This window comes from Magnolia sinica, chromosome 5 (genome assembly GCF_029962835.1).
Source record: "Magnolia sinica isolate HGM2019 chromosome 5, MsV1, whole genome shotgun sequence".
Lineage (NCBI taxonomy): Eukaryota > Viridiplantae > Streptophyta > Magnoliopsida > Magnoliales > Magnoliaceae > Magnolia > Magnolia sinica.
The window spans coordinates 108,508,074-108,652,252 of NC_080577.1; the positions used below are offsets into that span (position 1 = coordinate 108,508,074).

Here is a 144,179-nt window from a genome sequence, read left to right on the forward strand (position 1 = left end):
AATATATTGGATGGAAAATAAATGTTATGGTGGGCCCTACAAAATTTTTAGCGGTTAAAATCAATTTTCCCTTTGCTCTTTGTGGTGTGGTCCAATTGATCTTTGGATAGGTTTTTTTTTTTTTGATAATGCTCCGAAATGATCTCGAACTATGGATGAACGTTGTGGATATAATAAATACGTAACCGTGGGGCCCATGTAATTCTGATATCTTTTGAACCGTTCGTACAACTCGGAGTTCGAGGAGTGTCAGCGCTCGTCTTCGAGCACCACATCCGCTTGAAGGAACATGCAGGGGCATTTTCGACCTTTGGCAAGCCTTCCGTACAGCTGGGGCGTATTCTCGCAAAGGGAAATGAGGTGGGCGTAGTTTCCTAAATGGGCCATAAATGGGTCGTACAGTCGCAAATTTCTCTTTGATTCCTCCACCGGTCCACCAACTTCAACTATTGTTCTTCGACCTGTACTGGAAGTTCCTGCAACACAAAACCCTGTGGGCCCCACCGTGATGTCTTTTTCATCAGTTTATACAGCTCATTATATGATGAGATCCCAGAAGTGAGGCAGAGACCTAAGTGGGCCACACAACAGGAAACAGTGAGGACGTAAACGGCCACCATTCAAAATATTATTGTGGACCAAAAGAGTCTTGGATCATGATGATATTTGATAGTACCCTTGATCGTAGTGGGAGCCTTATGAACGGCTTGGATGACTTATAAATATCACGGTGAGACCCAGAAAGATTTCAATAGCGAGCCTTTCCATCCCTACAGCTTCCTGTGGTGTGGCCCGCACAAGTCTCGGATCCGCCTCGTTTATTAGGTTTCGTCCTAGCATGATCTAGAGAAACTTTGACGGAGTGGATTTTACATAGACATCTTTGTGGGCCCCACAGACCTTCATGTAGCGTGAACTCCCTCCCTCTTATAGGTGTTGCAGGCAACTCGCCACTCGCGTCTTTCTCCGGGAAGTAGAATTTTTTGATCCTCGATCCGATAATATGTACAGTTTACTCGGCTTCTCAGTTTTTAGAAGTAGCCTCCTTTATATAGTGATCCACACCATCTGGCCCCACCAGGTGGCCCAGTAGTGGACGGATCACAACCAAAATATCTGGAATAAAATCAATCTTTTATTTTATGGCTGCAAATAGATTGTCAAAAAGAGAAATAAACAACGGTCCAGATTCAACAAAAAAGACCCATGACTGGGCACGGTGGGGGGGACAGCAGATGAACGGTCTGGATCATGGAAACTTGGCCGCAGCTGTACAAAATAATAACCGAAGTAAGTGCCTGTCGTCGGGGAGAGATCCTGTATAATTCCTCGAGGAGTTATATGATACTCAGGGTGCGTATGACGGATGATACACAGGCTATCGGAATCATACACGTGGCATTTTTAACTCAAATAAAACTGGTTAAATCGGGGGAAACAATGTAAAAAAGTCATAAATCTCATTATCAGGTTGTTCGAACATTCCTAACCTTTGATTCGTGGAGATTTGTTTGTGGAATTAGGACCGTTGGATTTTTCTCAATTTTAACCGTCCAATTAATGTCCAACAATCTGACAGTCAAATAAATCAAATTAGCTTAGTCTTTGGTTCACAATACAGATACGCTTTGTACTCTAACTTGTACCGTTTAGTTAGACCAGTTATTTATTAGTGTGCAATTTTTAAATAATTGCTTATCATCCATCACACTATGCCAGAGTATAAAAGATTCTCTTCATTTCTTCTTCCCGGAGACCCTGGGTCCCACAACAAGAGCGAGGGAAATGAATGTTGTCGTGTTTTATTTTAATGTGGAATGAAAGTTCAACTCGCACTATCTTCAAGCGCCAAACAAATATGCACGATGTGTGCGAAAATTGCACTCGTGTAATTAATCTGTACCGTTAATATTCGTTTTCCAAGAAATATAGATTGAAATTATCATCTGGACTACATGATAATAAATAAACATACGGTTAATGAAATAGTATCCAAAACTCTGGATTCAAATGACGTGTGTTGCTCTCCTAATGAACGGTCCTATCAATGATGGGTTTCGTCTATTTCACAATATGGACAGTCTGATGAACGTCCTAGATTCGTCACAAAATCCCCAGATTTAATATATATATCCAGCGCTTAAATATGGGGGCTTCCAAAGCCATCATTTCGGTATCAACGAGTTTCCTTCATGTGGGTCCCACTCCCACCAAGATGTACTGAGAGCATCTCTCTCTCGAGCTATGGTTAAGTCCGCTCGCTCTAGTACATTTTGAAACTCAACTTGCCTCGCACGTGTAAAAAATAATACACGTGAGAGATCAGAACCTCTCATCAAACAAATCTTATATATCGACAACATATCCAAAAAATACCAGATTATTAAGAGAAAACATAAGTACGAAATCAATGGTAACGGTAAACAGAAGCGACTAACGGTCCAAATTGTATATAGATACATATCCAATTTCTTAATCAAATTCGATTTATATTTGAGGCAAGAGAATCTATTCAGTCATATATGATTAATAAACGGATGAAATTTATTACACGTGTTATATTTTACACTTGTAAAATGGGAGTGCAACTTCAAAAGTGGAGTCGAGATGGTGCACTGTAACATCTATCTCTCTCGCGCTAAAAAAAAAACCTGTCAGGTCGGTGTTACATATTCTAAGAAGAGGAGTAGAAGCAGCAGTTTCACGACCGTCAGCCAAAATCGCAGAAATAGCTCTCTCGAGTCTCGACCTTTAGCGCAACCAATCCCCTCTAAATCCGGTCAAATTAAAAAAATAAAAATAAAAATAAAAAAAAAACGAAGACGCTTCTCTCTCTCTCTCTCTCTCTCTCTCTCTCTCTCCTTCCTGAAATCCTCATATAAATCAATCAATGCCTGCGATTTTCTCTCTCTAATGTATAATACCCCGGCAGATTCGCCGTATCCTGCTTTTGTTAGGGTTTTCTAGGGTTTCCTTTCCTCCTCCTTCCCGGAATCTAGGGTTTCGAGGATCAGCTGGAGGTGGAGCTGGAAACCGAGCTGGAACCGTCGCTTGTCGATCTGTTGATTGATTTCAGGGCTAGAAGAGATGGTTTTTTACTTTTTATAAGTAATTGAGAGGTTTTCGGGGGTTTTCTGATGGTTCTGATCCAATGGACTGGTTTTAGGAGCTGAAACAGCGGGATCTTGTTGATCGGTGTCGGTTTCGATGGTGAATGGATGGTTTGGAGATCTGAGTGGATTGGTGTGATGTTGATGAGGATTGTTTGTCGAGAAGAGGAGAAGGATTGCGGATTTCAAGATGCTTTTCCCGAAACTCGACGATTCTCCGATGTTTCGGAAACAGGTGCGCGGTTTTTGCGTAAATGTTTGGTCTTTGGATGTGGTTTTGCTGTAATTTTTTTCACGTGTGAATTGTCTTGGCACCGGATTGGCGTTGGGTTGGTTGTTTCTTTCATTTTCCTCAGGCGATGTTGCTTTTTGGGATCTTCAGAATATGCATGATGGTCAACAAACAGATGATTTTTGCAGTTGTTTAAATTGCTGAATTTCGGTAGAACATCTTTCACTTGAGATTTTGAATGGCTGTTCATTTGCTTGTTTGGTAGATGCAAGTGAGATAATAATTAGAATCTTAAAAAGATTTTCTTTTTTCTGGAACCTCATAAGAGATTCATGTGCCGATTGTATTGGAATATGGTAAATGGATTCTTTATATTTCCCATGATTTTGACATGCAAGGATTGTAGCTTGGTCATAAATTTTTTGACCCACGAAATTAGCATCTAGAGAGCCAGATAACAGCACCAGCCATTTTTAGGAATGTGGGATCAAAACATTCCCCGTATCTCACTATTAGGAAAAAATAAAAATAAAAAATCCCAGGCAGACACCTAGTATAAGTAAATAAAGGGTTCCCAGTATTGCGCTGTGTTGGAAAGATGAAGGGTTTTATCTAATTGTATGTACATGTGCTTGGGCATGTTTGGCTGAACATGAAGCTGGTTTTAATACAATCCTGTCAGAGTATGAGCGGATCCTTGTTGGTTACTTTCTGTCTCTAGCATGAGAAACATAGGTAAATAACAGGAAACCAGAGATAATGAGAATGTTACACTCTTATTCCGAAACCCTTAATTGGATGAACTAAACTACCCTCCATACTCAGTATGATGATTTACAACGCAAAAGACGATTGATGTGATCCTCTTACACTTCTTTTTTGAGAAGTAGCTTCAGATTTAGGAAGAACCAAAAGCAATAAGGATCAGTTATATTCCTCTCACATTTCCCTTCAATTTGCCATTGGTAGAGCAATAAGGGTCAGTTATGAATAGGGAAAATATGCCATAACATTGTCAACGCTTTGGTGAAGATGCCTATGGTTTGGGTGGTAGTGGGAAGGTGGGGAATTGTGATACCCTTTTTCATACTGCTCAAAAATCAAATGGCAGGTCATTTCAACATGTTAGATGCACTCATGAAAACAGAGGTTAAGAAGATATCACCTTGTTTGCTGGACATCATTATCATTATCATCACTGCCACCACCGCCACCACTCTCATCACAAACTTGTCCCTGCAACCTTGATTACTGATGTTGCCTGCAAAAGGGGTGTGTGGATAGAGATGTGCATGCTTAAATATGCAAGAAGCTGCGTAATCTAATTATCTTACACTTGTTTGAGATAAACCACAGTAAGCTCTTTCATGATCTCAAGGAAAATACAACGAAATTACCTAAACTACTAGTTGATGTTGGAGTCTTGACACACAGCCCAATCAACATCTGCATAAAGATTCAAATCAAAGAGGATGTGGATTAGTAAAATGAACCTCGATTAACTGCCCCCTTGAACGTATGGGATTTATGATGAATAGTTTTGACAATAAGTTTATCGATAGTGTGTTGATCTTTCATGAGGGTGTTGATGCGCGTCATCGAGCTGATAAGAAAGTGTTAATATGCAAGTTGGACTTAGAGAACGCCTGCGATCATCTAGGCATGAAGTTCTTGGACTACATGCTGGGCAGGTTGGCCTGTGGGGAAAAATTGGAGGTTGTGGATCCAATCATGCGTTAGATTTGCCAAATTCTCAGTTCTGATAAACGAGTCTCCTTTTGGTTTCTAAAGGCTTCTAGGGGTCTCTATCTAGGTGATCCCCTCTCCCTTTTTGTTCTTGGTTGTGTTGGAAGCTCTTAACTGAATGCTTAGCAAGGGGCAGTTAGTGGGCCTTTTCAGAGGCTTCAAGATTGATAACGTCGACCTATCTCTCATCTCTAGTTTGTAGATGATACACTCAGCTTCTGCGAAGTGCTCAAGTCGATGGTGGACAATTTGCGGAAAATTATTAGGTGTTTAGATGTGTTCTCTGGCTTGAAGGTCAACCTCTTCGGGAGTGAATTTCTCGGGATGCATATGGCAGTGGACGAAGTTGTTATGATGGCTGAGATCTTTGGTTGTTGGGTAGGGTTCTTCCCCTCATATTTTGGCCTTTCCCTCTGTGTTGGTAATCCTGTCAAACATCTCTGAGATAAAGTTATAGAGAGAATGGAGAGGAAGCTTTCGCATTAGAAAAGCAGATTCCTTTCTTTGGGGGACAGATTTTGGAAGAATCATGCTTATTAAGTTTGTCTTGTCCAATCTTCCCCTTCCTTCATGTCTTTGTTTCACTGCCTTAAATTGGTCTTGGCTAGAATCAATAGGTTGCGAAGGGACTTTCTTTGGCAAGGCAAAGCGTTTGAATGAAAGTTGGAGGATGTCACCTCCACTCTCTTGGAGAAGTGGGTGTGGAGATTTGGTGCGAAAGAGGGTAGTCTATGGAGATCCATAGTTGCTGGAAAATATGGTGATTCTAGTAAGGGATGGTGGACCTGGGATTCTGCCCGTTATAGAGCTTCCAACTGATGGAAGTTGGTTGCTTGGTTGGCGCCTAAAGGTTTGAGGGATTCTCAATTGGAGATGGGGAAAGGATTAGATTCCGGGACGAGATTTGGGTTGGGGAGGTCTTGCTCCATTTAGAGTATCCTAGTCTTGCGAGGCTTTGCCATGTTGCGGACATTTCGATTGCCCAGTGTTTTTCAATCATGATGAAGGAGGTGTTTGGCTTCCTCCTTGTAGGAACAAGCCGTCAGACTCCAAAGTTGAAGAGTTGGTGCGGCTCCTCTCTCGATTGCGTGGTCTTTGTCCCTCCCCGGGAGTTAAAAACTCGATGATCTGGTTGAGAGATTGGTCGGGGGGTTTCTAAGTGCGATCCTTTTTAGGCGTGTTGACCCAGGCCGCCTTAGAAGCAAGTGGCTGCCCCACGATCAATGTTTGGTGTTACGGGGCTCCTCCCAAATTGGCTGCCTTTGCATGGCTTGCAGGTAGGAGGGTGCTTACCATTGATAATCTGCGTAAGAGAGTGATGGTGCTCCCAAATGTTTGCCTCCTCTGTTTGAATGACGGAGAATCAGTGGATTATCTCTTCATCCACTGCTCTTTTGCTGGGTGCATGTAGGATGGCATCCTATCCGAGGTTCCATGGGTTATGCTGAGATCAATTGAGGGGATGTTTCTCGCTTGGCATGAAGGAGGCCCCCGGTCTAAAGGCCGTTTGGGATAACCGCTAGCCCTACTTGCTGGTCTTTGGTCTCTTTGGGAAGAGGAATAATTGTTGTTTCAGAAATTGCAGTGCTTCTTTGGTCAAAGTTGCTTGGAAGGTTTTTATGTTTATTAGAGAGTGGGATTCCTGAGTCTTTGGTTGCTGGCTGATCTTGTACTTATTCTTTGTTTGCTTACTGGCATTTTTGGCTTCCTTAACAAAAAATATTATTTCTCCAAAAAAGAAAAAAGAAAAGACAAAAAAGAAAAAGGTTTTGACTATTGAGGTGAGTTTATGGAAGATCTGAAATGGACTTACTGACTAGATGAACCATGTCAGAGATGTTTTGATGAGTCATGGCGAGATGAACATGTTCATGGGAATCAGAGGCATCATTGACCCACTTTATTACATGGGAAGATACTCGACATTAATATCCAATTGTGTATTTTGTTGCCTTTTGCTCTGCTCAACCAACCTAGGAACCTTTCACAAAAAAAGAAAAAAATAGCAAACCTAGGAAATTATGTTGTGAACATATTTATTGAGACTTAAAACAGACCCATATTTGGTTAGAGTCACCTTCTACCTAAATACAACAACTTTTAAATCTTTCATCTTTTAAAACATATCCTTTTGGGGATTGTTTTCCTTTTGTTTTCCTCTGGCAGCCAACATCAATGGGTAGTGTCGGTACAAGTGGGTCACTAGCATATTTGCTAGTTGTTTTTTTTTTTTTTTTTCGCTATTAAAAGAGAACAGGTGGTCATCTGTCTTGACTCTTGGCATATTTCTTAGGCACACAGAACACCCATTGATGATTATCATATCCTACTCCTTGAGTGGTTGATGGTGAGGATTTTGTCTCAGCCCACCATCCATATGAACACCTCCACCCATGGAGGATCAGGGTGGCGAGATCCTAGCTGTTGTGGTCTCCTCCCTGACCCCAACCCAAATCTAAGGGCATAATAGTAGGATTTAAATGAGAATTTCCGAGACTGTGTACAGCTCTGTTGGCACCCATCTCTTGAAGGAAAAGCCACATTAAAACTCTAGAGCTGAGCAAGCATGATAATGAATTCTTTGATTTCTTCTTCTTTGCAATTTCTGCAGAATCTAGGCTGCCAAACCATGGAGTCCCCTTCCACTCCAAAATAGTGTGGGATTAAAGTCTTCTTAGACGAAGCAGTTTCATACTGCTGGGTGAACTTGTTATGCGAAGTCCTTTCGCTGCACCAGTGATCTTCCTAAAACCTTGTCCAAAAACCATTACCAACATCATAAAACACCCCTTGAAGAAAGCTCTCTCCCCCTTTTGTATAGTGAATTAGCATGAATTAGTTTTGTCCTTGATAATTGGCTCCAATAGGACCAATACCAAGAAAAGTAAATATATTTACATAGTTGCTTCAGTACATGGACAATTTGTCAGAAAAGGAAAGTGGAACAGTATGAAGGCAAAACACTTGCCATTTAGAAAAAAAAAGAAAAAGAGGGCAAAGCACATAATTTTCCCCACACTAAGTTACGTACATAGAAGGTATGAAAATGTGAAGACACAAATACCACCTAATAAAGGATAGCACGGTAAAGTAAAAAAGTACTCAAACATCCATAGAAAAGCAGTTTTCTCCACATTTTGTTGCTTCTATGAATAAAAACTCACTCTTGCTTTCGTTCACTTTAATATGCAAAGAACATTTTGTTGGTCATCATTAAGCTGAAAATTAATATTCCATTGAATTGATTTTTTTATCGCACTTGGTGGCTATTTATGAAGTACATTTCAATAAAATATGCCACGTGATTTTTTCCTTGCATTTATTTGTGCTGACGCGGCCATACAATATAGAAAATTGACTTCTCTTCCTGTGATGAAACAGATTCAATCGTTAGAGGAAAACGCGGAATTGTTAAGGGAGAGAAGTCTAAAGTTTTATAAAGGATGTCGAAAATATACGTATGTCTATATTTGTAGTCCTTACATATCTTGTCTTGCCTTCCCTATGTCTTTGGTCACTTCATATACTTGCTCTTTGATACATTGGGTAACTCACCAACTAGGAAAAACATGCTGTCTGTATTTGGCATCTTCAGTATTAGGGCTGGCGATGCCATCTTCTTTTGATTTGATATTATGATTATCTTGGATCTGTCTTTCATTTGATATTGTTATGGCTAATCCTTTGAAAGTATTTTGAATTTACATTAGCTCAGTTCTCCTCCTTCACGGTTTTAGGGTTGGACATCTTAAATTCTCAAAAGTTGTCATCAGTATGAATAAGTATTTACTATTAAAAAAGACGAAGAAAAAAGACGAGTCTTTGACTCTTTGTAATGATGTCTTATGAAGTTCATAAATAAAAATTCTCCCATTTCTTTACATTGGGCTGAGCTTGGGCTAAGGATGAGTCAAAGCTAGTACATGATAATTTGATATTGTACGGGCATGATGGGTCTCTTAGATCAAAAACTCGATCCAATCCTCCAATGCAAGTGTTCAGCCAGGACTAAACACAAGAACCCGCATTCCTTGAATACTTACACTCCTTCAAGAGGTAGGGCCATGGCACAGTTATCCCTATGGTGGATAGCTTTCATCCCAACTCGTTGTTGGTTCCTTCACAAAGGAATACCCAACTCCACCACTATGGTCATGGAATTTAGGGTATTGAGATCCATGAAACACAACTCTTCTTTGGTCAGTACCTGTTGTGTCCAAATTCATCTTTTCCTAAGACAATTGGAGGAATCCCTCTCTATGACTGTAAATCCATATCTGGTAAAAGTTTCCTCTTATAATTATTATGGCTTTTCCATGGTATAAACTATAAATCAAACACGTGGTCATTAATCTATATGGTCACAGCCATCATCATTGACTTTTCATGGATACAATACCAACAATAGCTCTTTGTTTAGCGTGAGCATTTGCCAATCATCGGCATCTTTGCCTGTGTGTGAGAGTGTTTACTGCATTACTCTACATTGATCCCGCACCCCCTCTACCATATTCAACACTTCCAATGGACATCTTCCTGATGAGTGTGACCCTATCACATTACTGGAATCACTCGAGTGGTGATCATGTGGACGTTTTCCTGCACACTAAAGGGAAGTACCTCTCCTAGATGCTCTCATGCCTTAAATTATCATCACAAAATGCTGAGCCCAAGTGTATAACGTTTTGCAACTCAATAGAGACGTTTCCCTCCTTGATTATTGCCACCCGAATGGTTATAGCCTTCCATGCAGGCATCCATTTGCAAATTTAGAGATGTTATCCTTCAGAAGTTTCTCTTCGCAGTCCTATTGGACAAGCCTACAAGAAGCCTACAGGTGTGTACTTGAACACATTGACATGTTGTAGGTGTAGGCTATTTGTTAGTTTTCACTTTAAGGATTCTCCAATGAAATGTAATTTAATAGCTTGTGGCATTTCGCGGCTGGGTATGTATGTGTCAACACCATATTTATAAAATCCTCGAAGGGGAAATTTGGCTGATTTCTGTGTATGTGAACATTTAGGGCCTGTTTGGTTTTCCAAAGTAAACGTAATTGCATTGTAAATAGGTAATAGTTATTTCCATGTGTAATTACCGCATCGTTTTCAAGAATTGATTTGACTCTTACTTTTCTCAACGCTAAAATCGAGGATGCTGCCAAATATTTGTGGGGCCCACCATGATATATGTGGATTATCCACACCGTCCATCTGTTATGCTAACTGAATTTAGGGTATGAGCCAAAAAATGAGTCAGATTTAAAGTTCAAGTGGACCACACCACAGAAAAAAGGAAATCGAACACCTACCGTTAAAAACTTCTTGGGCCACTGTTTACTTTGGTGTGGGCCACTTCAATGTTGGATCTGCCTCATTTTTCGGCTCATGCCTCAAAATGTCATGGTAAAGCAGATGGACAACACGGATATGTCATATGCATCATGTGGGGCCCACGAATTTAAGTTAATCCTTTTGGACCGTTTTCCCAAGCAGAAGTACCTGCCTATTTCCAAACAGGGTGAAATTGTAATAAGTAGGTATTTACAGGGCATTTACAATGAATTCGAAAAATCAAACAGGCCCTTATTTCATTTCAGGTGTAATTGATTCCATTAAGTAATTTTTATGCATGTAATATTGTTACAAACATACTATCTTTCTTCTAGTTGAAAGGATCTCATTTACATGTTTTGGTTTTGTAGAGAAGGGCTTGGGGAGGGATATGATGGGGACATTGCCTTCGCAAGCTCTCTTGAAGCATTTGGAGGAGGGCACAATGACCCTATTAGTGTTGCCTTTGGAGGTTTGCCCTGTGCTTATAATTTCTCTTGAAATATGAGTAGATAATATTTTTAGCCATGAAACTTACATGGATGTTGTAATTTGTAAAGCTTTTCATTTGGTCCCATATTTGTAGCTGCAGTTATTTTGTCTTACATTCATTGTGGACTCCTTACCATTGATAAATTATTTTATTCAATTTTTCTGGGGCTTGAGCGATCACTGAATATGGTCATGGCTATAAAATCTGAATTGTGGGGGATCAATGTCTTTATGTAGAGTAGCTCAATAGGATATGATGTTCTTGAACTGCTTGCTCGGTTGAATTGTGAGCATCTGAGCATAATTGAATTTTGTAGCAATACAATACATAGCTATGCACGATCTGTCTGTCTGATTGTACTTTTGATTTTGAGGACCACTGCAAGTGGCTCATTTATGCTAATAATATCTTTGGATAATCTTGACATAATTGTTTACAGAGGTTCACTAATCCTACGTGCATGTGCCGTCCAGCCCATGTACATGCCTCCACGTGTGCTGTTGTGCTGAAGACATGCAAGGTCCAAGCTGTCCTAGAATCAGGGTGGTCCACTTATTGCAGTTGGGAAGCACATACGTTGAACGTGGACTGTTTGTCAGCTCTTTTTAATCGTCCATTTATTTTGTAATCCAAGCTGTCCATAAGGTGGGCCTCAATCTGGGGATTCCTTGGTTCAAGAATCAAGGTGATTTACTCATGAGGTAGACCACAATTTACAGAACTAATGAACAATTTAAAGAAGTTGGCTAGTAGTCACATTCAATTTATTCCATTGGAAATTGATTTCTGCGAGGGGGGATCATGTGAAAAACTGGTGATCCTTCTCAAATCTGCTTATGAGAGGATATGCGATGTGATGATAGAACCATTTGCCATTTGTACCCCAGGTTTTATCAGGTGGTTCCTGGAAAAGAGGCTATGATTTCCCAACTCTACCCTAGATCTGGGGATCATGTGATGTGGTTGTAGGCCTGCACGAGTAAACCCAAATGAAAGAAGAATTCCAGGAGCTACTTTATCTGTTGGATCTTGTGAATGGGTTGGGCTCTAGGTTGGGGCCTCGAGGCAAAATTATCGGGGACTGCCATGCCATGGGGGATCCTTTTTCTCAGTCTTGTGGGAAGTATCAAGTCATCATCATCATCTAAGCCTTATCCCAACTAATTGGGGTTGGCTACATGAATCCTATTCTGCCATTACATTCTATCAAGCGCCATTACTTCAGTTAGACCATAGGTCATGAGGTCTTTCCTTACTATCAAGGGCCATTACTATCTCCGTCAACATCCTTTAGGCCTAACAGTTCTCATTTGGTTGAGTACTTACATTAACATCCGCTATGGAGGTTTCCTGCTTGGGTGAAATCGACAATGAGGAAGATGATACTCAAAAGGAAAAGGAAGGTCATGGCGAATGGTAGCTCGTTCCACAGTTGGAGTAACTGTACAATCAACGAAGACGAAAGGGAATGGGTCTGCATATCAGACAGGAAGGTAGCTAAAGTAAGAAGAAGAACTTTGAAGAAAAGCCACCTATTGGAATTTCCGACGCTATTTGTGAAAGGCTATCCGAAAGGTTGGTTGCCAATCAACATTTCTAAGGTATTTGGCAAAGTAGGGGAGGTTATGGAGGTACTCATTTCAAGGACCCGGGGAACGGGATCTCATCGGGGCTTTGCCTTTGTGAGAATGGGGACGGAGGACGATCTTCATTCGATGATTCACTTGCTGAATGGGGAGAGTTTTAGTGGTCGAAAACTGCTAGTTCAACGAGCCATGTTTGTGCTAGTGGAGGTGAACAAGGAGCCCTCATCTGGAGATGGGGACAACAGGGGCAATTCCAGAAATGATAGTGGAGATGCGAAACCCTTCCCACCCGGATCTGATAGTTAGGTTGGGACAATAGTGCTGGATGAGACGTCGGGAGTTGCAAAGGGGCTTTCCGGAAGACCTTCATTCAAGGAGTTTCTCTCCAGTGGCTTCTCCTCCTCACCTATTCCCGCCAAGGATAGCGGTCCGACCACGACCATGCCTACAACTTATGCTCACCCTCCTACTGCTCAATGGGCTTGGAAATCGAAATCACAGTTGGGTTATGAGGTGTGCATCAACCCGTTAGTTTTGAACCAGGCAATGCAATCGCTGTAATGGTCCGTGGTTATGAGTTGCGACAACGAAGTAGGATGTTTGATTGTCTCAAATTAGGGTTTGGATGAAAGCTTGCTGCAATTTGGACAAAAACAAGTACAAAATTAAACCCCTCAATGTCAAAGAGGTCTGAATCTCGCTAAAACCAGGGACAAATATGGACATGGTGGTGATGGTTGCTAGGCGATTTCAAGATGGCCCTATCATAAGTATATGTAAATGGGATGACTGGTTTGGTCTTGGTGTCGAAATGGATTTGTTCCTGCTGTGGGGGATTCCCCTAGAAGTTTGGAACAATGACGTCTTCAAGGCTATTGGTGAGTACATCGGAGAACTCGTGGCCATAGATGAAAGGACGGAGGTGGGGTGGTGATGCAGGGACATGTGATGACCTAATCCTAGATGCATGTATAATAAGGTTAAAGCATGTTCTAGTAAATACACAAATCAACTAACCCTTTCCAATGAAAGGGATTAGGTCAATTTCAACACAAAGATGAGGTCCCATCAGGATCATGCCCCTTAGCATAAAATCGCGTAAACAGTAAAAATGGAGGACCTAGGAATATGAGGATATCCTAGATCTAGCATAAGTCAGTCCACGGTCAAGTTTGGATATGATTCTACCGATTAACGTCTCTCTTTTCTGTTCAAACTAGAAAGGAGGTATTCAGAGAGGAACGAAATGGGTGAAGAATGAAGGGTTCGAGACAAAGAAAGTATGAGTTCTTTTGTCGTCAAAAGAAAAGGAGGAGATAAAGAAAGTAGGATTTCTCACAACGTATATATAAGCTATGGAAAAAGTAAAAGTGCACTAAAGCCCCTGAAAACAAGAAAAATAACAAAAGATGAAAAAAATAAAGAAAGTGCTATAAAGCTCCTGAAATAAGGAAAAAGAACAAAAACGCTTAAAACTAAAACACCCATGTGGTAGGGTGGGAAATCCGTCCCATGGATTTATGGTCAGGGTGCGATCATGCCGCTCCTGCACTCGTGGTGCGTCAGAACATGGGTCCGATAGACCCAGCTTTCATTTACATCAACTCATTCACTCCGGTACTCTGTCGGCAACGCCTCCTCCTCTGGTACACTCTAAAGGGTGCATCACTGATGTCCGCATCAGGTGGAGATTACTGTGGCTCAGCTGAGGATTCAGAGAAGTTGGGCGACGACGATTCTGACCTCCATCAAGCTTAAGATTGGAGCAGTTTGCATCCGCCTCTCCATCCAAAAAGAAGCCTCGTGGTGGAGACCCAAATGATGGGCAGACATTCGGTTCAAGCGAGACACCTTCATGGAGCTGGATGACGGTAGGAGAGGGGATGAAGGAACCTTTCCAACGTTCTCTGGCAGACCACAGACCCTTGCAGAAGAGCGTTGTACGGCACCTTCATGGAGCCGGATGATGGTAGGAGACGGGATAAGTAACCGTTTCCAATGTTCTTCGGCGAACCACGGACCCTTGTAGAAGAGCGCTGTGCGAACCCTATTGGTTTGCAGATGGCTAGTGACCATGTGGCACAACTCTGTGCATCCGGGGAAGCGAGGTATGACGCAGGAGCATCCTCGCTTCGGTGCTCCACCTGGGTAGACCATGCGGCTTTCAGAGAAGTATCATACGTTCTTATTGAGTTCGAATGATTGCAAGGCTTCTTAGGTTCGGAACCCTTACCTGGAGGTTCAGAGTTGGTCCGGATCCCATCATTACATCGGGAGTTGATCCAGTGTGAGAGGCTAGTTCCGTCCCTAGAACCAAACTTGGCTAAAGGTATGGATCCCATCTCTTTTCAGCTTCGGAACCATCTTGCCAACGTGACTCCCTCTGAAGCAAGCGCTGAAGCTTTTGTTCCTGTCGATCTAATGACACGTAGTCTCCCAGTGCAACTCAAAGAGCATCTGGCCCTACACGTGTCTGATCGAGTAGATATTCCGCCCGAGACAGACGCTCGTGTGTCTCACCCGTGCGAGTTCCAAGCAATTATCCCAGCTCGTGAGCCCCTTAACGACGGGTTTTTAACCCCAGAGATTCGTTGTATTATGCCCCATAGCAGGGGGGACCGAGAGCCATTGTCCTTCATGGCAGAGGGCTTCTCCTTTCCTTAGCCGCGTGTCTTCGCTCAATGTTTTGGCGTTTGATGGCCATTTATCGGAGGATGCCTGCCTTCAGCTCAAACCTACGAGTAATGAGGGCTTAGCTACGAACGACACAGATGGGGGAAACCATCAATCTTTGTTGGATGCAGGTATGGCTATAGTGGATACCATTGCTGCTCATTGATCTCCAATCAATTCAGGGTGTGTTTTCTTTGACACCTTGGTCGTCACTCCTCTGCAAGTTAAAGTTGGAGGGGAGGTGATTCGAGAGGGATGTTGTGAGTGGCATGATCGGAGCAAAAGAAGACGATCGGATCAATAATCTAAAAGAGGAGGATATCGAGTGGATCAAGGACGTCATCCATCGGGTAGGTAGGAAGATTGGTTTGTCGTTTCACGCACGGGATGAAGATGTAATTGTGTTGTTCCATTTCATTGAACATCGAGGCCAACTTCCATCGAACCCATCCTTCAAACGCTGCTCTAAAGGCCACTGGGAACTCCTCAAACTCTAGAGCTCAGTGAATTATGAAGCTAGTGCCAGATGAATGATTTGGGGAAAAGGGCAAGGTCTGTTTCCCGATGATTGTGCTAAGCTGGAATATTAGGGGCCTGGGATGTAAATCAAAGAGATCTCAGGTTAAGGAAATTTGTAGGCAATCCAAGGCTTAAGTAATCTCCCTCCAGGAAACCAAAGTTTCGTCTTTCTCTGTCTCTTTGTTGAATGAAATTTGAGGGGTGCAACCCAAGGATTTTATTTCCTCTGATGCTGTGGGGGTCTGTAGGGGGCATTGTGGTTGCTTGGGACTCGTCGATTTGGAAGAAAGAAGGCTGCTGGATTGGAAACTTCTTGGTTTCCGTTATCCTTGTTGAGATTTCCTCTGGGTTTAGATGGACCTTTACGACAGTGTATGGTTCCAGGAAAGTGGCTGGAAGGTTAGATTTTTGGGTGGAGCTCCAATCGGTCATTGATCGTTGGTCTTTCTCGTGTTGCGTTGAGGGGGATTTCAACATTGTTAGATACTGCTTTGAAAAATCGAACGGGGTGGGATCTACTAGAAGCATGAAGGATTTCGACAGCTTTATCCAACGTTCAGATCTTGTGGATATCCCCATGTTAGGAGCAAGTACACATGGTCGAACGTCAGGAACAACCTAACTCTTTCTTGTCTGGATAGGTTTCTAGTCAGTCCGGAATGGATGACCAAATTTCAGATTGAGCATTGTATTACTCTCCTGAAGCCGGTATCCGATCACAGACCTATTTTGCTCTAAGTTGAGGCTGAAAGCTGGGGACCCAAGCCCTTTCGCTCCAAGCTTAGTTAGTTGGAAGTGGAAGTCTTTAAGGATCTGATTCGAGAGTGGTGGTAGTCCTTTTACGTCACGGGCAGGGCAGGGTTAGGCTCCATGAGAAGCTGAAGCTTCTGAAAGGAAAACTAAAAGTATGGAGAAAGGAGGTGCTAGGAGCAAGGACACTGAGAGAGCCAGTAAGCTAGAGGCGCTCCACTCTATTGATTTGGAAGAGGAAAGGGGGGCCTTATTTGAGGAGGATCAAGAGAAGCGGTTGGAAACTCTCTTAGAATATTCTAAGAACTTATGGTAAGAGGAAATTAAATGGAGACAAAGATCTAGGGCCTTGTGGCTGAAAGAAGGTGACATGAATACTCATTTCTTCCACAACATGGCATCGACTAGAGCTAGAAGAAATATAAGCTCCTCTCTTCTTGTTGATGGAACTAGGATCAACAAAAAAGAAAAGGTCTGCAAAGCAATAGTGGGATTCTATGAGAAATTCCTTTTGAAGGATCTATGGAGTAGACGACATCTAGATTATCTTCCATTCGAATCCTTTTCCAATTGCCAAGCTGGGGACTTGGAAAGACCGATATTAGAAGACGGAATTAAGGAGGCGATGGACTGGTTGGGGGGAGATGAAGTGCCCGATTCGGACGGCTTCCATCTTGCTTGCTTTCAAGTTTTCTAGAAAGTGGTTGCTGCGGATGTTATTGCTTTTATATCAGAATTTTTTGAAGAAAGGTATCCTCCCGATGATGCTTGGTGCTACATTCATAGCACTCATCCCCAAAGTAGAAGGGGCTGAGGGGTTAAATGACTTTCCACCTATTAGCCTAATCGGCAGCCCATAGAAAATCTTAGCCAAGATCCTCTCTACGCGGTTATGTCAGGCTTTGGGTTCTGTCATTTCTGAAACTCTAGGGGCCTTCATCTTAGGAAGACGAATCCTAGACAATGCTCTCGTCGCTTACGAGTGCATAGACTCGAGATTTAGAGAGAAAAAGCCAGGAATAGTGTGTAAGTTGGATGTGGAGAATGCTTATGACCACGTCGATTGGGACTTCCTGGATTACATGTTGGGTGAACTTGGGTGTGGAGGTAAATGGAGAAGTTGGATCCGCACATGCGTCGGCTCATCCTCTTTCTCTATCCTTGTTAATGGTTCCCCCAAAGGGTTCTTCAAGTCATCAAGGGGCCTCTGCCAAGGAGAACATCTATCTCCTTATCTCTTTCTGGTGATTGCTGAAGCTTTTAGCTGGCTGTTGTCTAAAAGGCAAGAAGCTGATCTCCTTAACGGCTTTAAGGTGGCTCCCTCTTCCGTTCAAGTTTCGCATCTTCAGTTTGCAGACGATACTATCATTTTCTATGATGTTGATATGATTGCGAGGGACAATCTTCGCAAAATTGTGGCATGTTTTGAAGTGGTATCGGGTCTCAATGTCAACATTAGCAAAAGTGAGATGTTGGGTATTCACGTTCAGGCTGAAGAGCTCCAAAGGCTGGCAGCAGTGTTCAGCTGCAAGGTTAGTTCATTCCGGACCACAAATCTTGGTCTCCCTCTTTGCATTGGCAAGCTCGCGAAGTAACTTTGGGACAAAGTGTTTGAGTGGGTGGATAGTATGCTTTCTAAGTGGAAGGGCCGCTCCCTTTCCTTGGGAGGCCGCTTGACGTTGATTAAAACAGCGCTATCCAATCTGCCATTGCACTTCAGTCGCTTTTTAATTATCCCAAGTTGGTGATTGTGAGATTGGCTTGGCTTCGTAGGGACTTCATTTGGAAAGGTTCGGCAGAAAAGTTGAAAATGCACCTGCTAAAGTGTAAAGAAGTGTGTAGGCTGACAACCGAGGGAAGGGGGGTGTAAATGGCTGTGGAGATTTGCTTCAAAGGAGAGGACTCTTTGGTGGAACATCATTGTGGTTAAATATGGTCTTAAGGATGGGGGATGGGAAATCAAACATTCCTCTCTTTACAGATCCTCTTATATTTGGAGATCTATGATGGCGATTAGAAGGAACTTTTGGGACGGGATCACTTTCTCTCTAGGAAATGGTGCAAGGATCAACTTTTGTAAAGACTCGTGGCTAGGGAACATGCCTTTGGAGATGGATTACCCTCGCTTGGCTAACCTTGCGACCTCCACTAAGCTCGAAGTAGAGGACTGTTTCACTATGTCAGGTGCGGTGGTTAAGTGGGTGCCCCCATGTAGGAGATTCCTCACCGAGATTGAGATGGAGGAGCTTCAAGCGCTGCTAGTGCGCCTTCAGTTTGTCATCCCATCAGAAGATCCCAACTCCTTCGTGTGGTCCCGGCACCCTTCGGGGATGTTCAAGGTTAGTTCCTTTTATGATTCCTTGTCAGCTCTCCAATCTCCTCATGGAGCTTTTCCTTTCCATTTCTGGCAATTCGGGGCTCCTCCAAAGGTGTCGGAATTCCTATGGCTAGTAGGCAGAAACAAAGTGCTCACAATTGATAATCTCCAAAGTCGGGCTCTTGCAATCCCCAACATGTTCTGTTTATGTGAATCTGACATGGAATCTGTTGACCACCTTTTCCTCAGCTATCCTTTTACGGCGAAAGTGTGGGCTTTCTTTTTGTCCAGATTTGGCATGTGTTGGGTTATGCCTAAGTCAGCTTCGGATATGCTGTGGGCATGGTCTGGCAATGGGCCTTGCAAAAAGAGGAGTCCTGTTTGGAATCTGATTCTTCTGGCTATCTGGTGGTCCATCTGGGGGGAGTGGAATAGGAGATTTTTCCAGGATACGGCGGGATCTTTGGTTTCCTTACTGCTGAACATCAAAACTTTTATTTTGGAGTGGGCGGCTGCTGCAAATGTTGATCTTGACATTGTTAAGTCGTCCATTGGGATGTAATCTGCTTTTTTCTCTTTTTCCTCTGTATTCCTTTCAAATTTTCCATTACCCTTTAAAAAAATCCTTTTGGGGCCTTAACCTTGCCCTTTTAGAGCCTTCAATTTGTTCCAACTCACTCCTAACCATGTAAGTTCTTGGTCTCTATTGCACATGACCAAACCATCGAAGTCTACTTTCCCTCATCTTATTACCTATTGGTGCTACTCCTAAGTTCCCTCGAATGCATTCATTTCTATTTCTTTCCTTCCTCGTCTTGCTACCATCCATCTCAACATCCTCATTTCAGCTACACATCATATGGACATGTTGTTCTTTAACTGCCCAACGTTCTGTCCCATAAAGCATGGCTGGTCTCATAACTATCCTATAAAATTTCCCTTTTAGTTTGAGTGGGAAATATCAAGTGCTTAACATTAATATGGGGAATATAAACATGGCTAACATGTGTATTCTGTGTCTTCAGAATAAGGAAACAGTGAAGAACCTGTTTTTGCAATGTAATTTCCCACTTGTAGTGTGGGCAAAGCTTTTTCAACCTTTTTGGAATTGCATGTGTGCCAGGGGTGATTTTCATAAGTCTCAGCATGGGCATTGCACAGGAAAAAAGCGAAAATCCCTTTGGCGTTTATCTCTGTTGCAGACTCTATGGTCCCTTTGGAAGAAGTGGAATGATGGAACATTTTGCAACAGAGCTCAGTATGGAAGTTGCCTTCCCAGGAGCAAGGGTCAGAGTTGTTAATTGGTGGCAGGTCTTAAAGTTATCATAGGTTGTTGTCAACATCAAATTGAAGTGTCCCTGAGAGAATCTCTTGTAATGGGCTTGATGACCTGTCATCATTGTTCCCTCTTTTTTTTTATTTTTTATTTTATTTTTAAATTTTATTTTTATAAACCTTATTTTCTTTTAGTAATATTTGAGTTTCCTCTCTCTTAAAAAATTAAAATAAAAAATCCATGTCCAACTTGTATGCCTCACCTGATAAATGGACTGGCCTGATTGTTGGGAAAGGGCTTGACACATTGTTGTCCATCCATTGGATGGTCTGGATCTTGCACACATGTGCCATGTCAACACATGTGGAGGCACGTATGGGGCTGGCCTATATACACGTGGGATCAGCAAACCTCTTGTTTACATAGCGCACAAAGTGGAGAGCAGTCATATGTGGCTACCACTGGGTACATTATATTTGGTTTGTTAATTATATACATGACAAGTCTAATTAATATGTTGTTTCTTTTGCTTTCTAGTGATATTGATGAAATTCATGTTGTCTTAGGGCCTGTTATGAGCAAATTTACTATCGCTTTGAGAGAAATAGGCACTTACAAGGAAGTCCTTCGGTCTCAGGTAAACATCATTTTCTCATTTTACGATGGAAACCACTACAGTAACCTTGTAAGTAAATCATATGTTGCTTATTATAAGATAATGTGTTTGCTTTTGCTTTTGCTTAAATTTTTTTTTTTTAAAATTTAAAATTTAGTTTAATTTAATTTATTTTATTTAAATACTGTCACTCAGTAACAATACTTAGAGAAAGACAACCAAAATAATATAATTAGAAGAAGGTTATAAGGGTGCATTTGTTAATTGGACATTGGAATTGTTTCCCTTGTACATTTGTAAGGGAAACACATTGCTGATATCCTTTTTTTTTTTTTTTTTTTTTTTTTTTTTGTGTTTCTATTTTACTTCCACATTTCCTTTTCCATTGTTGTTGAATCGGCCCTTTTAAAATTTCAACTTTCCTTGCGGTTGGCAAAATCAAGTTTGACTCGGTTGTTGGATTTCTAATGCCACTTTTTATGTATTGGTTTTCTAACCTTTGCCTACTACATGGTCTAATTATCTTGTGCCCCCTCTAAAATTTTTTCCATGTGGCACAATGGTCCACTGATTAGGTTCCTTCATTTGGTTCGCTTGTAGCTGGCAAATTCATGACTTGGACATGATTTGTTAGTCTGGGGAGTTCACTTGGAAACTCAGGTAATCAAGTTAGTTTTACTTTTACTTTCTAAGCAATTAGAAAGAGAAAAGGTAGTTTGGCTTTCATTCAATTATGATTAATGGACATTCGAATGATTTCTTCAAAGGTTCACAGGGCATACAACAAGGTTACCCTCTCTCCTTGTATCTATTTGTTGTGATAGCAGAGGCTCTAGGTTGGATGTTGGATAGGGCGTTATTGGTGGGTATGATAAGCAACTTCCTGTTAGGAAGAGACTGTTGGGGGTCCCTCCTCATGTGTGGCTTAAATAGCCTTTTATTGTTACATGTGTGTGTGGGGGTATTTTGGTCTTTTGGCCAAGCAAACTAAAAGGAGAGATGATTTTTTGTTTAGAGAGAGTTCTAACAACACAGAGGGACTTTTCTTTCTTGGAGAAAAAGAGAAGAAAGAAGAAGGGAGAAGGGGTTTTGTAGAAGAGGAGAACAAAAGCCTTCTACCACCGAAATATTCGCATCCGAGTTCGTGAAGCTCCATCCACAATGCTGGTTTCTTCGTGTAACATCCTGAATTTTCATGGCTTGAGTATATACTCGTGCCCGAGAAATCCAGGTGTTAATAACGTAAAGATTTGGATGCTTAAAAATCTCACCTTATTATTATTAATTTTTATTTAGATCACATTCAATTACATTCACGAAGGTAACCATTCACGAGAATAAAATTGATTGTATTTATTATTCTATCAGAGCAAAGAGCATACAAATAAGTCTTTAATGCCCTGTTAATGGGAGCTTATTACATTATCAAAGTTTTCAGCGGAAAATAAATAAAACAATTCGTGGTGCTGTCCTTTTTCTTTTCATTTCGAAAGAATCTTCCATAGAATGATTATCGGCCGTATTATCAACCTGTAATTCACCTGCAATATCTGTATGGTTGGAGAGGGTCAATGCCCTACTCATAGTGATGGTTATCCTTTAAGATTAACGATAATTCAAAAGATTCATAAAAGTAATGTAAGAGTTCCGATATGTCTCGTACTCCACCACGAGTGCTATCGGTATGCGCAACCAATATATATGAATGCATGCCTAGCAAAGTGTGTACGACTCATCATACGTAGTGATCATCAGAATGTGGAATATAATTCATAGAAAACCCGGCTCGCCCCGCATTCTCACACTACGGAGATTCGTCGGCGTGTCTAACGCTACCGTGGATTTACGTGAACATCTCGAAACGGCACAACACATAAATCAGATGAATTACATGACACGATTTGTTCATGGAGCGACTATTTACGACATCCAATCCCAGAAGTGATGTAATACGCATTGCGAATTACTTACATTGATTTGTGTACCACTACCTAAAATTCATGGAATTACGTATTGACCAAGAAGGTCACTACCCAGAGCGCATTATGCCCCACGATAAAATATTTGAATCATTAGTTGTGGGACTTCAAACACATCACTTGCATCAGAGGGGAAATAAATTGAACCATGAGAGTTTTGGAATTTCAAGACACATGCCCAAGCCATAAAGGGAGGTAGCACAAGGCTAACCTAATAAAGGAGAAAAGCAGCGTTAAGCTATCTTAATAAAAGAGAAGAGTAGCAAATAAGCTAAATCAACAAGAATAAGGGGAGATGAGCAAAAGGCCAACTCAATATAGAGGGGAAGCACGCGTCGCTCTCAAACTTTGCAAAGGGCAGTGCTTGTATCCATCGCCTCACATAAATTCATAAAGATCACGCATAATTAAAATCATACCTTAACTATAATTTTCAAAGGATAAGTAATTGATAATGGTAAATCAATCAATTGCATGGAGGATTCACAGTAATATAGAAGCATGTAAAAACAAGATCAGTCATATCAACTCAAATTAATGTAAGCTTAAAGGAATTCCTTACCTCTTAGTTCGATCCCACTCTAATGTTGCTAGATTTGCAATATCGTACCCAACTCTAGCATGATTAGCATGTTTCTTAGGTTGAAAAATAGGTCATATGATCGGCTCAAGTTAAAGTTAGTCCAAGATTTAAACCTAGCTTTTACTACAATCGTAAGAGAGGAGATTTAGATGTAATCTTGGAAGGAATAAGTAAAACATGGAACATGGAATATAGTTCTCGTGGAAGATTTCAAAAGGTGGTTACTTCACCTCTCGTTTTTGTATCATGACCGGCTGGACCGATGGGAAGCACTTCAGCAGTCGGTCTTTTCCTTTTCTTTCTTTCTCTCTCTCCTGGTGTGTGGATTGAATGATTCTTCCCCTACCCCATGTCTCAGGCTTTTATAGATTTTCTGACATGTTTCCAGCGGGAGGAAGAAACCCGTTCCAGTAAGACATGCCTTGCGCACCCTGTTTACACACGTGAGTTCCGAGTTGATCTACGTGTCTTTCGAACTATCACGTGGGTTTAGCACTCTACTTCTCCTAACATACTGGGTAACTTCTTGTTTGAAGGGCCAGCAGACGGGTGGTTGCAATTTTGTTCTTGGATGCAAGAACGTCCAGTGATTGGTCAAAGGAGATGGCCCTGCTTCAATGGTGGATTTGTCCCTAGGCCATCTTTCCCCGAACCAGTTCTTCTGGACGGTCTGGGATCGCCGTCCAATGTTCTCTGGCCCACCAGATCTGTGGTCCGGATGCTCTTGCGGAATAGTTTACGGGAACGCAGCTTTCACGTGCTGCGGTTCGTCTCCGTGGAAAACGGCTGAACGCCACATTCCCTCCACTCCTTTCCTTCCTTTTCCGCCGACTTGGGAGGGGTCGGAAACCTCCTCACCGAAGTTTGGACAGCTCGGATTGGAGCCAGGTTCCAAGTGCTGGTCGTCCTGCCCGTGGAAGTTGGAGTGACATTTTTCTATACGGGATTTAAATCCGAATTTACGAAAAGAAACCCAACAATCTCGGTGTTCCCATTCTTTCTGGACTCCTTGTTTGGATCGGAATCTTCTTGTTGGAGTTTGGGGTGGTTTGGATTTGGTAGAAAGGAGTTCGTTTGGTGGGTTCATTACATCCGAGCGGTGGTGGTTTCTTGTACGAGATTACAACGATCCTTTCATCTTTCGACGATTCTGCGGCATGTGGGATTCCCTCCGCTCTCTGAGGTTCCATGTTGGTTTCGGAACCTATTTGGGTGGAATTTGGATGGTGAAGATTGCATCAGAGTAGGGAGTTTCTAATAAGGATCTCCCATCTTTCGCACCATTTTTATTGGCCATAGTTTACGGCGGCTGAAGCTTCCACTTTGGCTGATTTTTACGGACCATTGGGGTCCACTTGTGATGATTCTTTGAGAAATCCACTCCATTGGTTTTGTAGGGTCATGATGGACCATGGGCAAAAAGATGGAGCTAATCCAAGTATTTGGTGGCTACAAATTCAACAAGTGTGTGAGTGGCTCACACCGTTAAAACCTCCTTACGTGAGACGTGTTTGCTGTGACATTTGTAATTTCACATAAATTGAATTCTTTTGTGTTGAGTCCTTTGTACTGTTTGTAGTTGCATGATCCGCTTTGTTCATTGCGTTTGACACGCCCTGGTAGGATAAGGGCAAACAATGGAATAGGTCCGTTGATCGGGTGGGCCATATGGTATGATCGAGCATCAATGGTGGCATGCAATGGCATTGAGTATTTACAATCTTGCCATCCATTTCTCAACCAGCTTCCGACGTCCATTACGTTGAAATGCGCCGTCCGAAGGTCTTGAAATTTGGCGGGCATTCATCATTTTTCGTGCTCTTTCTATCGGTCCAGTTTGGGTCCCGATCTCCCAAGGATGTCCAAGATGCTCTTTTGAATGACTAACACACTCCGTGCTTTAGGACTAAGGTTACACACATCTAATTGAAACATTACCCAGTGGTTTAGACATATAACCTAAGATCTTCATAATAACTAAATTATCCTAATATTCCGATGGTCCGTTTGGGGGATCTAAATACGATGGACGGTTAGATGACATGCTAAAAATAAGAATACTTGATGGTTGATACTCTGATTATGGAAGTGGGTGTACTGTCAGTTTTGTAAACAGATGATCATAAGTGGGTTTTTGGAGTGATCAAGAGGCAGAACATGTATATCGTTAGATTCAAGTGACTTGTTCACATGTGTAGGTTTCTCAGATTATAGTTTTGATGGTGGGTTGAGCATATTCATAGGTGGTGTACAAGATGAACGGATCAGAATCTCAATTTGATATGTGTACGAGCGGATGCAGATATTAGGTAGTTAGTTTACTATGATCGGGTGGTCCAAACTCAAAGTGGACGGTCAAATATCTTTACGTATCGGTGGATAGTTGGCTGAACTGTTGGTTATGATGGATAAGTGGGAATACTTGGACATGTGATGATCTTGTCTTAAAATCAATAGTCGGATGGCTTAATCTATGGATGAAGATCATTCTCCACGGTCAAATTCACGTTGGAGAATAGATGTAAGGTTAGGATAACTAGATTGGTATCGTACACATGTACATATTAAGTTACATTTCATGGTAACACTTGAGAACTTTCAATACTCGGGTATTGAAAAGTTTGGGGTGTTACACTTCTATTGTCTTCTCCAAGGGTTGTGTTGGGGGTTTTCTACAATCTCTAATTGGTGAGAAATTCTTTTCTTTCATTGTTGCTTGTAATCCACCATTGGGTGATGTAGTTTGGGTATCCAAGAGAGGTCTCTTGATGATTGTACTTCAATTATTATTATTATAGTGGATCTGTGCTAGACTAGGTCTTGTATTTTTCCCCTTCACATCGGAGGGTTTTCCACGTAAGAAAATTGTGGTGTCTCTTGTATCCTACATGCTTGATGATTTGCTTGTTTGTGTCAGAAGTGATTTTCATCCTTTAAATATTTTATGTTGCTAATTCCATTGATTTGAACATAGAAGGGAAAGGGGTGTTGTTTCCCAATAGGGCCGAGATTCATGTATCGTATCTTCAGTATGCCTATGATACATTGCTCTTTTATGAGTTGAATAGGGGGAAGGTGTAGCATGGTTTCAAATAGTATCTGGTTAGAAGGTCAATCTTCAGAAAAGTAAGATAATAGGGGTTTAATTAAGTTTAGAAGGCGTGTAGGAATTGGCGAATATATTTGGTTGCAAAGCGGGAAGTCCTCTGACGTCTTACCTTGGCTAACCATTGTGCATCAACAAACCTGCTAAAAGGTTATGGGACCACGAGGGCGGATTGAAAGGAAACTGTTGGCGTGGAAGTGCAGGCATCTGTATATGGGGGGGGGGGGGGGGGGTCCACAAAGGCAGCACTTTTAAATTTGCATGTGTTTTTATGTCATTTTTTAAGTGTGTAGCAAGTGTCATGCGGAGAATAAAGAAGCTCCATAGGGACTTTATTTGTGAAGGGGATGAGGAAAAGAAATGAAAATTCACTCGGTGAATTAGAAGGTGGCATGCAAAAGTTTATTTTATTTTATTTTTTTTGGGGGGGGGGGGGGGTGGGTGGGTATCAGATATGAAGGTGATGAGGACATCACGTCACGTATACCCTTACGTATGTATCAGAGGAGGAAGCGGGCCGTGCCGATTTCCTGATGGCTAGGCGAGTACCCGTGATCGTGCTGAAGACCCCATGTGCATGTGCGAGCATCTGGAAGACCCCACACTGGGAAGATGCACATAGGCTGCTTTATGGAGTGATCTAGACTGTTGGATCAGAAGGACGCGACGATTGGGCCATTGGATCGCATGGATCACATGATTGGGCCATTGATCGTTGATTGTCCACATCAGTTTTAGATTTTATCATATTTTAGTATTTAGTTTTTGATTATTTTATATTTGGACACATTATGACTGTTTTAGTTGATTTTATTTAGACTAGGGTTATTTTCGTTAAAGTTCACAAGACATGGGGATTTTTTTAATTTTTGAAACTTCTTGGATTTATAAAAAGAGGAGGGTGTGTGACCTCTCCTTTATTAAATTTTGTGATAAAAAAAAAGAAGAGAAAAACTCTTGCTTTCTTCTCCCATCTTCATGCGATTTGAAGATACTTCCATGTGATTTGAAAGGAAGATTGGTGTGAGGCTAATCTTCATCAATAGAGGCGCGATGTCTCCATCTATCCCTACATTGTCTTCTTTTTTTCTTTTCCATCCAGGTATTTCCTTCAGATTCTTAATTCTCCCATCCAAAATCTTCGTCTTCTACCAAACCCAACTTTCCTATGCCTATCCGTAATCCAAACCCTAAACTTGAACCTAAAATTCTCAATTTTCCTACTTTCCCAAATTTCCCAAACCCTAATTTTCAACCTAGGTTGTATTAGGTTTCCTATTTTGAAATAGATTATACCTTATGCTAATTGGATGTCCCTACATCCATTAGATCCTAGTTTATTTTTATTAATGGTCCTGTGTTACGATGTTGGTAGCTTAGGTCAGGATTATGCATGATTTTCTTTTGATTTAATGATATTTGTGATGAATATAGCGACGTTTGTGTTTTTTTGTTAAATATCTTAATTCGGTTATTTGATCTCACATGTTACTTAGTTCATGCATTGGTCCTGCATCATCTTGTAGGTGTTGTTAATATCGTGCTGATTGGGAAATGGCTTTGGAGGTTTGGGGGTGAAGATAATCCGCTATGGAAAGGAGTTATTTGAAGTACAATACTCAAGAGGGAGGTTGGTCTATTAAAGAACTCTCCTTATATGAGGCATAGGGTGTTTGGAAAGCAGCGATGGGAGAATGGATAAGGCATTGGGATTTTGGAAAGCAGTGATGGGAGGAAATTTTTTTTTTTAAAACTGAGTTTCTTTTGTAGTAGGCGAAGGATCTAGAATTTTTTTTGGGAAGATCCATGGTATGGAGAGGTTCCCCTTTCTGAAGTGTATTGCTGGTCTTCAATATTTAATCTGTCAAGAACATATGCATAGCATCATGTTTCAAGAGACAGAGGATTGGTGTGGGATTCAAGTTTCAGCCAGAATCTTTTGGATGTGGAAATTGAAGAATTTGCTTGCTTCCAGGAAAAGATGCAGTTGTGTTCATTTGAATCAGGAAAGAAAGATACTTGGTTATGGAATGATGAATCAAATGGAGTTTTCTCGGTCAAATCCTGTTACAATAGGTACAGCAGTGATGGGGCCTATCTCTCTATAGGCTGGTATCTCAAATCTGATGTTTTCCTGGGCCCGCCAAAGCTGGTCACCTTTGGTTGGATTGCGGGTAAAAGGAAAGCAAAGCAAAGCTACTCACTGCAGACAGGCTTCACAAAAAGGAGTATGATGAAAAGAAATGCCTGTATTGTATTTGAGGGATGAGGAAACAAATAATCCATCTCCTAGTGCATTGCTCAACGGCAGTATGCATATGGAGGCGGGTGCTAGAGCTTTTCGGTGTGATTTGGGTGATGCTAGTGTTGGTAGATCTACTATGTTGGCTTGCAAGAGGGTCGTTACCAAACAAAAAAGAAAAAAGAAAAAGAGTAGCACCATGGAGAGAGGGTTTTTGGCTTCAATCTGGTCAATATTTGGAAGGAAATAAATTGCAGAATCTTTTCTAGTAAATTGGAGAATGGGAATAATTTTTTCACAGAATCGAAGGCCCCATTTTGGCACAGGATGCTGAAATTCCCTTTTTCAAGGGATGGAAGTTAGAAGAGATAGAAGCTTTTTTGATGTGGTAGGTTGGGTGATTTGTAAATTGGGGGTTTCTCTGTTCTTTTTTTGTATTGTTGTTTTCCCTTTCTATGTAATGAATTTACCATAAAAAAAGATGGGAAACATCATAAATCCCAAAATGGCAGATGGACAAAACAAATGTTCTTCTTCTTCACTTTATGCTTCATCCACAGCAGGCCTCAGTGTTTGGACAATCTGACAGGTTCCCACAGTTTTAACAATCTTATTTTCAGAATGTCATGGTGGGCCACACTTGATGCCCAGTCCAATGTTCCATAGGTGTGCGAAGTTGGTATGTGCAGCTATGTGCCAAGTTGTCAGGAGCTATTTCTTGTGGATGGGTCTTTGTGCAAGTAGGGCCCATGGTTATTGGATTTGAACTGTTGGATTGATAGGGCCACACATATGCCAAGTTGGCACGTGCAGCTGCTTGTAGATGTACCTATGGATGCATGCCAGCTATTGAAGGGTGTTTGTTCAAGTGGCGCCCATGGTTATTGGCTCCGGGTTGATGCGCTTAACCATGGATGACCTAATCCCTTAAAATCACGATTTTCTGTAGATCCTAGCCTTACTAGGTCTCATTATTTCAAATATTAGTCCAACCCCCAAAATTTTCCCCTTCTGAATAACCTACCAAACAATAAATGGGAAAGAAATAAAAATCAAATCTCCCTGGAAATGCACCTATCAAACCAAACAGCAGAAACATGTTTTCATTTCCATGCATTTCCTGGAAGTGTTGTTTACATGGAAATGAGATTTTCTTAGTATGTTTTTTTTCCATGAATCCAAATAGGTCCTTAGGAAACAAGATGGGAAAGTGAAAGGCATTCATGTTTCGCATTTAAAATCTATTTGGTAGAAAAATAAACAAAAACAGAAAATCATGTCTTCTAAGAAAAATAAAGAAAGAAAAACCAGTTGCTCTTTTGGTGTGTAACTCCATAGTACATGAGTGGGTCAAATGAGTAAAAAAGAATGTCTTTGGGTGTCCTCCCAGATAATCTCGTTGAAAGGAGATCTAGAATCAATAGATCTCTTCCTACATTGTTCATCTTAGTTCTTCTGTACTTAAGATTCAAGTGGTTGATCAATCAGTCTCATCTTTGAGCTGTGGTTCATGTCAGATACTGCAGCAATAAACAACTTGCTTGTTTGCTGATGAAATTTTTTCCTACATTATTTGGAGATAGAATTGAGTTGAAGTGGAGAGAGGGTCCATAGGGGATGATGGACCTATATGAGATACTGGATTGATATGGGATATGGACCAGTTTGGTAAAAGAACCCATATTGTATGACCTAGTTTTCCTGGCTGTGAAGATGGAGCTGCTAGAAACGAAGGTTTCAATGAGAAAGTTGGAGTTCCTAAGTTGAAAAAATTTCTGAATTTGAAAGGTTCATGCCAGGACGTTCTCACAAAAATGAGTTATAGGTTCTCAAGGACCCCATTGACCAAGCATGCTCAGAGGGTAACTCACCGAGGATGATGGATGTGCTATGGGAGTGTATTATTGTAATGCTGGATTTGAGAGGTTCATGTCATGGAATGTTCTAGGAAGAGTTATGCGGTTCTCAAAGACCGGACCAAGCATGATCAGAGGGTAACGTACCAAGGATGATGTAAGTGCTATGTGTATTCTTGTAATCTCTATATACTATGAAGGTATCGTTGTAATCTGTTATTCTAGAAGCCTCCTTGTTAGTGAATCTTTTTTATTGACGTGAAATGATCTCTTGGATCTATTTAGATAAGCACTAAGCTTAATAATATTTCTAGGATATCTCTAGATAAGCTTGGGAAGATTTTAGGATCTCTCTAGATGCTTGAGAAGATTTCTAGAATCTTCCTAGATAGGCCGGATTAGTACTGTAACTTTCTATTCATTCTATTAATCAAATCAAGGAAATAATAGACCCTTTAAGACTGTCACATGGTATCAGAAAAGGTTTTTATGATATTAAGTTCTGGTAGAAGCAAAATCAATTTATTGGCAAAAAAGTATTTCACCATTCAAGGAGAAGAAGCCAAATTGCAGATTGTATCCGAGTTTCTTTCCAACAGGTAGAACTTCATTCTCAAGGTGTGTGATCATTGTGCCTTTGTCGTATATCTCCTTGAGCTGAGCTGAAGTTTTTTCTTCAAATTCAATTGTTGCAAATATTATTTTTTTGGAGCTTCGTTTTAGTGAAGGGGGTGTGGATGAATTCAGTATTCATCTTTTGTTGATGGTTCAGGTAAATTAGAGATTTTAGGGGCAGATTGTTTCTTGTAGCTTCATCTGGTTACTTATGTTAGGATTACGGAATATATGAGCCCATGGATTGTTTTGCTTTAGGATTATGTAATTCTGTCTTTTCTTTAATTGAAGATAGTCAAATTGTTCCTTTTATTTTAATGTTCTTGCAGGAAACCCTAGCAGTTCGGACTTTTCCCATGCATCAGTATCTTGTGTTTTGCTTGTTGATTGATCCTTGTTCATTTCATGTCAAACTTTGACCCAATAAAACTTCGAATTGCCACTCCTTTTCATGAAATCATCTGTGACTTAAATTATGTCTTCTAGGTGCTTGGTGTGGCTAATATTTTAAATGGTTTTGTTAGGTTGAACACATGCTAAATGACAGATTACTGCAATTTGTCAACATGGATTTGCATGATGTCAAGGTATGTTACACGAATGCTCCACTCTGAAATTTCAAGTTTTGGACATTTAGTGAATAAAATACCCTTCTAATGATTTTTTATGAGGCTTATAAGTTATAATGCATCCGAGGATTAGTCGTAGGCTCTTGCATGTGTAAGTGCAGCTACATGTAGTCACTGAAACAATAGAATGCCTTCTGCTTAATGTTGATGTGAGAATGAGCATTTTTGTTAGCATAAGAATCGTGAATAATTACGCATAGGTGGGGTGTGCATGGAGTTGCTAGGTATGGTAGACGTAGGTTGCTATATTAAGAGATCATCATCTTGCAGATTATGTTTTGGTTTATCATTATCTTAGGATTATGTTTTGGGAATATCTATTTGAAGTTAGCATCATCTTGGGATTATGTTTGAGAGTATCAGTACATTGGGAAATTAGGGCCACTTTGGATAACACTTCTCTGCTGTAAAAGAAGTGCAAACTACAATCACTACATTTTCCTTTTCCTACATGTAGGAAATGCTCTGAATTCTCATCCCATGTTCCATGTTTGTAGAGCTTGTGGAATCCATATTTCCATCTCGTATTGGTCAAATTTCAGTGGTTTAAAACATTTAGATTTTTAAGAATACCTCCATAGTTCTTGCTTAACATTTACACCTTCCTTGTCTCTTCAACCAAAACTGTCATCTGCCAACAACACACACCATGGGATCTCTTACTGGGAATGCTTTTATGACCAATGCAAAAACATACAGGCTCAATGCTTGCCCTTGGTGTAGGCCTATAGTAATTGGAAACTCACTTATTGGTTAATGTAATCTATCGTGCTTTTCTAGTCATTTCTCAGCGATGTTGTGTAAAATTATGTAAAAAATCTTACCTTCATGGGTGGGTCACCCCTCCGCTATCCATCTTAACGTCCCTTTTGGAATTGGAGTTGTTGAAAGAATGTTAATAGTGGATGGAGGATTTTTGTCGGGCTGTTCCTTCACTATCTATCCTAAAATCTCTTAAGGAATTGGAGTCATTGGAAAGAATGTTAAAAGTGGATGGAGGATTTTTGTGTCATGTTACAAAAAGGCCTGGTTGTAGGCATGTTCATGCTACAAAAAATGACATAGTTGATGTTATTCTCATATGTTGAGGCTTTCGAGCATTCTTTGTTATTGTGTGTGTGTGTGTGTGTGTGTGTGTGTGTGTGTATTCCTGAGGGAGTAGTTTCTGTCTCTCTCTCTGTCTCTGTCTCTGTCTCTCTCTCTCACTCACACACACACACGAGAAGGTCAAGTCCAATCGGTTTGACTTGACCATAAGTTACTGTCCACCCAACATATAACTTCCAACCTGTAATGTGCCTATGACATCCAACTTCTCCAATAGGTTGGCCCCATTGTGAGGATTGCCCATACAAAAATAGCCACATCCACTTATCAGGTGTATCACTCTTGTAGTTTGTTTATTATCCATAGATAGACATTGTTTTCTGTGGCATGGTCCACCTGGTGAGTGGATGTGGCTGATTTTTGCACAAGGTGTTCCTTATACTGGAGCCAACCTATTGGAAGGGTTGGATGTTGCATGTACATGACAAGTTGGATGTTATCCATTGAGTGGATGGTGGCTTATAGTCTAACTTGTTGGACTTCGACCTTCTCTCTCTCTCTCTCTCTCTCTCTCATCTCAACACACACATACACACATATACATACATATACATATGTACAGACACACTCATGCACACACACATGTGTGTGTGTATGAACCAGTGTTCGAAATATCTCCGATATTATCTTTATCTCCAGCTCAGCGATACCGATAACACTGGTAGCGATACCAATAACACCGGTAGTATCCGAAATTCCAAGTAGTAGCAATGTATTGCTAAGTATCGCCAATGTATCAATACCGCTAATGTAATCACCAATATTTTCAATTATGTAAATTCTAAGTGTTGCTTGTATTGCCAATGCATCAATATCGCTAATGTATCGTCAATATTTTTTTACTATGTAAATTCTAGGCAATGCTTGGATCATAAGTGTATCAATGATATTTTCATAATATTGCCAATGTATCGATACCATCAAAATTTTGTTAATTAGAAAAAAATTTATTTCGATTTTTTTTTGTCATGGGCTCATGGTTGTATGTAGTGTTCAATTTGTCATTGATAATATTAATAATGTCTCGATATTAGTGATATCGCAACTTGGCGATATTGAGATCCCAATCTTTCATTTCATTTCTGATTGTTGATGATTTCTTAGTGAAATATCACGTGTTGTTGATAATTTACAACAACACATGCTTTTAAGGTCCTTTTTGCTTTTTATTTATTTATTCAAATTTCTAAATATGCAAGTATGTACATTTTAACATCTTCTAAAGTTTTGCTGAAAATTCCACCGTTTTTCTCATGTTTTCCCGCATTTTCAGTTATCAACGATATCGATATTGTTTCCGTATCCCCGTCTAGTGAAACTTGTAGTGATACCGATACTTCGAACACTGGTATGAACACACATGTATATATACATTTACATTCATAAACACACACACATGTATGCATATACATGTGTACATATGTGTGGGAAATGATTCAATGCAACATTTTAATTGAAATTGCAATGAACACGTTTTCATTGTCATGTGTGTGCCCCACAATGATGTGTTCATGACATCCACTGTGACCATCATATGCATCACCCCTTGTTTCGAAATGGGCCAAAATATCAATCCGATCTGTGACTCAGGTGGACCACACAATAGGGAATAGTGAAAAAAGGGGATGCCCACCATTGATTTCAAGTGGCGCCCACCTGAGTGTCAAAACTACCTAATGGCCGCATGATCCCTTCATATGGTGTAGATACTTTAAGTGAATGGATTGGATGTCATCAACACAACACGATGGGCCCTCTTTGAAACAAAGGGTGTGCATCCCCCCTTAATTGTTTCCTGCCGTGCGGCACACCCGAGTTTTGTATCAGATTGATTGTTGGGTCCTTGGCCAAATGAGCCAAGGCTCATCTAATGGACAGGCTGATGTCATGGATACATCATGGCAGGACCCACACAATATTTTCACTGCAATTTTGGTGAAAACGTTTGTGTGGAATCATTTCCTTGTATATATGTTAACACGTGATATTTGAGAAATAGTTGAGAGTAATGAAGGAGATTGAATGATGGAGAATGAGAAGACGCACTTTCCTTAAAGCTGGGGCATAGATATCCCATGTGCCCAGCTTGCCCAAGTATCATGAAGATGAGCACAATGCGACATCACTGTTAAATTAATGCTTTCCTAGTCATCATGGTATGTCTACATTAGGCACCGCAACACAACATAATTGTTTGGTTATTGCTTTGCTATTCATCATGAAATGGATCATCTATAGGAAAACATGCCATCATTGGGATGATCATCTACATCAGGGACCACAATATCACTATTATATTGTCACTTTCCCAATCATCATTGGATGGATCTTCCATGGCAGGCCCCACAACATCACTGTTAGATTATCTCTTTCCCTGTCAACATAGGATGGTTCATCTACCGCATACGTCGAGACATTATTAAGATAAGATTATTGTTTTCCCAGTCATCATGGGATGGATCATCTACAATAGGTGACATGATATTACTGTTATACTATTGCTTTCCTAGTCATCATGGGATTGATAATCTAGAAAAGGTTCGAGGACATCAAACCCCTAAGAGGACAGCACCTTCCAGACAATGTCTGGATGAAGAATGGATTGTTTACATGATGTTTGGATTGTAGTGTTGGCATGGAGATCAATTATATGGTGGCGTTGAGATGATGGCACGTTGATGTTTTAGAGACGAAGACGGTGGTGGTAGCATGATGAAGAAGATAATGGCATAATTCTCTCTTTGACACCATGTTAACAAATGATACCATGTAAACAAACCATATTAGAGAAATAGAAGAGAGAACTGAAAGAGATTGAATGATGGAGGATGAGAACATATATTATCTATCCCTCTTACAGTGCTTTATTTATAACAATAGATGGTTACAACAAAGAAGAACATAAATGAGAACCATAAAGGAGTAAGAGATAAGAACACTGTAAATAGAATAAGAGATAAGGACACAATAAATAAACATAAAAATCCTCCCTTAATGTTGCTGGACAGGAACATACACAACTCTCTCTCCAGTACTTGCACACACACACACACACGTGTGTGCATGTCTACTCAATGAGTGGATGTCACTGATTTTTGCACTAGGTGATCCTCATGATGCAAATAACCTATTGGACGGGTTGGATGATGGACGCGCATGAAAGGTTGGAAATTTATCTGCTGTGTGGATGAAAATTTTAGTCCAACTGGTTGGACTTGAGACCTGCTCATATATGTATGATCATCATCATCATCTAAGCCTTATCCCAATTAATTGGGGCCAGCTACATGAATCCTGTTCCGCCATTCCACTCGATCAAGGGCCAGACCTTCAGTTTGACTTTGACCATAGTCTTTTATTACTACCTCCATCCATGTCTTTTTGGGCCTTCCCTTGCCCTTTCAGTGCCTTCAACTTGTACCAACTCACTCCTAACCGGCGTGGTTCTTGGTCTCTGAGTACATGATTGAACCATCTAAATCTACTTTCCCTCATCTTATTACCTATGGGTACTACTCCTAGGTTCCAGGTTCCCTCAAATGCATTCATTCTAATTCTATCCTTACTCGTCTTGCCACCCATCCATCTCAACATCCTCATGTCAGCTAAACTCGTCCTATGAACATGATGTGTTTAAACTGCCCAACCTTCTGTCCCATAAAGCATGGCTTGTCCTATAGCTATCTTATAAAATTTCACTTTCAATTAAAGTGGTACACGACAATGACTCCAGAGGCACATCTTCATTTCTTCCATCTCACTTGAATTCTGTGGGCAACATCCTTGTCAATCTCCCCACTCTTATGAATTATAGACCCAAGGCATCGAAAGTGGTCATTTTGGAGAACTTGGTATCTTAACTAATTCCTCATTTTCATTTCTATTGTTAGTAAAATTGCACTCCATGTATTTTGTTTTAGTCCGGCTAATTGGATTCTAAAGCATCCCTCAGTAGCTTTGTGTTTTTGCCCTCCCTTGTCCTGTCAATAAAAAATATGTCATTTGCATACAACATTAACATACACATGGGATTTCTTCGTGTAAATGCCTCATCAACTCATCCATAACCAATGCAAAAAGGTACGAGCTCAATGCTGACCCCTGGTGTAAGCCTACAATAATTGGGAACTCACCTGTCGCTTCATTAGTGGTGCTCGCATATCTTACCACACCCTCGTACATGTCTTTCCCAACACCCACCAGGTTAATTCTCTAGGGACCCTATTGTATGCTTTTTCTAAGTCAATAAAGGCCACGTGCAGTCCTTCATGTCCCTATATTTCTCCATCACCTGTCTCATATATTAGTGTGTGTGTGTGTGGGGGGGCGAAAGGTGTTAGTTTCCAAAGCCTTAATATAGGATTCTCCATTACCCTCTTGTAATCTTTTGGTCTCTCTTCAATGAAATCAGTTCAACTCTTAAAAAAGGAGAGAAGAAAAACTTGTAATGACATGGTAAGGATCCTTTTGTTTGTGCAGGAAGCCCGCAAGCGTTTTGACAAGGCTAGCCTTCATTATGACCAGGTTTGCTTTTGAGGATTTTTTTATTATAAATATTTCTCTATTTTGAAGGTTATAATGATTCTTACCTAACCATTTTATGAGGTTGTGTTATGTGATTTTGTCATTGTTCTGAATTGAACTGATCATCGTTGTAACTTGACTGCTTCCTAATTCATAATTACTGGACCATGAAATAAGCAAGACTTGGACGCATGTTATATTAAAAAAAAAGGTCATTGCTTTTGGTGCCTAGTGCGAAATGACAAAGTGTTCACAATTGATCATCTATGGGACAGGAAGATTATTTTCAGATTTTCTATTGTTATTGGATTATGCCTCAATCTATCAGGTCTTTCCTTCTGGTGTGGCACAAGTCACGTCGAGGTCCTGAAAGGAAAATATTGGGGAGAGTTTCCCTCGTGTTGAGTTTGTGGTCGATTTGGGCTGAAAGAAATAATAGAGCTTTTGCGATCTTGCTTGTTATCCCGAGAAGATGTTTAGGAGGTCCAAATTGAGGGTGGTCCCCTGGACAGGGCTCTAAATCGTTTTGATTACTGTCCGTCAGATTCTCGTGATGTTTGTTGGGACTTTTAGCATTGTTGTTTGGATGTGATGATTCCTCATCATCATCCTCTTTGTATTTTCTCCATTCTTTTGGTTAAAAAAATTTGTTGTGATATCTCTACAACAAAAAAAAAAGAAAAAAAGAAGAAGTAGATAATGAGAGAGGATAATAAAAAGTGATCTACCTGTGTGGGCCTAAGTTTTGTAATTACCTTTGTTTCATCAGGTATCTTAAGCAATGGTTGACTGTCTAGAGAAACTGCTGACTTCCCAGTTCCCATTAAATAGAACTTAAACTTTCTAGGAACTATCCTCAATCCTTCACAAAATTTGTCTCAACCCCCAAAAGGAAATAGTTAGGTACAGCATAGGGATGTCATCAAGATGCACAGTCAATACTGTTGGCCAGTTTCTCTGATCAATGAGGTTATTACACAGTTTTCTGCATGCTCCAGAAGCCAATCGATTCTTCAAATTTGGATGTATTCTCATCTTCTTCTGACCTTCCAAACCCTGTATGAATGTTTTCGAAAGCTATCTTGTTATGCCTGAACAATGTGCGCAAGTTGCTGAAACTTTTCTAGTGATTGGGAAAATTGTTGGTGTAATATTACTTTTTCAGTTGATTAATTTCCGACACAACAAAGTGATGGCAGATGTTTTAACCAATTCGATTAGAAACTGTCATTGACTTCTTGCTCACAATCACCTAAAGCATTGTTCCCTTAAGGAGTGTCTTTTGGGGAGAGAATCTTCTCAAATCAGGTTTTCATAAGTCGGGTCCTAAGGCATTGTTGCAAGCCACAAAAGCTAAAAAATTGGTAAAATGCTATCAATTAACTTAAATGGATTAGATAAAATTACAGAAATAAACGTGAGATCACAGGATTGAACTTTAGTCAACGGTGGAGCAGGATTTGTGTAGCCGACCTGATGCAGGACATGGAAAATTAAATATGATATGCAAGATTGCAGGCTTAGATCACACCAATTCAGAAACAATCACACAAATTCCACATCCCACATGAAAATCCAAACATTCAATTAAAAAGGGGAATCTATGCGGGTCCAAGCCGACACAGGCTAGGACTGGACCAATAAAATTATAAACCAAACAATGTCAAAGGGAAATAAAATCAACTACTCATGCATAAAAATCAGTCCCTAATCCAAGGGATTCCCTAATTTCAATTCAAGGAACCCTAAGGTGATAAAAAGGGGCAAATCAAATAGGGATCATGTAATATAGGGTTAGGATTCATGAAAAAATGGCTATGAGAGGATAAAAGAGGATAAAAACCTGAGCCAAAAGATGATCCCGCGTGTGGACAACAACAATGGCCCAGACGGACGTGCCTGTGATCCCGGCCGCACGTGTGTAGAGCCCACTATTCAGAAAAAGGCCACCTTAGCCCTGGTCGGCCAGGGATGGACTTCAAAACCTCCAAATTTCAGCTCGATCCGATGTACGGTTTGTGCGTGGTGCTCCGCCGAAGTTTCAGCTCGCCTGCGGGCCGAAATCTGGAAACCTGCTTCAATGAAGAAATCTGATGCAACAAAAGGACAAAGTCGAAGTACGGATGGTGGGGAATGATGGAAAAAAAAGATGATGGAAGATGGGGGTGAATTGGGATCGATGTGGCTTCGCACCACGGTAGTTAGCCCTTCAAAAAGGGAGGGCTTCGCACCCACTTTTGAATTCTTCCACAACTCACGAAGAGAGCAGAAAAATAAAGCAGGAATTTTTTATTAACTTCAATGAATGAAAAGAACTACAAAGGGTGCCTATTTATAGGGAGAACCCTATACCTAAAAACTCGCACCATGTGCGACACCTATTACTTGGCGATGAAGTAAACTAAAATAAAAACCAAACAAGGAAATTTAAAGCGTTCACGATGTTCTAAATAATAATAATAAGCAAAACCTAAAATATAAAACCAATCCGACGAGTGGGCCACAATCATGAGATCCCATGGTGGGCTTTTCTTGACTATCGGGCCACTTTTCTGAACAAAAACTTGGCTTCTAGCTAGGAGGCCCTCCCTGGACGTTGTCATTGAGCCAGATCGATGGTGGGGTCCTCCTTCTACATACGTACGTGCATAGGGGGGCGGCGTGAGTGCGCGTGTGCGCGTGATGTCCCCATCAATTCTCCCCGGCTGCAAAGATTTCGCCACTGGCGAAATAAAACTCCTGAACCGCTCCAGGATGTCAGGATCAAGTCTCTGAAGCTCCTCCTCAGTGAACTACGTGCTGTCTGAAGCTGGGCGTGACTTCCATTTAACCATGTACTTCTGAAACCCGCCGTCTGACGTTGAAACTATCTGATGGTCCAGGATATCCTCTATTTCCTTTTTGGGTGTGTGAAGGTTAGGTATGAGAGATAGAGGCTGGGAAAATGAGTCGGGAAGGATAGGTATGGGAGGTAGAGGCTGGGAAGATGGGTCGGGACGGGTAGGTATGAGAGGTAGAGGCTGGGAACATGGGTTGGGACGGGTAGGTATGGGACGTAGAGGCTGAAAAAATGGGTTGGGAAGGATAGATATGGGAGGTAGAGGCTGAGAAAATGGGTCGGGACGGGTAGGTATGGGACGTAGAGGCTGGAAAAATGGGTTGAGAATGGGCCATGGTTCAAGGGATAAATATGGAGAATCAGGATGGGTGGGCGAAGGGCCGAACAAAGTATCAGTGGTCCCCTGAAAAGTAGCTAAATCCTCTACATCGGATGTGAAACTAATTCCCATGAAAGGTGGAAGATCTACCTCATACACATTGAGACCGTTTCGTTTTATAGTTTTGACGGGTCCAGCGCTACATGCGTGTAACTTACGAACGGCCCTCGAAGGATACCGCTTGGGCCTGATGCAGACCATCACAGAGTTCCCAATATTGAATCCTTTGAAAAATTTATACTGGTCTGTAGAAAATGTGCAATGTTCATTATTAGTCATGATCTTCTGCCTGATTTCTTGATGCCATGAATGAATGTGATGCGCAAAAGACTCTGCATGTCAAAGGAAATATCAATCTACACAGCAGATTTACAGCTTTACAGATTTATAGATTTACAGCTTTACAGATTTACAGATTTACAGATTTACAGCTTTGCAGATTTACAGATTTACAGCAGATTTACAGCTAATATCTACAGCTTTGATTGATATGACAGTTATACAGATTTATTCCTTCCTTAATTAGGATATATTAGCTGTACAGTATATTTAGATAGATGTATATATGGTAGGGGCTGAAGATCAGCTTGTATTTCTTCCCTAAATAGCTTGTAATCTACCTATATAATGGGCAATTGTCAATGAAGAAAGGCAGACTTTTTTCAAAAGGACTCTAAACTGTCATTGGTTCTTCCCGGCTACTACCATCCCCCCTCAAATTGATGCTGGTAAATCGACAAGCATCAATTTGCTAACGAGAAAATGATGGCGCTGACGTGGCATGGATTTTGTGAAGATATTGGTGATCTGCAAAGTTGTGGAGATATGTGGAAGAGTGATGACTTGATGATCATAGGCTTCCCTGATTGAGTGACAGTCAACCTCGATGTGCTTGGTGCGTTCGTGATAGACTGGGTTTGCGGCAATTTGGATGGCACTAGTGTTGTCAGCATGGAGTGGAGTAGGATGTACGGGAATGAAACTGAGCTCTGTGAGGAGACCACGCAGCCAAATGATCTCGGAGCATGCTGCAGACATGGCTCGGTACTCGGCCTCAGTAGATGATTTGGAGACGTGGTCCTACTTCTTGCATTTCCAAGAGATAAGGGCATCACCAAGAAACATACACCAGCCGGTAGTAGATTTCCTGGTGTCTGGGCAGCCAGCCCAGTCAGCATCACTATAGGCTTGTAGCTGAAGTGAAGAACCGGAAGGGAAGAATAAGCCACGAGTAGGTGTCCCAAGAATGTAGCGAATTATGCGGCGGACTGCAGATAGATGAAGATGCCTCGGTGCTTGCATGAATTTGCTGACGGTATGAACAGCATAAGAGATGTCTGGTCGGGTAATGGTTAGATAGATAAGACTACCAACCAACTTCCGATAGGTAGTAGGATCCTCAAGAAGCTCCCCTTCGTCACGTCGATATTTCACATTAAGTTCCATGGGGGTGTCAACCGAAGTAGCGTTGGTGAGACCGGCTAGCTGAACCAGATCTTGACTATACTTGTGCTGATGCAAGAGGAGACCGTGCGGCTGATGATGCACCTCTAAACCCAAGAAATAGGTGAGCTGGCCAAGATCTTTCATGTGAAATGTAGAATTCAACAAAGTCTGAACCGCAGAGATTGCCTCCAAGTCAGAGCCAGTGATGACGATATCGTCCACATAAACAAGGAGGACGACGATACCTGTGGATGTCCTTTGTAGAAAAAGAGAGGAGTCATACTGACTTTGAGTGAAAGAAAAACTAAGCAAAGTGGATCGAAACTTCTCAAACCATACTCTTGGTGCCTGCTTCAAACCATACAAAGAACGTTTCAGTTTGCAAACATCAGTAGGTGAGGAAGTGGGCATACTAGAGGGAAGTTTCAAGTAAACGTCTTCCTTGAGATCACCGTGGAGAAATGCGTTCTTAACATCCATTTGATGTAAGGGCCAGGATTGTGATGCAGCAAGAGCGAGTATAGTTCGGACAGTGGTCATTTTGGCGACCGGTGCAAAGGTCTCATCATAGTCGAGACCATATTCTTGTTTGTTGCCAAGTGCCACTAACCGAGCTTTGTAACGATCTATGGACCCATCGGAATTAAGCTTGATAGAAAACACGAACTTACTGCCAAGGGGTTTCACGGAGGAGGGACATGGAACAACATCCCATGTTTGGTTTTCTTCAAGTGCGAGAAGTTCGGTTTCAATTGCTTTTCGCCAACACTCATGCTCCATTGCCTGTTTATAAGATGAAGGAAGAGAAATAGACGACAAAGTGGCTGTGAAGGATGAAGGAGAAGAGAAACCAAACCTATCTGGGGGTCTACGAACCCGAGTACTGAGTCGGAGAGAGGGAGGTGCAGGTGTTGAAACAGGAGCAGCAGTCGGGGAAGAAGCTTGAGGGGGCTTAGGAGGTGCTGAAGGTTGGTGGGAAGTGTCAGTTGAGCTTCTTCGATACACTATGAGAGGTTTAGAAGGGACTGGATCTGCAAGAGAGTTAGGAAACATAGGCAAAACAGAAAATGAAGGATAAACATGATCCTGATGGGTAGAAAAGAAATATTGATTTTCGAAAAAAATCACATTTCTAGAAACTCGAATGCGACACTGATTTGGATCATAGCAAAGAAAACCTTTCTGCTGTACTGAATATCCTAGAAAAGCACATTTAATTGACTGAGCCGTAAGTTTTGTGCGTTCATGTGCAGGAAGATGAACATAACAGACACAACCAAAGGTACGAAGGTTAGAATAAGTTGGAGGGTGACCAAATAACCTGGTGAAAGGTGAGTCATGGTTCAATGTGGGAGAAGGCAATCTGTTAATGAGATGGACAGCAGTGGAAAGAGCTTCACACCAAAATCGAGAGGGCGTGGAAGATTCTAACAGAAGAGTGCGAACCACATCAAGAAGGTGACGGTTCTTCCTTTCAGCCACTCCATTTTGTTGAGGTGTCGAAGGGCAAGACCGTTGAGAGATGATGCCATGATTCTGTAGGAAGTCCTGAAACAAATGAGACATATACTCACCCCCATTGTCAGAACGAAGGATTTTGACATGGGCCGAAAATTGTGTCTGAATATATGTATGAAAAATCTTAAAAACAGAAAGTACTTCGTCTTTGGAATGAAGGAAATAAATCCATGTGAAACGACTATAGTCGTCAATAAAAGTGACAAAGTATTTGTAATTAGCATGCGAAGTGACTGGTGCCATACCCCACACATCACTATGTATCAGATTGAAAGGTTTGACAACATGCGGTGTGTGAAAAGGAAAGGGTAGAGTTTTACTTTTGCTAAGTCTGCAAGAATTGCAATCAAACTGAACAACACTAAGAGATGGTGTTTCATTATTCCCAAGAAAACCAGATTTCAATAAAGCATGAAGTACATTAGAGTTTGGATGTCCGAGACGTTTATGCCACGCTCGGTAATCAACCTGAGCAGAATTACAAGCGACAAAAGGCAAAGAAAAAGAAGACAAAGGAAATTGAAGAGGAAAAAGACGTCCCACTTTAGGCCCCCTCGCGATCATCCGCCCTGACTGTTGATCCTGCACAACACAACCAGATTTAGAAAACTCTACTTTACAATCATTATCAACTAACTGACCGACAGACACAAGATTGGTGGTAAGACCGGGAGATACGAAGACATCAGTGAGAGAGGAGAAAACATCACCAGTGGCCGTGATAGGTAAATGATTGCCATTAGCAGTATGAATTTTGAGATTTCCAAAATATTTGTTTACATTGGTAAGAGAAGCAGCATTGTTTGTCATATGATGGGAAGCCCCAGAATCAAAGTACCAAGGAGATGATGTAGTGAAGGGTTTACCTGAGAGTCCTAAAGCTGAAAATGCAGAAATGATCATTTGTTGAATCATGTCAGGGGTCACGGGTTGGACTGAAACGGGAGCAGGAGCAGGAGCACTTTGTGTTGTATTCACCAAACTACCCGCACTAGAAGAGCCAACTGAGACAGTATATGCTGTCTCCGATTTCTTGGGGGGTCGAGTTGGGCATTCCTTGATGATATGGCCATCCTTTTTGCAATAGTTGCAGAATTTTCGGGGACAGTTTGCAGTATAATGACCAAATCCCTTGCAACAGAAGCACTGAACAGTGCTCATATCCCTGCTTCGTGGCCTGCCTTGTGCTGCATAGGCTACAGGAACAGATGTAGATCGTCGTTGTTCCATGGTGGTTTGAGTGAGAAGGCGCTGTTCCTCGCGAAGAAGATCATTTAGGCATGTATCCAAGGAGGGGACAGATTCTCGGTTCATAAGATTGGATCTGGTGCCTTCAAATTCAGACCTTAGTTTCATTAGAAATTGATCCCTCCGAGTAGTTTCATGGACAGATTGAACAGAACTAAGACCTTCGGATGGTAAGTCAGCATAAACTATATCAGTGTATTCAGCCCAAAGATTAGTGAATCTAGAGTAAAAATCAGAGATAGAAAGACTATCCTGTTGGAGAGTGGCCAATTCATGTTCAAGCTGGAAACGACGAGCAGTGTTTTGTTGACTGTAGACCTTCTTCAGGTATGTCCACATCTGAGCTGCAGTCTGAGAAGATCGAAGGTTCAAGATGATGTTGGGTTCAACGGATCCCAAAATCCATGCCATAACTTGTGCGTCCTTGACTTCCCACTTGGCGTGTCGGTCTTTGTCTTTGTCTTTGTCAGGAGCTAGGTTACTGCCATCAACATGTCCCCACAGCTCCTTACCTTTGACGAAAATCCTGAAATGAAACGCCCAAGCAGAGTAGTTCTTGCCATTGAAACGAATCAAAGAAACATCAGACTTATCGGAAGACATGAGGTCAACAGAACTAGAACAAGAATAACCGAGACTAAGAAACTTGAGAGCACGAGACAAATGGAAATTTAGAGCTATAACTTTGATACCATGACAGTTTAGAGTCCTTTTGAAAAAAGTCTGCCTTTCTTCATTGACAATTGCCCATTATATAGGTAGATTACAAGCTATTTAGGGAAGAAATACAAGCTGATCTTCAGCCCCTACCATATATACATCTATCTAAATATACTGTACAGCTAATATATCCTAATTAAGGAAGGAATAAATCTGTATAACTGTCATATCAGTCAAAGCTGTAGATATTAGCTGTAAATCTATTAGTTGTAAATCTGCAAAGCTGTAAATCTGTAAATCTGTAAATCTGTAAAGCTGTAAATCTGTAAATCTGTAAAGCTGTAAATCTGCTGTGTAGATTGATATTTCCTTTGACACTGCAGACTCTGACGGCCTATGAGACAGTGACATAGGGACAAGATCAATAAGTTTCCTAGGTTTATAATCAGTAAGGACTTCACGAGGACTTAGACCTGTGAACCTATCAACAAAATTATTCAACGTAAACTCAGTTGTAGGTATTACGGTGTCCCATGTTCTGGTGTGCTTTATATCCCTCCTAGGAGACTCATCCGGTAGATCATCAGGACAAACATCACGAAACTCATCCACTATCGGAATGACCTCAATGGGTAACTCTGCACTAACATCTGGTGCACTCTCTCCAGTCACAAGGCTGCACATGTTGTAACCCTCAAAATAGTGGTCTTGATGTCCCTCATGGGGTGAGTACATGGGTGCACGCCCATAACTGATTCCTTGGCCAACTCCATTCATTGGTCTATCCTTCAGGCCACCTGCCTGAGATTGGACATCTACCCTAATGGTGGGGTTTGTCCTGGCGATGGTCTTTAATCGGGCAATGCGTTCATCAAGCTGCTCAAAGCATTGGTCCATTTCCAAGCGCTTAATCATAAACTCCAACTTCTGGGACAACTTGTTCAGTGACTCTTGCAATTGTTCCATGTTTAGTATAAGGTGCCAACCAAAATTCAGCAATATAGTTGTCAAAATATAAGAGATTTTTTTTTTTAAAGAATCGACCTAGTTTCTAAGAAACGAAAAAGGAAAGTTTCTAAAGAAACAAATTAGGAAAGCTTCTAAAAAATAATAATAATAAAAAAATAAAATAAAATAAAAATTAAAAAAGTTTCTAAAAGAACAACCTAAGTTTTTAAAGAAAAAGAAAAAGGAAAGTTACTAAAAATAGAAAGTAAGTTAGTTTCTAAAAAAGAGAAAGGAAAGGAAATTAGTTTTTAAAAACAGAAGAGGAAAGTTTCTAAACCTAGAAATAGAAAACTAAGTTAATTTCTAAAATAATTCAAATAAGGGGATAACAGAAAATTTCAGCAGCTTATTTCAGGGTTTATGGACCTCTAAACAGCCATATGTGATGAGAATTGATGCGTAATAGACATAAACAACCAAACCCTAAACATGTAATGAATTCCCCTACAAGAACCCTAGGCTTTGATACCAAATTTGATGCAGGACATGGAAAATTAAATATGATATGCAAGATTGCAGGCTTAGATCACACCAATTCAGAAACAATCACACAAATTCCACATCCCAAATGAAAATCCAAACATTCAATTAAAAAGGGGAATCTATGCAGGTCCAAGCCGACACAGGCTAGGACTGGACCAATAAAATTATAAACCAAACAATATCAAAGGGAAATAAAATCAACTACTCATGCATAAAAATCAGTTCCTAATCCAAGGGATTCCCTAATTTCAATTCAAGGAACCTTAAGGTGATAAAAAGGGGCAAATCAAATAGGGATCATGTAATATAGGGTTAGGATTCATGAAAAAATGGCTATGAGAGGATAAAAGAGGATAAAAACCTGAGCCAAAAGATGATCCTGCGTGTGGACAACAACAATGGTCCAGACGGACGTGCGTGTGATCCCGGCCGCATGTGTGTGGAGCCCACTATTCAGAAAAAGGCCACCTTGGCCCTGGTCGGCCAGGGATGGACTCCAAAACCTCCAAATTTCAGCTCGATCCGATGTACGGTTTGTGCGTGGTGCTCCGCCGAAGTTTCAGCTCGCCTGCGGGCCGAAATCTGGAAACCTGCTGTAATGAAGAAATCTGATGCAACAAAAGGACAAATTCGAAGTACGGATGGTGGGGGAAGATAGAAAAAAAGATGATGGAAGATGGGGGTGAATTGGGATCGATGTGGCTTCGCACCACGGTAGTTAGCCTTTCGAAAAGGGAGGGCTTCGCACCCACTTTTGAATTCTTCCACAACTCACGAAGAGAGCAGAAAAATAAAGCAGGAATTTTTTATTAACTTCAATGAATGAAAAGAACTACAAGGGGTGCCTATTTATAGGGAGAACACTATACCCAAAAACTCGCACCATGTGCGACACCTATTACTTGGCGATGAAGTAAACTAAAATAAAAACCAAACAAGGAAATTTAAGGCGTTCACGATGTTCTAAATAATAACAATAAGCAAAACCTAAAATATAAAACCAATTCGACGAGTGGGCCACGATCATGAGATCCCATGGTGGGCTTTTCTTGACTATCGGGCCACTTTTCTGAACCAAAACTTGGCTTCTAACTAGGAGGCCCTCCCTGGACGTCGTCATCGAGCCAGATCGATGGTGGGGTCCTCCTTCTACATACGTACGTGCATAGGGGGGCGGCGTGAGTGCGCGTGTGCGCGTGATGTCCCCATCACGACCCTAATTTAGGTTGGGGTAAGGCCATGATGTTTAGTAGAATATATTTACTTCATAAAAGACTAAAAGTAACATTTATCAAGGAGACGATTATCATGCGCCATTTATCATGGGACAAATATTACTTGGCGTAAACTAAGGCATCGAATATGATGTACATTACGTAGGTATCTGATTATTGTTGTTCTCAGAAAACAATAGCTCTCAACTGGTGGTAGAACATCATGAGATAGGCTTGATTATGAGGGGTTTTGATGCTAAGAAGACGAAACTTTAATATAGTGTTCACCAAGACTTTGAGATAGGCTTGATGCCTTATGGATAGGTCTAGTGCAAAGCGCTATGGAAAATCTTGCCACCACCTAGGGTAGAGCCTCATTGCTTCCCACAAAATATTTGGGGCTTCGTTGGGGCGCTGATCCAAGAGCCATGTTGACATAAAATAAAAAAATAAAATAAAAAAAAGAAAAGAAAAAAAAAAACGATGGCTTGGGAGTTGGTGATTGAGCAATTTCAGAGAATGTTAGCATCTTGGAAAAAATCGTACCTCCTTCGGTGGTTGCATCACTCTAAACAAATACGCTCTATTAGATCTTATGATGTTTTATCTACTCAGAATCCCTCTAAGGTGGTGATGTTGTTAAAAAACTTAAAAGGGGGCTTTCTTTTGTAAGGAAACAACAATGAACGGATATTCCATCCAATGAATTGGTTCAAGGTCTAAAATCAGCGATTGAAGGAGGCCTGGGCTCCATAAAGAGAAGGATAGTGGCTTTGTTGGTCAAATGGTGGTGGAGATTTGGGAATGAACAACAGGCGCCTTGGATGAAGATTATTGCTGCAAAATGTAGGTGCCAATGCGTCAAGGCCATGTCCTTTCATTGGAAAGCAGTTTTTTAAAGTTTTGGAGATATTTGTAAGGAAGTTGCCTTAATTTTCTCGAACAAAGTTGGGGACAATCAAAGAGTCTGCTTTCAGGAAGGTTTATGGCTTGGCGACTTCATTGTTTCCAAGAAATATCCTCAGCTCTATTCTATTGCCATGTGAGATTCTCTCATCTAGGATGCATGTGATTGTGGTTTTTTTTCCCTATGTGATTTAATGGGTAATAAGTTATATTGGACAATTCAATTTCGTATAAACCTTTTAGCTTCCAAAGTTGAACTGTTGGTCAAGTTGTTCCAAAGGACCTCTTGAGCAAAGCGGTCCTCTATCCATTTTTAAGAGATAAGAGAATGAGGCCTCCTTGCTCCGAAAGGTCAATTCTCATCCAAAAACTTCTTCAAGGCGCTGTCCCCTAATTGCCCTTAAGGCACCAATAGCTAAGATTTGGGTGATGAAGACTCACTCTTGTTTAAATTATTTTTGTGGTGTTCCACAATGAACAAGATAATTATTTTTGGAAGGCATGCTAAAAAAATAAAGAAAACAACCAAACAAACAAAGGGAAAAGGATACAAGCACAATAGGCTAATAAGAAAAGGGTAGGAGAGAGCCCACAAATCAGGCTAAGCTAACCAAGGCTAAGAAGAAAAGCTAAAGGGGGAGATTTTGCATGGCCTTAATGGAATTGGGAAGTGGGGAGATGTTGGGGGGGAACCTCCAGTACAACATTCCACTTCTATTGTTAGTGTTATCACTCATATTAGAAGTATAATGCTGCATCTGGATCGTGGTTTTGAAAAATGGTTATATTATGACTGTATTGGCCATTACTTAACTGTATGAGTCATCTCTTTTATGTGATATGATGGCGAACCTGACAGTCATGAAAAAAAATGGGCTGTAATAGTGGCCGATATGGCTGTTACACCCCTATTTTGAAATTTTTTTTTTTTTTTTTTGAAATTTCTCTCATTTTTCTACTTCTTTCTTCATTCAACCATGAAGGAAGCTTATAAACTAATTTTAAACTAGATCTAGGCCTATTTTTAGGATCAAAACACATGATTCGAGTTGGGTTTTGATGAACATCGAAGCGGAATGGACCATTTTGGGAAATTTGGAAGAAAGGGTAAGCCATCACCCTTAAAAAATAATAATTCTATCTTCTGTTTGTTGTACTCTTATGTAATGGGCCCTAGTCCACTGAATCATGCTTGATTTGTGTTCGATTAGAGTGTATTTACTCGACTTTCAGCAGGTCCAGCTGACATCTGCCCAACAGACTGCAATTTTACCATATAATGGTCTGTTGCACCATGAAATACACGTAAAAGCAAAAGATATTCTGTACGCTCCCAATTTTTTATAAAAAAATTTCCAACACTTTTTGGGATTTCTTTTTTCGACCAAAAGGGGGCATTATGGGGCCTTATCAACGATACTCAGAAACTTGACCTGGAAGTTCCCCGCTACATCTCCGTGCTTCCCAAAATACTTTTGATGATCTCCGAAAGCACAGTTTGTTGCCCAAACAGGCCTGTGATGTGTAAAGGATTCAGAAACTATCGACCACCTAGTCTTTCAGTGTGAGACATCGTAACCTTAATTCTTGGATCCTTCTAACTAGGTGCCACTACTGCTTCAGAATCTCACTCTCACTCCTGCTTCTTACCCATTTATACTTGCTTACATTTTGAAAGAGACACTTCCCCAGCTCCACAATTTGATGCTGCTTTGCTTCATGCTTTGTGCAACTATGGTCGTAACACATTTTTTTCCTTTTTAATTGGCATTTTCGAAGCTGGTTGGGTTCTCCATGATATGTGCTGGATCTATCAGATGGTATATTGGCCCTTTTAAGCCTTGAGGCAAAGTGTTATGGAGTATCTTGTGCCACACTATCATGTTGGGAATATGGAAGTAAAGAAATAGAAGAATCTTTGATGATGCATCTATAAACCCATCTTTGTTGGTCGCCAAGGTTAGCCTGTAAATGGCTAACTGGGGAAGCGCTTCGCATGAGTTCAGAGGAATTAGTATGTCAGATGGTACTAGCAATTGGATGTATGTAGTCAACGTGTAGTTGAAAGAGCCTTCCAAAATAGCTATTTGGAAACCCCCTCCTCTGGGTTTCTGGAAACTCAACATGGATGGAAGCTTTATGGGTAATCCAGGAATTCGGGTATATCCTCAGTGGTGTTGTTAAAGGTGACCATGGATCTATCAGTATCATGATCTCATTTTCAGGGTTGTTGGAACTGCTAATTCAAATAGTGGAACTATTGTCAATTCATACAGGGGTGATGATATTTTCATATGGGTGGCCCTCTAATGTTTGAAGGGGATTCGTCTTTGGCAATCTCTTGGATAGTTGGGAATTGCATACCCTATGGTACTTAGCGATTATTCTCAATGAGTTGAAGTTGTGTTCCTGTTCCTTCGGAATTTCTTATCATCTTGTGCCAAGAGAGGCCAATTGTATCACTGATGCATTAACCAAGTTGTCCTTAGTGCTTTGATTTGTATAGGGGACTCCCATCCATTGCCCTAATGGATCTTGTATCCCTTTTCCTTTTTTTTTTTTCCCAATAAAACTGTATTATCAATTGTAAAGTAATCTAGCAACTGTGCAAAGGGAAAGGTCTTAATTTTGGCTTGGTTTCAAATGAATCCATTATGATATGGTTAGAGACAGAAGTGCCTTGGCCCCATGTTAAGACTGCATATAATAAATCTAATGACTTGTCCTGAATAATTACATCGGGAATAAGGTTTGTTAATTTGGTGATTGCTGGTAAATCCAGGAATCCTTGGTCATACAATGAGAAATCATTATAATTTTAGTCATTAGACTCCTGAGCCTTTTTTGTAGCCAATAATATCCTATGCACCATGTTGTTTTCAGCAATGATGCTAGGCAGCCGTTGATGGAATATTTAGGGCCCGTAGGTGTCACAAACTCCAACGCTCAGAGGTCATCACATTAATGGAAGGGCTCAAGCTGGCAACTCAGCAGAGTTCTAAAAATGCTGTAAATTGGATTAGATCGGGTCTTTCCCCATGAAGGATTGAACATTATGGATGAGGCAATTGACTTATTTGCAAGTTAGTCGGCTTCCATTTCATGTCCTTAGATCTGCCAACATGACGGCAGACTTGCTTGCTGAGGATAGAGTTCACTTCGGTACTCATCGTGGTCGTAGGCTTTAGACTTGAGTGTATTTCGTTAAGGCATTGTAATTTTAGTTTAACGCTGAGCCTTTGAGCTAGCAAGCCCAGTAAGGTATTTTAATTAAATTTTTTTTTTTCTTCCTTCCTTTCAATAAAATTCTTGACATTCATAAAAAAAATAAAATAAAAAATCCTGTGCACTACCTAGAAAGTCTGGCTCACATTCCAATAGTAACCAATGGCATCTAAGGTCTCTTTCAAACATAAGCACCTTTTCCCCATGCATCAGTACCTCACATAAAATATAACTGAGAAGGTCTCATGCAACTAGCTGGACGACAATGTCCCCATCATATTGGTCAAAATCCTACAATTTACGGTTTATGATTTAAGTTGATTCTTAGGCAACATAAATTGAGTCCCACTTGGAATCCCTTTTTAGAAGAATCATATGATTCTATGATCCGAATCCCATGATTTATAATTGAAATCCCTATTTATGATTCAAATCATACCTGTTCTCTTTTTTTCAATTTTTATTTGGCTTTCATTTTATGTTTGTAAAATGGTGGAGGCTTCAAGAATCTTGTAAAACATGTCAATTGTTCTATTTTATTCTTTAAAAGAGATTTGTCAATTGTTCTATTTTATTCTTTAAAAGAGATTAAATAAGATCTTCTTTTCTCATGCTTGGAGCTTTTATTTATGATTTCGTACCTCTTACCTAGTTGAGACCCAAAATTGATCTATGACTTGTCTGGAGTGTTTTTAACTTTTTATGAATGGTTGTGAATTGTGATCATGTCATCCTATATGTATTGTGGTAATGGTGGGTCGGATTTGACCTCAATTGAAGACCCATTATTATTATACTATTATATTATTATTATTATTATTGTCATTATTGTTGTTGTTGTTGTTTGTCTGTTTGTCACTTATCTCGAATTTGAAGTTTGCCTTTTCATTTGTTGTGTTTTTCTAGGGTACATTGTATGATTTTAGACTCAATGGTTTATTTGGTTGTTCATGTAATAGTGAAAACTTATTAGAATATTTTTTAAAGGCCTCATTAGGAAGTTGCACTTTACGACTTCAACTTCAAAACATGATAGGATTCTATGCTTTGTGGGGAATATTATTTTGAAGTCATTGAGTTGGCGGCAATGCCTTTTGGGTTTAAGTTGATATGTTAATTTTATAAGATATCTAAAAGAGACTCTATTTGATGGGTAGACTCAATTTTGAAAAGCAATTTTTTAAGTTTGAATTTTTGTGAAATATTTTAGACTTCTAATCATCTCATCTCTTGATAATGTCACTCATTAATGTGCAGTAAATTTAAAGTTTAGATAATGGCTCTGTCAATACCTTTGAAGCAATGAAATGAACACATTCAGCTTCATTTCTATTACAATAATGTCAAAGAATGTGTTGTGGTAATATATTCAACAATTACTAAGAAACTATGATGTGGAATGATACAACAATGGATATTTGTTCATATCCTATTTTAACCTAAATGGTTTCAATTTCAACCAATCTGTAGTTGACAGTCAAGGTTGTGTTATTAACACTTGGGCTGATATCATCAATCGTGCTAACCTTGGTATGGAAGTTATGCATGAAGGTAATGCTCACAACTTCCCTCTAGACCTAGCTGCTGTTGAAGCTCCCCTACCTGCCCACTCTTTATAGCCTCGTAGTGTTATGCTGCCCCTGATTCTTGGATTCACCCCTTTTATAAGGATAAACTCATATAGTTAATATAATCATTTATAGCTAATGATTATAGTCAATCTGATTTGCCCCGGAGGCTTATAACAAAAACCTTTCCGTTATTAGTTGAGTTCCACCCTTCCACTCCGTCCCGAAGAGTAACTAGGACCAATTCAGTCATGTTTCATGTTCCAATTGAACACTTTCATTTTGGATTATGATCACCTCCGCGGAAGGAGAAGGGCCTGCAACGATAGAGACTACTGACCCTCTTCTTGTTTGTTCCTAGCCGTCTGTTACGAGTCTGGGAGGCCTGGAATCATCAATATGAGGGATCCCTCAAAATAGAGAAGGGTTTTTATGAATATTATTTCAGAAAATTTCTATATTTTGTGTAAAAAATCGTAAAACTCGTACAATTTTATAATTTACAATTTCAATCCTCCTGCAATTTTACAATCTGGTCTGACTTTCAAAACATTGATGCCATCTAACTTTGCGTAAATATTGCCTAGTCAAGTATGTACAACATTCAGAATGTTGGTCCCACATGAAGCACACCTGATGCTAAAATGGACTGATCCGCTTATCACATGGGCCACACCATAGGAAAAAGAAGACAACCGTCAATCTGGTCCAAAGTACAATCGTGGACCAATTAATGAGTTGGTCAGTTTGAGTTTTGAGCAAGGTGATCCTCATTGTGGGGCGTAGCAGTCGTGCAGTTGGATGTCATGCATAGTTGACATGTAGGCATATATGCACCAGTTGGACAACAACACTCTCGTCCAACTGTGTTTGAGATTTTCTCAATGAACCTAAGGACTAATCTTGAATAGTTTCTTGTAGGGATATGTTTGTTAATTTGGTGATTGCTTGTATACTTTGGGATCCCTGGTCATATTGACAAATTATTATTCTTGAGCCTTTTGGAAGCCAATGAAATCCTGTTCTTACCTGGAGAGTTTGTTCCTTTTGAACATAATTGATATAATGAAATTGAGACCTTGGTCAATAGGCACAGGTCTTTGGGTCATTTTCTAAAATTAGGTTTATATTGATGACCTTTATGCTGGCATGGCCTGCTTTCGTTTATTTCTTAGCTTGGAAGCATTAAGATTTTTTGTTTCTAAGCCTTCCGTTTAAAAAAGACTACACCTTAAGGGTATCTTGTCATTCAAAATAAGTTAGGGTTAAGTTGTTCATGTTGGCATGACTCACTCTTGTTTATTTCTTAGCTTAGGTAAATCATGATTTTTGTTTCTAACCCTACCTTACCTATTAAAAAAGACTAGATGTTTAAGGGTATCGTGGTCATTGGAAATAAGTTCAGGGTCAGAGTTTAGAGTGTTGGTTTCGTCACATGTATCGATGGTTGAGGATATGGAAACATGTATCGGCATTGCTGATATTATTGCTAATACTCAGAAAAATATATTTGTTTGAAGGGAACATTGGGAAATATTATCAAAAAGGAGGAATTTTTCAGCCAGACCTTGGAAGATGTTAAAAAAACACGTAGGAATCAAAATATTACAAAAACCAACTATCATAATAAGTTTCCATTTTGTAAGGGCCTAATCATGTGTTGTCAAAAAAATCAATATAAATTTTTAGCCAATCAATAGATCAGCCAACAGTAATAAATATATAAAATTTCCACATTTATTACAGTGGAAAACATATATATTCCAATATAAAAATGAAGAAAAATTAAGATTTCACCAAAAATTTCACTTAATCGTTTTTTTTTTTTTTTTTGGCTACAAATCCATGTCAATGCATGAGAATCATGCATAGAATTGACAAGAGATTGCTAACGTTTGAAAAAAATGAAGTTTATATGGATTTTTTCATCACATTTGAGTTCCTGCCTATCTTCGTTTTGAGTAGAGATTTCTTCCCAAATCCAAACTTTGATTCAGTAAAAACTAAGAGATTGAAATCACATAAGGAAAAAAGTCCACCCTAAAATAAAATAAAATCCAGAAAAGGGAGGTTTTTTCGTAAAATTTTATCAATTTTCGCCCCATTTATGGATATTTCCTTGGTATCGCCTATTTCTGTCAATTTTCCCTAGTACCGGGGATATTATCAATGGTGTTGCTGATACCAGGGAATTTTTGTAAGGGATTATTTTTAAAATATCTCTGATATCAATAATATCGTCAAATATTGCCAATATTATTGAAAATATTGGTGATAATATTTAGAAAATCTTAAACTACCATCAGCCTTGGTGTTGTTGACCTGGTGGTACCATGATATTATGGATAATATCGCCGATATTTGGAACACTAGTTATGGTTAAGTTGTTCATTTGTGAATCGACAAGGGCTCTTATGGGAAGAACCCATCATGCAACAAGAATCTGGAAAATGAACCTGGGGTGTATTTTTAGATCTGGATTTTGTCATGGCAGAAACTAGATCCAAAATCATCAATCTGCCACGCACAGTTTCAATAGAAATGATAAAAATTTCAGGAAATCTGGGTCTGGAAGTTGTTGCAGCAGAAACAAGATAAATTAGAAGGAAATAATTAACTACTGGAGAATTCCAAGCATCCTACTGGACTAGATCTACTCCCATCAAAACCCTCCTACTGCATGGGAAACACATGCTTAAATCAAACTCTTTTCCTTATTCAATTCATTATGTTATGCCTCATACTCAGGGATTTTATGGACTTTATAAACTCTTTAAGTTTCTTTCATATCAGCGCCTTTTGCTTTCTGACATTTGCAGATACCCCATCTGTTTTTGCAATTTATAGATTCCTCAATTGTTGTACCTTGACAATGCCCATTACCCTTTTGCTGGGATGGTCGTTTGACATCTGACATTTTCTTTCAATGGAGCCATTTTTGGACGACGAACCAAAACACCCTTCATGTAAAATGACGAGAATGCCCCCCAAATCCCAAATTACGCAATATTGAACCACCACATTTTCAAAGAAAAAAATGTTAAACAAAAAACATTTTAAGAAAAAAAGAATAAAATGAGGGAAGAACATGAAAGCAGAGAAACCATTGTTCTTGGAAAATTCTGAACATAAAACAAGTTCCAATTGGGGAAAAATACATAGAACAAAAAAAAATCCAAAAATCACAAGAACACCGCTTGCATTTTCCAAGGAAAAAAAGAATATTACATGTACATTCCAAAAGAAAATAAAAATCAAACAACAAAAAATTAATCTACTAGCTATCAAAGGAGGAAAAAAAAATTCAAATAACTAAAATAAAATTCTATAAAATACCTAAAAGCTAGAAAAGAAAAATCCATACCAAGTCACAAAAAAAAAAAAAAAAAGAAAGAAAGAAAGAAAGAAAAAAGGCGAGAAATAGAAGGAAGAAAACCCACCAAACTTCTGTGCAGAAAAACCATATTAGAAATCGTACCTATGGTGACAAAAGCTCAGCCATTTTGGCAAAATCTGGAAACTGTAACCAGGGAAATGCTCAGCCATGGTTTGGTAATCCAAATGGCTGATCTGCTGCTTATCACCTTGGATGGACTATTTTCCAAATATCTCATCAATGAGGTAATGCTAACCGATCAATTAATGATCTAAAGATGGTTGATAAAAGACATACAACAAAATTAGTCCAGAGGATTGGTCTCTAGGGTCTTCCAATATGGGTTATTTCTAGGTCATGGTCCAACCACAAGTGGGGGCACTCTCATCATTTCACATAATGGAGGGTGTTTTGCTCATTTCATTGTCTGAAAGTGGCTCCGTCCAAAGAAAAAGTGATGGGCGTCAAATGGCAGTAACTGCAGGGGTTTAATGGGCACTGTCAGGCTACAGATGGTAATGAGGGAATCTGGAAATCACAAAAGTAGAGGGGTGTATCTCAAATGTTAGAAAGCAAAGGGGTTGATATGCAAAAAACTCCATACTCTTTTAAAGGAGAGGTCACACAGATTAGGATTCTTTGCTAAATTTAGGCTATCACATCACTTGGACCGTAAAATCTGAACACATGGATTCCATTTCTAAAATGGAAACTTAATAGCTGTCACTGGATTCTAACACATAATAAAGCCCAATAAACAAAACACATTTGGACCATAAAACTATGAAGGAAACTAATCCAAGTACTAACAGACTCCAAAAATATCTTCCAAAATCCTGCACATAGTTGTGTAAAGAACCACATGGCCTTGATTGGCTGTAAGGGTGGTGCAAAAACCCTTCAATTCTCATGCGCTTAAAAACATCCTGGCTGGTCCTTAGCTTGTTTAGGGACTGGGCTCCGTAGCAGTTGTTTTGTTTTCTAGGGGTTTGGCCAGCCTTGGGGCTGTCATTGTATATTTTTGGTTTTCTTCATTTTCTGTTTTTTCTTGCTTTGTTTCTCCTCCTGTGTAGGCTTCTTCTTGTTTTTTTCTAATAAACTTTCATCTTTCAAAAATAAAAATAAAAATGCTGTCTGGTTGGGCTAGTGGAGTTTTAAGGCTTATTTGGCCTTGTGGACCTCTTGGTGTCAATTGGACCATTAGATGGACCAGCTGATTGGATCAATGGACCCTACAGTTCGAATGGAGCATCGGATTGAGTCCAGATTTGATATCAGAACTGTGATACACCAGATCCTTGATCAGAACAATCCGGACCATTCATGTTACTTGGTAATCTGGATGGGTGGATGGTTCTTATTATCAATCTGGATGGTAAGATGGTCTAGATATTCAATAGGGACTGGGACCTGTGTATCTATGATCAAAACCTTTGGGTAGGCCTGATCAGATCCTGGTTTACAATATGATGGTATGATATACGATGCAGTCAGATCCTACGGCATGGATGCATATTCGATCACTCTTGTAGGGTCCTGGATGCATTACTAGGTAATATTGGAATTTGGAAGGCTGAATTGAATGGAGTAAGTGATTGTGACAGTTTATGAAATCAGATTGGTCAGGAATGCCAATTCATCATGGACCTGACATTGACTGCTTCAGCATCCATTTTGTGAAACAGGCTCGTGAGAAGTATCTGTCATTGAGGAAAGGTACAAAAGTGGATATAGCCTGTGCTTTAGAGGAGGTACTGACTCTAAGTTTGTCGATTTATTCATTCTGATCCATAGAATATTCTACCTTTTTTTTCAGGTGTTTCGCTTGTCTGTCTTTTTAATTCTTACAGTTTTTAATTTAGTCATAGATATATTCCAGGAGCTCCACAATGCAAGGTCTTCATTTGAGCAGGCCCGCTTCAATCTGGTATATACATCTTCATGCACCCATTGGTTCCGTTGAATTCCAATATTTCCAGTAGAGATACATCGAACTGAGATTTCAGAAACAGCGATAAATGATATCCTGTGGCTGGGTTCCCTTAAGCTGGCATGTTTCTCTTTATCCAGGTTACTGCTCTTTCTAATATTGAGGCAAAGAAGAGGTTTGAATTTTTGGAAGCTGTTAGTGGGACAATGGATGCTCATCTCCGTTATTTCAGACAAGTACATCACATGACTGTTTTTTTTATTATCAGCACATCACATGAATGCATTTTTCTTGTTGTCCTTGCCAACAGTGTGCTTCACTACTTATTCACTGCTCGCTAACCCTTTATCTGGTCTTTTCCTGCAGGGTTATGAGCTATTGCATCAGATGGAGCCTTACATCCATCAGGTTTGATTTTGTTTACATACTGTAGCTGATTGTGGCTCATTTACCTCGTTCAGTTCACTATGGCTAGATGGTATTATATGGCTTCTTTCCTAATAAAAGAGGGCTTCATGTTATGTTGTAATATTCCATACATTCTAATCTATACATGGAACTTGCCAACATGCACACATATGCATTTCATGATAGCACCACAACATGTTTCCAATTGTTAATGCTAAGACCTTTTTTTTTTTGGGGGGGGGGGGGGGCTGACAGCAATTTTGTTAAGTACAAGAGCAGGGAAACAAGAGAAAGGATGATGAGAGATCATACCAACAGGAAAGCAAAACAGAGCTTGGTGAACATGCCTCCTGAAAAGGCCACGAAAACTGAAACCCAGGCCAAAGCTGACCACCCTCCAATACAATAGAATGCCAATTGCAGATAAAATCATGAGAAAAATCCTTCTGAAATCAGGAGGAGCACAGGCCCACGTCGTGGCCATGAATTGAATTCTTTGTTTCAACCATGTCACCGAAGACTCTTCACCTACAAACATTCTAATATTTTTGATGTAGGACCAATGCATGAACTCAAATAATGTGAGAGATCAATCAACAAATTTAAATTAATTAATGAAAACTATAAATCTTGCTACCATCATCACAAATATCAAGATTCTAAAAGGAAATCATGCATAGTTTAAGCCTAGGTTGCCAAGCATCATCCTACATGACCATTAAACATGAGAAACTAGGATCTAATGGATGTAGAAACATCCAAATAGCATAGGGTTAGGTTTATTTTAAAGGGGAAGGTCTAATACTACATAGGGTTTACTAGATTTGGGTGTGAGTGAAGCTAGTGTCAGGGAAGTTTGGGGAAAAATGTGAAATTATGGTTAAAGTGGGAGTTGAATAAAGGGATTAAATGATTTAGGTATTATGAGGTGGGAATTAGGGTTTTGGATGTAGGGAATTTAGGGATTTGGGTTTAATTGAGGGATTTGAAGATCTAAGGTTGGGGGAAAATTGGGAGATTTGAGATTTTTCGGGTTAGGGTTAGGGTTTATAGGTAGGAATGAAGGGGTTTTGTTGTAAGGATAGTGGAAGGCCAAAAGGACAAGGGATGGGACTGTACGACTAGACTTATGGGTTCACATGTGTGGCCATACGGTTACACGTGTGGGTTGGGTTTTGGGGTTCTAAGGTTAAGCTTGGCCAGAAAGGTGTGTAGTAGGAGAATCGGAAGGTTGTTGATGGATCTTGGAGAGAGGGGGAAGAAGAAAAGAAGAAACTTGAAATACCTCGATTGTTGATGAAGAGATATGATGTGGGGATAGAAGGAAGCCCCGCACTTCTGTTGATGAAGACAGGCCTCGCACCGATCTTCCTTCCAAGTCACATGGAAGATATCATCACATTACATAAAGATTAGAGAGAAAACGAGAGAGTTCCTTTTTTTTTTTTCATAAACAAAAGCAACATTAAGGAGGCCATACGCCCTTCCCCCCCCCCCCATTTATATAGTTTGAAGAACTTTTCATAATTACAAAATAGACCATGTTTAATTACTTTTGACCAAAATAACCCTAGTCTGATGAAAAATCAAATAAAACCACTCATAAGGTGTCCAAAAGCATAAATCAATCATAAACTAAATCTTAAAAAATAAATGTCCAATGATGATGAGAATGGTCCACAATCAACAACTTGATCATGTAATCCATGCGATCCAATGGCCCGAATGTCTCACATCCCTCAAATCCAACAGTCCAAGTCACTCCCTAAAGCAACCCATGTGCATCTTCCTAGTGTGGGGTCTTCCAAATGCTCGCATATGCACATGGGGTCTTCAACATGGATACTCGCCTACCCATAGGGAAATCGGGGTGGCCCGCCTCCTCATCTGATACATACGAAAAGGTGTACGTGATGTGATGACCTCATCAATTTCTCTCTTTTTAGATTCCCCACATAAGGGGCAAGGAATCATAATCCAAATAGCCTTGGGACTGAAAAGTGCCTTTTTCCCATCCCTTAACAAAATCCTTGAGACTATTGATAGTCCAGGACATCCCAAAGAGCATGTAGTTCCAAGCTTTTCATGCAAAAGCACAAAGCAAGAACAAATGGCTTCCTGATTCCTTGCTCTTAATGCATCTATTTGGGATTGAGATTTCCTCTTATCAACAGTGATGATTTTCTTTGCCACAGCCACCCTGGCTAATGCTTGGACCCTAGGCGGAGCTGGAATCCTCTACAACTTTGAAAGCAACAAGATAGTATTTTCTTGGGCACACACAATACACACAATATGGTGGAGAGATTTGCAAGAGAAAGAACCAGTCTGAGTCCACTTCCAAATTATATCAGAATCCATGAGATCACCTTGGCTCTGCGCAATTTCTCCATAAGCTTACCGAACTCGAGAATTGCTGCCGTGAAGATTTCTGCGGATGTATCCTCAATATGCTCATAGCAATCAGGAATTTTGGCTTCCTTGTTCACTAATAAACAAAGATAGGTGGGGAACAAGTCGGTATTCCACCCATATACCCAAACCTCACCCACTGCTGCCAATGATGAGGCCAATGCCAATCTCAAAACAGCTCCCCACCCTATTCAGACTCACGTTTGCCGATCTGATTGATGTTTCTCCATATGTTTGTTCCTGAGTTCCTTGTTGGACACCAGGGAACCAATCTCTATCAGACACCATATTTTCTGAGAATGACCTGACTCTATAAGGCATCTGATTCCTCATCAAATCTCACCATCACTTACATGGTAATGCCAAATTTTCCTTAAGCTTCACTAGACTCAAGACCCTTGCTTTTTGGGTTTGTGCACTTCCAAGCAATGAGATGGAACTTGTGCTCTGTGTCTCCTTCCCATAAGAAAACTCTATGCAGCTTCACTAGACCTGGACCCCAAAACAGCTGTTGAGGCTGTTCATCCTTTATGTTATTTGAAGTTCAATTATAGATTAGGTGTGTATGTTGTTTTGCTACAATTGTGGTACCAATTTTACTAGTGAACACTGCAAAGTTTCTGGCTGACTCTTTTGCATATGCTTTCTGTGTCATTCCGCATGGTGACAGATAGCTTGCTTATTTGATCTGCATTCCTTTGAAATTGAAAACGGAACCCTTGTTGTTTTGAAGGTTTTGACATATGCACAACAGTCAAGGGAAAGGGCAAACTATGAGCAGGCTGCCCTTACAGAGAGGATGCAAGAGTTCAAAAGGCAGATTGATCGAGAAAGTCGTTGGACTTCAAATGGTTCACACAGTTCTCCTAATGGAGATGGCATACAAGCCATTGGTAGAAGTTCACATAAAATGATAGAGGCAGTTATGCAATCTGCTGCAAAGGGAAAAGTATGTTCTGAGGTGCTTTGATTCTTGAGCTCTTAGTCAACTTATGCTTGCCTTTCCTGAGTGTGAAATCATAGTGTGTATACTCCTTCAATGATTCTGGCTTTATTTCTTTCTAACTCAATGTATGATATTCCAGGTTCAAACCATCCGACAAGGTTATCTCTCAAAACGTTCCTCAAACTTGAGAGGAGACTGGAAAAGAAGGTTTTTTGTTCTTGATAGCCGAGGAATGTTGTACTATTATCGCAAGCAGTGGAGCAGGCCATCTGTAAGTCATTGCTAAGCTGAAAAAGTACGCTAGGTGTTCAGTGCTTACAGTTCGTCTTCTTCTGCTTCTTCTTTTTCATGAGCCACCCTAAATTTTCCCTTTGTTCTTTATTACCTGTTTTCTGTTTGTTTTAACATTTAGCTTGTTCTTTTAGGGAGCTGGAAGTCATTCCGGTCATAGGAGTCATAATTCCTCTGAAACTGGTTCAGGGCTGCTGAGTCGTTGGCTTTCTTCTCATTATCATGGTGGAGTACACGATGAGAAGTCTGTAGCGCATCATACTGTGAACCTGTTGACATCAACAATAAAAGTTGATGCAGACCAGTCAGATCTGCGATTCTGCTTCAGGATTATATCCCCATCTAAGAACTACACTTTACAGGTACATTTTAGAAGTCTGCATGAACTAAGCAAGTTTAAACACTGTTTATTTGTACCTATCGTCAATACATACTGCCTAACCCTCAAAAGTACTTGGTGGTTGTTGTTGTTGTTGTTGTTATTATTTTTTGTGGGGGTGGGGTGTCAGATTCAATTTTATGATCATGGTATTAACACATTTTCAGTTTGCTTAGTATTTTATTTTATTTTATTTTTATTTTTTTAATGTTGTTTGTTGATGCAGGCAGAGAGTGCAATGGATCAGATGGATTGGATTGAAAAGATTACTGGAGTTATAGCTTCACTGCTGAGTGCACAATCACCCGAACAGGTTGCATCACAGTATCTGTTCACCTTTTGAGTATCACTTGTAGAAAAAAAAAAAGGATCCATTTTGAAGGTTGTCTTCCATTTGATTCCAGCGCCTTATTGCCAGTCCTATGCGTGGTGGTCATCTTCGTGCAGCCAGTGAGAGTAGCTCTTTTGGAAGTTCTTCTGACTTTGATCCCTCAGTAATTGATGAATGTACATCAGAAAGGAATGCCATTACTGGAAATCATGATCGTTCAGTTAGGGGTTCACAACAACATCGGTGTAGTGTAAAACATGAGAAGCCGATTGAAGTGCTGCAAAGAGTTGAAGGAAATGATAGATGTGCTGATTGTGATGCTCCAGAGCCAGATTGGGCATCCTTGAACCTTGGTGTCCTTGTCTGTATTGAATGTTCTGGCGTCCACCGTAATCTTGGTGTACACATATCAAAGGTAAACATGAGCTTTAGATCATCTTTGCATGTTTGACGATTTACCACTTAAGCTCTTGGTTGCTTATTGTAATTTGAAAAGCCCTATTACTGAAACCTTGAATTTTTCTCTTTGAATATAACAGTGGCATAAACTTGTTTGCCATGTTTATGGAGAAGCTAATGAAATAACCAACACCTTGGGTAAAGAATGTTTTAGAAGAGAATCGTTGTCTTGCAATGTGGCCCCTCTTCCTTCTGTTCCCCTTTTACCTTGAAGAAGTCACTTCTCTGACTATTGAACACCAAGCTCTTGTTGCCCAAGGAGCCTTTAACCAAGAGTGTAAGAACAATGCGGCCATTCTCAGTATTTCTTTCTTAACTTTCTAGGGAATGCAGACCATTCACTGTATTTCTTTTCTCAAACATCTAGAGATTTGGTTGTTCCACTGAAGGGGGGCTTCAGGGTGTGTTACATCCACTATGGGGCCCATCGGATCAATGATCACCCAACCCCAGGCTCACTTGTACAAACTGATGACCCAAGGATGGTGTATCCTTGGTTTGAGGATCATGATAATTCCTTGTCGATCTGATAAGCCTCTTTGTATTTCTAGAAGTGTGTGCTTGGCTTGAGACAGGAAGTTGGATATCACAAACTGGATCTGCTAATCACATAAACAGTTGCTGCGGTCTATTAAAAGTAGTCAACGCTAATTGATTCTCGTGTTTCTTTGTATTTTAAAGAAATAATACATCTTGGTCAATCTCCATTGTCAATTCATTAGGTATATCTGATGCTCTTCCCATTGAGTCATTTGTAGTTGTATTTATGCTAGCCGACTAACCATGTCATGGAACTTTCCTAGTTTGTTTCTGCCATTTTTTTAATTTTTTTTGTGATCTGTGGAACCACCTACATGGAGAGGATAATGAGCTAGTTGAAGAGGTTCTATTAGCTGGATGCATCATCACCTCCAATCATCTTATGGTATTGTAAATATTTGTAATAAACTTTGTCCTGCGTAGGAAGTTCGCGTGCTCATTTGGGGTGTTGTTATGATAAGCAAATGCTTGAAACTGAATTAACAGTGGTGCCTTTAAGTTCTAAATTGTGGTTCTATTTGTACATCTTGTAGACTGTGGCCAGACATTCCAACTTGTCCTTTAATGACATAACAGAAAGCTGTGTTCTGAAGACATACCTGGGAATGTCTCATCTTGGTTTTTTCCTTGTATTTTTCTTGTAGATGCCTCACTGTTGCTTGGTCGTTCCCCATGCAACAGAATTCTCAAGTTGCATCTATTGTTCAGTCTTTATTGCTGGTATGGTACCTCAGTGATGCAGGACCAATGTTGTCAAATCGCATATGCGATCGCATGCAATCACCATATGCTGTTCACATATGTGATTGCACAATCGCATATGCCATGGCATATATAAATATTTTTTTTTTTAAATAATAATAAAATTCTAAAAATTCTAAAAAAATTAGGAAAAACTTGCCTAATTTGTACACATGATTGGATTGGGTTATTTTACTTGTTTCATTAACTTATATATATTTAATTGCTTATATTATATTATATAAATTTTAACAAAACAATCAACAAGCTACATTAAAAGAGAATTCATTACTAAAAACTTAGAACAATGAAATTTTACTGATAAATGGATAACTTGAAATAATTTACAAGTTATAACTTGCAACTTAATTTACAAAAAGTAAGCACAACTTGCAAAATGCAAAAAATAAACATACTTGAAATAATTGTAGAGAGATTAGAGTAAGAGAGAAAGAGGTGTAAGAGAGAGAGTAAGAGAGAAAGAGGTGTAAGAGAGAAAGAGTAAGAGATTTAGAGCTTTGGAGTAAAGAATAGTGAAAATGGAGGGGATATGAGTGCTTATTTATAGGCAAAAGTTCTCCAAATTGAAGACATAAATTAAAAAAATAAAACATAAAAAAATTGCTTCCAATCTAGCTATTGGGAAATATGCGATTGCATATTGGTTGCATATTTTGTATGCCATGGCATACTTACCACTTGCTCTAAAAGTTCGAAGTGATAGAGTGTGGTGAATAAATCCCTTTATCTCATAGCCCAGGCCCCACATCCCATGGGTTAGGTCCTCAGCCAACCCCCCCTCGTGGGCCCCACATCACATGAGTTTTGCCTCACACAAGCGCCCCTGCATCCCAAATGCCACCCCACTCAGTGTGAAAATGCCCCCGCATTAATCACCCCCGGTGAGGAGTCTCGAACATGACCTCCCGCTCTGATACCACTTTGATGCAGGACAACTAACCACTTGCTCTAAAAGCTCAAATTGATAGAGCGTGATGAGTAAATCCCTTTATCTCATAGCCCAAGCCCCACATCCCATGTATTAGGTCCTCGGCCAAACCCCCATCGTGGGCCCCACATCACACGGGTTCCACCTCACGCGAGCCACCCACCTCACAGGGGCCATCCACCCTGCGTGTGCCCTTGCATCCCACATGCCACCCCACTCGAGCCCCATGTGAAAATGCCCATGCATTACTCAGTTATATGCATTGCTGGAAAATGAAAGAAAATGTCATTAGTTGATCTCTTTGATACAAAGTCTTTAAAAATAATAATAATAACTCAAGTTCCTGGACCTTGTGATTGATCATACTTAACTGTGTCAATATGTTGTGTCAAAGTAGGCAATGTCGATGTAGTAGCCATTTGGTCCTGAATTTATTGGTAGTTCTCTTTGATGCCGCCGCTATTAGTATGAATGCTGAATTGCCAATATACTGTCGTGATTTTTGTGCATGTTCATTTTTGCAGCTGTTGTGTTTGACCTTAATGGAAAAAGAATGATGTTATTTGTGATTTATGATTGCAGGTAAGATCGCTGACACTTGATGTGAAAGTATGGGAGCCTTCTGTTATTAATTTATTTCAGTCTCTGGGTAATTCATTTGCCAACTCGATTTGGGAGGAACTGTTGCACCTGAATAATAATTTGAAGGCCAACGACACCCCTCCAAATACTAGGTAATAGTGTGTTAATAGTTGTGCATTAAGATGCATTCTTTCTATTCTAATTTGAAAAGTCTCGTGTAGTAGTCCTTTACAAACTATATCAAAGGTATATAGTGCCTCATAAGAAGTTGCAGAAATTTCACATTCTCAATATTCCTGTTGATGCAGTTTCTGTAAGTTTGATAAAAATCATCAGCAGTTGTTTATCAGGAAACCTGATCCTACAGATCCTATTTCATTAAAGGAGAAGTTCATTCATGCGAAGGTATCACTCTGATTTGTCCACTCATCCTTCTTTTTCCATCTTGTTAGGTTTTCTCCCTTTTTCTTTCCGTTTATGTATTTTTATTTTTTTTCATTTGGGAACAATGTCATGTCTTAGGTGAAGATGTAAATGATATGTTGCTTTTAAATGTTCCCGCATATTAGGGCCTTTAGCATGTTCAAACGTTATGTGGCTTGCCAAATTGGATATATGTCATATCTAAGTGTAATGCACCAAGTCATGTCATAGTTGTGATAAACATTTATGGCAAAATCAGGAATGATTCCTTAAGGGTGTGTTTGATTTTTCAAATTCCTCAGTAAATACACAGAAATTACTTATTTTTACTTTTTATGTATGTTTGCCAAGATATGGAGATCACTGAGTATTTCTTCCTTGAAAATCAGCCTGGAAAGGGCTGACTTAAATTTATGGGCTCCACTGTGATGTATGTGACTTATCCACACCATCCATCCATTTTAGCAGAACATTTTAGGGCATGAGCCAAAAAATAGGCAGATCCGAAGCTTAAGTGGACCACACCAATGGAAACAGTGGTCCTCCACCGTTGAAAGCTATTTCCTTCCTAGGGCCCACATTGATGTTTGCTAGTCATCTAACCTGTTCACAAGGTCACAGAGACACGAATAAATGGAAAACACAAATATCAGCTTGATCCAAAACTTTTGGGGCCCCAAGAATTTTTCAGTGGTAGGCGTTCAACTCCCACTATTTCCTGTGGTGTGGTCCACTTGAGCTTTGGATCTTCCTCATTTTTCGGCTCATACCATAAAATAAGCTTGCAGAAGGGATGGATGGCGTGGATAAGTCACTGACATCTTGGGGGGCCCCGTGGTTTTTACATTTTTGGCCTCATGTTTAGAGTCGTGATACACAAAATCTGATTCATCATATCCACTTCCTCCAAGTGTAAATACATTAACACTTAAGCTTATTGTACGACATGCACGTAGGGTTTTCAATCAGGAAGGATCACCTACCTGAAAAGGGTGCGAAACGATTTGAGATGTTGCTGGAATTTACTCTTAGGAAATCCGGATTCGACTCTACTTAGATTCAGTCCGACTCAGTTAGATGTGCAGAGACTTGGTGACTCGATGGGTGTTTGTACGTGAATTGGTAGAGATCTCTACATGTAAACACATATGTAGATTACACTTCACATTTTCTAGAGTTTTGAACTCAAATTCCAACTAGATCAGCATGTCGACTCACTGAGTCTACTCGGTGAGTCATGATGTACAGGAAACATTAACTAGGGTTTTCGACATTCTGGATTTAGATTAGGTTTTTTTATTTATTATAATGAAGGTTAAGTCAATAATTTAGAGATTCTTGTAAGTGTGTGTGTGTGTATCAAAAACACGGTGGGTCCCGCAGTGATTACGTGGAAAATCCACTTCATCCATCAGTTTTGCTCGATCATACTAGGACATGGGCCAAAAAGTGAGGCCAATCCAAAGCTCAAAGTGGGCCACACCATAGGAAACAGTGGGATGGTTATCCACCATTGAAAAGAAAAGAAGAAGAAGAAGAAGAGTTGTTACACTCTCAACCATACATGTAACATAAATGCATAGCAATCTAGAGCATCCACATCATGAACTCAGTTTTGGATGGATCATAGCTCAGGAATCATGCTGATAGGAGAATCCTGTCCAATTGGCCATCAAATGGACAGCTGAAAAGAAAATTGTCAGAGGTCTAAATCCGATGGGGAAAATAGACTGGAAGGTCCTAGCAATGCAACGTATGGGCTATATGCTCCATCCACAATGTGGATGTGTAACGCCCTGTGTTTACAGGACCCGAGTATATGACTCATTTCCCAAAAACCCGAGTGTTGACCTATTGAGAGCCAAATTCTCTCTCTCTCTCTCTCTCTCTCTCTCTATATATATATATATATATATATATATATATATATTTCAGAGTTAGCAGTTTAGCGTAGGATGGACAAATCAACATAAAGGGAAATTTGCATTTACATGTAGAATATACAAGAGGCTGCCCATAATGACTTATACAAACCAATATCTTGATATAACAAATACAAGAATTACATAATTTATACAAGAGAAATAGCAACATGCATATAAATTTGAGCCACAAGATCACGCAGCTCCTCTTGACAATTACAGCCATGCATCCCTGACACTTGTACCTTGCTCCTCATCAAGTCTGAACATGCATCTCATTTACGCCACCTGTGCTACCTGTACAGTTATATATTTGATGGATGAGTGACCAGCTCAGTGTGAATTCCCCTCAAGATTACGCACCGCCACCTTAGACAAGTATAACATGAAAACAACAAGGCATATAAAACATAATAAAATGCAGTCTTATTATATGCATGGATGTGTGAATGCATCATCGACCTGGGGATTCTCATCCAGTCGGCAGTTGGGCTCGTCACCCATGCAAAGGCTGGCCATTAGCGAAACAAATCACGTGCGTACATCACGTATCGCATTATGACTGCCCATCGTACATCACGTATGTAAATCGATAGTCGATGGTCTAACAGCTAGCGAAACGATACCCCCAATAACCCGGAGGGCACGTGCTACAACATCCAGAAATATCCACCTGTCATCGTCAATATGCCATAAATGCATGATTAGCCAGACCATTATTAATCCAATTACAATCAGCCGGTTTAATAAAGCTCAAGGTCACTATAGGGGGTGAGGCTCGTCACCCAGCGTAGGCTGACGACTTGGGCATAGTATCCCATTTCCACCATCCCCAGCCCATGAGTCTACAGCCTTAGGATGTTGATAAAACCCATCAGCATGTGACTGATCAACTCTCAATGTATGAGAAGCTACCATCGTATGTTGAGTGAGAATGAATTTCAAAGATACTAAATACAACGATTAAAAAGAGTCGGTATGCATGCCTTAAATATGAATAAGCAATGGCGATAAAAACATCAAATGGTTCATCACACAGTCAAATAGGTGGAATCACCGCATAGATGGTGAGTGCTATGAATAATTTTGCCACTAACATAACCTCCATGTTGAGGGTCTATTCTTAGCACAATCAATCTCATTACACCCCAAGAACGGACTATCTTTCATAGATAGAGGTTCACCCCACAGACTAGAGAGATTTCGATTCATATATCTTGCAAACAGTACAATAGCATATCCAAATGGCATAGAGATCAAGTATCGAACTAAGATACCATTCTAATAAAGTACAACTTAAGTACAAGTGTAATTACAATTTAGAAACTATTAAATGAATCAAGGTTTAGCATATGCATTTGATATTCATGATCAATTCTCAAACATATATCCAATTAAGCTAATCATATAATTAATCAAGCTTTAAGGCATCATTCATAATCAATTTAAAAGCTATCCTTGATCTAATTTAGAGATGAAAAGCTTAAAAGTGATGAACGAATCACCTTCTAATGTCGCTAAGTGCTTGTGCCCTTAGAATCGGATCCTACCATGAATGAGGAAATTTTACGTGAGATCAATGTTCTACAAAGTATCTATGGCCAAAATTAATATAACCTAGGGCTTGGATTACTTATATTTTATTTTTTATTTTTTTTAGGGTTTTGCTATATAATTAGGTTTTCATCTTAGAGTTTAGTTCTAGGCTTAGATTTTAGGATTTGGACTCTGATTATTATTATTATTATTATTATTATTATTATTGTTATTTTTGTACCATGAATGAAATAATAGTCACAATAGAAGTATTAAATAAGTAGTATTAATAATGATGATTCACAAATTCATATTTAAATATACCGATATTATCTAATACTCTTATAATGACTTATAATCTCTTAAATAATACAAGTAATAATAATAAAATTTTTACTAACCATAATATGATAAGGACTAACACCCAATAATCATATTAACAAAATTATACTAATCCCATAAGGAAAATGATAATATTTTCTAATGATAATAATTATAACTATCAATAATGAATCTAGTCATGATAATAGATACTATGATATATCATTCAAGTAAGATTAAGACTAATTAAGACTCAATTGATTCCCTGTGAAGGGAGGGAGAGCCACCCTATCCCTGGCTAGCTAATAGTTATTACTAACCCGGGAACTTAGTATTCTATGTGGGATTAGAACCCGCGGCATCCTACTCACATTTAAGAGAAATTTAAATGCAAGTTTGAAAGTTGCCCGACCCCAATTACTTCTTGGTTTAGATGCTTCCAAGCTTGATCATGAACTCAATTAAGGGGCTTAACTGAGTTGATCTTTTCCATACCTTTCTTTGTTGTTTGCTGTTTTGCTAAATGTGATGTGGACTGTGGGCACCATGGGATGCATCTGGAATGTTGGCTTTGCCCAAAGGAAATCCTAGCCCTTTGATTTGTAGCACTTACAATGAATACAAGAATGATGCCCAAGGCATGGTCTATCCACTGTAAGTACTATCAGTTCAACGGTTTGAATTATTGCATGAAGTGAGATAGGGAGCCATGAAACAAAAACTCAATAGGGCTACCATGATGTTGCATGACATCTACTTCCTCTATCATTTACGTTTGGCTTAGCAAGGTTGTTGCCGAACTCACCCGAGTTGGGTCTGAGGGTGCACAAACAACCTAGGGGTTGCAGCTGTGATCGTGGTGACTCACGCAGCTGGGATTGTGATGAGTCGACTCAGTGAGTTGAGCCAAATCTGATAGCACCCATGGGGGTCGTAGTGGTGATGTTTGAGTTGGGTTTTCATCTAAGAGAAACCGAATGTGGCAAGATGGTCTTACCTGAGCTGAGGCGGTGCAAGGTCATGCTGCTGGTTACATCGGTTGCTATGGCGAGTCGAGTGGAATTGAGTCGTTGAGTTCAGCTAGGGACTCAAGTTGGCTTCCACGGTAGAGGGCGAGCTAACTCAACCTGATACGGTAGCTGCTGACCGTTGGAAGCCCAACCTCTCGGTGCAATGAGCTAGCAACATGGGCTTGAAACCCGCACCCGAGTGAGCTTGGGCGAGTCGCACCTGCAACTCGGTCGTGCTGAGTTGGTGCACGAACTGCACTCTCTCTCACTGTCTTCTTCTACTTCTCTTCCCTTTTTCTCTTCTTACTTTCGTGCTAGGCCAAACGGGGGCCTGGACTCGGCCCTGACTCGCCCAGCTTAAACCGAACTCGGTCAGGTCAGTGTGGTGTGGCACCCACCACTAACAGCGTGGTGCACTCTCCCCCCTCGAACGCTCTCTCTTTCCTTTTCTTCTTCTCCCACTTTCTTCCTCCCTTTCCTGCTTCTCTGTTGTTCTAAAGACCTAATAGAGCCCATGGCTCGAACCGAGTAGCATCATAGCTCACCCACAGCTCGATGCGGTGCAACGGCCCCTACTCTCTCTCCTTTTTCTTTGCTCTTTTTCAATCCTCTCTACCTCTTTTTCTTTTCTCCTTCGGCCATGACCAACAGGGCATCCAAAACTGATCAGATCTTGCCCCAACTCGAGGCAACTGGAGCAGCTTGAACGGGGAAGAAGAAGGTAGCCATTAATGGCATCTTTGACACCTTAGCTTCTTCCACGAATCTGGCCCATGGAGGCGGTCCATATGGACCCTAGAAAGCTTATAGATAAGCTTCATCGAAGCTTTGAGGAGATAGGTTTGGTGGGTTCGATGGAAGAAGGAAGCGGCTGGTCTTTGGTTGTGGCTGCAAGAAACAGATGAGGAGCGCTCGAATACCTAGTTCTAGGGTTTATTTGCGTTAAAAGGCGTCTGAATGGAGGCTTTAGATTGATTTGGGTTGGCTTTTAGATGCCACTCAACGACTGGGATTTTAACAGCCATACGGCTTGCAACAAGGGTGGGATTCTTTCTGCAAGTCCATAGCTGCGAAGCCCTAACACTCAGGGAAGATAAACGGCTGAGATTCCTTGAGAATGGAGGGCTGAGATGGCGCAGGAGCTAGCGCACGTGGATCGCCAATGTGGAGTGGAAACAGTTTCCGTTTTCGGAAACGGTGTGTTTGTAAGGCTGGTTTGCAGCGAGAATCGTGTCCACACATACAGGAAAACCTACTGTAGCAGTCGGGTTTTGGTCGAGCCCACTGCCTGAGTCAGATGGACAGTTTGGGTCGTCCAAATGGCCGGTGTAGGTGGGCCACTAATCATAGAAACGGACGTCCGTCCGTCCGCTGTTACAAACCAGAGAGAGAGAGAGAGAGAGAGAGAGAGAGAGAGAGAGAGAGAGAGATCTCTTGATGTGCACGCCTCCTAGTGCACTTGTGACTTCGAAAGTGGGGTCCACAGGGATTTTGACGGATCCACTCCGTCCATCTATTTTATCGACTTGAATTTGGGCCCAGCCCAAGGTACGAAGTAGATCCAAGGCTTAGGTGGGCCATGCCAACCAAATCTTGACCTTTAATTGACGTTTATCATTGCTCCGGTGGTTAGATTTGTTTATCAATGAAATTAGAGTCCTAAGGATAGGTTTTTCTAACGATGTGATGGTCCGTCTTGAAGAATAACGGATTGATCGCTTGATATATAGGTGCGGACTGCTTTCAACGGTCGGATTTAAACCGTAATAAATGTGAATATCTAAGTAGGTTAAGTTTGTATTTACACTAAATTAGATTACATGGTAATACTCGAGTATTGGAAAGTACGGGGTGTTACAGGATGGTCTGCCTTGTTGTGCATGCATGCAACATGCATGGTGGGTGAGTTGTCACATTTTTATCAGTTGAACTAAACCCACAGTTTGTAGCCCTATATGAGAGAAGTTATGTGCTCATTGCATCTCCTTCTTGTGTGATTTTTCTGCATAAATGGTTTGGTCTAACCCTTGTAACTTTCACATGCTGACCACCTTCTCTAGTTAACTAAAAGCCCAATACCTCATCATTGATTAGAAGCAGCAATATTATTAGTGACTTTCATCTGTTCTGCAATTTCTTTATTTCTTGAAAATTATTTGGCATCTAGTCCTTATTTCAAGTTTTATGTTTGTGACTGATGACCTTTCGGTTCGCATTGGTGGATTTGGCTTTCCATTGGTGGGAATCATCACAGTTATCATCATGATGATGATGATGATCATCATCATCTATGCGTTATCCTAACTAATTGGTGGGAATCTATCATTAGCAAATCTATATTCACCCTTTCACTAGCCTAGTAACCGCATTGCCCCTATTGCTGCTTTTCTATCCGAAAATGCAATTCAAATCCATCGTGGTTTTCTTGTTGCTTCTTCTATTAAAAGATCTAGAGCTGACCTTTTGTTTTGTTTACTCCCAGTATTCGGAAAAGCTTTTCATTTGCAAGACAGTGGCAGATCGGCCTTTTCTTTCTGTGGCCCAAAAGATGTGGGACAGCGTCCGTATCAATGACAAGAAGGCAGTGTACCGCCACATAGTTGACTCCGATGTCGATGTCAATGGCTTGCATGGGCATGCACCATTTAGTACATCCCTAACCCTAGCAAAAGTAATGCTTTTGCATGAAAAGCCAGGCTCAATGTTGGATCGCAACTCTAGTGGCTTATCAGGGGATTCACCGCAAAAAGTCTCTGCCCCTAGCTCTACAAGCTCAGTACGCACAAGCGAGGACCGAAATGAGGTGGATGCATATGTAGATGGCTGCTCCTTGCTTCACCTTGCATGCCAGACTGCAGATATTGGCATGATAGAGCTCCTCTTGCAATACGGCGCCAACATAAATGCTCCCGACTCGAAAGGCCAGACACCACTTCACCACTGTATTATCAGAAACAGGACTGCATTTGCCAAGCTGCTGCTTACAAGGTGATGTTTCCTGACAGTATACCCTTAGTGGGTTTTAGGAGAAAAGACCTGCCATCATAGACTGAGCCCACAGTTACATGATCAAACTGTTTGTCCTGTGGGCTCCACAATGATGACCCATGGTGAAAAATTCCACTAATTGGATGATGTGGTTGGTCTTATCATGGCATGTCAATAAACTGTTGATCCTAGAAAGGCTCCTACAATCATGGGCAGGATGTTCCAATCAGTACAATTTTCGCACCGTGGGTCATCCACCATGGCCCCCAAAAGGCTCCTACCATGTACAGCAGAGGGACATTGATTACAATTGGAGCTGACTGCCAACCCAATGCTCATTTTATAAGAGCACTTTGTCAGTTTATTTCTTGAGCTTCAAACATTCTTTCTTGGCAAATTTAAGGATACATTTTTACTTCATATGTACACATTCCTAAAAACCTAGCTTCCTCTATTAATTCATACCTTTTTGTTGCATTATTGGCAATTTCCTGATAATCATAAACTGGGGCTTACTGAAGCTGTCATGTTCCAATCCAACTCCTGACTTATACTGTAGATATCCTGGACAGAATCAGGCTACTCTGAACATCAGGTGGGTCGGCCAAAAGTCCACAGTCAATGTAAATGTCCATCCTGCCTGATTGATTGGAGCAGTCTGATCTTTCTAGCCAGGGCATCTACCTTATGGAGCTGACCTGATGGTTGGCCTGGATCATAAATGCTTGTGCCACATTGGCATCTGTGGCTGCTTCTGGAATGCTAGTTGCCCCCATCCATACGTATGTGAGGTCTGTAAAACTCATTTTTTTACTATTCATTACTTAATTAGAAAACTGAACCATTGAAAAATATTTCCTGCGTTAAGACCTTTTCCACATGTTTGCCCAAAGTTCTTTGCAACTACCTCTAATTGGCTGCATTTGGATGGGCCCACCTGCAAGCAATGGAAACAGCTGATGTCTTTTGGGCATAGTTTCAGAACCCAAAACTCAAAAAGTCTGTTGAGCTCAGTCGAGTCTGGTAACTCGGTCTCCTTTTTTCAAGTATTGAACACGAGACTTGGTGATATTTAATATTTGGCATTTATAATTATTGTGGAGACTTGGCAAGTTTCCTTGAATTCCCATATATTATTGTTTATATCTATAATCCAATTACCCTAAGCTTTGGCCATGTTCTATGAAAATTCTCAGTACATGGTTTGTGCTGGGAGTCTGGATGCTGTGCGGCAGACTGTACAGGTGGAAAATTTTACTTGGCAGCTATTTAATGGTCAGGTAAACGTGGGTCCCACTTGGCCCTTTAATGGCTGCCAGCTAAGCCTGACGGATTTGACCATTGTCTGAAGATACTTGTTGCTGGTGCTTGGAACCTGTTTGATTTAAGAGGACAAAAAAAATAATCTATAACAGCATTAGAGACAGAATTCAAAGAGTTCAAAATTTCAGGCAGTTGTTATTCTTCCAGACTATCAAATATCTGCCTGTTGATTTCTATCATGCCTTTGCCTGCAGGGGAGCTGATCCAAGAGCTGTTGACAAGGAAGGCAAAACCCCTTTACAGCGTGGGATGGAAATGGGGACCATAAATGACGAGGAGATTGTCATTCTGTTAGCAGACACGAACAGATAGTGCCATCCAAATGTCGCGAAGACCAACAAAAAGAGCCAGTTCAGTTGCAGTAAAACGGTATGGTTTCTGTTTGATTGTATTACTCAGAAACTTGGGCTGATTCCCTGATAGCAGTTACAAGAGGTATTTGGTTAGATAAGCCGGCGGATTCCCGCCGGCTGCCTGTGAGATGCTGTGCATGACTGGCCCACACATATGTAAGTCAATGGCCCCCGTTCTTTGCATGCTCGAGAGTTTCGGGCTGTTTTCGGGGCTCTGTAATGTTAGAGGTGTCTGTCTAATTTATGAGGTTTTGCTTTCTTTTGTTTGGTTTGCAGTGTTTGCAGCCAGCAGGCTTTTGTGTGATTGTTCATTCCTTCTGCCATTATGAGTTGGTCTTTACAAGTTTTTTATTAAATGCTGACTCTTTGTTAGGGTGGTTAATTAATTTTGACGGACGGAAGTCATTTGATCGGATTCTCAGTTCGATTTACTGGTTGGCGATCTATCCTATGGGGCCCACAATTTTGGACTGTCCAGGTTGGCGCTCATTCATGCTATGTGTGCTGTGGATGAGATGTCTCAATTCATTGAGTTGATTTTGATTTGCTGATTTTTAGTTAGGGGGTAAATTTTCAGGCAATGTGGTAGTTATGGTTGAAGCTTGGGCCGATCCCTACCGTCCAAGTTTTGGGCTCCACCTATGGGCCTTAAAATTGCCCTGTTCAACTGATTCCAACTGTACATATACAAATCACTGGTGTAAGACAATGTGGAATTCATCCAACAGTCAGGATTCCTCCTTTGGGCTAATTTACAGAATTGTCCAGCTATAAGACTCTAACAGACCAATATAGAATATTCCAGGTTCCTGTACAAGTAGGGCTGTCAATAGGCCAGATTGGCCCGTTGGGTTTACGGGCTTGGCCCAAGCTTAGGCTGAAATATGAGGCCGCAAGAATGGACCTGAGTCTAAATTTAAGCCCATTTGTTAATTGTACTAGGCTTGGGCTTTCAATAAGAGCCTGTAATTAACATAGCCCGAACTGGCCCTAGTCTGGCCTATTTATGCTTTTTGTCAATATCATGCTTGATTGGGCACGTTAGATCTATTACAAACGAGGATGGCTGGGCTTGGGCTGGACTCAGACCAAGGTCATGCATAGTCATCATAGGCTGGGCTTTGGCCTATTGATTTTGGTCTGTCTGGGCATGCGCTGGAAGTGGGTTTTATTTGTGTGCTGGGCGTGGAGAGACTTTGGCTCAGCCCAAACACTGCCCATTAACAGCAGCCCTATATGCGAGATTAGCCTGTTCTAGATGTACCTGCACCATGTACAAGCCTTTTATATATGATGTGAAGATCATTAAGGATCGAAGGCAGTTGGATCGAAGATTAATGTGGAAAAACGCATAGAGTTTTTAACCCTCAGGCCAGTAATTGGAGTTTAACATAAACACGCCCTTTTGTTGTTAATCTCCTTGTATCGGGAGATTGCTGTATTTATATTCAAACAGGATACTTCATCTTTGAGATTTTATGCCCGTTGCTACAGGAGAAACTGACCCTATTCCTCTGTTCTCCCACATGACTAGTTAATTCACTCATGTAACGTACCAGATCTTTAATCGTTATGGGATTGTAATAGCCATAAGAAATTACATGTGATTGCTGTTACAGTCCTGTAACAGCATAGGCTTTTCTTTTTCTTTTTTTTTTTAAAAAAAAAAAAACGCCAAGGGAAAATGGTGGTGATCGTCTCCGACACTGTTACTTTTATAGAATTCCTTAGCTGTTGGGCTTCGCACTTCACTCGTTAAGGGATGGGATTCATTCACTTGTGTTCCTACTAGCACTACAAAAAGCTCTGGTCTTAACACCCTTACTACTGCTGGGCAGCCTTTCCTCTCGTAGAATGAGCACGGAGCTCCACAGGTGTATTAGGTGGCTGGGCTCAGGTCCTTACCTCAGTGGTAGACTCTGAGGAGTTTCAACACGAGGTCTTGGGTTCGATACCCATAGGCAGTGAAATCCCACTACGGTGTGTGTGTGTGGGGCCTGTGTAAAAAGACAAGGTGTAATGTGGTGGGGTTTGATTTCGCAGGAGGCTATTATCAGAGATGTGGCCAATGCAAAAGTATAGAAGGTGTTCGGTTGGGTATATACTCCAGTGGGTCCCACTTCTAATTGCAGCATGATGTCCAATAAACCCTCCCACATCGTGCCTGTGCTCGGTAAGGGGCACTACTGTTGTGCAAACAGTACCCAAATCCCAAACTGCGGTAAATATGCATTGAGAGAGAGGAGGAGACGAATTATTTGACGTTGGCCTAAATAAAAAAGCACCATCAGCACGCATCAGCGTGGCCCAACCGCCCAAGAGGAGAGTCTTGCCAATTAAAATCTTCTAATTTGCCGCTTCAGTCCTCAGGTGGGCCACACTGCCCAAAACAAACAGAAGGCTAAACGGGAATGGTTGGATATCCCACGTGGTGACATGAGCATGGGATTACGGAACCGCCAAAAATCCCCGAATAAAGCACAGCGCATTTGAGAGCGTTGAGGCATTTCCACGAACACCTCTTCTGCATTGCCTAACTCGAGAAAAAGGCAGAAAGGAAAATGGTAGAAAGGTTCTTTTTCTCTTCAACAAAGCAAATGCATAAAGGAGACGAAAAATCCACTCAGATAATCCTTCTTTCCGGCCCTCCCTCCTGGTAACTCTTCCCTCTAAAATGCGCCGTCCGGGGATGGGCGCATCTGTTTTTTCTTTTGTTTTTCTCGTCCCCTACACTTGAATTATCTAAGCCCCTAAATACCACAACTTCTTACGGTCAAAACGTGTGCGACTACGCGGCGCATGCTATATTTTATGCATCATGTTTTTTCTAAAATGCACGGGGGGCTGGTGTGATGTTTGTAGCGGGAAGACATCTCTACTGTTCCAGTTCGCATTCAATGAGTCAGTAGAATATTCTGGCGATGTTGTTTTCATATGCAACAAACGGAAATTAGAGTCCAAACCCCCCTTCCTTTCTCAGGTACGCTCTCTCTCTCCCAACAACTGTATGCCACGTGCATACATACGATGATCCGAACCGTTCATTTCTCAGGGGCATATACCAAAAATTACACTAATCGGAAAATCCGGTCATTGATTTTTTATGTAGGCCGGTTTTGAGCGGTTAGGATTATCTGATCACTGTGATTTTGGGTCTATAACCCATTCATGGAGCCTTTTGATGAATCGACTGTTTGGATTATCGTACAGGTATGCTGTGGATACTGTTTTCATCATCATCACCTAAGTCTTATTCCAGTAAATTGGGGTGGGCGGCATAATCCTGTTATGCCATTCTACTCTAAGGGCTACAACGACGACATAATCCTGTTATGCGATTCTACTCTAAGGGGCCATTTGGATGCCTGTAACATTTTTAAATGTAACAAAGTTACTTTTGAGATTGTTGCAGCTGGTGTTTGGGGGAGGAAAGTCACAGTCGACTTTCTCTCAACCTGAACTTTCTTATAGGAGGAGAAGGCCAAAATGTCACTGGGAGAAAAGTCGTTTTTCAAGTTACTTGTATCTTTGATATAGGCAACGGTCTGAATTTTCGAATTGAAAATCTCTGGGGAGAATCGCAGTTGCATTGAAGGAGGCCTACCTGCATTCAAACGCAATGAAGGCTGAGCGGCCATTGAAGGCGTCTTCATCGCCCTCTCAATCTCCTTCTCCCCCTCTTAGCAATCTCTCTCTCTCTCTCTCTCTCTCTCTCTCTCTCTCTCTCTCCAGCACGATTCATGCCCTAAAAAGCATTTCTTTTTTCCCCTCTTCAGCGTATTTCTATGTCGGGGTTGACAGACACAGTTTGGTTAGTGAGGCGTGGGCGACTCTTGGAGCTCTATGGGGCCCATAATCTTGTATGCATTTTATCCACGCCATCCATCCATTTTTTTCGGATCATTTTAGGGCTTGATCCCAAAAATGAGACAGATCTAAATCTTAGGTGGACCACACCACAGGAAAACAATAGTGATTGAAAGTCCACCATTAAAAACTTCCTAGGGCCCACTGTAATGTTTTTTTGAAATAAAACCTATTAGGTTATAAAGACCTGGATGAAGGGAAAAAACAAATATCAGTTTGATCCAAAACATTGGTGGCCCACAAGAAGTTTTTAATGGTGGGTGTTCAATCAACACTGTAATAATGGATGGACGGCGTGGATGAAACACATACATCGCAGTCCACATACCTTATTTAAGTTTTTTTCCACATTATAAGCCTTCAGAATATGTGGGCCCACTTGATGATTAGTTTAGCTTTGAATCGTCCCAACTATTCATTTATATGGGCTTAATAAAATGACATATTTTTATCCAAGCTTTCTAATGTGTTAATTTGATTTTTAAACGATTCCTTGATTCAAATTCTAGTTGGTGTGAATGCACATTTTATTACATATAACCAACTTATAGTTATCCAAACGCAAAAACTAAGTTACCTGTAAGTAAGTTACTGCTTACTTCCAAACATGATTACTTGTAACTTTTTTTCACCTATAAGTAAGTTACCTGTAACTCACTTATAACTTAAAAAACTTACAAGCCCGTTTGGATGCCTGTAAGTTTCTTAAGTTGTAAGTTAACTTATTTACATTGAAAGAAAGTTACAGGTAATCCTATTTAGTTGTAAGTTGTAGGTAACTTATAGGTAACTTAGTTTTTGTGTTTGGATAACCTGTAACTTAGCTATAGGTAATAAGTTGTTTATTCACACCAACTAGAGCTTGTATGGAATCGTTGAAAAATCAGATTGGCACATGAAAAAACTTAGATAAAAGTATTCCATTTTAATGAGCACATGTAAATGAATAGTTTGGCCGATTCTTAAGCTAAACTAATCAACAGGTGGGCCATCAAAGTGGGCCCACGTTTTCGAAATGCTTTTAATGTGGGAAAAAACTTAAGCTAGCATATCCAAGTAAAAATTTCCATTTTCTTTCAAAAGCAGGTGGGTTTTTTTCTGTTTTTCTCTACTTCCCATGCACATGAGAAACAACCACTAGTTGGATGCATGCACAGATCAAAGGCGATCAAATTTATAGTATATAATCTCTGTCGAAGCATTGTATATCAAGCACACCAATGGCTGAATCTGACATTACAGGAGTATTACAAAAGCAATGGCTTGAGATAACCAAGCCAACAGAGGATCTCCTTCAAAAGCAATGGCTTGGTAATAGGTTGAGGCTGAGGATAGGGGTTGTTTCTTAGCTGATTTGCACTGGTTATAGGTCTCACAAGTTACTGGATTAAACAGATTTGGGACCCATTTGGGGACAGGCTGCACTGAACAACAAGCCCCACTTGAACAAAATGAACACCGGAATGGCCCATGCCTATAATATGTGACTCTCTGTCAACAACCCATGCACCGAAAATCACCAAACGAGAAGATCCTAGCCATAGAAAATTTGGCCTTTTATTGGTTGGGTGGAAATCTTGTTGTATTTTCCCTTTGAACCCTTGACTTGTTATCTGCCTGTTGAAAGGTTAACAGTTTTTCCATATGGGACATTTTTGGTGCATGAGCCAAACACGGTTAGTTACATGATATCAACGGTTTGGATCATTGAACAATGGCCCCACTTGTACAAGCTAGAAACAACAAATGCAGTACTGTGTGGTAGCTTCACCAAGCATTGCTTGGACGATCTTAACCATTCAACATGTGAAGTGTCCTGCTAGGACGATCTTGACCGTTGAAAAAATTTCATGCCTATCTAGTGGCTTTAATGGACTTTCAATCATTATTGTTTTCTTGTGGTGTGGTCCACCTAAGATTTAGATATGCCTCATTATTGCATGGATAAAACACATACAAGATGACGGGCTCCACAAACCACAAACCATTACCCATGCCTCCCAGCCAAACCGCGTCCATCATCCCCAACGCAAAAAAGGAAAGAAAAAAAGAAGAAGGGAAAGCAAAAGGAAAAAGAAAAAAGGAAGGGGGTTTTTCTTAGGGCAACCTTGCTAGAGCTTGATGGAGAGGGAGAAGGAGACAAAGAGAGGGAGATGGAGATGTTGGAGGGGGAGAAGCTATTTATATAATAAAAGGCCACCAACCGGCTTCAATGCAACTGTGATTCTTCCCAGTGGCATCCTTGTAGCCTTCATTATGCTTGAATGCGGCTTCATAGCCTGTAATGGCCGCCTAGCCTTCACTTCGTCTAAATGTAGGTAGGCCTCTGCAATGCAAACTGCGAATTTTTCCAGAATTTTTGATTTAAAAAATTCCAACCATTACCTATATCTTTTTTGCCTCTCCTGTAAGAAAGTCACAGGTTGAGAGAAAGTTACCTGTGACTTTCCTCCCCCAAACACCAATTGCAACAATCTCACCTGTAACTTTGTTACATTTTAGAAATGTTACAGGCATCCAAACGGCCCCTAAGGGCTATACTGGTAACATAATCATGTTACACCATTCTAATCGTAAGGGCTATAATTTCAGTTAGCCCATAAGTCATCAGGTCTTTTCTTTCTACCTCCACCCACTTCTGTCATTGATGCAGGACATGAAATTAAATATGACATGCAAGATTTCAAGCTTTAGATTATACCAATTTTAAACAATCACAAAATTCCGCGTCCCACATACGATCAAACATTCAACAAGGGGAATCTATGGGGGTCCAAGTCTATACAAGTTTAGGGTTGGATCAAATAAAATTATAAACCAAACAATGCCCAAAGGAGTGTAAGATTCATCCATTCTTGCAAAGGATTGTTCCCCAATTCAAGAGATTCACCATGTTTCAATTCAGGGGAAAATCTAGGGTTTGCAAATTTGGGAATACTTGGGATTTGGGATTATCTAGGGTTAAGGCTTTGGATTTAGGGTGAGAGAGGAAAGAAATTGAGGAAAGATGGAACCTGAAATGATCCACGCGCGTGAACAATAACCAGGTCTGGGCGCACGTGTGTGGGCCCCACGAAATCGGAAAACGTTTCCTACGGTAGGATCAGCTAGGGGAGGCCCACTTCCATATCAAATTTTGTGTCGATCCGCTGTCTGGTTTGTGCGTGGTGCTCCGCCGAAGTTTCAGTCCCTCTGATGGGGCAGAATCTAAAAATCTGCTGTGGAGGAGAACTTGGGTACAAGAAAGGGTTAATTTGAAGATGGGAGGGCTGTGGAAGATGATGGATGTGGGGTGTAAGAAGTGGGGATGATTTAGGATAGTTGTGGCTTCGCATCACGGTAGTTAGCCCTTCGAGGAAGGGAAGGTTTCACACCCAATTCGATTATTCAACTCAGAAAGATAGAGAAGAAGAAAAATGTAGAATTTTTATTCATAAACTTCATTGAAAAATACCTACATGGGGTTGCTTATTTATAAGAAAACCCTAAACTCAAAAAGTCAACTTTATCTTTACGCCATGTGCGCATACTAATACTTAGAGATGAAGTAACTAAAATAATAACTAATCTACGCAATCAAAACCATTCATGATGTTTCTAATAACAATAATAGCCAAAACTCAAAATCCTAGATCATTTAAGGTAGTGGGCCATGATCATGAGATCCAATGGTAGAATCCATATGATGATCGGGTTCACTCCAATGCTCCATAGCACAACCCCCTAACGAAGAGGTCCTCCATAGATGCCGTCGTCGATCCAGATCGATAGTGGGGCCCTCCTCCTCGAGTACGTTCGTAGGGTGGGGGGCGTGTGCGTACGCATGATGTCCGCATCAATCACCTTGTCCTGTATATTATTTTATTTTTCTTTTATAATAGGAAATTTTACCAAAAAAAAAAAAACCTAATTAATATGTAATTTACATTCACGTACCTTTTTCAAAAAGGCTTTAAAAAAGCTACCTCATTAATCGATGTAATTATCATTCCATTGCCTTCCATCATGGCCGCTTATGTGACCAAACGGGTTGCTGGCTTGGGTGGGACCCACTATGATGTTTATGTAAAATCCATCTTGACCACCAGGTGCGTCATCTCCTGTTAGGCCCTTCAGGTGGACCACATGGTTGGAAAAAGAGTATAGGCAACGCTCGCCTTCCAAATTGTTTCCATCAATGTAGCCCACTTGAATTTAGGATGAGTATGAATTTTGGGCAACACGCCTAAATTTTTGGTGGAATCTAATGGTTGGAGTGGTTTTCATATAAATTCACAGTGGGCCCTATAAAAATAAGGGTGGATGTCTCTCTCTCAACTGTTTCCTTTGTTGTAGCCCACTGAAATCATAGGTCAGCCTGATTTTTTGTATTTGGGCCTAATATGGGACTAAGTATCTAATGGTTGGAGCAATGTTGTCAAATCACATATGCATATGCGTATATGCGATTGCACAAATGCATTTGCGACCACATATACTCTTTTTTCTTTTTTCTTTTTTGAAAAAAAAATAATAATAAGGGGGGAAAAGTGTATGTATATAAATAAATATAAAAGTAATTAGGGGAAACTTCCCTAAGTGTTTAGATAACTATTTTACATATTTCAAGTTCAATTGAGAGAAATAAAATCAACTAAACAATGAATGAAGTCATCAACATTCAACAATATATTTAAGAAAACAATCAACAAGTTATTTAGTGTGCAAATGCAGTTTACAAGTTATAAGTTAATGTTTATACACTACTTAAAAAATATACTAATAGTGTAATACTATATACATTGATCCAGTTGCCATTGTGGCATCTGATTATCACCATCGTCATCATTGTTGTTGTCATTAGGGTCATCTCCTTCTTTGGTGTATACTTCATTTTCTTCTGTTTCTTTATCATTTATATGCACTAGGACTTAGTACCTAGGAGCTTCAATCTTGATTCTTGAATGATCTTTGTAAACTTTTCTTCTTAGGAGTGTAGAGACTAGAGTTGTAGAAGATCGTAGAGATTCCAGGATTTAGGCTTGTAATGAGAGAGAGAGAGAGAGAGAGAGAGAGAGAGAGAGAGAGAGAGAGGAGTAAAAGAAAGTAAGAGAGTTTATAATGAATAATGTTGCAAATGGGGGGGATTTGAGTGCCTTTTTATAGGCAAACAGTAAAGTTTTTCCAAAAAAAAATAAAATAATAATAATAATAAAGTGCCAACGGTTAGATATCTGACTATTGGTGAATATGCGATCATATATGTTGTATGTGATCGCATACAACACATGTGATCGCATATGCCACCATGGCATATACAATTTCCACATGCATATGCACATATACGATCGCACATGACAATAGTGGGTCAGAGTGGATCTAACATAAACATCAGGGTGGATCCCGTCAAAAATCAAGTTTGGGCGTCCCTCTATGACTCTACAAATAGATTATTAAAAAAAAAAAAAGGAATTGTATGGAATGTGCTCTTGATTTTGGCGGGGCCCACCCTAGTGTTTATGTTAGATCCACTCCGACCATTAGATGCTCAGTCCCCGTTTAGTCGCAGAGCAAAAAGATAGGCTGACTTGTGATTCAGGTGGGCTGCACCAAAGAAAACAGTTGGGAGAGAGACGTCCACCCTTGATTTTTATAAGGCCCATTGTGATGATTATATGAAATCGACTCCAACCATTAGATGTCACACCAAAATTTAGATTTGGGGCCTAAAAATCAGGCCCATATGCAATTCAGGTGAGCTGTACCAAAGGAAACAGGTTGGAGGGAGATTGTTGCCCTATACACTGTTTTCAATCATGTGGTCCACATGAATCAATGGTGGGGGAGATTTTTGGGCCCGAGGTCTAACATGAGGTGACACACCTGGTGGTTGGAGTGGATTTTACATAAATATCATGGCGGGTCCCACCCAAAGCAATCGACCCATTTGCTCACACACCCAAGAAATGTAATGGAAGGTATTGGAATGATAATTGTATTGATTAATGAAGTAGATTTTTGAAAAAGGTACTAGAATGTAAATTCCATATACTTAATTCTTTGTAAAATTCTCTTTATAATTCTCATTAGATGTATTTTTTTTTTTTTTTCAGGGTGTTGAGCCATCCTCGGATGTTTTTCAGCATATACAGATGAAGTGAGAAAACCTTCACCAACATAATGATTGTTGTTGTCATTGTGCTTGTTGTTACTGATGTAGCTCCTGTTAGCGAATTCATATTGACAATCACCTCTATTGATGGACACACCCATTCTTTCTAGTTTTGCTAATAAAATACTATCATTGTACTTTTATACTACCAAGAGTAGAAAGAAAACGGGTGTTCTCAATGAAGAGATGTGTGTTATATACCCCTGTACCAATAGGTGATTACAGATGGCTCACCACAGATTTCAAAATACCAGTCACTCTTCCATATGTGGTGTCTGTGTACATCAAGATGGCCCATCCAAATTGTGGGCCCCATTATGGATGGAACATACACCAAGTATTGCTCTGATTAGAAGATCTTAAACATCTGATGTCACCAACTGAATTTGGACCTTGTCCATTTTACTGTTAACCATTACATCATCTCAATGGTTAGAATTAGTGACATAGCGTGATATCCTGCTGTGTTTTATCTACGATGGGCCCCAGAATTTGGGTGGCCAGATTACCTTTTAGTGAATGAGTCAAGTTGAAATAGTGTGATTTCCTGGCTTTATTTTGTCTATGATGGCCCCCAGAATTTGGGTGGTCAGGTTACCTTTTAGTGAATGAGTCAAATGAACTATCGCTGTAGTCTTGTTCCTTCTGTTATAGTGACACACAACATAACATTGGGTGGCCACTACACAGTTGACTACATGCACAGAACGTTCTTTAAGATCATGCCAATAAAGCAAGGGAAATACTACTAGTTAAATATATATACATCTTTCCTGCTTTGGGTTATATGATAGTACAAAGTTGTTTTTTTGTATAAGCAAAAATAGAAAGGATTATACTATTAAACAAATGATGAAAGGATGGGCATATTTTAAGTCAAGTGGGTTGTATTGATTGTTGAACAATTGTTGTATTGTATTACAGTTGTTTCCTTAATAATGCAAGCATTTTGGGTAACTTGCGTTCATTTACAGGTATCTTGAAGATGATGAAGGGATCAAAAAGTACTTTGCAGCATTTCACCTATATGAAACCTTTCCAATAGCAGTTATTATCGATGATTTTGGTGATTTCTTCAATGACAGGTAGTAGATTTCATGTCTTAAGTTTTTGAATTCCAAACTTATCTGAATCTGTGTACAGGAATACACAGATGCACTAAAACTTGCACACCATGAATGGTATTTTATATATCAATTTCTAGGTATTCTATATTCTTGAGCTGTTAGCTTCTATGGGTGGGGCCAACTGTTAATGTGATGGGCTGCTATTTACAGCCCATACACCAAAAAAATCTCCCATTTGGGAAAATTCCCAATCTTCTATGTGTCTAGAAAATAGACAATTAATAAAGAAAAAGAAAGCAAACAGTCCACATTCAACTGGAAAAGGCCAATTATGTGATGAATATGATCTTCTAATACAATTGGGAGATATATAGAGAATTTAACATCTGCAGTGGGGCCCATCAGATTGTTGGTTTGGATCATGGAACTATGTGCCTCCCTAATCTATTATATGATGACTATGATCTTCCAATTGTGATGGGCTACCGTGGATGGCCCATACATCAAACAAATTCAAAGGAAATGGTTTCATGTGTGGAAAACCAGATTACTTTGTAGACACTTGCAAAATCAATAAAAGAAACAATATTAAACAAGGAGGAAATGAAAATAGAAGTGGAAATAATGGTGGACCTAGAAATGCAAATGTAGGAGAAATGGGCAGGCGTGAAGCCATTTGCAACACCTCAGAGTGCTTGTATGCCGACTATGATATCAAAGGATGATGGATTGATTCAGGTGCCAATTGGTGCATCGCATATTCGAACCCTTGTCGAAGAACTCAAGGAAATCAAGGTAGGAGAAAATTGCACCTAATGAAAGAACACCTACTCGGATGTATTAGGTGTGTCAAAACCTGTAGGTTAAATGTTGGGACTGTTGATCTTGTCTCATTAATGTGTATTTTGTGCTTGGCATGAGGCACAATATTGTGTCAGTCCCACTCCTTGTTAAGGGTTTGATGTACATTTTCAATTGGCTAACGTGTCCAATTGGAAGTATAATCGTGGTTCTTGGATGAGGTTGTTTGTCAAGGGGTCATAATCTCTTTGTTCTTGATGTAATTGTTGATGAAATTAATAAAGCTATTTCTTTTTTCATAGGTTGATTGATGCTTACAAATGGCATCCAAGATTAGGACATCTCAATAAAGATAAAATGAAAAGGCTATAAAGGCATAATTTCAGAAATTGATTAAAGTTTGTAACTTATGAGCACTATCTGTCGGGTAAAATGACTAGGACATCCTTCCCCAAGGGAGAAAAAGCTACTGAGTTGTTAAGCGTGGTTCACTCATATACATGTGAACTCCTACTTTTCAAAACTCAAAGGAGTAAGAAATATTTATAGATGATTCTAAATAGCAGTATGTAAATCTGATTCAAGAACTTACAAGCCCTGGACATCTTTAAACAATATAAAAGGGAACTAAAAAATCAGTCAGGGAGATCAACCAAAGTCCCAAGAAATGAAAGAGGTGAGTACACTTCCGCACCTTTTTGAACTTTTGTGGAATTACATGTAATACTACAGCAGCCTATATACCATAACAGAATTGTGTTGCTTAAAGATGTAATGGAACTGTTTTAGAGATGACCAGGTCCATGTTAGCCTACTTAAGGTCTTCTAGGAAGAAGCCTGATTTGTTGTTGTTGTTGTTGTTGTTGATAGATGGGAAGAAGCCTTGATACAACCATGTATATCTTAAACAGGGTCCCAACCAATTCTGAGTCCACTCCTTATGAATTGTGGGCAGACAGGAAGCTTAATCTAAATAACCTCGGAAAATGGGGTCGGTACTACATGTGTTGATCCCATATCAACTTGGAGATAGGTTGGAACTTTAACTGACAAGTTTAACTTTGTAAAATATCATGGTGAGTCGAAGGGCCGGAGATTCTACCACAAAGAAAAGGGACTCACAGAAAGCATGGATGGAGGGTTCTTAGGACTCAATGGTAATAAAGTAGATGATTTTGACCCTTTAAAAGTAATAGATGAGTATGATGTAGAGCAGTATCTAATAAGAACATCTATTAACAGTTTAAAGATGTCAATACATCGACTAGAACTGGTTAAAAGAGGCCCCTAGGTTAGCGCTTGCATACCTAGATGATTTTTATGTCCATCTGAGCAAACATTCAATTGACACCATTGACCTAGATATCACCGATCACCCTAGTGATTATGCAGAAGCATTTCGTTCCCAAGAGTTAAATTAATGGCTAAAAGCTATGTATGATGAAAATTGAAATTGATTCTATAAAAAGGAATTGTGTTTGGGAACTTAGTGACCTACTTAAGGATAGAAAAGCCATAGGTTGTAAATGGGTTCTGAAAAAGAAACTTAGGGCCTGTTTGTTTTTGTGGAGATGTGGTAAATGCATCTTCTCAAAGCATTTATTACATCCGTGTGTACTTTTGGGTGAAATGTCTCCTCCCATCATAACGGATTTTCCTGTTTGGAAAATCATACTTTTTGTGGAAACCACGAGTCATTACTCTTTCCCATGTTTGAAACGCACACAGGAAAATGTCTCGAGAGACGCACGTGCAGGACCACCGAAAGTGCCAGAGACACGCACGTTGTAGACCACCGAAACTATCAGTCACCACTGTTTCTTGTGGTGTGGTCAATCTCAGATTACAATCAGCTTCATTTTTACTATCCTGCCATAAAATGAACATTCAAACTGGATGGATGGCGTGGATGTAAGGAACATACATGAAAATGGCCCCACAACATGGGATCCACCGCAGCCACGTCCTACAGACAGTTAAACAACAATATTCATGTGCATCTGCTTAAACAAAACCAAAAAAGCGATCCTCCTTCCCCGAGACTTGAACTCCCCTTTTTCTCCTTTTTCTTGATAAAGCTAAACCTTGTAATTATTTTGAATTTCGAACGAATTGTGCCATTTGATTCATTTTATGGAATTGTGTTGGGAAATATTTTAACACAAAGTAATCACTCCTCTGTACCCTTATTTTAAGAATATGGGTTTTAAAAGATCACCCATATACTGAATCTTTGCTGTACTAGGATAACGTAGCCAGACATGATGGTTTGGAAACCACCATAAACAAAAGAAGACAAATTATAAGACAAAAAGGGGGTGAGAGAGAAGAAATAGGTTCAAAGTTTATTTCATGACCAGGATAGCAGTATCATATTAATATCAAATCATATTATTATAATTATACCTGATTGAACTGAACATTTGCAATTCAAAATGATTGAATTCATTTGGATGTCCCCATGCATCCTTCATGAATGATAAACGCCAGCCATTCAATTCAATGCGTTTCACTCATGTGTCTAAACACATATCCTTAAAAGAACAACAAGTATCAGCATTCTTTCATATCCTTGCCGTAAACTGCAATTTGTTCGAAAATGAGCATGTTTGGGTGCTTTTCTTTTTGCAGGCATTGTCAAGAGAGGTATGGCAATGCAAGGGGTAGAGATTTAGCAATGGTTCGAGCTCTGGCTTTATGTCAGGATGCTATGACTCACGCAAAGTGAGCTTACTACATGTAACTGGAATTTTTTGTTGGGCTTCTTCTGTGTGGCCACTTATGGTTTCCCCTACCGTTTCACCATCATGATCTTTTTTCTTTTTTCTTTTAACAGTGAAAGATTGCAAAATAGAACGCCTTGCAAGCTTTTGCTCTCTGATACCCACCATGGTGATAGTCCGAGATTGTTATTCATATACAAGAGGTGGATCTCAAGCATTTTTACAATCAAAGGTAAGGCCATTGTGGTTTTTGAGAACTGTATAATGGCTGTTAACGATATCTGTTAATAGTATGGCCCCAGATACATACACAGTGTAACACTACAGTGGTATATATACTGGTTTCTTTCCAAGAAAATTACCTGTCAGAAAGAAGAAATAAAGGAACTTCCACCTGAGGCTTTGCACAATATATGCTGGCTTTTAGTTCTGACTAGTGGGACCATGCTTAGGTAATCTTCCATGGATGGACCATGCATGAGATGTATACTTGGATCGAAGATCATAACCTTTCTATTTGTGGTGTCCCAATAGATGGTTACCAATAGAAATATAGCAATGGTCTCCATTCAACCGAATAAAGTCCAAAGATTGCTGGATAGGATCTTTTGATCTGGGAGACTTTTTGGGGCATGATACATCTGTGATGGGATGCAACAGAACAATTGTCTGGATTGCAGAAGCCTGGTGCCCCACTTTTCAGAATTGAGACTAGGGTCACATGGATGCTGTAAATATCAACCATTATAAAACTGAATTTTATCAGCCTATCAGATGTTATATTGGCTGATAACAAGTGTTTCCTTACCTACCTAAACACCCCCAACCAACACACCACCCCCCTGTCTCGTGTTTTCAATTTTTCAGAACACCTGTCCTTGGGATCCTTTTTATACATTTCTTTTTAAACACTTTGATTAGAGATCTGCTCTACCCTTGGCTGTTATATTTGTGTGCAACCAATCCCAATCCTAAAATCTTCGGCTACATTTGGAAGTTGCCAATTTCCAAGGAAAACATATTAGGCTAGAGTGCCAAAATGCTAGTGAGAGATGTCGGGACATTTCTTCACATATGTCACTTGTGATTTGGTGCATAGACTAGAGGGTGGGAATTCCCATCAATTGCAATTCGGCAGTGTGAAGTTTGCACTCCCAATTTTAGTGCTCAAAATTATTATTTTTTTTTAAAAAAATGGCACAAAAGCAATCATTTTTTTTTTTGGAGAAGTAACAGAAGATTTATATTAAGAAAAAGGATTACAAAAAAGGGAAATGACCCGCTGAGATAGCGGATCAAAACTCCTAAGAGAACTCAAGCAGATTACAATCGATCTCGTGGGATACATTGGAAACCCACTCAACAATAAGAAAGTGAATTCTTTTCACTAAATGCCCAACCGCATAGGATTCCCTTTTAAAGCATCCCCCATTTCTCTCTTCCCACACTGTCCACCAAACAGCCGCAAGGGTCATTCTCCAGACCAAAGTTTTATGTTTTCCAAGATGTACTCCATGCCAGGCTTTGAGTAATCGACCCGTTGAATTAGGAAGAACCGATGAAATATTGAACCAAGAAAAGATAACTGTCCAAATCTGATTGATAAGAGGGCAGTGGATGAATAGATGGTCCGCTAATTCTGCATCCGCCATACAACATAGACATATGTTTGTAATGAAGATACCTCTTTTCCTTAAATTATTGACCATCAGGACCTTCCTGCTACCTACTAGCCATCCAAAGGCCGCGATCTTTGGAGGAAGCTTGTATTTCCATACTTTATCAGACAGTCTCTTCAAAAGCATTGAGGTTCGTGCAGATGAGATTCTATAGGGATTTGACCGAAAAGGTGCCCTTTTTGTCGAATCTCCATATAGGTCTGTCAGTGTCCTGCTGATCTGGTTTGCTGCTGTTGAGATGAGAAAGAAGGGCCGCCAGCTCGTCAATTTCCTGGTCTAGAAGGTTTCTTCTACAGGGGATGTTCCACACTGTGTCAATACCATGAGAGGTGTAGCTGTCAGCTACCGAGATGTGCCGGTTAGGAGCCACGCGATAGATATTTGGGAATGCGTCTTTTAAAGGAGATTCTCCCACCCAGATGTCTTCCCAGAAAAGGATATTATTGTCTTTGCCTACCGTGAACCCAATGCCTTTAAGAAATCCTGTTTCATTTCAAGCACACCTTTCCATAGTGCCGATGCTCTATAGGCTGGTCCACCACCTTCCTACTGATTGACCATATTTGCATTTAACCAGCGTATTCCATAGAGATCTGGTTTCAGTCCCGGGTCTCCAGGACCATTTTCCTAGGAGGGCCCGGTTCATAGTTTTCAGATTTCTAACACCTGCGCCTCCATGATGAGTATGCTGGCAAACCATCTTCCAGTCGACCAGGTGGAAATTTTTCTTGTCCCCCTTTCCATGCCAAAGGAGTATTTAGCAATCAAACTTTGACCACTTCATGGGTTAAAGTCTTCAAAGTTTAACTGCCTTTGTTGAGTGATTTTTTTTTGTTCCCTTCAGTTGAGATAGTGTTCAACCACCTCCTAACAAAGGTGGTTAAACTTTAAAATATCTAGTACCTGTATTGAACAATTTTGTGCATTCTTTGTAAAATCGATGGATGATTAATCTCGGTGGATTTTTCCTTTCTTGCATAGTAATTTGGATGGGCTTCGTTGTGGATTAATCCAATGGTTCTTTTATGAGATGTGGGTCCTATGAATTGGGGGTTTTCATTATAGAGTTGTGATTTGTGAGGAAAACTGATTTTTGAATGGATTTTCTTCCGTATGGTGATTGTTTGATTTCATCATTAGATGCATGATGTAATATTTTGAATTGACTTTAAGATGGTATTAAATTTGTTCTGTTCTGATGAATGTACAATTTGTGATGTGGCTTAAAAGATGAATGGTTGAGACTGTTTTCTGCTACGAGTTTGTTTGATTCACTAGAACCTTTCTGATTTTGCACATTTTTAGTGAAATCAAGTCATTCAAATGGGGTATGAGTTGGGTCTTAAGCATGTTGTAATTACCTCCGTTGCTGGTATAACTGAATTTGGTGAGTGGAATCAACATTTTAACCACAAAATTTGATTTTTAGAGAGACATTTTTGCAACTGATTTTCCCTCATCTCTTTATGCAAATCATAATCCTATCATTTCATCTAATGATTCATGTTTATCCAACTTTATTTTCATCTATCCTTGAAATTCATGAAATTCTTCTAAATTGCATGCATTGCCTCTATAAATACCCCTCCAATTTCTGAAAAAGGAACTTTTTGATCGAAATTTATCCAAGTTCTGGTGTTTTCTTTCTTATTTCGGCGTTTAAAGAAAAAGTTCTGAGAAATTAGAGCTTGAAGGCAAATATTTCAAAGGTTGAAGAAGATAAGTGCATGGATTGGTAGTAAGAGTACAACTTGGTCATCATGACCTGAGAATCAGCTCTGAAAGTCAATTACATTGCATTCTTTCTTTCGAAATCTAGTTTTACAAGAGAAGATCAAAGACTCTTCAATGTTCTTGAAGATCTTTACAATTAGAGTTTGTAATTTCATTGTTTCTTTTTTATTTGCATTTGCTTATAGCTATTGCATTGTATTTTCATCTTACATGAAATCAAGGATTTTGCTTAAAATCGAATCCCATTAAGCCACCGTGTAGAGCCCACAAATTCATAGGCAAAGAGAGGTAAGCTAACACCTCTCCTTGTAATTGAAGTTCCTACCATAGATCTGTTTCACAAACATTTTGGAGTCATTTTCATTCAAATTGTGTGAGTTCCAGCTTATCACACAAAACCGTACCAAATTGACAATGGCAATTCAATTCTCTTGAATTTATTTTTTCGAGTGCTGAAATTGGGAGTGCAATCTTCACAGGTGGGTATGACTTCTTTAAGGTTAGTAAGACGTTGTTAAATTTCTGTCATTTTTTCCTTCCATTTTTTTTTAAAAAAGATACTGCAATTTATTAAGCCACAAGGGCAAACAAAAGAAAACATAACAGGAACAAGAAGAAAAATCTTATATCACCAATAGGTAGAATGGCCGTACACCGTCATTGAGCTTATCTTTTATAGGCAAGAAATGAGGGCATTTGGTATTTGGTACCAGTACCCATTCTGCCCAATGCAAAATGGGCTCTTGCTATCATGGTTAAAAGACTCAGTGACTCAGATTGACTTGTTTGGTTCTGAGTCAAGTCAGGACTTGTCTGAGTTGGAGCTGAATCAGCCTGACTCGCCTGAGTCAGGGATTACTAATTCAGTCAAGCTAGATTGGGTCCGAACGAGGCTACGTTGTCTCAGATGAGTCACATCAAACTCGTCCAAGCTTCATAACCATGTTCTGTTTTTCCCAAACAGCACACCTTTTGACTACCTATCCGCTTCGGGTGGAAAGGCCTTTTGGGCACTTCCCTAGAAGCAGCCCAAAGGATGGAATTGGAATTTTTTATTTGAGAATTTGATTATTGTCCTTGTTGAAGGTGATTGTCCGGCGTCATTTCTTCTGAAGAATGCCAGTACTTCAGGTGGCGACTTGGGAAGGAAGAGAGCTGCCAAGTATTCCATTGCTCTTCAATATCTGGTGTTGGAGGGGTTTGTGGAATGATTTGTGATGGTAAGAATTTTCTTTTCTTTTTCACTAATCAGACCACTTTAACAAAATCTTCAGCTGTTGTAATCTGAGCCAGTATTGGGAGATGAACACTAACATCTTAGTTATCAAGCACTCCGCCTGCACACACCTGGCATGCATGTATGATATCCAGACCGTTCATTTGTTGGGTCTTTGCACCCCAAATTATTGCATTGTTTGGTTAGTTCCGAAACTGATTGAACAATACAGAGGATTATAGTTGGGCAGTTACAAGAAATCCAACCAATGGTCAAGATACAATGGGTAGAAGTCGACTGATGGGTGGATAGGATCATCTGATCAGTGTGGTGGGCCAACATATGAACGGTCCAAAATCTCATACATATGTTCCACTCACCAAAGATAGAAAGCTTCGTGACTTTGATGTTAGCATTTAGCAACAGATCCTCTAGCTTGTAATTTTGTGGTGGTATCGGTTGTAAAGGGGGTTGTTTTTTGTTCTGTTATTCTTTGCATGTTCATGCTGTTTCCTTTGGAGATACTTCTATCATTTTTTATTCAATACCAAACTAAGACGGCATTTCGGATCTAGAAATGAATTGTAAGAATGGTTAAAAGGGACGTTTGGATCGTAAGTTACTTTAGATAAGCTACTTATGTCATAAGTAACTTATATTGGTTTTTACTCATTCAACTATAAGTATGTTTGGTAACGAACATACTCATCAATTAAAAAGTAAAAAAGCATGTTTGGTTTCCAACATCAGAAGCAGTTATCCCCCAGGTTTGTTTGGTCCCCCTCACATCCACCATCCATCATATGGGGCCAACTTTTAATGTTGACCATTCATTGTATGGGCCTCACTTTTGATGTAGGTTGTCCATCACGTGGGGCCCACCTTGGATGTGGGTCATTCATTATTATGGCCTGACCTTGAATGTGCACCATTCATTATGTAGGGCCACCTTTGATGTTGGTCATCCATCAAGGGGGTCCCACCATCAATTTTGTTGTCAATAATGATGCGTTCACCTTCAATATCCACCGCCCATCATGTGGAGCTCACCTTTAATGTGGGCCCTGCCTCTGATGTGGGCCATCCATCATGCAGGGCTTGCCTTGAATATGGGTCACCCATTATTAGGGCTGACCTTTGATGTAGACCATCCATCATGTGGGGCCCACCATTATTGATTGCCCATCATGTAGAGCCCACTTTTGATGTGGACTATCCATCATGTGGGTCTCACCTTCAATGTAGGTTGCTCATCATGCAGGGTTCGCCTTGGATGTGGGTCATTCATCATTAGGAGCCGACCTTTGATGTGGACCGTCCATCCTGTGGGGCCACTTCATTGCCCACTACCCATCATGTGGAGCCTACCTTTGATGTGGACAATCCATCATGTAAGCCCCACCTTTGAAGTGGATCATCCATCATACCAGCCAACTTTGGATATGGGCTTTTTATCATTATGGGCTAACCTTTGATGTGGACCATTCATGTGGAACTTTGGATGTGGGCTTTTTATCATTATAGGCCGACCTTTGATGTGAACCATTCATGTGGCCTACATTAATTTGGAGTCATACATCATGTGGGGCTCACCTTTTATGTGGACCGTCCACCATGTGAGCCCCACCTTCAATGTGGACAGTCCACCAAGTGGGGCTTCCTTTGATATGGGCTGTCAGACAGACCCTCTTTTGGCATGTACTGTAACAAAAAAGTAGAAAAGTCACAAGTTAAAAAGCTTGTTAAAAAAATTACTTATTAAGATAAGAAGCTTTTGGCACAAAAAGTTAATTTTACATTGATACTTACCAAATTAACTTAAATATAAAAAGTAACTTAATTGCTTAACATAAGTTAAAAAATCAACTTATTAGTTATCCAAACGGGCCCTTAGCGACCCAAACTGACTTGTCTGGTCTCAAGTCGAGTCATGAGTGGCCTGTGTTGGGGTGAAACGGCTTGAATCAGCTGAGTCAAGGTGACTTCAGTCCTGGTGTTGGACTGGATCAAGCCGGACTGAGTCTGAGTCGACTAATCTGAGCCTTAGACGTGATTGTAAGGGGATCATGTAGGGTGGGAAGTGGACTGTGTTAGCCTGCCTGGGCCCACTCCAGGAGTGTGCTCCATACGTCTTGATTCCACGGCAATTAATTTATAATTTAAAAATAATTTGTACTTTTGAAAATTGACAAGGACTTAACAAATTTGTAGATTGGTCCTTATATATGCTTGATTTCATATTTGGACTGCAACATGACAAATAATTTGAAAGAAAATAGAAAAATTTTGATTTTTTTTTAAAATTTTTTTATTTATTTATTTTTTTCAAATTTTGCCAAGCTCAAACACCTCTACTCAAATTTTGAAATTAAAATATATTTGATATTCATTTCATCAAATATTCCTCAATACTTCAAAATTAGTCTCAATTGACAGCTAGTTAAAGGAAAATTTCAACAAAACCATAAAGAACCAATGGATATCAAAATCAAAGTTCCAACTCAATGATTTTTCATGCAAAATATAAACAATCAATGAATTTATAAGAATTTGACATTGATTTAACATATTTTCAACAAAAAAAAAAAAAAGGATCCGAAATTGAGAATGCTCATCGCATCAAATATGTGAGATATATCGGTATTACCTGTGCATTTCATATCACACAGGTGGAATACAATATATATCGTAATATATCGGCTGATATCATTGATATTTAAAACATTGGAATAGAGTATCTTCCTCAAGAACACAACAAAATTTGTTTGAATCGAAGTGTAAAAAGAAAATCCCCCAACAATTACATATGCTAACAATAAACATTTTCACCTCAACACCTTGAGGAGAAAACTTTAGAGCACATCATCAGAAAGTCTTAGGATCTTGAATTTTACCTTCAAGAAGAAAATTTTCCACTTGAAACCCTATCTTGACTTTTGCAAAAGAAACTCTCTTTAATATGTAGCTCTACATTTTTTCTTAGAAGCCTCTTTTCACAAATGAAATATTAACAATACTCCTCCATGGCTCAACAGACAATTGGGCCTTGTTTCTTGTATATAACATGAATTATATGGGCTTAAAAGGTGGTTAAAACTATGGTGATTTTGATGTCACTATTTTTACCTACTCACGGTGGTGTGAAATTTCTTCAATTCCTCCTCCAGAGAGAGTTTCTCTTTGGAAAGTAAAACCTGCTTTTGAAACCTCTGGCTCTAAATCCCTTTACAATGCAGAGGCTCAAAAGGTCCCGAACAACTATTCCACCTCTCATCAGGATTTTGGACTCCCAATGACTCAAATGGGTTCTATTCTCCATTCATCAACCAAGCTCCAAAAGATGTTAGTCATCTAAAAAGCATTTTGAAGATCAGTAAGAGAAATTCGAGCCCAACACAAGGGAATCTAGCTTAAGATGCCAGTACAAGCATGTGAGATGTGTTGTAAAAAATATGGAAATGTTGGATATAAAAGTATAATGCAGGTTGGGTGTTTATTCTCTACTGCATACTGTTGTTGGAGTTGAGCAGCATTAAGGGGGCCCTTCTGTAAATACTTTTTTGATTGGATGTAATTCTCCGTGAATAAATAAATATAAATAGCTAATAATTACTTAAATCGGTATATCCATAATTCCCTATAAATAAATGTAAATGGATAATAATTAATTACTTTCATAATTTCTGTAGTAATGTACTGCCTCTCAAATGGGTTTGGGTTTGCCTATGTCATTACTTTTTCTATCTGCAAATTTCTACAGGCCTTACAATGATGTATGTGTTTTATCCAATGCCATTTATTTATTTATTTAAGCATGAGCCCCAAAATGAGGTAAATACAAAGCTAAAGTTTCTTGCAACTTTTCATTCCAATGGTGTTTATTTCTTGTGACGAATTTCTTTAAAATTTTGACTATCGTCTTATTGAAAGTTTTTGTCAATCCCTTGACTGTTGAGTAATAGGGAGTGGAGAAAAAAATGTTGAAAAAAATGTTGAATGCCAATCTTTCAACACAACTTTTTCATATATCTATCCGTGAAGGGAGTGACATTGTCAGTAAATTTTTTTTTTTTTTTTTTTTTTTCATAATTTCGTTCAAGTATATGATTGCATGACGAATAAAATTGGCGACATCTTTTTCTTTGACGCTGCGCAGTGCAATTGCTATTAAATTGCAACGTCTAGATCTCAAGTGGACCATAATACAAGAAATTGTGGTAATTGAATATTAAAAACTTCTCGTGGGCAATAAACGTTTTTGGCTGAAGCTGATATTTGTGTGGTCTCTTCATCCAGATCTTTGTGACCTTATCAACGGTTTGGATGGAAAATAAACATTCCGCTGGCCCCATTAATTTTATAATGGTGGAGATTCAATCACGACTGTTTCTTTCAATATGGCCCACCTAAGATTTGAATCAGCTTCATTTTTGGTATTATGACCTAAAATGAGATGTTAAAATGGATGGACGGTGTGGATGTAAGTCATATACATCAAAGTGGGCCCCACGGTAAGGGATCCATCCAAACTGCGCCTGCTGGAAACCGCAACCATACCATACTTGTGGTACGGTGCTACTGTACCCTACCAAAATCCATTCAAACGTGTGACACTCGCACGTGCAAAACTTTATCATTAACGGATGATTAGTGGGTGGGGGGACACTGCGCCACCTTGTCTTGTAATCCAAAACATCCTTCTTTATGTCTCATTCCCCAAAACCCCTTTGCTTTACTTTTCCTTAACAACGACCGAGATTGACTGAGGACCACATGATGACTATGTCAGGCCCTCTGGCCCACTTAAAAATATAATTATGAAACTTGCTATTTATTATTTACACCCAATATTTTTTATGAAACCACCCCCTTTTTAACTTTTGGTAGTAAAAGTAGGGACTGGGCTTCGTAGGATCCCTGATTATGGGGCCCACTGTGATGTATGTGCCTTAAATCCACGCCGTACATCCGTTTTTACAGATAATTTTAGGTCATGTTACAAAAAATGAAGAATACAAAAAATTTCAGGTGGCCCACACAAACGGAAACGGTGGTGATTGACCATTAAAAACTTCTTTTTGGCCACAAAAGTTTTGGAACAAGATGATATTTGTGTGGTCCCTTCATCTGGGTGGTTGTGACCTTATCGATTGGATGGCGAATAAAGATTCTGGTAGCCTACAAGAAGTTTTTCGATGGTGGGTATTCAATCACCACTCTTTCCAGTGGTGTGGTTCGACTGAGATTTGAATCTGCTTCATTTTTTAGTTCGTACCCTATAATGAGCTTTCAAAACGGATGGGCGGCTTGGATGTAAGGAAAATACATCACGGTGGGCTCCACATTTAGGGATCCACGGAAGCTGCTACTAGTTGCAGAATAATGCATGAACAATCCAATCAACAGATCTGGACCGTTCATTAGGTTGGCACCCATTTAGGTGGTTTTGGCTTATGAAGCACACTTAACTGAAGGATCGTCCGACCATATAATTGCTCCCCTATAAAATGAATGGTCAAGATAATTATGAAAAATAAATCCAATTACAACTCCCTATTTGCTGGGACCCATCATTGATTGCTTTACCAGACAATCCTAACCATCAAAATCCATGGCTTGGAGCACGAATAATCAGAGAAAAGGATAACTTACGGATGGATAGGATCATCCAATCTGTGTGATTGAGCGGATATTGCCAGCGTGTCATGTTCACAGGATGGATAGGATCATTCTTGTTCACAGACCCGTCCGCTCATCAGGTGGGCCACACTTGTACATTGAGTAATCAACCCGCGATCCACCCTAAAATGTGGCCCAGCTGACGAATGGATCCACCTGATTTTTTCACCCAATGAGGACACAATCACCTTGGTGATACTAGGGGTGCACACGGAATGGCAGAACCCGTAAACGGGGCTGGAACGGACCAGACCGCACGATTTGGTCCGATTCTGAAACACACTGTTCCGGTTCCAAAAATTAAAGAATCGGTTCAATTTTTGTCCCAAGGTTACGTAGAATCGAACCAACCAGACCGTGGAATCAAACTTTGGATTACAGCTTAGAGTTGGATCCCTAAGTTGATAAATAATTTAATTTTAATTTTTTAAAACATAAAAACAAAAAAAAAAAAACTAATTTTTCTTTATTCTCCCCCTTCTTTCATGGCCTCTCTCAGTGTGTAACGTCCTGGATTTTCATTGTTTTAGATTTCGAAAAATCCTTAATTTTTTTTAAAATGTAATTAACTTATATTATCATTTACTGATCATTAACACTCATTGTTAGTTTATGCACGGGTAGAACCAATAAAGAACCACATAAGTTCGATTAATCAACCGTAGGAAGCCAATGAATCTGCCCGAACACTTGAACATTAAGTTTAGCCCACTGATTTACTCACATAGGATCCAAATCTAACCGACCTATTGCTAACTAATCGAGACAATTATAACTAAATTAAAGATCTAACCGAAGCCGAGTCAGATAATGCCCGGATCTTGACTAATTGACCAAATCAACCCTTTACTCTTTTAGCCTAAAACTGACGGTTTAGAGTAATCATGACCAAATCTCCACTTTCACTAGTTATAAATGGGCCACACTATGAACATAGTTAATCCAAACTCCAATCATTTCCCATGAGAAATCTCAATGCCTAATTCATTCTAAAAATGCTCCGATTTTCCGAACAAGCTCTAGACCGCTCGTTGGGGGGCCACTAGTTCCAAAACTATAGAATAATATCCGTCTTACTGGGCTCAACGTCCATAGGTCTTTGATCCGAGTCTAGAACCGTTCAACTTAAGCCAAAGGACGAGTGCATGAGAAGTGCAAATATCCTAAAGGAAGAAGCCAAAACTTAAATGAATTGGGTCGTCCACTCTTATTCAAAGTTGAGGATTTCAGACTGTCGGTTTACAACCAAACTTTACACGTGGAGTAAGGATATTTTCCTGCTCATATCCATATAGCCACGGCTCCGATCGACCATCGGTGACCATTGAATAGACTTCTAATTATATCTGTCAATCGGCACATCCAAATGGCGGGATAAACATTTCCATACGTATATCATCATTAGGGCTAACTATCCTATGATGTATATCAATATGTACACCCCTTAGTGGGCCCTAGAAGTTAGAAAAATCCTCCCATAGGGCTAGTATAGTAAAAACCTAACCCTTGGGGCCATTTACACCAAATCTGGCATTATAAAAGGGCCTCATTTGGGCACCCCCTCTCCCCATACGAATTTGCCCTAGAAGAAAGAAAGGGAGAAAGAGAGAAAGAGAGAAAGATGAGAAAAGAAGAGAAAGAGAGAGGGAGAGCTTGGAAGCATGAGAGTTTGTGCACCTTCACCCTCTTATCTCCTTTATAGCAACATCGTCCTTCATTGGTGTCGATTCGGCGATGATTGAAGGTAAGTACGGAGTTATGTTTGTAGGTTTAGGTCTTGGGTTAAATTCCTTCCAATTCTTACAAGCTTGTATGCTTATTTAGGCATTTCAACAATGATTTCCTAACACCATAACCCTACGGGCGCCGTGGATCGAGCGGTTCATCACAAGGTGTGGACTATTATCCTTAGGTGGCCTAGCACCAATTCTACTATGAGTTTAATGATTATGAATGTTAGGATGATGTGCTTGAGTAATCTAAAGAGAACCTAGCCAAGACCCTACATGATAGGTCCCCATATATCCCATGAAATGGTTAAGTGTTGGTTATTTGTTCTTCAATATGATTGGGCTTGATTTGGAGTGACATGTACATCTCATATGTGATTCTAGTATAACCTTCCTTGTGGCATGTATGATTGCATAAAATCCTTGTTGTATGTTTGTACTTGCATAAATCCTTGTTGTATGTTTGTGCTAACATTAATCCTTGTTGTATGTTTGTACTATGAATGATGTTTAGCTCTTGATCTCGTCGATAACCCCACTCAACACGCACACACATTAATTTCATATTTTTGTTAGTAGTTGCATTGTAGAAAATCTGAATTTTTATATTTGATATATGAGTGCATGACCTTATTAGTGTTAAAAGATGAATCCTAAATTGTCGGAATATTATTGAATGTCATCGAACCCCTAGGTTGGTTAGGGAGCTGAGGTGGGAGGAGGTGGTTCCGTTAGTAGGACCATCCTGCGACTAAACCAGCGGGTTTGAGCGGATGCAAACGGGCGACTGTAGTTGGACTACATGGATTGCTTGTACTCGATGTCGTCTGTCACGCACTCGCCTGAACTCGCATGGTCTAGTTCACTTACTAACCAACCATGTTCATTAACCATGCTTGCTCACGCTTGTATGGAACCTGAAACCCTTCAACCACTGAATCTTATTGATAACCATTTGACATCCACCCCTAGATTTGTCCGATGGAATAGTCTATGTCTTTGGTAACCCCATCAACCGCCACTAAATTTCATATTTTTGTTAGTAATTGCATTGTATAAAATTTGAATTTTTATGTTTGATGTATGAGTGAATGACTTTACTAGTGTTAGAAGGTGAATTCGAAATTATTGAAATATTATTGAAGGTCATAAACCCCTAGGCTGGTCAGAAGGTGAGAGAAGGTGGTCATGTTGGTAGGATCATCCTGCGACTAAACCAGTGGGTTTGGGCGGATGCGAATGGGTGATAAGTTAGACTATATGAGTCGCTTGTACTCGATGTTGTCCGTCACGTACTTTGAACTCGCACGGTCTAGTTCATACTGACCAATCATATTCATTAACCATGCTTGCTCATGCTATATGGAACCTGAAACACCCTTCAACCACTGAATCTTATTGATAACCATTTGAAACCGATCCACCGACTCGAGAGTCGGGCATGGTGGAATTGAACACTTATGCCCGAGTCGTCGGCCTACGCTAGGGTGACGAGCCTTCCATAGTGATCGCGAGCGATCTCTCTTCTCAACACTCCCCATGTGCTTGAAATCGGAGATAGAGAACTTGATGGGATCAAGGATCGCGGGGTCCTAGCTTTGCACGTTGAGGGGCCTTGGCCTCGCAACCAGTTGAGGGTAATGATATGTGGGGTATACCAGTTTTTCCAATCTGCTGGATGAATGAAATTAACTAAATATTCAATTAACATTATTCACGCATTGCATTAGTTAGAATTTGGTGACTCGACAATTGAGGTCGCAATGAGGGAGTGTTGGTCATGCGCGATCGTTAGACGAAGTCGCTCGAGGGAGTGTTGTTGCGAGGTCATGCATCATATCATAATACATGCATATGCATTAACAAGACTATTTAGGGATCTGTGAATGTATGTCTTTCATTAAATTCATCATATAATTGCTCCTGGTTGTAACTTAAGGCTAATAGTAACCACTGAGTTAGCTACTCACTCCTACTCTGAGACGGTATTTTAAAACACCAACCAGATCCTTTATTAGATGCAGGTGAGGCGAAGCTTGACGAGCCAAGCGATGTGAGCAAGGATAGGGAAGAAGAGCTTCCCTCCTTCCAGACTTTCGGCGGATCCTTTTAGTTTGAGTTCGGGCTACCGCGGGGTATGGACCAGGGCCCTAGTCGCTTTGGGTCATGTATGGGTGGGACTAGTTCCCTATTTAGATGATTTTGGATTCGTGGTTTGGATATTTTTATATTTAGTAGCAATTGATACTGCTTTATGACGTACTTATGCTTCATGCCTTGTTAAATCCTCCATTGTTTATAAGATCATCCAAATGTAATTAAAATATGAAGCCCATTAGAGCACCCATGACACCTGGGAATTTAGGAGCCAAGTTCTTACACAGCCTCTGAAAACCCAGGGTGTTACAACGAGCAAACCTCCCTTCTACAAGCTTCCTCTGTCTCTTTCTCTCTCTTTCTCACACATATATCATGCAATTGGACTAGATTATAAAAAGTTGAGAACCATAAAACCAAACCAGTTTTTTATGGTCCAGTTCCGTTCGGTTCTAGGGTGCAAACAACTCAGTTCCAATTTCACCCCATAATTGGACTAAACCGAACCATGTGCACCCCTAGGTGGTACGCTCTTCAAAACATGGGATTTTTCTCAAGCATCTTGCAAAGGGAATCTTTATAGACTCCGATCCACCATTCTAACGGTCGGATCATCAATGCTCTAGAGAGACATTCAGAAACATCAATCCACATTAACCCTATGATTTAACAATAGATTTTTCAAAATAAGTTTTTTTTTTTGCAATATTACTGTTATTAAAAATGGTTTAACCATCTTGATTAGCAAGCTCTTGTGACTCTCTTGCACCATTGGTCAAAATCAAGATGACATCGTGGCCATTGATCTAAATATGCATGTCTATGGATGGGTACGATTCTCATATGCATCAAAATCACAATGTGTGTTTAACAATATCTCTTACCTTCCTACTAACGACATCAAATCCAGAGTCGAATGGTTATATATTCATAACTACATGTCCAAAAGTTCATCGATTTCCTTTCAAAGGGAGTTGACAAACTATATACTTATACACACTTACACCCTGGTCCATAGCTCAAGTGGTAAACTGAGCGAAGGATACCTCGTTTTAACATTGAGGTCTTGGTATCAAGTCCCAGGTGGGGGTGGCTAACTGTGAAGTGTGAACTGATAGTGGGTGTACTAACAAGCTAACAAAATAATAATAATAGTAATAATACTTATACATACTTTTAAACCCATGAGTTACATTAATCAAGCATTCCTTACCATTCAATTGAAAACTCAAGGATGGATGATGACTGCACCTAAGTGCACCACACATCATGCGTTGATAACTTCGTCAATAGCCTACAGGGTGCTTTGTCAATAGTTCTGTCCACCCAACTCCACATAGATATTGGAAAAAGTTTAAAGGTCATTAAAGCTTCTCAAGATGATGAGGTACATCGACTTGACTTTTTGGCAGATTTTAAAGAACAAGTGGCAGATTTTAAAGAACAAGTACAAAACTTCTCTGGCTTACAAAAGATGCCTTAGCGCATAGTGCTCAAAAGGGGAAACGGATTGGCTACTCCCCCCGACACCAGCTCCGTGGCTGGTGGTCGGTGCTCTGTGGTCCCCACCAACATGTATGTGTTTCATCCAATCCGTTCATCCATTTTGACAGATCATTTTATAGCTTAAACCCAAACATGAGAGGGATATAAATCTCAGGTGGATCACACCACATGAAAACAATAGTGATTGTATATCAACCATTAAAATCCTCTTAAGGCCGATGTACTGTTTATTTGACATCCAATCTGTTGATTAGGTCATACAGGCCTAGACGAAGAGAAAAAAACAAATATAAGATTGATCCAAAACTTTTACGCCCCCAAAATGTGTTTAATGGTCAACCCTCATTCAACATTGTTTCCTGTAATGTAGTCTACTTGAGATTTGGATATACCTCATTTTTGGTCTCATACTGTAAAATGATATGTAAAAACAGATGGATGGCATGGATGAAACACATACAATATGGTGGCGCCCACATAGCACCGACCACTAGCCATTGGTTGGTGACCGGGGGAGTAGCCAAATCATTCCCGAGAAGCAACGGCACTCAGCAATCTCGGCAGATCTGGTCACCGAAATCATCCTTCTCCTTTCCTCCCTCTATAAGTGCAGTGATTCTCAGTCTTAGACTAATATTTCATTTTAATTCAAATTGAACAACTTTAACCCCAAGGCTAAGATAGCCAGATACATCAAATGTGTATATGATTAAGATATGAGAAGATTGTCAGCCTATTCATTCACTCACACAAGAATGTCTCAAGATCATCAAGTAACCGTCGGAGGTAAGGTTTTACCTCATAAGATAAGTTACACTTTGCCTTTTGTACAAAAGAACTTTTGGTATGCTAGCAATCAAAATCAATTATACACTTTGCCTTTCGTACAATGCCAACTATCTTTCAGTAAAAAAAATGTTCCAAATATCTTTAAAAATCTTTCTATATGTCATTTCTTTCTCGTATAATGACACATGTTCGTTTTTAATTAACTATTTTAGAAATGATCAAAATTAAGGTACAATATGGAGAAATTCCTTTGTCACGTTTAGATAGTCTTTTAGGAATCGTTTGGTTAATTGTAAATACATGTAAGAGATGCTAAATAAACAACTATAATTATTGCTCCGTATTTCATCTAGAGCTGGAATTTCACCTTAAAATGGAGCAAACCTCAACGTTTTGACAAGTGGGCCCACCATGATGCATATGTTATAATCCACATTGTTCATTCATTTTTACACATCATTTTAAGGCAAAATAAGGTAGATCCAATTCTCAAGTGGACTACACTACATAAAACAATGAGAATCAAATAACTACTATTGAAAAGTTTTTGGGGCTATATAAGTTTTGGATCTACCTCATCATTTGGCTCTTTCCCTATCATAATCTAACAAAATGAATGGACAACGTGGAAGAAATGCACATCACGGTGAGCCCACATTTTACCCGAGACTTTCTAAAAGGTGTACTTGTCAACATCTTTATCCACAATAAATTCCAAATAAATCATCATTATTTATCTATCACATACATGTATATGTAACTAACCAAGTAAGCCTTTAGGGTTTTCTCTAAAAAGTGGATTTATTTTTTCCTAAAATATGAAAAATCATATTTTCAAATATTTTAAATTTGGAAGGAAATAATATTTTTAAATCATTCTAAAACCTACACTCATAACTTTGAATCATTTTATTTTGTTAAACTTAAGTGACAAAAGAAGAGAATAATCACATATAGGCGTGCAAGGTACTACAACTTGTGATCACTGCCATTTTGCTGACTACATAAGTACCATGGAAATAGTATACTCCATGATGGAGATCACTTGGAAAAAAAAAAAGTTCCACTCATCAAGTGGGCCACAACATTGGAAACAATGAATAATGAAAATTTGACTTAGCATAATGTGTGGCCCATCTAGTGAATGGATCAATCAACTTTTCAATAGACAATAATCTTCATTGTCGGCCAAAACTATTTCATGGTACTGATGTCACACACAAGGGGTATGTTTTTATGGGAAATTGTTCTTGCACAAGCAACTTCCAAAATTGTTTGATCTCACTAGTTATTTGAAGATATGGGTATTCAACCTTCTGGCCCAACTCCATTATTTTATGATAAGAAAAAGTACTATTTAAAACTGTATATAAACATGTCTGCTATAGAATATATTGAAAGTTTTAAATGTAGTGTTACAGTTGTATCATATAACTAGAGAAATGCTCTCCTTAGAACTTGTTCTCATGTAAACTCATGAGCAGTGATTGACAAGTGATGTGGGCATAAAATCTAAATAGTCATGAAATCCAAATGGCCAGCTAAATGCGTCATTTCATGAAACTCTTGGACTTACTTTTTGGTTTGATTCAAATATTCAGTGGCCATAGAAAAGTGAGAGGCAAATCAAGAACACGACGGTTTTAACTTTGTTATGGCCCACCACACTTAGATCTGAACTAAACTATTAGCCTGGAGTTTCCTAAGATGACTCATATAATGGACGGTTTGGATTTTGTGCCCACGTCACGTGTCAAAAGCTCTCACATATGTAGTTCTAGTTTTCATGAGAGCATTTCTACATATGAAGAACATATGAGAACTCACGAGCACTTTTTGATTCATGATGTGGGCATAAATCCCAACAGTCCATTATATGCATCACCTCCTTAAACTCTATAGCTAGCTTTTTTGCCTTGAAATAAAAATTTGGTGGGCCAGAGCAAAGTGAGAGGCAAATAAAGGGCTTGGATGTTTCCATTTTGTTACGGTCGACTAGAATTTTGGACCGGGCCAAATATTTATCTGAAGGGATTTTATGATATGACTCATCTAGTGAACCGTCCAAATTTTATGCCTACATCATGTGTTAAAAGTTCTTATAATAGTTGTCTTTATCTATTTTATTCATCCATTTTTCCATATTATTTTAGGATATGACTCATAATTGAAGCATATATACACCATGTGAAATAATTGAGAATAAATGCATATCGTTTCTTATGAGTTACATAAGTTTTGGAACAAGTTGGTATTTGTGTTTTCTTTTGGTAAATGCCTATGTGACCTCACGAATGAACTGGTAGGATGAAAGGTCTCAACAGTGGATGTCATTATCCTGCCGGGTTTACTTGAGCTTTTTTGCTTTTTTTTTTTTTTTTACTGGGTTTTTTAATTTTTTAAAACCCACGCACACACACCCCCACACACTCATGCCCTAGTGGAATTTCACACCACCGATGGGTACTCAAACCCTTGCCGGGGTGTTGAAACTCCCAAGAGTCTACCACCCGAGCAAGAGTTAGGACCCATGTCAGTACACACACTCCATGTTAGCCACCTCCACTGGAGATCAATACCAAGACCTCAAGTGTTGAAACGAGGTATCTCACTCAGTCTGCCAGGTGAGCTATGGATCTGGGTGTTCTACTTGGATATAATTTAATTTTGGACTCATGCATTAGAATGAGCTTGAAAAATAAAATACGTGTGAGACATGGATGAGACATATACATCATGGTTGGACCCACAGTTTGATTTTTCTCTTTGAATTTGGACCAATTAAGAGTTGGATTATTATGATTGCTTGTGTGTGTTGCATCCAAAATAAGACTCACAATTTAGATGGTGTGGATATCTGTACATCAATGCATGTGAGGAGGACACGTCACCATGCGTTTTTATCAATTCGGCTGGCAAGTGGGCCAAATCAAACCCTGACCGTTGGTCTTGTACGTGTTTAGACTAACGGCCTCTTGTTTAGAGTGTATATGGACTATATACCTCCAAATAAGCTAATGCACAGGGCACCATAAATGCCAGCGTGGCAGATGGGTGTAATATCCAAGCCATCCTTCGGAAGGCTATCACCATGTAGATTGCCTATCCCACGAATCAGATCGGTCCATTAGTCAGGTGGGCCAAAATTAACTGTACAAACGTACGGTTGTGAAAAATCGAACCGAAGCTTTCTAACCTGTCCACTTATTTCTACTCTCATGGTCCACCTACTGAGTGTACCTCCTATATCTGTAGGCAGTAGCATCTACATGGTGAGGTCCACATGACGAAAGGTCTGGAAAGTCCACACGTGTGCCATTAGCCCTAGCGGAGCTCTACCCCCAAAATCTCTTTGTAAAAACAGTTTTAACCTTTGGATTGTGGCCAACGATTTAGAAGGTTAAGTACAACAACGGTCCACATTTAACAAGAAATGATCGTAAAATCGATGGTTGTGATCTTCCAATCTTCAAGAGTTGTTGGATATTCTCTATTCACTCAACGAACCAACGGTCTGGATTGTCGAATCATGGGATCTACTTGACATAATTGAAAGAGAACTGATCACCTACAGTCAAATGTACCACAACTTGTGGTACCGTACAATCATTCCCAGTCAACAAAGCTCGTGTACCGAGCATCAGTACCGTGAAAACTGTAGGCCCCGACATGAATGTCACGTAGAACAAAAAATCACGTCGATTTACTAATCTGCTGGACCACATCCGTTCGAATCAATGGACAACCGACTGTTTTGACTCAGCAGACAGGTGTGGCCCACGTAGTGAATGTATCAGTCTGTTTTCTTCAGAACGATAATATCCGTGGTAGGACTTACTATTTTCATGGTATTGATGTCCTGCACAAATGGCAATATAGGGGAAAGGTACTATGCGCTCGACCTCACCATTAGCTCCCGTAAGGTCGAGCTGTGTGGGCCCCACCGTGATGCGTGTAAACCATCAACACCGTGAATTTGATGGGTACTCTCTAAATTATGGGATATCCCAAAAATCAGCCGTATACGGAACTCAGGTAGGCCATACCATCTAAAATCATGTGAAACACCATTAAAACATATAAAAGCACTTGGTGGGGCCCACGTGAGTTTTGAATGCTGCTGAAAGTTGGTCTGAACCATCATGCAAGTGGGACACACATAATGGATGGGCTGGATTTGCAGACCACTTCTCAGTGGGCCCAAAAAACGGATTATAAATGTTTTAATGGTGCACGGCCCCTCCCACTTTTGTATGTGGTGTGACCCACACAAGTCACGGATTGACTTGATTTTTGAGACGTAGGCCCACGATGGAATGGTGCATCTGACTGACGGGTTAGAGTTTCGAAACGCATCACGGCAGGGCCCGTGAGGTCAAGCGCATAGTACCCCCACCCCCATACTATGCGCTCGACCTCACGATAGGCTCCCGTGAGGTTGAGCTGTGTGGGCCCCACCGTGATGGGTGTTGACCATCAACACCGTGCATTTGATGGGTCCCCTCTAAATTATGGGATATTCCAAAAATCAACCATATACGGAACTCAGGTGGGCCATACCATCTAAAATCATGTGAAGACACCGTTAAAACATATAAAAGCACTTTGTAGGGCCCACCTGAGTTTTGAATTCTGCTGAAACTTGGTCTGAACCCTCATCCAAGTGGGATACACATAATGGATGGGCTGGATTTGCAAACCACATCTCAGTGGGCCCAAAAAATGATTATGAATATTTTAATGGTGCACGGCCCCTTCCCACTTCTGTATGTGGTGTGGCGCACAAAAGTCACGGATTGACTTGATTTTTGAGACCTAGGCCAATAATGGAATGGTGCATCTGACTGATGGGGTAGATTTTCGAAACGCATCACGGTGGGGCCCACACAGCTTGACCTCATGGGACGGACGCTTGAGGTCGAGCGCATAGTACCTTTTCCCTATATATATATATATATATATTAATTATTGCCCTAATACAAAAATTAGGTTGATCCACGCATCAGGTGGGCCACAGTCTGCAGACTAAATGTACGGCTATGAAAAACTTGGCTGAAATTTTCTAACCGTTCACCTTTCTCTAATTTTGGGGCCACCTCAGCAGTTACCACATTTATTTTTGGAAAACATCTACAAGCTTGGACCAACCTTATGAATGGATTAGACACATGCCATGTTGGCATATGTGTGGCATGTACATGAACTTAGGGGTGCACACGGAACTGATAGAACCAGTCCGGTGGACCGGACCGATCAAACAACTAGGTTTGGTCTGATCATGAAGTATACCAATTTCAGTTTTAGGTTCAAAAATCAAAGAACCATTTAGTTCCGTTTGATTCTAAGTTTGGGGCTGTGCAGAATCAAACCGGACGGTTGAACCGAACCTAAAACTGAATCCCATTATCAATAAATATTTAAATTTTATTTTTGTTAAAATATTTATAAAAAATAAAATTTTTTTTAAAAAAAAAAAACAAAACAAACTATACTATTCATCAAAGGGATCATAACGCGAGTAGACATTGGCAGCAAAATTAATTTGGGAACACAAAAGGGTCATAAAAACAAACCATGACAAGATTTCTCTGTGTGAAAATTTTCGGTAGAGGAGTTTGGGCTGGAGTTTTTTTTTTTAAAATTTTAATTTTAATTTTAATTTTTAAGAAAGAAAGAAAAAAAAGAAAGAAAACAAACCATGTAATTGGGTTGGATTATAAAAAGCCCATTACCGTATGAACTGGTTTTTTACAAACCAGTTCCAATTCGGTTTTGAGGTGCAAACGGTCTAGTTTCAATTCTAGTTTTCTTGGAATAGTTGAGAATAGTTGGGTTCCGGTTTCACCCCAAAATTGGATCGAACCAAACCGTGTGCACCCCTACATGAACTGTATAGGACACGTCTATGAGCTTAGCAAAGCCCAAGAGAATGCAATATCATTTTTGAAATTCTAAATGATATTTTATTAAAGAATGCAATAATATCAATTCTGGAATGCTAAAATGGTATTTTATTAATTAAGTAAAAGAAAAATATACGGAACTACATAATTAATAATAAATTTGCAATCCAATACTTCTCTTTTCATAAAACTACCTTAATAATTCATATAATTACCATCTCACTAGCTTCCATCACCCAGCCATGCAAGCAAATGGGTGGGTGTATTTTAAAATTGACTCCCAACCATGAAGTATGTCATCACATGTTATGCCAAGGGCCAAAAAATAAATTCCATCTTTCATTTAAATGGACCACATGATTGAAAGTAATGTACAAGGTAGTGTTTCCTCTCCAAATTGTTTCCATCAGCGTGGCCCATGTAAATTATTGAGGGGTAGATTTTTGGTCTATAGGCTTTAGTTTTTTTTTTTTTTTTAGTGGAATCTAATGGTTAGAGTGGATTTCATACAATCATCATAGGGAATACTATAAAAATCAAGCGTAGACTTCTCTCCTAATTGTTTCCTCCGGTGTGACCCACCAAAATCATAGGTCAGCTAGATTTTTTGCCTCTGAACATAATACAGGATTAAATATCTCTCCTAACTGTAAAATCAAAGTGAGCATCCATACTATTCCTTTTTTCCATATTGAATAATGTCCGTAGAGTTCATCACGAAGACATGACTTATTTTTTCGTGGAGCCACCTTGATGTGTATGAGAAATCCACTTAGACTAGGAAATTCTAGTTTACTTAGGAGTAGAGACAAATAAAAAATAAAAAAATCAAGTTGACTCATGATTTAAATGAGACACGCTAAAGAGAGCAGCAGGAAAACCTTGACTCTAAGGCCCACAATAATAATTATATGAAATTTACTTTAATCATTAGATGTCACACCAAAATTTAGGCTTGTGTCCTAAAACTCAAGCCCATCCATAATTCATGTAGGTCATATCAAAGGAAATTAGGTTGGAGGGCAATCATTGTCTAAGACAATTTTCGATCATGTGATACACCTAATTTACAAATGGGAGTGATTTTTGGGCCCTTGGCCTAACATGAGGTAATACACCTACCATGTAGATGTTACATAAGCATCATAATTGGGTTCACCCATTTGCTTGCACGCTCACTAAAAAGAAATTTGAGATGTAACGAGAGGTAGTGGAATGATAATTATATGGATTAATGAGAGTTTATATATATATATATATAAATATTTTTTAAAAAGTAACTAAAATGTAAATCCATATTAAATAGATAGCTCTTTGTAAAATTTCCTCAATAAAAAATAATTATTTTTAATATAATATTTTTAAATTAATAAATTCATGAAAATCTCCTGAATTTTCTCTTAAGACTTCAATAATATAGATATGGGATCTGGAGAAAAAAAAAAAAGGCATAAAATGCAAAAATAATAATAATAATAATAATAATAATCGCAAAATAGAAAGGAAACCGAGTTAAGTTGAGTCACACAGGATTATCTCGCCCTAAGTCGTCCGAGTCTTAAAACCAGCCATGGAGGTGCACGTGATTGTAGCACGTGACTAGCATGCGTTTTACACGCAAGGCTGTTGCGGAAAAGCCGGAAGAACTTCTAATTAGGCGTATGAACACACTCAATGCATGACAATGCCCAGTTGTCTCACAATATAAGGAAATTATCCACGGAAGACATGTGACTCCCGGCCCACAAATGTAGCGTGGGATGTTTGTGTGAGATCTGGACCGTCCATCTGGTGTGAGTTGTTGCCCAGAAATTAGGTTGGTCTGATCTTTGGTGGCCCAACTTCAAGTGAAAATGGATGGATGAAAAATAGACCAAGGTCCATATATGAAGTACGTGTGGCATACATAGTTACCGTTTGTGTAGACACGAAATGGGAATGTGGGACCCATGTAATTAACGGCCACGATCTTACAAACTAACAGTGTGATGGATGATACTCAGGCACTTATAAAACCATTTTAGATTAAACTGCCTAAATTATGGATGTCCCAAAAAAGTATGATTATTTGACGTTTATTGGATGGTTCAGATATAAAATGGCCCGAGATCGGCGTGATTATAATTGGGGGTGTCAATGGGCCTAAAAAATCATAATTTTGAATAGGATCAGCCTAACGGCCCAGCCCAAAACAGTACAAAATCAGGGCCGAGACTAGAGGTGTACATGAGTCGAGTTAGCTCGTTAGCTCGCTCGAATCGACTCGGAAAAGCTTGACTCAACTCAGATCGAAATTGTGTTCAAGCCAAGTCGAGCAATTTTATTGAGCTTGAAACTTTTCGAGTCGAGTTCGAGCTGGACCTAGCTCGACTTGGTCTTGAGCTCGAACTCGACTCGGTTCATCTCGGATCAGCTCGGATCAATTTTTTGAGTGAGTATATATATAATATCTAATCTACCCGACGTCCAAAATAAGTTTATATATAGCTTGGGATTGACTCGGCTTGAATGGTTGAGTTGAGCCGAGTTCGACCATGACCCGTTTTAACTCGACTCGACTCGAACTCGAACTCGACTCGAAACTCGAACTCGTGCTCGACTCGGCTCGTTAGAAATAGGTTTTTATATATATATATATATATATATATATATATATATATATATATATATATATATATATATAACCCTAACCTCAACGCACAGTATCGTCTCGACCATTTGCCCAACCCTAACCCCAATTCGGTCTTGAGCTCGAACTCGACTCTCTTCAGCGCCCGAACAGTGACCAGTACCATTCTCCTCTTCTCTATTTCTCGCCGTTCTCCAACACCTAACAATGATGTTGCTCACCAAGTGTTTGATGAAATGACTCAACGAAGTGTGGCTGGCGGTAAGGAAGGTATGTATATAAAACAAATACGTTTTTTTCTTGATTTTTATGTTGCTTAGAAGGTGTTTGATGAGATACCTGTAAAACCACTGCTACTATTTTACATACAGTGAGATTTTGAAGGTGCAATCCATGTGTTTGTGAAAATGCTACACAAGTGAACTTGGCTAGATCTTGGCTCGAACTTGGCTCAAACTGGCTTGAGTTGCTGATCGAACCAAGCTGAGCTGGCCAGTTAGGCTCAAGGACCGAACTAAGCCGAGTTCGAGCTGAGGTGAGCAAGTGGCCGAACCGAGTCAAACTACTGATTCAACTCATGTACACCTCTAGCCGAGACTACCCAAGCCTAGCCTGTTGACTGCCCTAATTGTATTGCTAGAAGAGGAGAAAGGGATTGGATTTTGTGTCACCCGGGTAACACTATGTGGGTGTTTCCCTTACCTTGGGGCCCACCTTGTTGTATATGGTGTATTTCCACGCCGTCAATCATTTTTCCAGCTCATTTTAAGGAAGTAGAGCCAAATCTCAAGTGGACCATAAAGTAGGGATTGAATCCCCACCATTAAAAACTTCTTGGAGGCACATACATTAGGTGGACCCACATTCAGGGAAAATTTTAATGGTGGCTATCTAATAACCATTGTTTCCTGTGGTGTGGTCCACTTGAGATTTGGATCTGCATCATTTTTAGATAATGTCCTGAAATGAGCTGGAAAAACTAATGGACGGTGTGATACCTAAAACATACATTTAGGTGGGTCCCACATTCAGGGAAACACCCACTAACGTGTAACCCGGGTAACACCTAATCCGTTCCCCAGAAGAAAAGGCATTTTAATCAAGGTCGGTGTAAGACGGTGCAGTTGGTGATTCTTTTAATGAGAAAAACTCTGATATTCTGGCACAAGGCACTCAACAATTGGACACGTGCAGATAGTGAACCTCAGATTAGAAGGTTCATAAATAAAATAAATAAACAATATGCTGATGATGCCGTATCTGGTCGATTAGTTTTTATTTAATGGACAGTCAACAAGAAAAATAATCAAGGTTTAAATTCAAACGAGAAATTTGCATTAGTCAAAGAGTTTAAATTAATTTAATTGAACATTATATTATTTTATAACTTATCTGTGAATGGCTTCTATGATTTGGACGGTTTAATTTCGCTTATATGTGTTACACGTGTACTAATGCAAGTGCATGCGTACCATCCATCATACTCTACGAGAGTATCAAATAACAACTATTTTTAAAGGTCCTAAAAACCCGAGAGAGGATTAGGTGAGACCCTGGATCCACCAAGGTGGGTGGGAGCCCTGCCCGTGGGCCCACTGTGATGTATGTTACTGCATCCACGCCGTCTATCCATATTGAAAGCTCATTTTAGGGTATGATCCAAAAAATGAAGCAAATCCAAACCTCGAGTAGACCCTTATACAGGAAACAGAACCATTAAAAACTTCCCATTGGCCACAATAGTTTTAGATCAAACTGATATCTATGTGATCTTTTCATCCAGATTTTTGTGACATTATCAACAGGTTGGATGGCAAGTAAATATTCTACAGGTTGGATGGCAAGTAAATATTCTGGTAGCCCCTATGATGTTTTTAATGGTGAGATACAATCACTATTGTTTCCTATGGTACGGTGCACAACAAATATTAGCAGTTTACATTGAATATCCACCGTTCTTGGTAAATATCAGTAGTTATTTGTTAAAAATATCTACCGTTTACAATGAATATCAATGATCCTTATTTAATATTTGGAGTCCATTGTTGTTATGTTCTAGATTTTTATTATTTTAGATCCTTAAAAATTTTAAAAATTTTCACTATAATTACTTTACGTTATTATTTGTTGACCATTAACACTCGAAGTGAGCGTATACGTGAGTGGTACTGGTAAAAAACCCTACAAATTCAATTAATCAATTGTATAAAGTCGACGAATCCACTATATCAGCTAAACCTCGATTCTAGCCTCATGATTTCTTCATTCATAGCCCAAACATAGCTGACCTATCGTTGATTAATCAAGACAACTACAAATAAATAAAGACATACCAAAAGTCATGACAATTAGAGATCAGATCGTAGTTAACGAACCAAACTGACCCAGTTACTCCTTTAGCCTTATAACTAATGATTTAGGGTGATTGATATCGAATCATCATTTTCGCTAATTACAAATAAGTCACACTATAAACATACCTAATCCAAACTCTAATAATCACACATAAAAAATCTCGCTACTCAATTCATTCAAAAAATGTCATGATTTTCCGAACAAGCTTTATACTGCTCATTAGTAAGCCACTAAACTTGAGACTATGCAAAGACGCTTGTCTTGCCGGGTTTGACATCCATCGCAGATATTGAGCGGAGATAGTGTTTAAGATTGCTCAACTTAGGCCTGCAAGCCAAGTACATGAGATGCACGAATACCTTAGGTGAAAACTTGAAATTTAAGTAAAACTAGTCCATTTTCTCTTTCGTGATGTTGTAACTTTCAGATCATTAATTAATGGGCAAAGTTGGGGTATCGACTATAGACATTTTCTCACATATATCCGTATTACCACAACCTTGATTGGTCATCGGTGACAGCCAATTTAAGTTAGAGCCTTGCCGGTTTGATCGACACCCATGATCATCATATGTTTGTGTCCAAACATATATTGCCTCGTGGGATATCTATTTCATGGCTTATGTCTTCCATTGGGTTCTATTGGTGGGAAACAAATAAATAGCCCTCTACACCATTCGGGGCTAGAGATAAACAGATACATCACGGTGGGGCCACCTTTGGAACTGCCCATTCGGGGCTAGAGACTGGTGGGTCCGTGAAACCCCACCTATTTATTTTTTCACTTCATCCATGTTTTTTTATATCTTATTAACAGGTTGGATGACAAATAAATATCAGTGGAGGCCTTTAAAAGGTTTCAAAGGTGGAAATCAATACTTTCAAGCCCACTATGGTATGGTCCATTTGAGCTTTGGATATGCTTGAATTTTGAGTTGAACCCCTACAATGATCTTAAAAAATGGATGGACGGCGTGGATAAACCAAATGCATTAAAGGTGGGCCCGAATTTACTCAATACGATAAGAGGGTACTGAGTAACTCAATACGGTTTTCCAACTTCCTTAGGGCCCGTTTGGCGGTCGGATTGGAAGGGATTGGACGGTATTGGAAGGGATTGGAAGTTAAATCTCGAGATTGGCCGGGCGTACAGAGTCGGTGATCTTATCCCAATCCCATTGATCTTAAGATAATCCACTGACAACACCATCATTACCTTTAAATTCCATCCGATCCACCTTAACCCTTTCAAATTTGCCTTGGATCGTGTTTGGTCGAGGGATTGAGAGGGATGAGAAGGTTTAATCCTGGGATTTGCCGGGGCGTGCCAAACAGACTGGATATAGCAATCCCATGGATATAGCAATCCCATGGATCGTTCCAAACAGACTGGATATAGCAATCCAGGGATATATCAATCCCATGGATCTCCAGACAATCCACCGACAACACCATAATTACCTAGAAATCCATGCCATCCACCCTAATACCATCCAATCCACCCGGCCAAACGGGCCCTTATGGGATAGGAACATGGTTTAAGACACGGATGAGTTCTATTGGTGGGAAACAAATAAATAGCCCTCTACACCATTCGGGGCTAGAGATAAACAGATACATCACGGTGGGGCCACCTTTGGAACTGCCCATTCGGGGCTAGAGACTGGTGGGTCCGTGAAACCCCACCTATTCGTGCTAGTCACGAGAGACTCTAGTTCAATTCATTTCCATTATTTTATTCATTGTGGTGTTTCACACGCAGGCACTCAGATATTTTATCAAAATTATAGGCTAACTCAAATCAAACCGTCAAAATTGTGGGACCCGATGTATTTGGATAGTCTCTCTGAATTCTGACCGACTAAAAGGTTCTGACATCTGATTATTTGTTGAATTTATGCCATTCACTAATTGTCATCTTAGCCGTCCATTGAATATCCACGAATCAGATAATTGAATTATAAAATGACTTTGATTGTTGGTTGGTGATCCATCTAAGTTTGTTTCCATGAGTTGGACGGTTTATTCATGTTCTCTATTCTAACAAGCAGAGCCCATGGTTCTGTAATCCTGACCATTGATCTTTTTGGTACGATCTTGGTGGATCATGACCTGGAAATCTCCTTGAAAGCTCCTTTATTTGGCCCACAAACTGAAAGTTAGTAACAGTAGTATAACAACGGTCCACTTTCAACAGATAAGGATCGAAATAGGTTGGGGAATTCACATTTTTTTCGGGGAAAATATGTCTTAAAAACAAAAGAACAAAAAATACCTAAAAATACGAAGGAGTCATGCCATGTGCTTTAATACAATGGTGGATCGTACATATGCACGCATCATCCATGGATATGACATGCCTGTAAATTAATCCATACCGTCCAAATCTTCAATGGTCCTGATCAAGTGGATAAAATTTCAAGAATAGCATCATTCCATAAACGGGATCTTTTGGATAGCCCTTCCATGGTGGAGTCGCAGTTTGGACGGTGTGGATTGAAGTTCACGACTTCACTGTGCCAGGTGTGCTTATGGGTGGCGTACTATAGGCTGTACTCTACCATCCATCAAAGATCATGGGGCCCATGAAACTATTAAATGGGCCACAAGAATATTAAAAAGATGAAAGGTTAAGATATCCATGCGGCGTGACGTGGCCTACGCTGTGGGGCCCTCTGTGATGTATGTGTTTTATCCATGCTGTCCATCTGTTTTGAAAGCTCATTTTAGAGCATGAACCAGAAAGCTATGCAGATCCAAAGCTTCAATCGACCACACCACATAAAACAGTAGGGATTGAATGTCCACTGTTAGAAACTTCTTGGGGGCCACAGACGTTTTGGATCAAGCTTATATTTGTGTTTTTCTTTCATCCAGGTCTGTATGAACTCATGAACAGGTTGGATGGAAAATAAAACAACATGGTGGGCCATAGGAATCTTTCAATGGTCGCATTCAATCTCCACTTTTTTCTTTTGTGTTGTTCATTTAAGTCCTGGATCTGCAGCATTTTTAGGCTCATAACCTAACATGAGCTTTCAAAACGGATGGAAGGAGTGGATAAGACAATTACATCACGGTGGGCCCCACATAGCTTTAGCCACGGGGTGCTACAGAGATGCCGGTTGCGGACCGATGTTTTCACATAGTTTATATGATGCTCAGGTTGTGTATGACACTTGATACGCAGGCACTCAGAAATTACACACATACCATATATTTGTCTCAAATAAAACAGACTGGATTGTGCAGGCTGCTTTTTCCAAGTCAAATGCCCAAGCTCAGATTGGATGGACAATCCTAACCTCTAATTCGTGGACACTAGTTTATGCAAATAGGACAATTTGATCTTTTTCATTCTTAACCGTCCAATAGATGTCCAACAATGTAATAACCAGATAATCAAATAAGCTTAATTTTTGGTTCATGATACATCTACGCTGAGCAATGAAATTTGGACGGCTTAATTTGATAGATTTCATGCCACGTATACAATTTCTAAGTTCCTGCTTATCATCCACCACACACTGTCGGAGTATCAAAGCTCTTTCTCTATTTCAACAGCCTACTGCCTACGTGCAATACGTGGAAGCAGATTGCAGATTGCGTAGTGAGTAACTCACTACGGTTAACGTACTGAGTAAACTCTGTGAGGTCCACCATGATTTTTATATTTTATCAGCTCCGTCCATCCATTTTAACAGATAATTCTAGTTTTGATCCCAAAAATGAGTCATATACAATGGTCAAATGGACCACACCACAGGAAACAGTTGAATTGAACGTTTAATGTTGAAATTTTTTTGGGGCCACGGAAATTTTTGATCAAGATTATATTTTTTTGTCCCTTCATCCATGTCTATATGATCTCATGAACAGGTTGGATGACAAATAAACATCACTGCAGGGCCTAAAAAGTTTTCAACGGTGAAAATCATTATCTCCACTGTTTCCAGTAGTGTGATCCGCTTGATCTTTGGATATAGTTAAATTTTGGATTAAACCCCTTAAATTAGATGGAAAAACGGATGGACGGCGTGGATAGATCACATACATTCGAGGTGTGCCCAACTGAGTTTACTCAGTACGATAAGAGCGTACTCCGATTTCGCAATACGTTTCGTTTTGCTTCCTGTGTCGGGCAAAAAACGGCAAGAAAGCATTTCATTTCTATCTCGAGCGGAGTTGCCTGCGCGTCGGACAAGGAAACGGATTGCCTGTAACCCCGGGCACAGAGATATTCCTGTACCTAGGGATGTGTTGGGCCCAAAGAGATTTCCATGATAGATCCAATACGTTCATCTTCTTTAAAAGACGATAATCGTATTGGAATATAAAGATCAGGAAGATCCAAAACTTACGTGTACCATACCACACGAAACAGTGGGGATTGAATGAGGGGCGAAAATCCCTATGTAAAGTTTTTCATCAGGGTGATATTTGTTCATAAATTTTATCCGAGTGGTAATAATCGTATGAATGTTTTGGATGGCATATAAAAGTCATGATCAGCTTCAGGAGGTTTTCAACGGCGGATGATTCCTTTCCCACTTTTTCGTTTTTTGTGGCCCACCTGAGTTTTATATATTCATTATTTTTATTTTTTGAAACCTATTATTGTCTTTCAAAGCATATGAACGGAGTGGATTTTTCACTTATATCTCTGTATACCCCACACATCCCCAGTCATGGGAATTTGCCTCTGCCCGGGTTCACAAGCTATCCGCTTCCGTCGGACTCGGACAACTGTTTCGAAAGTGTACTCGCTCGTGAGTTGTTCTAAGGGTGTCATGGCACGCGTGATGAAAACACACGTGTGAGTGATCCACTCCATTCATCATGTAGATGGGGCGTCCAAGGACCAATATTTACGTTTTACCATTATCAGATAGCTGCATTTTTAAGTGGAAAATGTACTGTTTATTCATTTATTTTCACCCGTCTATTTCTCTCAAGCAAGTGTGGTCCTCATTTTGAGTGGAAAAAAATTGATTAATGGATGATGGAATGATCACAATGAGAGTGACTTAATGAATGGATCAGATGTTGAATACGCGTCCCATGTTGGCACATGCAAGGGAAATTTCTCATGTCCAGATTCTTGGTCCCCTACATGTATTAAAAAAAGAAAACTGATAATGACACCCATGTTTTGACTGATAGTTACAACTCTACTTTCAGTGCAAGGGAACTGATTAGGTAGAATACAACCAGTTGTTTGGCTAACTTAACATAAGCACCCATTTCCGCCAGCACTATAAAAAATTCAAAATACATAAAAATGAGCTGTACCATAAAATGGTTGGAAGTGATACAACCACCCTTTCCATCCGCCTATTCTTTCTATTCAGAGTAAGATATTTCATAATGGTAATGATAGCCGTAATGGCCACTACTATGACACGGGCCATAATAGTTGTTACCACTATCAGCTATCATTATTATTATTATTATTATTATTATTATTATTATTATTTGGGTTAACTTGTTAGTCACCCATGTCAGTACACACACTCCATGTTAGCCGTTGGAGTTGTAGCAGAAGTTGAGTCTTGATTGACTCCAATGCACCTCATAAATTTTACATTTTATATATATATATATATATATATATATATATATATATATATATATATATATATATATATATATATATATAGTGGATTTCGACCACTCCTCTTCAGTTACACCAATAATGGATTCATTGCAATATCTTCATCCTATAAGCTACAAACAGAAGAGGTGAAGTTAGTGTGAACTATAGACATAAAAATAAGTCAAACGAAGTGAATTTCATATAAGTAGCTTGGCGAGCCTAGTACCGCAAAATTTGAATGTCCCTTATCAATTACATTTTTAATGATGGATTACCTTGTAATAGACAAAGTTTCTAAGACTAATTATGAAGGAAAAGCTACTTAAAATGATTGGTGTTATATATATCACAGATATAAATAGAAAATGTGGATGTACATAGTTCTTTCCTTGAAAAAAAAGCATGAACTCGATCTGCTCAAGGAACATTGTAGGTTAGTGTACGCATTATCTCCCACCTTTTAAAGATAATCATAGCTCATTTGGAGGTGCTTACTTTAAGTCAAACACTGGTTTGTGTTGTGTATTTGGATGCACTTTTGTAAACTTATTTGATTACTCACTCGTCGAAGTATTCACTAAAAAGCTCACTCACCGAAATCAAGTGCATTTTGTCAATAAGAGACTTATGGGAGAACCCCTTTTGCAGAAAACCCTTACTCAAGTTGCATCTAGAAGGCCTTTATTGGGTTCTATGAGCATATCAAAATCTAACCTTTCAAAATTATATCATAAAACATGCTAAAAGATCACAACATGGTTATGTGGTGGGAGATAATTGTACATAATGGGTTCCAGTCCTTGCCTGAGTGGTAGACTCTGAGAAGTTTCAACACGAGGTCATGGGTTTGAAACCCATAGGTGGTGAAATTCCACTACGACATGCATGGGTATATGGTGGGTGCGTGTGTTGAGGAGGAGCGAGCGCACTACAAGACTTATGGTGGATTCTTCTAGACTGAGCTTGGCGATCGAGGGGATTGGGTCAGGGCCCTAGTCACTTTGGGACATGTGTATGGGTGAGACTAGTTCCCCATTTGGATATTTTTAGGTTTGTGATTTGGATATTTTTATATTTAGTGGCACTTGATACTGTCTTACAAATTATTTATGCTTCATGCCTTACTAAACTTTCAATTGCTCATAAAATCATCCAAATTTAGTTAAACTGAAGCCCATTAGGGCACATGTGGCACCCAAAAATTTGAGAGCCGAGTTTTTACTTGGCCCCTGAAAACCTGGGGCGTTACAATATAGTTAGTGGTTACATTGATTTTAAAATGTCTGATGATAAGTATGTAGTAGATCAGGTGCATGATTTACAGAAGATAACTCATGATCTGTATATATGATAATTGATGAGGTTTTTCAAGTTGTTGTAATAATCGAAAAACTTTCATCATCTTGGAAAGAGTATGAAATTTTCTTGAAGCATAAGAGAAATGACATGAGTTTGGATGGCATCATTTTTTACAAACTTATAAAAGAGGAAAGTAGAAACCATGAACCGCATGTCGAAAGTCCGATTACACGAAACCATACGGTTATGACCGCCTTCCTTGACTTGACTCCCTCTGAAATCAAGTCTTAATAGTATCCAAAATGCATAACTTGAGCTCGAGAATAAAGTGTGTGAGAAACGCGAATACCTTAAGAAAGAGAACTGAAACTTAAGTGAATTGAGTCGTCTCACTTGTAGGCCAAACCTAAGGATTCAAACCGTCAGAATCTGACCTAATTACACCCTCAGATCAGGGAAAAATTTCAACCCATATCAGTGCACTTGTGGCCCTGATCGAGTACCGATGACCGTTGAATTAAAACTGATCCGCCACGGTCGATCTGTAAATCCGATTAGACCAAAAACTTAGCCTGACGTAGATCCAATGTCAAGGAGCTTAAGTCCGACCGCATGCAGAAAAGGGGCCTCCAGAAGTGCTCCGTTGAGCCGAAACAGATAGGTTTTGGCTATAACATAAGTATACCATGGCCCAGGAGCTATTGAGCTCACGTTTGAGCCTATATAAGGGTCTTAAACTCTCTCTCCCTTCACATACGAATTTGCAAACCCTAGAGAGAGAAGAGAGAAGGAAAGAGAGAGAAAGAGAGAGAGTGTGGGAGATTGTTCTCGGGACTCAATCTCGCCGTTCCATGTGCTTAGCTATCACTACCGTATCACTATTCTGGCGATTCTGATTCCGTTTTCAGGTAAGAAATCCTAACCCTAATCTGTTTTAGGGATTCAGATAGGGTATGTGATGAAATAGCTAACATATTTCATATTATAGGTTGTCGTTGTGCCGTAGACGAAGGCGGAGTGTTCAAACTGAATCCGTTAAGAGTTTACCGGGGAAAGGTGTGGACTATAAACGTATAGGTTATGGTTTTCAAGGCTTTCAATGTTGGTTAATGATTTATAACTGACTGGGTTGCCGTTTCACATGTTAGATACGCTGTTTTCCTCGCTTTACAGTTATATATGAACTATGTTGAATATAGGCTATTCCATGTGTAGGTTGAAATGTCGGGATATGTTAGGAATTTGGTTTTGTGCTTGCCATAATTATTCACCGTGAACATGTGATTGTTGAATTCGTGACAACTCCTTATGAAAGGATTTACCCTAATATAGCTTATAACTGAGTTATACCGTGTAGGTTGAAGTGTATAGTCTAAGTGTTTGTGGAAATGATTGAATGAGTATAGAATTTGAATCCCAACTTGCCATGATTATCCGTCATGGATATATGCGTGTTGTATTCATGACAACTCCTTAGTGAAAGGATTTGCCCTAATACATGTTGTGATCAACATACGTCATGTATGTTGATGTGTGTAGTCTAAGTGTTTGTGAATAGTTTGGAGGTTATCCTGTGGGTGGACCATAACTTGTGGTCCAACTAGTTGGACCTGAGACCTTCTCATTTCTGGGTGCAACCGTAGGGTCCTACTCATCAGCTTACTTCATGTCCGCGGACGGTCGGTATTCCATACAAGTGGGAATATTTTGAGTAATCTAAACCGTTCACATGACAAGCTTCGCAGTGGAAGGGGCCCATCTAAGAAATCTTTGGTACTGGATTCTTTAGACCCTTTAATGGTTGAACTATTTACTTTGATTTTGAACGGTCTTTTCAACCAAAATTTGGTGGGCCATTGATCTAGAGGTTAGAATATTCTTATCATCAGTAATTTTTATTCAGCCCTATCAGCTGTGCATCTTATTAGATCAACGGTTTGGATCATAGAAAAACATTCCCACATGTACAATATCACGTACGTGCCAAACTGCACTTGTGATTGATCTTCTGCTTAGGGGTGTCAATGGGCCGGTCTCGGGCCTTAAAAATCAGAATTTTGAATAGGGCTGGCCCGACGGCCCAACCCAGCCCAAAACAGTTCAAAATTAGGGCCAAGACTTACCCCAGGCCTGGCCCGTTTGATCAGACATATTAGAAAAAAGATCAGGTTGATTCAACGCTCAGGTGGGCCACACGATGGAAACAGCTGGATGAAAATTTGCAACGTTAAAATTGTTCAAATTATGTCAGCCCATCATGATGTATGCATATGCCATTTGTTTGTGCAATTCAATAAAATACTAGGGCATATGTTTGAACAAGGCTTATATTTAGTTTATACGTGTGATTAGGAACGGCGGGCATGCTAAAGTTATATATAATCAACTCAATGTTTAATTGAAGGTCGGTGTGGGCCCCCACATTGGGATGGACCAATTAAAACTAAATTCTAGGATCCAGCTACTCTCTCAACCACCGATTATAATAGTGATCAGGTGATCTGCAGAACGGTAGGGTTTAGTCTTTCTTGATGAATTCATTTTAACTTATGTTGAGAGTTTTTGTTTCATTATTAATTATAGTTAATATATTTATCAAAAGAATAAAGATGAATAAATAAAATGAAAAGAGACTAAAACAATTTCGAGTTTATTGATTTGCAAATAATGCGTACAATCGACAAAGTGTCAAATAAATTAGAGAATAAAATAAAATGAAAGATAAAAACTTAACCCGTCCATATGAATAGACAATCTAGGCAGATGGTCAGCAGAATGTGACCAGGGTACTATATGATCTTCTGAGAACTTAGTTGGCCGGAATTCAACAATGGAATGTCACGAATATTTATTCTACTCCTATGATACTATAGCGATGGCACTAGGCATTAACAATATAAACTAGAGCTAAGCTAAGCTATGCTATGATAAAAGAAAGGTAAAGATAAAGACTATGTAAAAAGATTGTGTTTGGTATAGGCTTGGAGCTCTTAATCTCATTATCATTTTATACCAGCATGGCTGTACCAATTTCTGTAGATCAGAAATTGTTTTCAAAGCTATATTGCATCTAATTGTGTCTTGATCAAAGCCATCTCCAAATATCTCCTATCGTGACATTAGATATTCATGGAACTAGTGGAATTGGTTCCATCAGATTTTGATTGGGCCTTAATTCATCAGTTTAAATCTGTTCAGATATTGGTCTGATTTCTGAATATTCAAAATCTTTGTAATTGTCATAAGAGCTTTGAACATCTTTGAAAAAATCTCTAATTTTTGAAAGATTATGAGAAATGACCTTACCAAGCATATCCGGATCTATGATAGGATCTTGTCACGGTGGGTCTTTTATAAATGTGATGGGTATGTTTCCTTAGTTATGTGCTACATGAATTAGGGCTACATGTCCTTCGACGCTTCATTCCTTTAAAGGCATGCATAGGTTCGATGCCACTACATCTATGACGGGATGTGTATCACCAAAGGAAAAATTGCTAAAGATACTCTCCCATGCAAGTAAGGACCTATCATTATTAAGCTCATAGCGACAACACATGGCAACTTCTTATTGGACCACGTAGCTATGTTAAACACTATCTAATCCACTCTTCCCATGTGTCATAGATTCCTCCGAAAATTAGAACATCCCAAGACTCATGTAAACCATACCACGTGAATTTAAGGATTTGTTTGTCCGCCTGAATTTGATTTTCCACATGATAGGCTAGATTTTAGCTAATACCAAAATAGGTGAATTTAAAATCAGAGTGTTTGTAGTAGGGGTTAAAAAAGGGGGAGGTAGATTGTGCAGTTAAGAGCTCACGACACAAGTGGATACTTTTTATGTGGCCCACATGAAGTATGTGTATTTTATTTATACCATCCATCCATTTTTTCCAGCTCACTTTAGAGCATGAGCCCAAAATTGAATTATATCCAAAGCATAAGTGTAACGCTCCAAATTTTAGGGGTCGAGCACAAGCTCGATCCATGATATTCTGAGTGTCATTTTTGCTTTTCAGAAGTATTATTTATTTATATCGTTTCATTAGTATGAAAGTATTCATAAGAGCTAAGCTAAATAATATATATCAAACAAAAAAACAAGTGTATACAAACTGAAAATCCATAACATATATCCACCACATCTAACATATATATCATAGAAACCACCCAGTTGAGGACATACCCAAATCTATTAACAATACGGTAGGCTTGTAGCTTTCATGAGTACTCAATGGTCACTATGGGGAGGCTTGTCACCGAATATTTTACTAATATGATAGGGTCATTACCTAATGTTTTACTAATGTGGCAGGCACATCATCCTAGCGTGGGCCGATAGCTCGAACATGGTATCTCATACCACTATGTCTGTCTCTTGAGTCTTGTTGGATCATAACGCACTAACGATTATGAATGAACCTCATTCATTGGTAACAATGGTATCCCAAATTCTTTAAAGTGTTATAATATCACAAAATATAAGAATGATCGAGCTAAGTATTAGACTGATCTAATTGACTAGGGAGAACCTCAGACAAAATTGACACTTGTTGCAAAGCATCCCATGTAATTCCAACTACTATTGTTCATTCATGTATGACCTTAATCGGCTGTATAAGTCTAGGATACCCGACTCAAAGTGGGGCTATCCTCTTATTCAAGAGATTTGCAGGGCTCAACCCTTTATAATAACAATATATCTTTCAGATACACAACAATGCTCACTTCGATAGCATTATATCACAACAAGGTATATCAATTTAGTACATATATGAATTAACACAATCCACTTATATCGTTCCAATACTCACATATACATCAATGGTTGAGATACCGGACCAGGATATATTAAGACAACACGTGTGCAACCATTACCATCCATTGTATATCAATGCAAACCACATGTGCATCAACAACTTAGGTCACATGGCACATCAAAGCTCTAATGATAGGAATCTCATAAGTTAATCATTTCATCAAACATGTTACCTACTAATAATAATAGCATTAGGGTTAGCAATAATAAGACAATTTAAGCATAATGATCATATGAATTTCAATATGATTAATTGAAGATCGTGGTCTATCACCTTCAAGGGTTGATAAGAGGAAGCCTATGAGAATAGTCCACACCTTGGAAGGGTTTCGCCCAACCTAATCACACTTCTAGGATTAGGGTTTATGAAAAAAGCATTGATTCCTATGCAAACACTAAGAATCATGTGAGATTCATGAAATCATACATAGAGAGACTTAGATCGGGAAGTATGATTCATTTCTTACCTATGATCATTGATAGAAGAGAGTTGATAGAAGATTTGGGAGCAGCTAGGGTTTTGATTAAAGAGGAAAGGTAAAAGGAAAGCACCAAACACCCTCTCTCTCTCTCTCTCTCTCTCTCTCTCTCTCTCTCTCTCTCTCTCTCTCTAGTTTATGGCATAAATTCGTATGGAGTGAAGGAATTACCCAAAATGGGACTTTTATAGCTCCAGGAGTGGTGCAAATAGCCCTAAAGACCAAGGTTTTGATGTATTAACCCTATGAGAGGTAGTTTCTAACTATTAGGGACCACGGAGAGGTGTACGGGTTGATCTATGTCACACAATAGTTGTCCCTAATAGTGATTTATGTATGGATATGATTACCATGGCATTCGGATGCATCAATCAATGGGTAAGATTCTAAGTTTGTTTGATAGCCACCAATCATCGATCGGAGTCATGACTATACAAATATGTGCAAGATACTAAGTTAGTGTCCTTAATTTGATTGTAATCTAACGGCCCGAAAACCACAACTTTGGTGAAAATAGGACAGAGACATTTAACTTAAGTTCAAGACATCTTCTAAGGGCATTCACACGTCTTATGCACTCGCCCTACGAGCCGAAGTTGAATGATTCGAGGCCCGATGTTGGCTCAAAGTCCACAATGGACGTCAAGCCCGATAAGACGGATGTCTTTCTATAGTTTCGGATTTAGCAGACCATGAACAAGTGATCTAAAACTAATTCGATTAATCTAGGCATTTTCGGAATAAGTTAAGTCAACAAGATTTCACATGCATGACGTTCAATGTTTGGATTAACTAAGTTCATAACGTAACATATTCGCAATTAGCGAAAATGGATATTCAATCATAATTGTCCTAAAACCGATAATTTGAAGGTAAATAGGGTATCTAGTTAGGCCTGTATGGTCTTCTAATAGTAATACTCGTGGATATCCTAGGGTATAGTACAAATATTTTATATGACGTTACAATAAGTGGACCACACCACATAAAATAGTGGGGATGATGGCATCGATTATTGAGACCTTCCTATGGCCCACAATAATCTTTATTTGACATTTGATCTGTTGATGAGGTCACACAGACCTACATGAAGGGATGTACAAATATTAACTTGATCTAAAACTTTTTTGGCTCTTAAGAAGTTTTTAACCGTAGGTTTTCAATTTTCTTTTCATTTTTTCCTATGGTGTGATCTAGTTAAGCTTTAGATATCCTTCAATTTTGAACTCATGACCTAAAATGATCTACAAAAACCTATGGGCATCATCGATAAGAAATCGGATTGCGTACTGAGTTAGTCAGTACACTTTTATCGTATTGAATAAACTCTATTGGGCCCACCATGAATGCATGTAGTTTATCCACACCGTTCATTCGTTTTTACAAATCATTTTAGGTGTTGAGCCCAAAATGGAAGCATATCCCCAAATCAAGTGGACCATACCATAGGAAACAGTGGACATATTGATTTCCACCATTGAAACCTTTTTGAGGCCCACAGTGATGTTTATTTGTCATTCAACTTGTTCATAAGATTAAAAAGACATGGATAAAGGGAAAACATAAATATCAGCTTGATCTAAAACTTTTGTGGCCCCCAAGAACTTTTCAACGGTAAACGTTCAATTCACATTGTGTGGTCCACTTGAGATTTTTATAAGCTTCACTTTTGGATTGAAGCCCTAAATTTATTTGGTAAGATGGATGGACGGAGTGGATAAAATTTATGAATGACGGTGGGCTCCACAGAGTTTACTTAGTACGCTTAGGGTATTGAGTTACTCGGTACGCAATCCGCTTCTCATAGATAAAACACATACATGATGGTGGGCTCCACCGAGCATGCAAGCTGAACGCCTTGCAGCCAGTGCTCTATGGGCCCCACCATGATGTATGTGTTATGAAACTGGTTACCCTATTAACTAAACAAACTAGAAAAATCCATAGTCAAAGTAACAATCACAAGGGTATGAAACATAAAAGAATATTCCCTATCAAACTGTAACGTCCTGGATTTTCACTGTTTTGGATTTCCAAAAAATCTTTGAATTTTTAAAAAAATGTAATTAACTTATATTATCACTTACTGGCCATTAACACTCAATGTTAGTTTATACATGGGTGGTACCAGTAAAGAACCGCACAAATCCGATTAATCAACCGTAGGAAGCCAACATAATTTGCTCACACAGAGCCTAAATCTAACCGACATACCACTGATTAATCAAGACAATCGTAACTAAATTAAAGAATCTACTCGAAGTCGAGTTAGATGAGGCCCATATCTTGACTAATAGACCAAATCAATCCCATTACTCTTTTAGCATAAAACCGACGGTTTAGAGTAATCATTGTCAAATCTCCACTTTCATTAGTTATAAATAGGTCACACTATGAATATAGTTAATCCAAACCCTAATCATTGCCTACGAGAAATCTCAATATCTAATTCATTCTAGAAATGTCCTGATTTTTCGAACAAGCTTTATACCACTCATTAGTGGGCCGCTAGTTCCAAAACTATAGAATAATGCCCATCTTACTGGGCTCGATGTCCATCACGGGAGTTAGACCTGGGTAGTGTCCATAACGGCTCAACTTGGGCCGAAAACTAAGTACTTGCAAAGCGCGAATCCCCTAGGCTGAAATCTGAAACTTAAGTGAAATAGACATTCTGCTCTTTCATGAAGTTGTGGCTTTCGGACCGTCAATCCACAACCAAAATTGGAATACCGATTAATGATATTTTTCTGCTCATATCTATATAGCCGCGACCCCGATCAACCATCGGTGACCGTTAAAATAGACTTCTAATCATATCTGTTGATTGGCACATCCAAATGGCGAGTCGATCATATCCATACGTAGATCATCATTAAGGCTAACTATTGTCCGGTGTATATTGACTTGTACACCCCATAATGGGCCTTAAAGGTTAGAAAAACCCTCCTATAGGGCTAGTATAGTAAAAATCCAACTATTGAGGCCATTTACACCAAATCTGGCACTATATGAGGGCTTCATTTGGGCACTCCCTCTTCCCATAAGAATTTGCATTTTCAAAGGAGAGAAAGAGGAAGAGAAAGAAGAAGAGAAGAAGAGAGAGTAGGGTGGGGAAGCTTTAGTGCCTCCCTTCATCGGTTTCCTCCAATCAAAGCCCTAACATCGATCACTTTCCTCCGCCGAATCCACCCCATTTGCGATTTAGAGGTAAGAAACAAACCTACTTCCTAACTTAGGTTCTTTTTAAAATGGATTACAAGAATCTCATATAGTTCTTGGTATTTATATAGGAATTTGTGACTTTCCCCAAATCCCTAACTATAAGAACTTTGCATCCACCACCACAAAGCAAGATTCCTATGTAATCACTATTCTTCTCCATATATGCATTTTGTAAGCTAGGCCCTTGTATCTATCCTAACATGCGGGTGCATTTCCTAACACCCTAACCCTACGGGCGTCGTGAATCGAGTTGTTCGTCACAAAGTGCGGACCATTAATATCCTTATGTGGCCAAGTACTCATTCTAGGATAAATTTAATGATTGTGGATGCTAGATTGATGTGCATATGTAATTTAGAAAAAACCTAGTTAGGAACCTATATGATACATCTACCCAACATGCATGCGATGGAAAATTGATGTTTGATTAGTCTTCAAGTTATTTGGGCATGCATTTATGCTGCATGTATTGATGTTTGATTAATCTCCAAACTGTTGGGCATAGAATTTGTGCTGCATGTTCATTCTTGCATCTGATATTTGCATATTCTTCCCTGTTGAATGGATGCTAGTATTTCCCTGCACTATGGATGATGTGTGATCTTTTACCTCTTAAGAAATCCAACACCACTTACACACATGTCTAATTTATGCTGTTAAGAGTAGTTGCATTCATCTTAATATCCTGAAATTTTATGCTTGATGTATTGCACATTTAATTCCATCTGAACTTGAAGATAAACTCTTAGCTGCTTAGAAGTGTTATTGAACATAGCCCATTCTCTGAATTGGTCAGGGATCTGTAATTTGTGAGGGTGGTCCTATTGGTTGGGCCATCCTGTGACTAGACTGACTGGTTTGGGTGGATGCGAATAGGCGATAGTAGTAGGACTACATGGGTTGCTTGCACCTAATGTCGTGCGTTATGTGTTCGCCTGAATTTGGATGGTCTAGTCCATCGACTGACCAACTATGCTTATTAACTATGTTTGCTCACGCCTGTTTGGAACTTAGAACACCCCTCACCCATTGACGCCCACTGACAACAATTAGAAACTGATCCACAGTCTCGTGAGCTAGGTATGGTGGAATGAGATGCTATATCTGAGCTGTTAGCTTACGCTGGGGTGACGAGCCTCCCCGTAGTGACTACGAACGATCCCGCTTCTCAGCACTCCCCACGTGCTTGCAATCAATGGTGGGGACTCCGATGGGATCAAGGATCGCGGGGTCTTGGCCTTACACATTGAGAGGTCCTGGCCTTGCAAATGGATGAGGGCATTGATATCGTCGGGGTGTACCAGTTTTCGCCAACCTGTTGGATGAACGAAATTAACTAAATACTCGGCTAACATTATTCATGCATTGCATTAGATAGGATTTGGCGACTTGGCAGTTGAGGTCGCAACGAGGGAGTGTTGGTCATGCGCGGCGGTGAGACGGAGTCACTCGAGGGAGTGTTGTGGGTGAGGTCATGCATCATACACAACTCATGCAAACGCATTAACAAAGACTAGTTAATAATTTATGAATGTGTGTTTTTCATTAAATTCATTATGAAATTGTTATTTGATGTAACTTGTGGCTGATGACACCCACTGAGTTAGCTACTCACTCCCACTCTGAGACGGTGTTTTAAAACACCAACCAGACCCTTTACTAGATGCAGGTGAGGCGAAGCTCGACGAGCTGAGTGAGGTGAGCATGGCTAGGGAAGATGAGCTTTCCTACTTCCAGTTTATGGTGGATTACCGTATATTGTGTGGGTTGTTTATGGGTTGTTGAGTAGGGATCTAGCGCACCATTTCTTTTGGGCATTTCTTATATAAATTTTATCGGACGATGCCTTATGTGACCCGTTGATATTACTATAAACTTATATTTCTTAGCCGCATTTATTTCAGTAGATTAGTTGTGGTTGTGGTTTATGTTCCAGCTGATTCCTTATTACTCATTTAAACTGATTTATGTACAAATCACCATAATTAGGATATAAGCCACACCTGGGAATTTGGATGCTGAGTTCCTACACGGCCCTTGAAAACCCGAGGTGCTACAGGGGGCCACAAAAGTTTTTAGTCAAGATGATACATGTGTTTTCCCTTCAACTAGGTCTTTGTAACCTAATCAATGGGTTGGATGGCAAAAAAGCATTATGTGGGCTCTACGAAGTTTTTAATGGTGGGCGTTCAATCATCACTAATTTCATGTAGTTTGGTCCACTTGAGGTTTGTATCTACCTCATTTTTAGGCTCAAGTTTTAAAACAATTATTCAAAATAGAATGTAAAACACCAATAAAATACATACATCATTGTAAGGCCCACAGAGCACCATCTAGCCGCAATGTGTTGAGTGTGGATGATTATGGTGTAGTACGCAGTCCACGTCCATTCGCACAATATGGTGAGCTCAAATCACCACATAGGTAAACCATGGGCGTTGATTCAATCAGGTCGTGAACATGGGCCCCACCATGATGTAGCGTGTTGTATATCCAAGTCATCCATCCATTTTCTTAGCTCCTTTTAGAACGAAGGCCCAAAACTGAAGCAGATCCAAATCTCCAGTGGACCACTGCACAGGAAACATTAGAGATAATGATGTGTCTACCATTGAAACCTTCTTAGGGCCCACCATGATATTTATTTGTCATCCAACATGTTGATAAGGTCTAACAAACCTGAATGAAGGGAAAAATAAAAATATCATCTGTTGGAGGCTCTTGGCTTGTTTTCTATTGTCCAATGTATTAAGAAATGTTGGTCACTTGGTTTGTTTTTAATAATGTGGGCGTGTCAGAATCGATATAGCGACTCTATCCAAATTGATCAACTTTGACCCCAAATGCCAAATTACGCAAATACATCCAATATGAATGTATATGACCAAATTTTGAGAAGATCAATCGCTTGCTCAGTTACTTGTAGAAGTTTATAACGATCAGGTGATAATCAAAGAGTGAGGTTCTTCCTCCGAAAATGAGTTACTATTTGCCTTTCTCAAGAAATGACTTTCAAAATATTAGTATAAATCAAACAAAAGCAAAAAACTCACAATCAGTGACTATGAGCAAGTGCAAAAATGTGTCTCATAAATGAACTAATTGATATTGAATAGAGAACAAATCTAACGTATAAGCATAAACTTGGATTACAACTAAGGATTATAGTGAAGAATTACTATTACTGGATTATCGTTACTCCTATGATAAGTTGAGATAAAAGATAAATTGATAAATTTGATTTGATCGGTTGTTGTGTTGGATTGGTTGAGGTATTTCTCTGTTAGATTCATCTGTATTTTTATAGAGTTTTGTTGCAACTTGTTCTTCCAAACCCTTCTTTCATTACTTCAACGGTTGTTGTAGTAAAAAAGCCTTTACCTAGATACTTTTTTGTTACCCTTTTTTTTTTTTTTTTTAAATACTATTCTTATTTTGTCAATCAGGTTCTGTGTCTTTCAGTCACCTTTTATTTCTGGACGTTCAACTGTGCTTCGGCCTCTCGGCTGCAATACGCTTCTAGATGTTTGATTGTGCTTCAGTTGTGTTTTACTTCCACACGCTTCTAGGCCACTTGGTCTACTTTTGTGCACCTATCGGCTACTTTTTGGATGCTTCTCGACCACTTTGTTTGCTTTTGAATACCTCTCAACTGCTCTTTGTATTATCATAATATTAGCTGTAATTCTGTAAAAAACACTCTAAGTATCCTTACAAATATTTAACATACTATATCTTTCCCTTAATATAACATGTGTCATTTCCAATTGAGTTTCCCAGGATCGATCAAAAATAGGGTACAACATCATTTTGATACAAAGCTTTTGTGGCCCACATCAATCACCACGGTTGTTTCCTATGGTGTGGTCCACCTGAGATTTGGATCTGCTTTATTTTTGGGCCCATGTCTGTGAAATGAGCTATAAAAATGAATGGATCACGTGGATATATAAAACATTATATCAAGGTGGGCACATGGTCACGACCTGACTGTGAATATCTCAAATTGGAATTTCCAGTGAGCCAAATTTGCAAATTGTGGACCCCACCACTAAGATATTTGGCATGACGCAAATCATGTCATTCATCACCTATACCTATACATGGAGTCCTACCATTAGCTATCCATTCATTCTAAATAGGAAAGAAAGGACTTCGTGTGAAAATTCATATTCAAAGACTTTATGTTATCATTTTATCTCGAAGGTCATGATTTGTTTAAATACTTGCAACTTTATCTGCATTTAATTAGGGAGCGGATTAGGAGCAGCCCTGACCGACTACAGGGCCCACCTTCCTGTACCTATGGTATGTCATATCCATTTTCCCAACCCATTTTAGTGCATGAGACCTAAAATGACGCAGGTACAAATCTCAGGTGGACCATGCTGTAGGAAACAGTGGTGATTGAACTCCCACCGTTGAGAACTTTCTAGGGCTCACTGTACTGTTTATTTTCTAGCCAAACTGATGATAAGGTCACATAGATCTAGATGGAGGGGAAAAAATATCAACTTGATCCAAAACTTTTATAGCCCATAAGAAGTTTTTAATGGTTAATCATCATTGTTTCCTATAGTGTGGTCCACTTGAATTTGGATCTGCTTCAATTTTTTATTTCATGCCCTTAAAATGATCTGAAAAAACAGATGGACGGTGTGGATATACTAAACATACATCAAGTTGGGTCCCATGGTCAGGGTTGCACAGTATTGGGTGAGGTGGGGCCATGCCTAATCCATTCCCTACATCTAATGGATCTTATTGACATGGTAAAGTTTCAAATTTTGTAAGGTCATGATAATATGCAAATCAATTGGATTACTTGCCAATTACCGTTGGAACCTGCAGGATGCCTGTATTTTATCTATTTTTTCATATGTTAGACGTGTGGTATACACAAAAGGCCTGTGATTTTGGGACAGATTGGGTACTACTGCTCAGCATAAGATGGACACGAGGTGGTGGGATTTGATTACCCTGCCACATTAGAAATGAAGCCATGCAAAACATGTTTAAAAGGGGAGTGGAGGTGAGACCCTCGCCTCACCTAAGATGGTGTGGCCCTTGCCTTGGAGCCCACTTTTATGTATGTATTCTGTATCCACACTGTCCATCAGTTTTCAATCAAGCTGATTTTATTTTATTTTTCCCTTCGTCGAGTCATATGTGACCTTATCAATTGATTGGAAGATAAATAAGCACTACAAAACTGTTAAGGTGCGGCCTATTTTTTTTTTAATTGCAGGGTGTTCAATCACCGTTTCCTAGAGTAGGGTCCATTTGATAATTGGATCTTCCTCATTTTTTCTGATCTTGCCATAAAATGATATGGAAAAAGGGTGGATAAGGTGGATACAGAATACACTCATCAAGGTGGGGCCCATGGTAAGAGCCACACCATCTTGGGGCCTCACTTAATCCGCTCCAGTTAAAAAGTTTGTCAGTGAGTAAAGTACTTAAACAGTCCATATCTGACAGAGGCATGCAACCTAATCAAATTCAACCAGATAACGTGGATCTCACGCAGTGCCGGAGTGGAATATAAGCCTATTTGTATCTTTAATTTTGGATGGCCAAACTCCTCTCTAAGTTTTACACAATTTTAAAAATGTTGGATTTACTCCTGTGAGATATTGGACGGATGTACGGCTACCATACCGTTGAAATTGTGGGTCCAATTGTAGATAAAACACGTCTTTAAATTCACATGACTGGTACCAAATGAATGTTGATGGTCATGGGTAAAATAGTGAGTGGTCCAAATTCAAAATAATAATAATAATAATAATCAAGTTAATATTATTTCCCATTTTTAGGTTATCTGCCGTGGTGGTCCATCCATAGTCAGGTCCACGATTTCTATGGATAGGATTGCAGAACATGTATTCTATGTGAAGGATGAAAAGCCTCCACCATTTTTTAACTTGTGCAAAACTAACAAGCAGGACTTTTACCACAAAATTCACGAGAAAGCGATTAAGTTAAAACATTGTGGGCCCATGTTGTAATTGTACGACATCCAGCCTATATCATAAAAATCAGATGAATGAAATTTTCGTGGAAAAGTTGTAGGGCCCATATAGTACGTGTATCACATCTAACCCATCCAATGGATGAGTCCTATCACAAAGATAAATGAAATTTGGGCAGAACCAACAATACCATGGAAAGCTAACATAAACGGCCTAAAAACATCTAAATTCACATTTTTCTATGAGTGATCGTCACAATGGGGTGTATATGTTGGACGGGTTGGATGTCATACCCATTCCACATGGCCCCACAGTTCTCAACTTTATTACTTTGGGGAGTGAATTAGGTGTTGGATTAGGTGTTATGTGGGTTAGCCTTACCTTGGGGTCCACCTTAACAATTTTTTGTATATCCAAAGTGTCCATCCTTTTTTTTCAGCCTAATTTAGGACAAGATCCTGTGGATGTTGGAATCGTGTGCCAGTGGGATAGTACTCACGGTTGGTTTGATGTTTGTGCATGAAGGAAGAGGTTATGTTTGACTGAAGTTGCCACCAGTTACTCCATTTTTATAGTGGGCTAAACCTTGTAAAAATGTTATAGTGGAGGATTCGAAGATTCTCAGCTCAAAGATGACTTCTCAATCTATGATTGAAGATTCAGGATAAGAAACCACGATTGCAGAGAGGGAATGCATTAGGCACGCACTCTGCTCATACAAATATACAATCTCTACTTCATAAGATTAAATAAATTATTGAGGATTAAGATTAGTTCTTGCGTGCTAATGATGTAATGGCATATGTAATGCCATATTAAATGCAGTGCCTATAACAAGTTAGAGTCTTGGCTAGATAAATCTGCCCTAGACCCAACCACTTACCGAAGCGATGAAGTACTTGGTCCAAACATCTAATGGGCAAGATCTAATTATGTCAGCAAGCCACAAAACATATGTTTAAACAGATCAGGTGTTGAGTGCGATGTATGCAATATAATGTTTATGAAATTGTATGTGATGATATGTGTGCGATGCAGTGTCGAATGCAACACCATTAATTGAGAGGGTGTTGCCTTAGCTAGATAAATTTGCATTGTCTTTTCCACTCACCAAAGTGTAATCTAATCGACTAGAGATTGATGGGCATAATTTGATTCTATCGGCAAGTCACAGTTCATACACCCAAGTTGATTAGGTGCGTGATGCTATGCAATAAAAATGTGAATGTACAATGCAAAAGGGAGGGCTGAGAAGTGGATGGATATTGCACGATGCTAATGTATGAAATACATAAAGTTGATCGAAAGTTAGATGAAGATGGACGAGAGTCTCACAAAGATTGAGTTGAATGGCTAGGATTAAGGTCTTCGTGGCTCAAGGGGCTAGAGGTTTGGTTGGACTAAGCTAACCTTGGTTAGGTTCATTCCTATCACTCTCACTTCTCTTTGGTGGAGGGATGGACAAGCTGAGATGGCTTAAGGAATGCTCTCAAGATTCACCAGTGCCTCTATGGGTTCTAGATAAAAATGAATGCTTGAAATAAAAAAAGGATGGGCTATTTATATCCACCAAACCAAAATTTTCTACAATTTTTGACAAGTTTAGGGTTGAAAATGACTTAGAAGGTTGTAATCTAAGATTGATACATGGCATGATTTAAACGGTTGGATTGACTGGCAAAATGATAATTTTGGGCTAAAGGGAGGTGTGCCAATGTCATTATACGGTGCCACAACTTACACTTCACACCTGGGAGAACCTCACATGCATTGGAGCTCCCCAGCCAGGGAGGGGATCACATTAAAAAATGATACAAGAAAATGGACGGACAACATGGATGTATTAAAAAAATTCATCAATATGGTACCCCCACAGTAAGGGTAACACCCAGTCCACTCCCAAAAACGAAGAAAATTGTGATAATTTAGTAATTTCATTCCCCAAAAGCTATGTTGATCGTTATTATATCATGGCAAGTAACATGACAGAGTTGTCTCAATCACACTAGGATAATAAAGCCACCTTCCACCATACACGTGGCAAAGGAGATGATAGATAGGGACCGTCCACCAAGTGGTCTTTATCTTCGATGGCTCTTGTTTCAAAAACTAATCTAATAAGACAATCCTAACCATTCATGTATATCAAGCATTCCCTCCTTGAATGTTAACTGTTAAATATTTGTCTTTTACCTTCATTTTGAAGGCCACCATTCAAATAAACAGAATTATTCATTTATATTAAAATTTCAACCATAACCCGTATATCATTTGGTCCACTTCATGTACGGTCTCCATTCAAGTGAAACAGGTGCACTATCTTCTTATGATAGAGACAGCTCTATCGATTGAAATTTAGAACTTCTCTCCAAGATATTAATATTAACTTTTCTAACTTGGTAGTGCTGTACGGAAGCTTAAAAATCTCGATTATGCTGTGACTTTTTGCCAATATCTCACTACTTTAATTGCTATTATGCATAAAGATTCTAATCTGTTTTGCTTTATCAGAACATGTGCTGTTGTAAATGACAAAGATAAAAAACTTCTAATACTCCGACAGAGTATGGTGATGATACTCAGGCACTTAGAAAATTACACATGTGGCATAGAATAGTTAAATTAAACCGTCCAAATTATGGTATCTAGTTTAGATATATCGTCGGATGCATCATAGACCAATAATTAAGATTACTTGGTTGTAGGACTAAAATGTAAAAAAATATCCTAGCCATCGTATTTCTACAAACAAATATCTACAAACCAGGTGTCTTGATTGTTCTGATATTAAGATATTGACTTAAGGGTAGACTCTTGCACACTTTGGTGTGTTTTATTTGAGTTACCACATGTCACATACAATGTGTATAATTTTTGAATGCCTTTATATCAAGCATTATATTGTTTATAAATAATCTAACTAATTAAGATCTAGTGATGCAAATAATGCCACGTGGCATCTAAACTTCTACGAGTGCTCCAATAATTTAATTTAATTGGAATTGAAAATTTATGAACAGACAAAAAGGGGTAAACTCAGGCAGTTAATGTCATAGTACACGTGTTGCATATCTTGTTTATGTAACAGAGTTAGTTATTTAGTGGCCTCATGACTGATAATGAGTAATGAACTAAAATTCAGTCCTAGCTAATGACGGACTTATCCAATGCACCATAGTATCATGTAAAAGAGACCCTTGCGACCGAAACCATTCAAAGAGTTCTGAAGTGACATAACGGTAATGTCTAAGTTGGTCATTTTTCACAACGCACAACACATGTTCAAGCAAAAGAATGGATAATGATTGTCTACACATGGTGTCTTAAGGAGAACTTGTTGGGCAGCATGCCAACAACGCAGTGAACCGAGATCTAATCTCCGGTCTCACCCATAAACGACAAAAAAGAAGAAATATAAACTAGAAAAGAATCAAAGCATTTCAAACAAACCACAAGACAAGATATACGTGGAAAAGCCCTAACAAGGGTGAAAAAAAAAAAAACAAACCACGGATGTAAACTTCCACTATGAAGAAAAACAAAGATTACAAGACAATATACTAACCTCTTCCTTGGAAGTACAGAGAAAACCCTTTGCCCACACCTTTGAATAACTCTCATCATACCTAGAAAAGCCCTAGGGACCCCTATTTATAGTTTAGGTAACTCCCCTTTCGCACCTCTGCGAAAACCAACTCAAAAATCCGCGGCCCGCATCAAATCCGAAAACGAATCTGCGTAACCTCGACTGGTTGAGCAGGGTGCTCGACTGGTCGAGCGGACACTCGACTGGTCGAGCATGGGCCTCGATCGGTCGAGTACCGTGGAACCAAAAAACCATTGCT

General features: G+C 39.6%; 2 protein-coding genes across 14 annotated transcripts; both read left to right on the forward strand.

Annotated features, from left to right (window-relative positions):
- Positions 1–2,664: 2,664 nt before the first annotated feature.
- LOC131246637 (ADP-ribosylation factor GTPase-activating protein AGD3-like) lies at positions 2,665–77,268 on the forward strand. Of its 8 annotated transcripts, none has more exons than XM_058246964.1 (19): positions 2,670–3,345; positions 8,470–8,546; positions 10,793–10,893; positions 20,602–20,672; positions 31,557–31,619; positions 37,248–37,292; positions 58,848–58,913; positions 59,042–59,089; positions 59,233–59,328; positions 59,459–59,500; positions 62,646–62,861; positions 62,998–63,129; positions 63,284–63,511; positions 63,755–63,841; positions 63,933–64,274; positions 67,131–67,282; positions 67,439–67,535; positions 74,825–75,330; positions 76,848–77,268. In XM_058246964.1, the coding sequence occupies exons 1-19, from the start codon at positions 3,301–3,303 to the stop codon at positions 76,963–76,965; spliced, it is 2,532 nt and encodes an 843-aa protein (XP_058102947.1). In that variant the 5' UTR covers positions 2,670–3,300; the 3' UTR covers positions 76,966–77,268. The 8 variants fall into 8 exon arrangements, with proteins under 8 accessions (XP_058102954.1, XP_058102947.1, XP_058102948.1 ...); XM_058246965.1 differs by having other exon boundaries at positions 67,481–67,535; XM_058246966.1 differs by lacking the exon at positions 37,248–37,292.
- Positions 77,269–79,108: 1,840 nt separating this feature from the next.
- On the forward strand, positions 79,109–99,856 carry LOC131246638 (uncharacterized). Of its 6 annotated transcripts, none has more exons than XM_058246976.1 (8): positions 79,112–79,662; positions 79,869–79,986; positions 86,966–87,009; positions 87,999–88,109; positions 91,524–91,616; positions 91,729–91,847; positions 95,508–95,527; positions 96,115–96,748. In XM_058246976.1, exons 1-8 carry the CDS (start codon positions 79,568–79,570, stop codon positions 96,139–96,141), a joined length of 627 nt encoding a protein of 208 aa, XP_058102959.1. In that variant the 5' UTR covers positions 79,112–79,567; the 3' UTR covers positions 96,142–96,748. The 6 variants fall into 6 exon arrangements, with proteins under 6 accessions (XP_058102957.1, XP_058102959.1, XP_058102958.1 ...); XM_058246973.1 differs by lacking the exon at positions 95,508–95,527 and adding an exon at positions 99,483–99,856 and having other exon boundaries at positions 79,122–79,662; positions 96,115–96,248; XM_058246974.1 differs by having other exon boundaries at positions 79,109–79,662; positions 95,508–96,748.
- Positions 99,857–144,179: the final 44,323 nt, after the last annotated feature.

Excerpts from the sequence above, each read along its gene's own strand:
- LOC131246637 (XM_058246964.1), top strand. The coding sequence starts at position 3,301 with ATGCTTTTCCCGAAACTCGACGATTCTCCGATGTTTCGGAAACAG. Across the intron at positions 58,914-59,041 it reads TAGCCTGTGCTTTAGAGGAG|GAGCTCCACAATGCAAGGTC; the intron begins GTACTGACTCTA and ends GATATATTCCAG. Across the intron at positions 75,331-76,847 it reads GCCAAGCTGCTGCTTACAAG|GGGAGCTGATCCAAGAGCTG; the intron begins GTGATGTTTCCT and ends CTTTGCCTGCAG.
- LOC131246638 (XM_058246973.1), top strand. The coding sequence starts at position 79,568 with ATGGTAGAAAGGTTCTTTTTCTCTTCAACAAAGCAAATGCATAAAGGA. Across the intron at positions 79,663-79,868 it reads CTTTCCGGCCCTCCCTCCTG|CGGGAAGACATCTCTACTGT; the intron begins GTAACTCTTCCC and ends TGATGTTTGTAG. Across the intron at positions 91,617-91,728 it reads GATGCTATGACTCACGCAAA|TGAAAGATTGCAAAATAGAA; the intron begins GTGAGCTTACTA and ends TTCTTTTAACAG.